The 143736-nt window shown below is 36.2% G+C and overlaps 12 protein-coding genes and 4 pseudogenes across 17 annotated transcripts; 7 read left to right on the top strand and 9 right to left on the bottom strand.

Annotated features, from left to right (window-relative positions):
• Window positions 1-2847: 2847 nt before the first annotated feature.
• Window positions 2848-5676, top strand: LOC143608338 (scarecrow-like protein 3 pseudogene; annotated as a pseudogene). The gene is made up of 2 exons (XR_013149241.1): window positions 2848-3359; window positions 4076-5676. The product of XR_013149241.1 is annotated as a scarecrow-like protein 3 pseudogene (transcript).
• A 1068-nt stretch (window positions 5677-6744) lies between these two features.
• Window positions 6745-7956, bottom strand: LOC143608353 (dirigent protein 22 pseudogene; annotated as a pseudogene).
• A 17013-nt stretch (window positions 7957-24969) lies between these two features.
• Window positions 24970-28703, top strand: LOC143608344 (uncharacterized). The gene is made up of 5 exons (XM_077083399.1): window positions 24970-25104; window positions 26340-26445; window positions 27269-27387; window positions 28008-28129; window positions 28216-28703. Exons 2-5 carry the CDS (start codon window positions 26340-26342, stop codon window positions 28517-28519), a joined length of 651 nt encoding a protein of 216 aa, XP_076939514.1. The 5' UTR covers window positions 24970-25104; the 3' UTR covers window positions 28520-28703.
• Window positions 28704-29286: 583 nt separating this feature from the next.
• On the bottom strand, window positions 29287-32156 carry LOC143608359 (uncharacterized). Of its 2 annotated transcripts, none has more exons than XM_077083410.1 (3): window positions 30824-32156; window positions 29603-30656; window positions 29287-29509 (listed from the first exon to the last, which is right to left on the bottom strand). In XM_077083410.1, the coding sequence occupies exons 1-2, from the start codon at window positions 31965-31967 to the stop codon at window positions 29611-29613; spliced, it is 2190 nt and encodes a 729-aa protein (XP_076939525.1). In that variant the 5' UTR covers window positions 31968-32156; the 3' UTR covers window positions 29287-29509; window positions 29603-29610. The 2 variants fall into 2 exon arrangements, with proteins under 2 accessions (XP_076939525.1, XP_076939524.1); XM_077083409.1 differs by having other exon boundaries at window positions 29582-30656; window positions 30824-32155.
• Window positions 32157-43956: 11800 nt separating this feature from the next.
• Window positions 43957-51916, top strand: LOC143608314 (phospho-N-acetylmuramoyl-pentapeptide-transferase homolog). Its single transcript, XM_077083374.1, has 8 exons — window positions 43957-44100; window positions 44181-44255; window positions 45073-45263; window positions 46281-46728; window positions 47500-47564; window positions 48547-48740; window positions 50046-50254; window positions 51325-51916. Exons 1-8 carry the CDS (start codon window positions 43957-43959, stop codon window positions 51505-51507), a joined length of 1509 nt encoding a protein of 502 aa, XP_076939489.1. The 3' UTR covers window positions 51508-51916.
• Window positions 51917-56370: 4454 nt separating this feature from the next.
• On the top strand, window positions 56371-58439 carry LOC143608355 (cytochrome b561 domain-containing protein At4g18260-like). The gene is made up of 4 exons (XM_077083407.1): window positions 56371-56747; window positions 56843-57007; window positions 57790-57938; window positions 58040-58439. Exons 1-4 carry the CDS (start codon window positions 56601-56603, stop codon window positions 58413-58415), a joined length of 837 nt encoding a protein of 278 aa, XP_076939522.1. The 5' UTR covers window positions 56371-56600; the 3' UTR covers window positions 58416-58439.
• A 6014-nt stretch (window positions 58440-64453) lies between these two features.
• Window positions 64454-70204, top strand: LOC143608326 (uncharacterized). The gene is made up of 9 exons (XM_077083385.1): window positions 64454-64746; window positions 66010-66074; window positions 66161-66209; window positions 67087-67181; window positions 67277-67362; window positions 68268-68327; window positions 68417-68498; window positions 69039-69152; window positions 69953-70204. Exons 1-9 carry the CDS (start codon window positions 64560-64562, stop codon window positions 70109-70111), a joined length of 897 nt encoding a protein of 298 aa, XP_076939500.1. The 5' UTR covers window positions 64454-64559; the 3' UTR covers window positions 70112-70204.
• A 230-nt stretch (window positions 70205-70434) lies between these two features.
• LOC143608327 (urease accessory protein G-like) lies at window positions 70435-74303 on the bottom strand. The gene is made up of 7 exons (XM_077083386.1): window positions 74157-74303; window positions 73287-73463; window positions 71979-72039; window positions 71691-71892; window positions 70978-71103; window positions 70785-70888; window positions 70435-70698 (listed from the first exon to the last, which is right to left on the bottom strand). Exons 1-7 carry the CDS (start codon window positions 74228-74230, stop codon window positions 70615-70617), a joined length of 828 nt encoding a protein of 275 aa, XP_076939501.1. The 5' UTR covers window positions 74231-74303; the 3' UTR covers window positions 70435-70614.
• Window positions 74304-80170: 5867 nt separating this feature from the next.
• Window positions 80171-82762, top strand: LOC143608356 (uncharacterized protein At4g18257-like). The gene is made up of 3 exons (XM_077083408.1): window positions 80171-80541; window positions 81926-82237; window positions 82338-82762. Exons 1-3 carry the CDS (start codon window positions 80252-80254, stop codon window positions 82504-82506), a joined length of 771 nt encoding a protein of 256 aa, XP_076939523.1. The 5' UTR covers window positions 80171-80251; the 3' UTR covers window positions 82507-82762.
• A 2014-nt stretch (window positions 82763-84776) lies between these two features.
• LOC143608336 (uncharacterized protein At2g34460, chloroplastic-like) lies at window positions 84777-87875 on the bottom strand. Its single transcript, XM_077083392.1, has 5 exons — window positions 87727-87875; window positions 87425-87604; window positions 86223-86342; window positions 85276-85548; window positions 84777-85166 (listed from the first exon to the last, which is right to left on the bottom strand). The coding sequence occupies exons 1-5, from the start codon at window positions 87838-87840 to the stop codon at window positions 85002-85004; spliced, it is 852 nt and encodes a 283-aa protein (XP_076939507.1). The 5' UTR covers window positions 87841-87875; the 3' UTR covers window positions 84777-85001.
• A 3304-nt stretch (window positions 87876-91179) lies between these two features.
• On the bottom strand, window positions 91180-93266 carry LOC143608332 (3-oxoacyl-[acyl-carrier-protein] synthase I, chloroplastic-like; annotated as a pseudogene). The gene is made up of 6 exons (XR_013149240.1): window positions 92798-93266; window positions 92308-92721; window positions 91944-92231; window positions 91768-91869; window positions 91620-91686; window positions 91180-91532 (listed from the first exon to the last, which is right to left on the bottom strand). The product of XR_013149240.1 is annotated as a 3-oxoacyl-[acyl-carrier-protein] synthase I, chloroplastic-like (transcript).
• A 24065-nt stretch (window positions 93267-117331) lies between these two features.
• Window positions 117332-119156, bottom strand: LOC143608307 (3-oxoacyl-[acyl-carrier-protein] synthase I, chloroplastic-like). 2 transcript variants are annotated; one of them, XM_077083369.1, is made up of 6 exons: window positions 118692-119156; window positions 118188-118619; window positions 117829-118116; window positions 117648-117749; window positions 117503-117569; window positions 117332-117415 (listed from the first exon to the last, which is right to left on the bottom strand). In XM_077083369.1, the coding sequence occupies exons 1-6, from the start codon at window positions 119151-119153 to the stop codon at window positions 117348-117350; spliced, it is 1419 nt and encodes a 472-aa protein (XP_076939484.1). In that variant the 5' UTR covers window positions 119154-119156; the 3' UTR covers window positions 117332-117347. The 2 variants fall into 2 exon arrangements, with proteins under 2 accessions (XP_076939484.1, XP_076939483.1); XM_077083368.1 differs by having other exon boundaries at window positions 117503-117749.
• Window positions 119157-125377: 6221 nt separating this feature from the next.
• LOC143608315 (3-oxoacyl-[acyl-carrier-protein] synthase I, chloroplastic-like) lies at window positions 125378-127115 on the bottom strand. Its single transcript, XM_077083376.1, has 7 exons — window positions 126738-127115; window positions 126575-126665; window positions 126234-126481; window positions 125861-126148; window positions 125686-125787; window positions 125540-125606; window positions 125378-125445 (listed from the first exon to the last, which is right to left on the bottom strand). Exons 1-7 carry the CDS (start codon window positions 127113-127115, stop codon window positions 125378-125380), a joined length of 1242 nt encoding a protein of 413 aa, XP_076939491.1.
• Window positions 127116-128430: 1315 nt separating this feature from the next.
• On the bottom strand, window positions 128431-132665 carry LOC143608316 (uncharacterized; annotated as a pseudogene). The gene is made up of 5 exons (XR_013149239.1): window positions 132511-132665; window positions 132314-132440; window positions 131286-131462; window positions 131055-131185; window positions 128431-128607 (listed from the first exon to the last, which is right to left on the bottom strand). The product of XR_013149239.1 is annotated as an uncharacterized LOC143608316 (transcript).
• Window positions 132666-139042: 6377 nt separating this feature from the next.
• Window positions 139043-139525, top strand: LOC143608317 (uncharacterized). The gene has a single exon (XM_077083377.1). The coding sequence runs from the start codon at window positions 139043-139045 to the stop codon at window positions 139523-139525; it is 483 nt and encodes a 160-aa protein (XP_076939492.1).
• Window positions 139526-140476: 951 nt separating this feature from the next.
• On the bottom strand, window positions 140477-142427 carry LOC143608335 (3-oxoacyl-[acyl-carrier-protein] synthase I, chloroplastic-like). Its single transcript, XM_077083391.1, has 7 exons — window positions 141969-142427; window positions 141469-141900; window positions 141208-141381; window positions 141027-141140; window positions 140850-140951; window positions 140633-140699; window positions 140477-140544 (listed from the first exon to the last, which is right to left on the bottom strand). The coding sequence occupies exons 1-7, from the start codon at window positions 142425-142427 to the stop codon at window positions 140477-140479; spliced, it is 1416 nt and encodes a 471-aa protein (XP_076939506.1).
• Between the last annotated feature and the right edge of the window lie 1309 nt (window positions 142428-143736).

Consider the following 143736-nt stretch of genomic DNA (forward strand, 5'->3'; position numbering starts at 1 on the left):
CAAGTTAATCCAGTATACTAAAATACATGTCGGTAACACTAAAAACTACCAACATTCATCCCCCCCCCCCCCATTTTAGTGATATCCATGATTAACTTAACCATTTACATAGAAACACAAACACATGCATAAATGAAAATGTCCTACGATTAAAATTTATTCTTAGTAAATTACACGATCCAAATATTCGAATATCATCGTGTCCTATGGATCGAACCCTTGATATCCATTTGAATAGTTGAAGGTAAAATACGCATCCGTTTATTAATCTAAATTCCACTCGACACAATATTTACTAGCATGTGCCCTAATCCTTCAAAGAATATATCAAAACTCAAGTCCAAAGTTTTTTTAAGCGACCAAACTTCATATTTTTATAGGTAATTCATTACTCTTGCACATGCACTACACTTTATCAATGAACTATTAAGAAGTTACACTTCAACCTCCTTTATCTTGAAGTCTGAACACAAATCTTGGTATGTATCAAATATTGTGTTCCAATATCTCTATGAAAAGCTTTCCGCGTTGAATTCATCATCTAACATTGTATTAGATGGGAATTGGGTGTCTTGACATATGATATTAACGTATGAACTTTAATCCCATCCCTATGATTGATATGTTCACGATATCTCTTCCTGACCTTGGTTAGATCATCAGCCAAATTATACTCTTATATTAGAAACTCAACTGATATCACGACTTGCATGATGAGCTCATTAATCATGCTATGTATAATGTATAATGTATAAATGCTTATAATTTCAATTATACACTTGATTATAACTCTTAGTCTGCACTATCACACTGGCTAGATTTGGTGATATCGTTTGACCATAATGGAATTTCATAACAGTTTCTTAGCCATTCAACCACTTTTATTAGTTGTTGCAAATGCTAGAAACTCGTATTCTATTGTCAAGTGATGCAAATTCATCGATTTCTTAATTACCTAAGTATTAAAACCTTAGCCAAGAAAGAATTCACATCCACTTGTTTATAACCCTTGCATCATAATACCCTTCTAATACTGAAGGTAAACCTAAATAACACAAACCATAGTTCATGTTTCCTTTTAAGTACTTAAGCATATTGTTTACTACTTTCAGCACAAGGATTGCTAATACTTGCTCATCTTACCCATTACATTAGCTATGATAGTCCTTTTGCTGATTATAGCACACATTAGACATTCAATGACCTTTGAACACTCTAGTTGAAAACTAGAATCACCTTGGTTCATAAGCTCGATATTAGGATTTATAGGAATATAAATGGAGAACAATCAAACCAGTTGAATTTTTTTCAATGTAATTAGATCGAGTCATGGCTATACGATTATTACTCCTTTTTATGATTATACATGGGATAACATATAACATTTAAAAAAACAAGAAAATGAAGATCTTATGTATATGGATGAGATCCTTATCCGTGTTAAACTTAGATCATTACCATATCCGTCTCCAGTTATTCTCATTATAGAAATGACACGGGGTCCGTATCAATTACATTAGTTACTGATGTGGGCCAAAGTATTAAAGACCGGGCTATCATGTATTTGGAGGCCCAAGATCGCGCTATAAAAGGTGGCCCACGAAAACGAACATAACTTGGCCCACAAAACTCCGTTTCAGGCCTATTACCAGTCAAATCGAAGCTTGAGACGAGGAGCACATTGTGGCAAACAGCCTACGGCGGTTTGGTCTCTGTCCGAAGCCCAAAAACGCCTTCTAAATAAAGTTTTAGGTCTTTTTATGTTTTTTCAGCACTTTTTATGTTTTTATTTTTGGGTTTGTGTTCGGCCCATGGACCTTTTTGGGCCCATTTCGTATTAGACTCTTTATTTATATGTTTCTTATGTAATATGAATGGACATGCTTGAATTTTAATAATTATCAATTTTCTCTTCATTTTCCTAAAAGTTTTGGGTGGGATTTGGGAGTTTCGAAGCTCATTAGGGGTATTCTCTGAATCAACGTGATTTCAATCTTCATTCTTGTTATACCGCTGCATCAGTTACTATAGCATATTTTGAAAAAAAATAAAAAAAATGTAAACAAAAAATAAACATATAAAGCAAAAAATCAAAAGTAAAAAATATTCAAAATATTATTTGTGACACCTACCATGGATATTATATGTAAACTAGTGATTTCCCCACGCGTGTTGCCTAGTGAATTTCTTCTTATTATGGTGCCAAGTCAATGCGAACTCGATCGATATTGGTTACATTTGTTACGATACACCCAAAAAATAAATTTGTCAAATTAACAAATAAAAATAAATAAATACTTAAAATGATGTTTATTTGGTTAGTAAAACCTAAACGTCGGTAAACTCAAAGCGTTGTCAGTAAGACCCGGCCCGTGGTAAAACCCGAGCGTTAGTAAAACATGATAGTAAATTAGCGTATTATAAACGACGTTTATTCGATTGGTAAAAACATGAGCATTGCGATTTGCGGCGACGATTCGACACAAATTTGATCAGTTTCAGTTAGGTTCCTAACGATACCAGAATTAAACATAGAAAATAAGTTCGGCAAATTAACAAATAAAAACATCAAGATAAGAAAATGTATTTAAAATCATATTTATTTAGTTGGTAAACCCAGGCGTTGATAAAACCCAAGTTCTAACATGAGTGTCGGCAAACCCTGAGTAGTTGTGACGGCAAGTCGAGTCAAATTAGGTTGGTATTGGTTATAAACAAAATTTAAAAGAAATACACATATTTTGAGGGGAAAAAACGATAAATTACTCAAAAGAAACAAAAAATTATCCTGAGACTCTTTCAATATATAATGACAGATGCACGCGCGAGTATATAACATTGCATCCAACGTCCCAGTTTGAAGTACCAAACAAAAGTAATGAAAAATAATATAGAGTTATAAAAGAAAAGTTTGATAATAGTTTAAAACAATAAAAAAATAAAAAGGAAAAATGTGCATTTGGCTAAATGTTAACTACATCGTCAACTAAAAAACCTTGATCCTATATTGCAAGTGGCATATACGATGATACCATCATATTAAATTCATCCACATCTGATATTCCTGATGTCCCCAAGGAAGAACCAATACAATGAAGACAAAAACAACCTCTTTCATTTCTCACAAAGGTTAAAAACCATTGATATGTTCTCCCCTGGACAAACAGCCAATTTGGATTTTCGAAAACATTCCAAAACCATTGATGATTTCAACAGTAAACACCGGAATAACCGAAAACGTTTGGAGTTTCGTGTATGGATTCAAACGGGGTTTCAACGATTTCAAAACCCTGTTTCGTATTTACATTTTACTCCACATTTGATCGGATTATCCGGACCAGCTCCAGATATGTTCAGTGGTGAGTTCATTCCTTATCTAGTTTGTTATATATATATATATATATATATATATATATATATATATATATATATATATATATATATATTACTTCTTCTGGTTGTATAAACTATAAACCATGGTTGTAAAAAAAAGGCTAGGCGCCAAGTACTCAGCGAGTAATTCCGAGAACTCCCTCACTAGGATGAGTACTTGCAACTCCTCAGTCGACCGATCTGGAAGCGCCTAGCAACTTCTGCAACCATGTATAAACCATCAAATTATTTATGGAAGCCTGTAAAATTTTGTTCTTGGATTAATCATTTATAATGTTGGTAAAAATGGCGGCCTTTCTTAATTCTGTTGACTGCTATATTCATAACACATGCAATAGTTTATAAACTTATTAATCCCTGCTTATTCTTCCATATCTGAGAAGTTGGAAGTGTCTGATTTTAGCAGCTATTCTTGTGTGAATGTGAAGGAACAAGAGAATACAAAAGTTTTATTTATTTGATTCACAATCGTACTTATTATAGATGGTGATTACATGCGCTATTTATAGTGTTCGATAAGGTGCAAACCCTTTGGTGAATCGACTTGATGTTTGGGGAATTAACCACCCAAACTTATGTTTACACTAAATAGTACATTTAACACCCTAACTTCTATTTATTATCAATTCCAACAGACTATAGTATAGACAACATAATATTTGTACTTTATGTGTTATTATAGGTGAATCATAGGATCCACCATGTGAATAATATTAAGGTACACTTATCCTTAATCAAGAAGGTGTTGGGTTGGAACTCTGATTGAAACTGCTAACATCAGGAATGGCTCAAGATGATGGATCTTCGTCAATAAGCTCGTCGCCCCTTCACTTATTTTCGTTAATGTCACTTTCACCGCATTTCGGATCACCATACCCATGGCTAAGGGAAATGGAATCCAATGAAAGCAGAGGTTTATACCTCATCCAGCTTCTTCTTGCCTGTGCTAACCACGTGGCCGCGGGTAACATCCAGAATGCCAACAACTTACTAGAGCAGATTAACAATCTTGCTTCTGCTGAGGGTGACACCATGCAACGACTCGCGACTTATTTCACTGAAGCACTCGCTAATCGTATGCTTAAAGGATTGCCAGGTGTATACAAAGCAATTAACTCCACAAGAATCACGTCAGTATCCGACGAGATTCTTGTTAAAAGATTGTTTTTTGATCTTTGCCCATTTTTGAGATTGGCGTATCTCATCACTAATCAAGCGATTCTCGAAGCAATGGAAGGGGAAAAGATGGTTCATATTATTGATTTATGTTCCTCTGAGCCAGCACAGTGGATCAATCTTCTTCAATCATTAAGAACACGCCCCGGAGGACCACCACATTTGCGGATCACTGGAATTCATCAACAGAAAGAAGTCGTAGAACAAATGGCATTTCAGTTGAATAAAGAGGCAGAAAAATTAGACATCCCATTTCAGTTCAATCCAATAGTTAGTAGATTGGATACTCTTAACATCGAGTCTTTACGTTACAAATCAGGAGAAGCTTTAGCAATTAGCTCAGTACTTCAGCTTCACACTCTTTTAGCGTTTGATGACGAAACCAACAAAATAAGCCCGCCTTCAAAGCAAGTTCTAATGAATTCACAAACTTTAGGTGATTTTCTCAGGAAAGATGTGGCAAACACGTTTAGCCCAAGTCCGGATTCGACTTCATCTTCACCTTTATCCTTGTCAAATTCTTCAAAATTGATGAACTTTTTGAACGCTCTTTGGTCATTATCACCTAAACTTATGGTGGTAACTGAGCAAGAATCCAACCATAATGGATTCAGTTTGATGGAGAGGGTACTTGAAACATTGATCTTTTATGCAGCACTATTTGATTGTTTAGAATCTACTGTTCCACGTACATCACTGGAACGCCAAAAGGTCGAAAAGATGTTATTTGGTGAAGAAATCAAGAATATTATTGCTTGTACGGGTCTTGAAAGAAGGGTGAGACACGAAAAGCTTGAAAAATGGGTTCCGAGGCTAGAGTTGGCTGGATTTGGAAGGGTTCCTTTAAGCTACAATGGGATGTTGTTAGCTACAAGGTTATTGCATAATTATGGATATGATGGCTATAAAATCAAAGACGACAACGGTTTTCCGGTTATTTGCTGGCATAATCAACCATTATTTACGATTTCGGCATGGAAATTTCAAAGGTACAGTTAGTTCATAATCATGTTGGTGTTTGACTATATGATTGTCTCAATTCTGTGTATAAAGCACTGGTGTGCTCCCAAATGTATGATCATCCATTTAACTTATAAACCTTCATGATCTGTTTGTCACTCTTATTTGGAACATTTGTTTCATGTGTTATAATTATCAGTGGCGGATCTATACATTTAGAGGTATCCACACAAAAAAAGTTTCGGACCGAGGAGTATCCTAATATTTGCTTAGGGTATTCAAAAATATAAAACGGAGTAAAAAATATTGTACTAATATTGCACTTCGTTGTTAAAATTGAGGGGTATCCCGGTCACCCCATGGACACCCCCATAGATCCACCCTTGCAAACAATACTTGACCGGTACACTTGCCGTTGTGTGAAGCTTAGTTAGGTTATTCCATTTTTAAAGCTTAGTTGTGAATTAATCTTTGTTATTAACTTGCATATAAAATTTTACATATCAAACTTCTTATTGAATATGCTTGAAATTGTTATGAATGCTTCATTGGTTATAATGCCAATAAGTTAATGATTTAATTTACTTTAATATAGAAAATATGAGTGTATTAGTTGAACAATTTCTCAAAAGTTAATCATTTGATTTGTAATGACGTTTCACGAGTTATTTTAAAATTTAAATTGTAGTTTGATTATCTTTTTTTCATATGATTCAAACCGAACCGGACCAAAAGTTTTATCACATAGCGATAATCAATCAAACCCAAAAATTCCTAACACCCACGAAAATAATAATGTGGGTCCGCCACTGGTCCGTCATTGTTTTCGATCTTTGCTAATATACACGATAGGTTCTTATAGATTGAACTTAATTTGGTTAACGTAATAAATAACTTAAATTATGTGTTTTATAGTGAGTGTGCTGCCTTGCCTAAATAATTTGGTGTTAAAATGAAGTAATATTTGTAGACACACATATATAAAACACAAAAAGATCAAAGAAGCCTATATGCTATATTGTGTTTGCCTTGTTGCAAAATGGAAACATATACGGAATGTGAAGGGTTCTCGGAATCCTTGGCTAGTCCAATGGTGGCTACGGTGTGAAGCTACCCAACAGGCGCTGATCACTCGGGTATTGATGTAGTTCCTAGTACCCGGAGGCATAGTTAGATGGAGACAAATGAAATTGGTGTGATGTAAAGTGGGATATATAAATATATTAACTAATTGGATACAAAAACATAATGCTTTAGCCTTTGAACATTAACTTAGGTTACACAATATCAGATACACAACATCAGAATGTGGGATATATGACTTTTAATTTTATTAGCCATGCATTACAGTTACATTATACCGAACCACTGCATCACCGGTTTTTGGATTATATCGCACCGTATTGGCAAGTGCATAGCCGCAAGCGAACCTAAACACACCACTTCCTCCAATAATAGGCATTTCCCTCACTGCATCGAGCACGGCGTTCCGCCCCATTACACTAAGTGTACTACCATTGTATTTGCCATAAGTAAATATAAAACTCATTGCCATAAGTAGGGCTGGGTCATGTTTAGAAGAAAGCGCATAGAGTCCTTGAGCTCGGCCCACTTATTTCGACCTGTGTTTGGTGTCTAAAGTCAGCGGGTCATCCACGATTGCTGTCATGCCAAATGCATTTCTAGCACCGATTATTGGGATCGCGGTTTTGTGTTTTCCACTAAGAACGTCATGGAAGTAGAAGTGAAGGCGGGTCATTTTTCTGGCATCCGGATTTAGTCTTGTTGTGGCAAAGTGCTTCTCCCATTAGCGGTGATCGCAATGGCGGAAATGAGAGCTAAGTTAAGAGAAAACAGACTGAAGGTTAGGATGGGAGGTGCCATTGTGATATGATAAGTGAAGAGGCAATGCTTCTATTTATGGAAAGATTTTGGCGTTTGAGGTCATGCTTGTTTTCACTTTTTGTACTCTGGTTTAGAGTCTTAGAGATTAAACTTTAAACATTTTTTTTAACGTCCATTTGAATAACTGACAGACCACTGAGTCACCCGGTCATCATTTTTGGATTTTAGAATTAGCTAGGTTGATTAATGGAATGTCAAGTACACATTATTCAACAAATAAAAAGAAGTTGCTTTGGTTGTAAGGTTTGGCCATGAGTTTGTCACAAGGAGAAGAATATAATGATTCATGTAGCAACAGTCATAATGGTACACAAGTAAAGAAATGCAAAGAAGGTGCCTTTGCTTCTGACACAAACTACAACAGCCCCAGCTTATCTTTTTCTATAAATTTGACAACCACTTGGAAAATCACTTTTAAAAAGATGAAACCTTGTCATTCCGAATTCAATGGGATTGTAAGGTGGTAAGGGTATAGAATACGAAGGGTTTAATCCATGTACAACATTTAACTGGTTAAAGGGAAAAAAAAAGATGAAATCTTGCGCGCTCATTTTTTAGTTATTCATTAATAAAAAAATATATAAGGGTGAAGTATAAAATATTTGTTTTCTCTCTAGTCTTCATCCACCATGCTACACACGCATAAAATGTGATCCAAACAAGAGGCTCCTCCATTGGCAAGATATTGTACAAATAACATTTAGTGTGCGAAGTGTACCGATAAAAAAGAAAGCCAATTCTTTTTCCACCTTGTAATTCTAAGCATCGATTGGAATTTGGAAGTTCTTATGATAATCAAGTGTAACAACCCCAAAAATGGGGCTACTTTTCTTTTTTTTTTAAAAAGAGAGAAAACTTATTATTAGATACCGAGTGAAATGTCAGTCGTATAACAGAAGCTGTCGTACGATAATGGGCTCAGTGCAAATTAATCAAACAAAACCGAGACTCGTTTAACCGAAAGGAACCCGAACCAGTAACTCCAAAAAATTTCAAGAAGCTTTTCGTAGATACTTAAAAGTACCGAGTATCCAAAATATATAATCCAAACGTCAAGCGACCAGTTATACTACAATATGACGACTCAACCGAACGGAACGAAAACCGATAAACAAGATTTGTGACACAATGGATATTAATTAATTTTTTTTAAACCTATGTTCTTATACATAAAATCAGCCCCCCATGTAATTTATATAGATTAGTTATAATAGAAGTTTATAAAAATAATGAAGATACTATAGGATATTATCAAAATTCCCAAAATCAAATCCAATCCCCCTGCCCCAATAGATACGTCAACCGCCCCTTTGCTCCAATCCTCATCACCAATCCATCTTCATGCAAAAATCCTCTGCTACAAGAAATCATCTCCTTCATCTTTTTATTGTATTCTTCATCTTTGTAAACATTCAAACTTCATGCTCTTTCTCTCTCTTGAAGAAAGAGCACCTTCAATTTCCCTTTCAATATTTGGTTTTATCAGATTTGGAAACCGAAGGACCTACACTTGTGCACCTTCAATTTCCCTTTCAATAATTGGAGTTCTCTGCCTTGTTTCTTGATGAACCAGACCAGCAAACCAAAGGAAAAATCTGGGTAAATACTTGTTCTGTTCATGTTTAATTCAAGCTATAACTTATTCCTTGTTTTATAAAACCCGACACCAGAACAGCAATCTAACCTTCTGTTTCGTTGCTCACGGATCAGTGGAAAACCCAAGATCAACCAAACTGTGAAGCCCTAACGTGTTCAAGGTACTGCAGCCCATACTTGTTCGTGTTAGGTTATATTCTAAGCTTTGAACGGTGTATAACTCGACCCTTAACCCATGAGAAACAAGCCCTGCAACCAACGTAATAATATGATATCTCTTTTTTGCAGCCCTAAAAACAATATTCTGATGATTTATAATCTGAACCAGAACGATTTTATGCGAATCATCGTTTTAAAAACTGAACTATAACCCGAACGGGCCAAGCCGGACTCGTACTTGTAACAGCAGCCTAAAATCATCTTTTTAAAAACCCATGAATTGTTAAAACAACTTATTTTAATGAACTGTAACAAGTCCTAACATACTTGATAACCGACGAATGAGTTTTGTTAGCAATGTACCATAAAGGTGCTAACGGGCCCAAACCGAACCGAAGTCATATTTGGGTTCCGAGCATCCCAATATCGATATGAAACTTTAAACAAGTCACTCTTGTGTATTAAAACAGGTCTCGACATGTTTCGCTAACTAAAAACAAGTTCTAAATAAATATAAGAGCAAAAGGGCATTTTCGGTAATAAGGTGAGTTGGGTATAAACTTATAAGTTGAAAACAGAAAAGTATAAATTTATAACAGAAACGGTAACCATGAACCCCTATAAGTTACACAAAGTTCAGCCCTAAAAACCGTAGCCAGTTTATAGTCATTCGGTGGCTCGTTTAAGTGAAAACTAGCTCGAAAACAAACCCGACATGTGACCATGTTGACTCTGTACATCTAACAAAATTTCCAGAAGTTAAAACATAAATATTTAAGTCTTTGAAATTGTATAAATCAGCCCCAAGGGATAATATTGAAATCGGGTTATAAAAACCGTTTAAACCGACACGTTTGTAACTCGCTTAACTAAGAAATAAGCCCAACAACCTAACTGATACTTTAGTATATTTTTACAGCCCTAAACATAAAATTATGATGAGTTATAACATGCCCCGGAACTGTTTTACATGAATCATCGTTCTTAAAACCGAACTAAGACTCGAAAGAGCCAAAACCAGGCCCGTTAGCGAAAATGCAGCTATGAGCATCTTTTAAAACCCATGAGATGTAATAACAACCTTATTTTATTTATTATAAAGGGTCCTAACATGTTAGATGACCAAAAGTGAGTTTTTATTAAAAACATAACGGAATGGCATTTTTGGAAACGAGTTATTTCTCGAAAACTGAAAATATAAAAGTATGAATATGAAACAACTTATGAGTTATATTGTCTGAATATAAGTTTTAAAATATTTAAGAATAATTGGTTTTAGAAAAATGGCCCGTTAGCAAGCTTAAACTGATTGTTTCGTTTAAAACTGACGACGGGCCGACTTTTAAAGACTAAAATGTTTCAAAAATATAATATTGATATTTTTACATAATTTATATTTAAAATACTTCATTTCAATATTATAAACCATTTTCAATTATATACAACACCCCCCTTTTTTTCAAGTATTGACATTTAAACGCGAGTTACCGATATAAACCAAACAAGCATATTAATATTTTCAAAATGATGAAGTTTTTAAATTTTAGCAGTACCTTAAAGTTAATAAAATCATAATTTGAGTGTTCACTTATTTACCAAAAACTATCTAAGTCTTTAACTCGGTTTTTGCCAAAATAAACGTTAAACGAATGTACGAGGACTAAAACCGTACAACCCAAAAATTTCTGAAATATCAGGATATAAATAATTTTATAATATATATATCTGTAAAATAAGAAGTTTCAATTATATAAGTGTTCGTTTATAAAAACTATTCTTTTGAGACATATCATTAAAACCCGACAACGCCGATGATAACCGGTATTGTTAACTTTTCAAAATCCCATGACCTGATTTTCAAACAAAAATCATTATGCTACTGATATTGTATAGCTTTGATATTCATACGGTAACCCGAAATCCAACCGAAGGCCCGAACTTTCCGAAAATAGAAACTTTATCGGAACCCAACAACTGAATTGAGCTAACTAAAACTACCGGAAGTTGAACTATATACCTAAACACACAAACCCTAGATTATCATGTTATTTAAGTATAAACTTCCATTAAAGGAAACTTTATTCATGGGAACCAAACATTTGGGCCAACACTAAAAATGAGCTAGTACATAACACCAATAACGAATTTTACGTTGCTGGCCAATAATTTGTTGTTGATTAATATATTTTAGGAGTACTTGGTGATTTCTAGAATAGTGCAAGCTCATTGATTATCTTTCATATACATATTGCATACGGATTGAGGTGAGTTTCGTGCTGCCCTTTTTACTTAAACTTTTTGGGCTGGATACATGTTGGTTTTACTTATGGTGTGATATTTATCAAGGGGTGTTTTACTGCTAAATTTTGTCCCAACTTTTACACAATCATTAGCCCGAGGAAATGGGCCGGAGGCTTGTATGGGTAGTACTATTTGGGAGACCCCCACGCACAGTGAACCTATGTTGGGTAAACCACACTGAGATCTGCGGATCGTTGCGGCATATAACCTACGTGTTTGACTATTGCTTTTAGCAGGGTGATAGTCCGGGACGGTTTAACTTCTAGTATGAGTTGGGGATGCTTATGCTAGTTGCAGGTTTGATTGTGGACTTGATTGATGTGCACCATGCTTTATACTTACATACACGCAAACTTGCGCGCTTTTATAATTTAACTCTTTAATGTGTATGTGAGCTAAACTCACGAACTCACCAACTTTTTAGTTGACACTTTTTAGCATGTATTCAGGTACTATGGGGATTAGCAATATGGATTAGCTTTGTAATGAGAATGCTTAAGAATAGAGGCGTATGCCGAACATGAACAATGAAGATTAGATGCCAAGAAGATTAGTAGAACCAACCACGGGATTGTAGCAGTGTCAGAGAAGAGATAGTTGTGTAGTTACACCTTGTCATAAATACTTAATGCAAACGTTATAACTTATTTTTATCAATAATATTCCGTTGCTTACACTTGGTACCAATTTGTCCTTAGAACTCTCAGGCCCCCTATTGGCAGGGTGTGACATCAAGCTTGATAAAAGATTGCTCCATGGCATACTTTACGAAACAAATTGGGAAAACTAGATCCTTATTTGGCGAATAACGATTTGTAGCCACTTCGATTAAATTATCAATGTTGTACGTGTATGTGTGTCAATATGATTTTTATAGCCAAAACAATATCGTTTCCTAGATGAATTCTTAGCAAACCGAAAGTAGCCTCAGTATTTTTATTTTATCTAATACTTCAACGGTACTTTAAGAACATTTGGCTCGAGTGTTGTTGATTGAACCATGATCTTCCATGTCGGGTTATTGACTTATTTTCTATAACGTCTACATTGAATTAATTGATTATGAAGCAACAATACAATTGGGTATACACCGGTCTTAGTATCAAAATAAACAATGAACATGTAGGTTCCTGGAAAGGATCTAACAACTTGTATTTCGGATAAGTCCGTGTTGTTGAGGTGAGGAATCCAACAACAACTCCCGGATTTCGGATCATGATAGCAAAACGTAAAAGAACGAGAATGTGAAAAAGATGAAGTTGTATTCAAGAGTGCTAAGAGGCTATGAAGAAACACTAACCGGACCCCGGGCAGATTACTGGTAACCTGGGGGTTAGATAGATGTTTCCCACGAGGGGTTAGACCCTGAGAAGATGGTTCTTCTGATAACCTGCAAAACAGACACCGTGAGCTTGTCACTGAGAATGGGGGGGTCCTCCTTGTGACCACCCTCCGGCGTGAGAATCAGACTAGATTGCTCTTTAAATATAAGTGTATATTAAGATATTGCTAGAGCAGATATCAGGTATAATATGATGATACAAGATAAGATATGATGGTCATACCATTTGTGGTATTTATAGCCGAAGGTAGGTTTCCAAGGAGGTGTGGCCGGCTGCAACAGTGTTCCTGTTCCACCAACAGTGGCCTACACACGTGCCCTGCTGGTAGTTGGTGGGTAGGCAGCGGCTGATAGTGACCAGGCCTGCTGTGTACTATTCCTTTTCCACCAACTGCCGGCTACGCACGTGGTATGGCAGTAGTTGGTGAGTAGGCAGCGGCTAATAGTGACACAGTACAGGAGCATGCTGCTCGCCATACTGTTGTCAATAAGCTGTCGTATCTTTAGTCAGATCTTTTTCCCATACCTCGTCAGGTACAGTACAGAAGATCTTCCTGTATCGTACGGACTGGCTTATTTGGGCGGGAGTATTCCCCCTCCTGCCCTTGTGCGGGATTGTTCCCGGCTTTGCTCATTCCTTCAGGTGACACTGAGTGATTGAGAGCTAAGTGCCTTGTGCGTGTAGCCTTGCTGCGTGGGTGGCCTTCCCTGATGGCTTGTATCCGAGGCTGCGGGGACAGGCGGAGTCCTTCACCATTGGGAGGCATTTCCTGCGGGAACAGCTTGCGTACTGCGCGTAAGGACGTCACGTCTCTGAGCATGGTTGGTCCTGCGGATCCAGTTGGTTTCTGCGCAGACGTTCCTCTTCAAGGTGAGTCTTGCGGGTCCAACTGGGCTCTGCTGGGACCTACCTCTTCAAGTCCCCCCAGTCCAATGTTCTTCTCATGAGTGTTTAATAAAGTGAGGTGAACTTTTGGACTTAAGCAAAGGGTTTTTGAAAAGGGTTTTTTAAGGTTTTCCATGGGGATTCTTCCCGCGGAAATCCTTGTCACTTGCAGAAATTCCCGAGTTTCCTGCTTGGTCTTTGGGTATGATGCGGGTAGGTCTGTAACCTCCTCGCAAGTCAGGAGCGTTGAGTCCCACTTGTGTGGATTCTCCATGAGGTTTTGGTAGTTTTGAACATAGTGATCAATTATGTTAAAACCACCAATTCCATCCTGGAGCTTCAAACAACGTAGTTCTCGACGTTCCCGCTATGCGGGGATGTTATTTCCGTTTCCGCAAGCATTGCCCAGAAGATCCTTCTTGGTTTCAATTCCCAGCGGAACGCTAGGTATGTGAAGGGTTTTGCCTTAACACTGTACCCGCGCTCGTCTTACGGTTACTTTACTTCCAAGGTATTCCTGGCGTCAATTCCCTGCGGGTGTTAGGTATGTGAAGGGTTTTGCCTTTACACTGTACCCGCACCCGTCTTATAGTTACTTGGTTGCCGAGGTATACTTGGCTTCAATTCCCTGCGGGTGCTAGGTATGTGAAGGGTTTTGCCTTAACACTGTACCCGCATCCGTCTTACGGTTACTTGTTCGCCAAGGTTTTCTTGGCTTCAATTCCCTGCGGGTGCTAGGTATGTGAAGGGTTTTGCCTTAACACTGTACCCGCATCCGTCTTACGGTTACTTGTTTGCCAAGGTTTACTTGGCTTCAATTCCCTGCGGGTGCTAGGTATGTGAAGGGTTTTGCCTTAACACTGTACCCGCATCCGTCTTACGGTTACTTGTTTGCCAAGGTTTTCTTGGCTTCAATTCCCTGCGGGTGCTAGGTATGTGAAGGGTTTTGCGTTAACACTGTACCCGCATCCGTCTTACGGTTACTTGGTTGCCAAGGTAAGGGGTATTTTCCCGCTTACTTTTTAATCTTTTTGAATTTTGAATTTTGAAATTCGAAGAGTTGGTGGAAAGAAGAACAGTCCAAAACTCTGAAACGTCGTGCGACGGTTTCTTCTGACTGTGTCAGAATGTGCAGGAAGTTATGGTGACGTGACAGTACATGGTCATTCCAGACGCTTTTTCAGGCGCGTGGGCGCGATTTTTCGGGCGCGTGGCCGCGAAATTAATGATATACGTCCTGTCAACAGCTGTTGCCAGCTTGCTTTTTGCCACGTGTCATAGTTTCATTGCACATCTGATTTCTCTCTCTTCCGCATTAATTTCATCACATTAATTGCGATTAGTATATAAAGGGGGAGAGGGTCCTTTGTAATCCACACTTTCACTCTTCTCTTCATCTTCTTTGCGATTTCCGGCGAATACTCACCTTTTCAGGCAAGCATTCTCCCGAAATCGTTTTCTTCTTTTACAAGATGTCTCGTGATCTCGAATCTACAGTCGATGACAAGAGTACTGCTGGCGAGTGCCAGTGTGCTCTGCCTGGCGATCTGTATCGGTACGTCGTCAGGAAGTTCATGCTTGAGTCTCTCGAGCCTGAGTTTCCTGAACCCCATCAGACGGTGTACGATGCCCCCAGAGGCAAGATCGGGGTATATGCTGCATTCTTTGTCTATGGGAATCTTAGGTTCCCATTGACAAAGTTTGTTTACCGTGTCCTTGAGAGGCACGGTGTTCATTTGACCGAGTTGCACCCCATGGCGATCGCCAAGATTCGCCACTTCGAGTGGGTGTGCCGGATTTTGGGCATTGAGCCCTATGTTGACCGCCTGATGACCTTCTACACTTGGAGGTGCATCCAGGGGTGGTATACATTGATAACCCGGGTTAAGGGTTTGAAGATCTGTGCAACCGAGCGCAGTCTTCGCGCGTGGAAGCGGGAGTTCTTCTACATCTCCGCTCGCGCCATCCCCCTTGCCATGAAGTTTAAGAATGGGCAAGCTCTCCCAAGCCTTCACGCCTCCAACTACGAGGAGGCGGAATGGTTCTCGAAGATATCTCGGGTCCAATCTCCGGTTTACCGGTTTGCGGAGTCCGGGATGGTGATGCTGGGGATGAGCCGGGTGTGGAAGGCTGCCGATGCGCAAAAGATCCCAATCGTCCTCGAATACGGTTCGAACTCTGTTCCTTACGGTATGCTTTGTTTCTTTTTGTTGATTTTGAATTTCTTCTAACTTCTTTCCTGTTTATTTCAGAGGGGAACGACTTGCAGTCGATCCTGAACCCGCGGGAGACTGACGGTCCCGCTCGGATGGGTACTCGCGCTCTAGACGAGAACGAGTTGCCCATCCTAGAACAAACGGCGGATCGGTTCGTGGAGGTCTATCCGCTAGGCCATGAGATCCTTAGCGCCCGTCGGCCAGGTAAGGCGCTATTAGACCCTCGACCCCTCAATGTTGAAACCTCTGCTGGAATTCCTTTAATCGTATGTTCTGATGAGGAATCTGCAGATGGTCCTCCGTTGGTGCGGAAGAAGAAGGCTGCCGGCGGGAAGGGGAAGGAGAAGGCCTCCACTGCCGATCCAGCGCCTCGGTCTGATTCGGAGACCGAGAGCGAAGAGGTGGCGGGGAATCCCGGTGGTGATAAGACCACCGCTCCAGAGGTTGCGACTGTCACCTCCGGAGAGCCAAAGAAGACGACGGTGACCGGCGCAAAGAGGCCGGCTCCATCGGGTCCGTCCCCGCCTCTCCGTACCTTTAGGCTCAAGAAAACCCGTAAGTACAAACTTACCTTTTAACTTCATAGCTTAATATCCTTTAACACTTATCTTCTTTGTGCAGGCGTGGATGTTGACGCATTCCAGGGTGGAGCGCAGAGTGGTACCTCCCCGCCAATGACGGTAGGCTTGGTCAGCCTACCTGAGGCGTCGACCCAGGCGCCTGCGCCTGCTTCCGCTGGTTCAGTTGCTCACTCCTTTGAGCCGACTGTTCCAGCTGTGATGACGTCACCGCCGGCTGTGAGTGCTATTTTTACAGCATCCTTCACCGAGCCGGCGGTTACTATTGCTACGGATTCCGCGGCGGCTGCTACCATGCCCCCGCCATCGGCAACGACGGCCGATCCATCAGATACGCATGGGCCTTCTTGCCAATCTCTGCCACCTTCCCATCTGCCTGACCTCTTGGACGGATTTCCGTTGGGTTCAGGTGATGGGTTCGGCGGCTATCGGCCTGTTATTGACCCTACAGGTGCGTAGGGTTTTTTTTTTGGCCTATTTTATATATTTTTTTTTTCTTTATCATCTTTTCCTAACTGCTTTGTGTTTTTGCAGTGTCGGATTCCAATGAAGTGTATGTTCCACGATGGAACATTCGCCGAGGAACAACCCTTCGTACCCCTGTGGAGTGCGTGGAATGGGCTCGTCACGCTGCTCCCAGTGGTGCGTTGGGGGAAGCCATGGCTAGCTACCAGGAGGGTAGGCTAACCAATGAGCTTCGGGTTCTCCTGGCCCGGATGCAGCCGCGTGTCGAGCTGCTTTGTCGTGAAAACGACAAGTTAAAAGCAGCTCGCCTTAAAGAAGTGGCTCAGGCGCGGGCTGTCCGGGAGGAGTACCAAAGGCTTTCTGCATTGGCTGCGGAAAAGGAGAAGGCCTTCAAGGCCCTCGAGGTTGAAGTTCAGGCTCGACTTGAGGCCCGTTCCAAGGCTGCCCAAGCTGTTAATGAACAGCTTCGGCTGGCTAAGGAAACTGCCATGAACGCAACCGAGAGGGCCACCAAGGCTGAAGCTGTTGCTAAGCCTCTTCGCGTGGAGAATGAAGAACTTAAAGCCAAATTAGAGGCTCTCCAGCAGGCTCATGATGCCTTGGCGATGGAAGACGCCAAAAAGCTCCAAGAAATCCTGGACCAGAGGGGGGTGCTTGACCATGCTGAGCGTAAGCTGAAGGGCGTCGAAGAGGCTGCGGCTAAAGAAGTGTTGCTTGCCAACCTCAACAAGAGTGAAGCCGATCGCGCCCGTAACGAAGCTCAAGCTGCCCTCCAAGAAGCCCTGGTTGCCAAGGAATGGCTTCTTCGAGAAGCGTTGTCTCAGGTATGTTTTTCATGTCTTTACGCTTTTCTTTGTAAATAGAAAAGGTTTTGACACTTGTATATTTTCTTGTAGGTTGTGCATCGGGTCTTTGCTGAGACCTCTTATGATGATGCTATGAGCGCAGCCCTCAACGCTTCTCACGAGGATGGGGAAAAGGTCGGCTTTCTGCTTGGTCTAGGGTTCGTTGAGAAAGGCATCCCGCCTTCCAACTTCCCTTTGTACAATGTTGATACTGAAGCTGTTTACGACCAAGCAGTGAATCAGTACGCCGCCTTCCCGCATCCGGTGGTGGAGAAGGTGAATCAAGTTGCTGCTGCTGATGATGGGTTAGCTATCCTTAAAGCTTTCCTTGAACTGCCACGATCTACTGATGGTGCTGGTCCAAGTGGAAGTGGCTCTGAAGCCTGATCCTGAAGATCCCTTCCCACTGCTAGGATAGATTTAGCTTGTATAGATTTATTTTCTTGTAGGCGGGTAGTTACCCGGCCATTCTTGTAATGAATATTTATGAAATATAAATCTTTGTGCGGGTAAGACCGCTTCTTTTATTGGATTCCTTGCTTTATAAACGTTATATGACTTGCATACTTTAGTTTAAATTAGCAATTTTCCAAGTGTTTAGAATAAGTTAACCTTTGAACGTGGTAGATAGGTGTGAAGTTTTGCTTCCTCTTCCGTGATTGTGCGGGTAGGACCGTCACTTGCACGTAGTAGGATGGCTAAACTTTACCATCTGACCTGCGTGTAGGTTTTCCTCATCTTTTGAGGATAAGTTAACCTTTGAACGTGGTAGATAATAGGTGTGAAGTTTTGCTTCCTCTTTCGTGATTGTGCGGGTAGGACCGTTACTTGCACTTAGTAGGATGGCTAAACTTTACCCATATCTGACCTGCGTGTAGGTTTTCCTCATCCTTTCTGAGGATAAGTTAACCTTTGAACGTGGTAGATAATAGGTGTGAAGTTTTGCTTCCTCTTTCGTGATTGTGCGGGTAGGACCGTCACTTGCACTTAGTAAGATGGCTAAACTTTACCTTTATCTGACCTGCGTGTAGGTTTTCCTCATCCTTTTGTTAGAAATTCTGTTTTGAACCGTTCGACGCGCGGTTGTCAATAGGTTAGTGTTCAGTTCCCTTTTTCATGATTCATGCGGATAGACCGGCACTTTCATTTAATGGGAGGACTGAACTTTTCCCCTTCGACTGACCTGCGTGAAGGTTTGTCGTTTTTTGGGTTTATGCGGGTTTTGCCGCCTTCCCCACGCAACGACTTTCCACGTATTTATGCGGTGAAAACCGGCATATTCGTGTTGAATAAATTAACCGTTCGACGCGCGGTTGTCAATAGGTTAGTGTTCAGTTCCCTTTTTCATGATTCATGCGGATAGACCGGCACTTTCATTTAATGGGGCTGAACTTTTCCCCTTCAACTGACCTGCGTGAAGGTTTGTCGTTTTTTGGGTTTATGCGGGTTTTGCCGCCTTCCCCACGCAACGACTTTCCACGTATTTATGCAGTGAAAACCGGCATATCTGTGTTGATTAAATTAACCGTTCGACGCGCGGTTGTCAATAGGTTAGTGTTCAGTTCCCTTTTTCATGATTCATGCGGATAGACCGGCACTTTCATTTAATGGGACTGAACTTTTCCCCTTCAACTGACCTGCGTGAAGGTTTGTCGTTTTTTGGGTTTATGCGGGTTTTGCCGCCTTCCCCACGCAACGACTTTCACACTTATGTATGCGGTGAAAACCGGCATTAGTGTTGATAGTTCATAAAAGTATAAATGTAAAATCATCAGCGTCGATGTTTTAAGGAGAATCATTTCCATTAGAAGTGGCTCTTGGCCTTTTCTTTACATATTTGGAATTGATTTACATGCAAACTGTGTAAATGAGCTCCCTTCCATGTTGTTGGGATGGGAGTGCCATCGAGCCGATACGCACCTGGTTCGGGATCTCGTTCTTTACGCTGCATGTAGTCTCCACATTGAAGCTGGAATTTTATTCGTGTTTTCCCCAGCTGGGGTTCTACACGCATCAGCCTACTCAGCGTTCATTGCGCCACGAGGTGCGCGAGCGTCCCATCTCTGACGAATGCTTCGACCATGTCCTTCACGTCTATGCATTCTTCGGTGTTGTGGCCTTTTGTCCTGTGAAAGTCACAGTATTTGCTCCGATCAGCATTGTGATGATGTCGGATTATTTGAGGCTTTGGCCATGGGAGCTCCTCAGTGGCGAATATCTCGGTGACGCTTTTGGTGAGCGGCGTCCATCTGGAGTTCTTGTTTGACTGTACCTTATCCCTTCCGCCTAACCGATTTTGCAAGCCGGATGAGGTGTCAAAGTTGACCCTTGACTGCCAAATGCCTAGCTTTCGCTTTTTGTTTAATCGGGCGGTAAGGACGTTGTCTTCCCTTGTTTTCTGGGTATAGAGGTTTGTGCTCTGTGGGAGATCTCTACCCAGTTGCTTCTCCGTTTCCGCAAAGCGTTTAGCTGCTGTCATGATGGCATCCCATGTGGATGGCATGCCATCTTTACCCGTTAAGGTGCGGATGAGCTCTGGGTCGTTCGCGCCCTGAATAAAGGCAGCGCGAACAAGATCTTCGCTAATGTTACCCAGACTTAGCTTCTTCGAGTTGAAGCGAGTGATGAAGTCTAGCAAAGATTCATCTTTCTCTCGAATGCATTTGAGGATTGTCCATTGCTCCTCGGTATACTTTCTTTGCTGGCTAAAGTGTTGGCTAAACTTCTGTTGGAAGTCAGCCCAGTCGTAGATGTGGTTGACCGGTAGACGATCGAACCACGCTCTAGCAGCCCCCACAAGCGTCATTTGGAACATGTAACACCACGTAGGTTCCGTCCAACTACTGACGGTTGCCCCCGCTATGAACCTGTTCAAATGATCGTCTGGATCAGATATACCATCATATGTGCCTATGCTGGACATTTGTTTGGCACTTTTTGGGGCGATTGCTTCCGCAATGTCCCTTGCAAATTTGGACGTTCCCGCATTTGCAACGTTTGGTCTGAATGTTTTGGAGAAGTCTCGTGGACTTCCACCTGTGCTTTTTGGTTTGAAGGCTTGTCCAAAATGCCTTCTCGGTTGGGAGTCTGTTTCCTTACGCTTCCCTTTTGCCCTATGGCGAGGGTTCGCGTCGGAGTCGGACTCCTCCGAGTCATCGTCCCAATATCCTTCGAATTCGTCAGCCTGTTGGACGGAACGCAAGCGTTCGTCCAACTCAGCTTGGAATTCCTTTTGACGTGCCTCCGCCCATGCCTTAACCTCATCGAGTGTTTGGCGGGGCAGTCTTGTTCGTTTCTCTAACTGGGTATCGGTGAATCCCAGTGAGCGATTATTTACTGCACTTGCCCCAGCTTGGGTAGCTGGGGTAGTGTTCGTAAAATTTACTTCACTTGCCCCGGCTTGGGTAGCCGTGGTAGTGTTTGTAAAAACTGTGTTGCCGGTATTCCCCCCAGTAGCTGGGGTTGTGGTTACCGGAATTTCTTTAACCATCTTAGAAGTTTGAAAAAACTGGAGAAAAATGTTCTAGCCTTATGCACGGATGACGCCAATGAAGAAACACTAACCGGACCCCGGGCAGATTACTGGTAACCTGGGGGTTAGATAGATGTTTCCCACGAGGGGTTAGACCCTGAGAAGATGGTTCTTCTGATAACCTGCAAAACAGACACCGTGAGCTTGTCACTGAGAAGGGGGGGGTTCCTCCTTGTGACCACCCTCCGGCGTGAGAATCAGACTAGATTGCTCTTTAAATATAAGTGTATATTAAGAGATTGCTAGAGCAGATATCAGGTATAATATGATGATACAAGATAAGATATGATGGTCATACCATTTGTGGTATTTATAGCCGAAGGTAGGTTTCCAAGGAGGTGTTGCCGGCTGCAACAGTGTTCCTGTTCCACCAACAGTGGCCTACACACGTGCCCTGCTGGTAGTTGGTGGGTAGGCAGCGGCTGATAGTGACCAGGCCTGCTGTGTACTATTCCTTTTCCACCAACTGCCGGCTACGCACGTGGTATGGCAGTAGTTGGTGAGTAGGCAGCGGCTAATAGTGACACAGTACAGGAGCATGCTGCTCGCCATACTGTTGTCAATAAGCTGTCGTATCTTTAGTCAGATCTTTTTCCCATACCTCGTCAGGTACAGTACAGAAGATCTTCCTGTATCGTACGGACTGGCTTATTTGGGCGGGAGTATTCCCCCTCCCGCCCTTGTGCGGGATTGTTCCCGGCTTTGCTCATTCCTTCAGGTGACACTGAGTGATTGAGAGCTAAGTGCCTTGTGCGTGTAGCCTTGCTGCGCGGGTGGCCTTCCCTGATGGCTTGTATCCGAGGCTGCGGGGACAGGCGAAGTCCTTCACCATTGGGAGGCATTTCCTGCGGGAACAGCTTGCGTACTGCGCGTAAGGACGTCACGTCTCTGAGCATGGTTGGTCCTGCGGATCCAGTTGGTTTCTGCGCAGACGTTCCTCTTCAAGGTGAGTCTTGCGGGTCCAACTGGGCTCTGCTGGGACCTACCTCTTCAGGCTAGTAACTTGGAGAGTGCTTATTTCCAGGCCTAGCCTCCTGGCTAGGTCAACTGGGCCCAAAACATATAACAACAAATTATAAGCAAAATGACTATTACAAACGTTCTATAATTACTTAAGTCTATGATTTTAGCCCTACAGAACATATATACTATATTGCAAAACAGTTTTATCAGTTGCATGATAGGATGACAAATATTTTCAACAGTCATGGAATCCGTTGTTCGTTGGATGAAACTTTAATGGTCAAAATAGTAAATTTATGATAAACATGAGGTTAGAATGGGCAACACAATCATATCCCACATGTACTCTATTACATATTGATAATTGTAAATTTAAATTCATAAATAAAAAAAACCATCCACTACTCTAATAAAAGAATATTACTATGTGTCACTTGTCACTCTCTCAACCATTCTCACATTTTTAAACCCATTTTGTTATTTGGATCCCTTATGGGTCATTATCCAACCTAAAATAGTTTTATTCTTATTTATATATAAAGCAAGTGTGTTAGTGTTTATTTATTTCTTCTTTTTTTTTCTTTTTATATTTTAAAGTCATGTTTATCCTTAAGTAATAAAATGAAACAATCTAGTTATAGAAAAAGAACATGTAAAATGGGATTGAAGTGGTCGGAACATTGCTTTATTATTATTTTTTAGTATTTTCAGGTATATAAAATAAAAGTCAATTAAAATACCTTCTTCTTTAAAAATTTTCATTATATACATTGACTACAATATTATAAATTTTTTTATCGACATACTAAACATTTAAGTTTATTCTTTTGGTTTGTTTTGGAAGGCTAGAATCATGTTCTTCATTTCTTAGCTATCATATATATATATAACTAGCTTTTATTACTTGCAATACGAGATTGTTTTATATTATTCATTTATAATATTAATATATTTTTTTGAATTTTAATTTTATTTATTATAAGAAAGTTATTAATATACTTAGGATTTGATGATGTAAGAGTTTCAGAAATAAATGAGATATTATAACCCGGTTAAAAAAAGCTATATGAGTTTGGTGAGACCTATGACCCGGTTTTTTTACTATAAAATTGTTTCTTAATTATAAATAGTATCTTTAAAAAAATTCGGATACTAGTTTTTAGTATATCCCTATTTTATAGGATTTTCATATAAAATATTTGATTAAATTAATTTTTAATATAATAAGATGTTATAACCCGTTTAAAAGGCTATCTGGGTTTCGTGAGTCCCATATCCGTGAATTCAGTTTAAATGCATGATAAATCTTCATTTACAAATAAAGCAATATGGTGGTTTGAGAGAATTTAAGAAGATTTCATATATATATATATATATATATATATATATATATATATATATAAGATTTAATACATAATCTTGTTTAATTATATATGGTTGGCTTGTACTTGAAAGAACCCGTGTTTTCAAATGTACATCGCTTTGTCAAGATTTACAGGCAGACATTAATTAATTTTGATTATTGATAAACTAAGTATATTGACCAACACAACCGCAAACGTATTGTACAAGTAATTTTTTTTTGTTAGTAAATATTTGCGTAATGTTTCTTTAGTAATTCCTATAATTTTAATATAAATTGTAATTTTATTAACAATATATGATAATTGTGTTGTCGATTGTATTTTGATTAATGTTCAAATTTTAAAATGTTCATCAATTCCCCGTGTAATACACGGGGCTTAAACTAGTAACTTATAATGAGATATATCTTGATTGTTATGTTAAAAGAAATAGTTAACATAGCGAGTCGGAAACCTAAACCCAAACAAGTATCAAAATAGAATTGCTATAAAAACACGAGCCGGTCGTGGATGTTTTGTTACACAACATATATTATAGGGACTTTATATGTAATTGTTTAGTAGTATAGAGTCTTATGGTAAACATGTCTATTTAATCGCTACCGTCTTCATTCATCTAGTGGTTGGTAAGTACTAACAGACATGTTTACAATGAGCCCTTATACTACTAAAACGTTACATCTTAAGTTCCTCTAATATCTCTTTTCGTTCAACTAACGGTTGTTAAGTAGAATTAGATATGTTTACCATAAGCACATATACTACTAAACAATTACATTTCAAGTCCCTATAATATTTGTTATGTAACAAAGTGGACAGTGGCCGTGACGAAAAAGGATGACGGTAGGCGGTGGACGGTGGCCACGACGGGCTGAACCTCCTATGGTGGTTGAACTATGGGGCGTTGAGTTTGAAACTTTGAATGGTCCCCGGTGGAAAACAAGCGAGCTATGTTATCAATCATTGGCTTTTTGCATTAGGGCTTTCTTTAATGTTTTACGAGCAATGTTGTCGATATGAAAATTTATTAAAATTTAAATATTATGGATGGGTAAAATATGTGACATTCTCCACAAAGAATTGTGTTAAAACCGCCCTTCCGTTTACCATCAATTGTTATTCATTCGATAATTGTTAGCATTGACAGGTTGCCAGAATTATCGGTGATCGATTTCGACTTCACTTACCAATAAGGTGCTTTCTCTATATCTACTTATTTTTTTTATTTTATGCATTTTTAACCCACCGAATTTCAAAATTATTAGTGTAAAGTTTACTTATTATTATTTTTTTTAATAAAATCCTGACAATTAAAAATTACCCATCGTCGATTCATCAAACATTCAAACCCCTGCAGCCTCCACCCACCGTCGCCGCCGGCTGCTTTTCCATTTCTTGAATATAACCAGTAGCTCATTAGCAGGTATGCTTACTTTACATCTTATTAGTCATTTATGTTTGTTTTTTGTTTTTATTATTATGTGATGAACCTTATCCGACCCGACCCGACCCGACCCAGAAGTTATTATGTCAAGTTGTATATCTAAAAACAACAGTGAACCCTTCCTGGATCCGCCACTATTATTATTTATTATTATTAAAAAATTCTTGGATCCGCCACTGATTATTGGGATGCACACCAAGTGTTTGATAAAATTCCCCAACGAGAATCTAAAGAAAACTTGTTGATTTTGAAGCAAATTTAGTTGCCCCAATTGGATTGAGGCTATAATATGTATGAAGAAGCTTTATGTCATAATTCTAAAATGGATCATCAACTAAGTTTTGGCTCTTTTATTAAAATCTTTTATTTTGAACGGAATATTCGTGATGGACAACGAAAAAAGAAAAAAATTCGGTTTTTAACACGTTTGTTAAGGAAAATTGGTTGATGTATTTGATTAGGTTATCAATTGCGGTAATGGCCAGAAATTGAATAAGCAAATGAAATTCGGTGTTTTACTGCATTATTTTCCGTATACTGCTAAATAAGTATGTATAGTAAGTGTGTAACATTTTCATGTAGAGTTGATATAAGAAAGACGTCATGAGTTTATTTTTGTGTTATAAACTTTTTTATACACCATAAAAGTGTGAATAGCCCTGCTTGCGGTGCGCACATATGATGTATATATGTGTGAACCCTCGGGTGGGCAAAAGTGAAATTGCACTAATTTTGACGTTATTTTACTAATCTCGTGAAAATAACGTTAAAAGTGACGGACGGTTAATCAGGCATCATGTAGTGGCGTTGATAGCCGAAAGACAAGGGTACATGCACCGATCAGCCGGTCCCGATGATTGAGTGCTATGTGCCTTATGTCCAAGGCTTGATGCAAAACTACTATCGAGCCGGGGGTCTCACCGGAAGCAGCCTCTCTATCCTTATGGGGTAGAGGTAAGGCTGTCTACATCTTACCCTCCTCAGACCCTACCATAGCTTTGCTATTGGTGGGATATACTGAGTACGATGATGATGATGATGATGATGATGATGATATAAAAGTGTGAAAAAGGACTTCATAATGTTTCAAGTTCTTTGATACAAATCTACATTAGTATGTTGACTGCAGTATAATATGTAATTGACTAAGTCTAAAAGTTAGTTTAATCACGAATGATATGTTGATACCTGATATAAACGGTCACATTGCGCAGATGGATAGAAGTTTTGCTGATGAGTTGTATTCAGAGATCTTGGAACCAAAAAAAGTTGAATTGGATCAACCATCAGTTCATCACATTAAGCAATTGCATTCATCAGGTATAATATCCAGATTAATTACGCTCGAACTTGGCTCTGCATTGGCTAGTTTATTTTTTATGCACGTATAAGATTAATTAGTTTTTTTATTTAGTTATATCTAGCTATATTTATCATGTAATATGTATATACTATATTTATTCAAAATTTCAAATAATATGCATGTTTAAGCTTGTGAGCGTAACTCAGCATGATATGAGGTTCTGGGCTTGTTTATTAAACAAACTCGTTTTTATGACTCTGAGTTGGAACAATCTGTTTAAAATAAGTACGAATTCAATTAGATTCAAAACATGTGCTGACCAAAATGGATTTTGGTTAATGACTGTGATAGAATGATAGTGATGCCAATTATATCCAATAATTATTTTGTTTCTTGTTTGAGATAAGCATATAGACAGAAATCGTGCAGTAAAAGTTACCAGGTGACACTAGTTGTTTTCTGGTCAACAACTCGGATTTTTTATAAAGTGATTGGATACAACCGTATGTTATCCATTGCTCAGGATTATTCTGTTTTACATAACTTTTGTATTGAATTTGTATCAAGAAAACTATACTGTAAAACTAATCATATAATCTGTTTATTTCATATACAAAGATCTAGCAGTTTTTTTAGGCATTATTTTTATTTGTATGTGTAGCTCGGGTAGACTTTGTTTATGGTCGGCTCAATTTGAGCTTTTACTGAGCCGATCTCGAATATCTCACGAGCACGGAGGCTCGTTTACACCTCTAGGCAATACATGCAATAAATGAAGTTTAATGATCGTGAGAAAGCAATATAACTTAATCAAAACATATAATTACTGTCTGATTTTAGATGGTGAGGATGAAGATTGGTGTGAAGATGGATCAACATTGAATGTTTCAGATGGAAAGTTTGACCAGTCATTTGACCTCGACAGAGAATGGCAAAGAAGAAAAAACCAATTTCATGCGGTATCTTAACTCATACGCACACACGTAGCCTACACATACATATGGGTGGCAATTTTGGGCATGATAAGAAGATTATCGCGTTGGTTCGATCTGTTTAGTAAAATAGATAGCCTGCTAAATGTGTCGTATTCTGGTTGAACCGGGGGGGGGGGGGGGGCACGAGCCAAGCTGCTCATGAGCTACTAGAGATTGACTTGCTAATAACTCATATCAAGCTAAGCTTAAAAGGCCTTTTATTGAGGCTCATTTAATAAAAGAGCTTGAGCTTGAGCTTGAGTTTTAAACGAGCTTTTTATTTTTATACTTTTAGTTTTTGTATATTTATAATAATATTTGTGATATTTAAATTATAAGTCTAAATATATATGTAAATAATTGTAAAAATATATAAATAAAGTAAATTATTTTATAAAATGAGTGACCTCGTGCTTGAGAAACTACTCACAAGAGGAGTTGAGGTTTAGATTAAAAGCTCTAAATGAGCCTAAAACAGCTCGGCCTTGGCTCGTTTACACCTTTAGGTTGAACAATTCAACCAGTCAACCCTACACGGTAGACACGTACATACACATATACTGGTGGTGTATCACATTTTATGTAAACCTTAACAAATTGAACAGATTGGATATCGTGACGGCCTTATAGCAGGAAAAGAAGCTTCAGCACAACAGGGTTTTAACATTGGTTTTAAGGAATCCGTACTCGTTGGATATAACTGGGGTCTTGTTAGAGGTGTCACCGGGTACATTTCCTTTATTATAACCAACCTGTCAATTAATAAATAATCACCTTTCTTCATTTAACATTTGTGTTTGTAGCTCGGTTTAGAGCCCTAAATTGCCTTCCTGGTGAACTAAGAGACAAGATAATCGAATCACCCGAAACGAGAAACAAGTTCCACCAGTTGTATGAATCTGTGAATAACGTATCAACAACTGATGCATTAAAGGCGTTTGGTGATGGTCTTGTTAAAAAAGAAGTCAAACAAATTGGTCAAACGGATTGCAGTGTTCTTGATGGTTATTACAAGCAGCTTCGGTCCCATGTTTCTGAGTCCCCTGCAATCGAGGTGCAAACATGGGATAAAACAAACATTGTTTTATCAACAGACAAAGATTGTTCGCGTGAATGAGGTTTGTATCGCTATCATGATGGAAATGGCTTGTGTTCAGTGAGTATCTTTTATTAGTTTGTTATTACATATTTTGATAATTATAATGATACTTGTATATTGCTAGATCAAATAGTTGTTTTATTTTTAGGGTTTTATACCTTTATAAAAGAAACTTTTTGAATTTTCTCACTTGCTGTCCTTATGGAGGTCTTAGTTTACAGTCTACTGATACACTTCTGTACAGAACAATAGTCTAATATGGTGTCAAATAATAGAAACGAAGCCTGGTATAACAGGCGGGTCGGTGAAGTTGGGTTCATATACCGGTCATAAAAGATTAGATTGGAGTCAAAACAGACGCTGATCACATGGGTTTGGGTTGACCCTAGAATCGCTGGCCAAACCATAACATTAACTCAACAGGAAACTGGAAAACCGGCAATAACTCCGAAGGCAGACGGCAGACCGGCATCGTTGACCCAATCATCGTAATTAAACCAAATAAGTATGACTAAAAAACTGTACTATCAAAATAATCATATTTTGCATGGGTTTAGATACAATCCTAATTAACTTATGTTCGTATTGCGGTTCAAAAAGAAAAAAGAAACTCGTGTTAATGGGTTGAAACTAGTTTCTGATTCACAAAATTAACTTCTTTTTTGTAAATCCATCTGTAATTCTTTGATTCTTCGGGTCAACGAGAATCTCAAACACCTTATTTGTTAGACAGTGTCCAATCAATGTGATGATAGAAGAAAACTATGAAAAAAAACAAATAAAAATGCTACAAAGACACTTGTATTACACGCTTAATTCATAAATATTCAGAGGCAAGAGTGCCCCAGCTACAACACACCTCATACATCATAAGACAAACAACACACTTAATCCAACTATAATGTTTACACATTAACTCAAATCACACATATATGATCATAACTCTTCATCATCTAATTCTCAGCCATGCTTTGCAGACCACAAACTGATGATTATTAACCATGTCACCTGCACAAATCATAAAAACTATTTTATCCACACTGTTCTTAAGATCAAAATCTCTTTAAATTCTATCCAAACTAATCTAAATGAGTAAAATACCACTTATATTAGCTGCAAGCTTGCATCGGTCTCGAATTCATGAAGTCTTTCGAAACATGTTTATGTGTTTCATACCTTGGGATCGGATCGGGCATCACCTTTTCAAAAGCTTCAACAAGCAACGCGACTTTTTTCTTACGCGCTGGCGCGAGTGTTGTAACCGCTTGCTGTAAAGCAAAGTCCACCATCCATTCCTCCGCGTTCTTTCGTTCATCGATTGTTTGGTGCTTCAAATCCACTTTTTCTGCATCCGGGTCAGCTGTTTCAGGCAGGAAGTTTGGTCCTCTCGGGTTGAATTCGGACGGTTCACCCTCAGTTTCTTGGCTTGGTTTTTTCCTACCTCTAAGATTAATATCTGTTTCGGATACTGTTTCATCTGGATCTGATATTACTACCGGTTCTTCGGTCATCTTTGTAACAGCATCGGTGAAGTTTGAATGATTGCATTCTTGTTCCGGATTATCATGGTTTTCGGTTTCATTCAACAGCTCGGTGGAAGCAATATCTTCAACTTTAATGGGAAGTTGTTCATCTTCAAGAATTTGATTTATTTCACTAGCTATATTGTCTTCATTGCTCGTGCTCGGTTCTTTCATGTGTTCATCTGTCTGCATATTATCCGCAGCGACAGAAGCTGCAGGTACTTGCACAGTGGCAGTTTTTTCGCCGTTGATGAACACAGATATGTTGAAATTTATGATGTTGTAGATGATGGTGGTGTGGTTCTTGTTGGTTTCATTGTTTGATTTCTCTTCAGACTCCGGGACGGTTTTTGATTGTTGTTGATTATTTTCATTTTGATCTTTATTTGCATGATTTGGATTTTGAATATCATCTGTTTTGTTAGTTATATCTGATTCAGAAGCTTGATCGATTTTTGCCGGCTGACACGAGCTGTCTGATGCATAATCACCATCTTCATCTGACCACGCTCCCGAGCTCACACTTTTCTCATCATACAACTCTTGATGCTCGTTATACAACTCTTGTCGCACATTGTACAACTTTTGATGCTCACTGTACAACCTCTCAACACTCGTCGTCTCCATTTGATCTATAGAAAATGAAAACTCTGTTGATCAACTATATATATGGATATGAATAATTATGAAGAAAACTTAATCAAAATACCGAAGAATATCTCCAGTTTATCGCAGAAATAGTTATAATAACTAATATTAAATATCTATATGAGTTTGTGTGACTTAAAACTATCATTACCTGAGTTAGAACAATAACCTTCTTCCCAATCGATATCCGAGCACTCAAAATCCTGACCGCCTTTGTTTTCCATGTCATCACTGTAAACCTGGTGCACAAGACTCTCGCATGCGCGAGGTTCAACCAACTCAGGCTTGATGCACACACCCTTATCCTGCAGTTCTACAAGAGTCTGTCCCATGTCATCACTAAAGATATTATCCAAGAAATCTTTTTCTTCGATATCTACTTCCTCTTGAGCTAATATCACTGGCTCTTTAATAGACTTGAGCTTGATGCACGCATCCTTACCCTGCATATCTACGATATGCGGTTCCTTGTGATAGATATCAATAAAGAAATCTTTGTTTTCTTTATCTACTTCTTCTTGAGCTAAAACCACGGGCTCCTTAATAGCGGATTTCTTAACGCTAGGCTTAACTTGGCGCGGAGATAAACACCCGAGCTTCAACCCCTTTTGCGTTTTCAAAGCTCGTCGTGTTGCGGACAAGAAACACTTCAGTGGTGGCACGGGAGCATGATGATGACCGTTGAGTGAACAGTAAGTGTAAGGGCATACTTTCATGGCAGATGTTCCATCTAACTCATTCCCTCCATCATTAAGTTGCAAATAATTTGGAAGCTTTGAATCTTTTAAAGTCGAAGAACATGTTGCTCTTTGAGAGTCCACATCTTCACATAATATCACCTTCTTTGAAGATCTTATAGGTTTAAAACTCGGAGTTTTGGTTAAAGTTCTCACCATCTTTAAACTTGATGTTATTGACCCTTTATTACTAGAACATGGTTCATTTGATTTAGAACCTTTTGAACCTTTTGGTGTTGGAGTCTTGGGTGATGGTGAATATTGTTCTTTTCTCGCTTCAAAACTACTAGTGGATTTCATGTAGTTTGGTGATTGTTTTTGTGGAGTTGAAGGTGGTGTTTTCTTGTTTCTCAACGGCGGCGAGTGATCATCGGGGCGTTTGATTGATCTTGATTTCTTCATGATCTTCTTTAGCTTTTCATGGGCTTGTGATGGTGATGATGATGATGATGATGATGATGATGATGATGATGATGGTTTAAGGTTAACCACTTTGGTATCTAATTTATGGAGATGGGATTTGATACCAATCTTGTTGGCAACCTTTCTTTGAACCATCTTCAAAGGTGAAACACTAGTAGAAGCATCAAGAAAAGAAGGCAGATTTTAGGGGAAATGTGTGTGTGTGTGTGTTTTAGTGGATGTTTTGTTTGGTAATTTGGAAAATGGAAAGGTGATGCTAGTGAAGAATTTGAAATTAGATTTGAATATGTTTTTAAGATAATGGATGATGGTGACTTCCACTTTGGACGGTTTGCTTGGGGTCCTTACTTTTCTTTTATTGGCTAAGAAGAAAGCCTAATTTAAAATTAAATAAAATAGTTTTCATTAAATTATTGGAGTAATGTTATTGTAATTATTGTACTTACAGGCTAAGGTTTGTTAATGGTTATGATCTGATAGTTCATGGTGATCTTATCTCATTAGATAAAGGTTAGTAGAACAATACTTGTTAGGTGACAAAAATTATAGAGGGGTTAATTGTAGTGTGTTGGATAGTATGAGGGCCAAATGTGTTAATTTGTAATAATCGATTAATTGCATTAGGTATGTTATTTAAGCACACGGATACGGTCAATGAAGGCATCAGTGATTTGTGTAAGGTTTCCTCTCTCTAGTATTCTTCTGTTTATATTTATCGATCTTACGCTTGATTACCAATTTGTATTGTAACAATATGTATGCATTAGGGTTGGATTAGGTTTGTGAGAGGAAAGCTAGCTTGTGGATCATTATTTCAGGAGGATTAGGTATAAATTAGTTGTGTTTTGTTTATAAAGAAATAGATAATAATAGGTTAGGTTTGGTTAAAGTTTATGATATTTGATATAATCTAGTAATAGTTATGCTTATTGAGATATATATGTTTGGTCAATGATCAATCCTACAAGTCTTTAAAACATTAAATATATAAACCCTTTTAAAGTTGGGCAAAATCATCCCAGCCAATGGCTCGAACCAGCATTCGCTCAATAATCGGTTTGCCTTTCGGTTCCTATGTTTCATGTTGTCTGCCTTTCAATTTGACTCGGTCCAAGATCGAAATTACATACATCAACAAGATATAAGTTGTAGCTAAACGTATAATTTTTTTAACTTACACTTTAAAGTTGTAATCAAGATTAAAGTAAAGGACTATTTATGTAATTAACTTTTGAATAATAATGGAAGGAGAATATGACAAAACTAAATTATATTTTTATACAAGAGATTTGTACACAAAAATTGCACCATTATTAGCCTTCATAAACCTAACTTTATTCGTTTTTATAGTATCTAAATACCACGGGCATGCCATTGAGATGATACATAACAAAAGGTAGTTGTAGTGTTTCTGTTATATTATTTAAATAAATACAATTTATGTTTTATTAATTAGTCTTATATCACTAATATTATATTAACGTTGTGTTCCCGAGTTCATTTATAAAAAAAAGGTAAAGAAAAGAAAGTTTTCTCCTCTTCTCTTTTCTTTTCTTTTCTTTTGACATCTCTTCTTTCTCTTCAATTTTCTTTCCTTCCAAATCTTTCCAAATTGGAAAGATACAAATTCTCTTATTTTACTCCTAATTTTCTCTCCCCTCCTCTCCTTTTCTTTTCTATAATGAAACTCAGGAACACCCATTTTATGTTTTTATTCATTTTCTTTCCTTAAATGAAACTCAGGAAAACAACAATTTTTTTACATCCCTCATTTTCTTTCCCTTCCCTCCTTTAAATGAAACTCAGGAACACAGCGTAAAAGTCTATCAAATATTTTTATTGTTTTTTCTCTTACATATAATATTATTAGTATAATCTTTTGGTGATGCATGAAGACTTTATAACGGTTTACACAACTGAAAACATACGCTGTCAGTGATGGCTTTAGATCCGTCGCTGCCATGCCGCCACAGAAAAATTTACAAATCATACACCGACTCTGAGTTTTAAAGACAGAAATAGATCAAGTTAGACACTGACACTAAGTCTTAAAATCGCTGTTTATTAAAAATGTCATGTTAACAACATACTAAAGGGTTAGGATCCTGTTAATTAGGATTAGTGGAAAAAATTAAGTTGAAAATTGAGGGTGATGGTAAATATTGTGTTAGATGGAGTGTTTTGAAATTATTTAAATCCAATAACCCTAGTTCTTAACGTAAGAATTATACAATTAACTAGTGCAATTGTGTAAGCATTAGAGTAATTATTATTAATTATTATTTTTAAAAAGCCAATGTTTATTTTTTTTAACGACCAACTAGGTAACGCCGGGTACTCCGTACGCGACCCCCATTGGCTAAAGGTAGCCCGAGCCGACCACTAGTCTGGACAAACGGAGCCCCTAGCGGTCCACTTATTGAAGGATTCACCGGATAAAAAGCCAATGTTTATTATCCACAGTTTTGCCTCTTGTGAGGTTTGATTATACATTTTGAACTAGAGTAATTATTATTGCTTTACTTCATTTTTTGTAAAGTAATTATTTTAGTTATTTGTAACTTTAGTAGGTTAATTTCATTTATACCGGATCCGACCCTACTACTTTTTTTCTAATAACTGCATTTAGAATTGGGATTGTAAATTTAATTTAAAAGTTATATTATACAAAAACTAGAAAAATATACCTTTCCTTTCCGTTTTCATTAAATTATTATTTCTTAACTGTCGTTACGGTATTGCAGTTTCCGGCCAACCGTTTGGGAACGTACCGGTGCAATTTATTTTATCATTGTATAAAACATTTATGAAATTTGGCATCACATAAAAATAAAAATACGTATTTCATAACTTCTTAAAAACCATCTGACCATATAAACTGCGAATGACCTATCTCCTAGGTAAGTAAAAAAAGTACCTATATTAAGTTTCATATATATTACACAATAAAACTTTAAAATGACAAACTGGCAAACAAAATATCTTGTTTTGATGCATGACAACGTATGGTTTTGTTGCTTAGAATGAACGCAGGTGGTCGTGTCTTAGAAATTGTCGGCCAAAAAGGTGGTGGGGTGGTGGGTCATATTCACCAAAGGAGCCTGTGGTCAATAATGGTGGTATGCTACACGCTCCTCTCTTTTCTTTTCTTTTCTTTTCTTTTTGTAAAAGTTAATAACTTGAAATCCAAATATTGCATCTTCTCCAAGAAAGCCATGAAAAAGGAATCACGGACTAATCTTTCCTTTTGTAAAGGGAAGTTGAGTTAATCTTTTTTATTTATTTTAGTTAAAATGTTGCTTTCATGGACGACAAGATGATCAATCATACAAAGTTACAAATATGTTTATGTACTTGAATAGTAAAAATTAATACCGTCACGCCTAGTTTTTTCTAACCTCCTACTCCTAGCTCCCTATTCTATAGACCAACTTTTTATATTTTTAGCCAAATTAAGGGTGGAGGCGGCACAACCCGTAACCACCCGTTGGACCACCAATAACCGGCCTCCAACTCATCACTTGCCCAACCATACGCACCGCTAGAACCTGATACCACCGGCGGAACATCATTAAGAAGAATCGCTCGATCTCTCTCTCTCTCCCTGCATTCATGCACGCACAAACATGTCACTCCCGTTCCTCTTCTTTCTTCGGGTTGTCTCACCAGAAACGGATACACAGAAAGCAAAATGGCGAGGGTGGCAACGGCATACTCAGCGTACCCAAGGGCAGTACCCATTGCCCACATGTTGGAAAATATGGACCAGTGCAATTAGCTTAATGTGGTTGAGCGAGTTATAACCCGTAAGAGTTATTCCTTGAGCAACGAATATTAAACGCACTTAACACACTTAACTAATAAACACGAAGATATACGAATGACGGTTTTATTATTTATAATAAATTTTTTTAAATATTTTTTTGAGGTTTTTTTTGGCTTAAAATGTTTTCAAAGTTCTCAATTTATAAAGGGTTCTCTTAGGATCATTACCATATATATATATATAGGGTGAGGTTATTCTAAAAAATAGAGTGTGTCTAAAAAGTATAGGAAGAGATCCTGACCATTGGATGAAATGTTTTAATGGTCAAGATGGGAAGTTGATATAATTTATGGTGTGTTATATTTTGGTTAGTTATTTTTTACTAGAGAAGGACAAAATTGTCTGATGTGTTTTATATCACATATGGAAACTTTGAATCATCTTTATTATCTTTCCAATCATCCCCTAAACTATAGACATGACATAAAATATAAAATCAAAAACCATATCTTGTTATTCTTGAAGCCAAAATCAAAAGAGACCAACAAAATACTCTTTCCGAATCATCGACTAAACAGAAATAAAAAATCGACGGTGTGTTTATTATTGATTTTTTGTTTTGAGTCTTGTTATATAAACGATGTTTTTTTAATGGATGTGTACTTACAAGTTTCCAACATATTTTAATATTCATATATAAACAAAAACACAATAACATGTTAACACGACATTTTAATATATGAGCAGAAACACTATAACACGTTGCACGTGAACAACAAAACACAATAACAACTTAACACATCACTTTCTATCCAGTGTGTTTAGTTCTACAATGAAGCAAAAGAATATGAATAATAAAGAAAGAAAAACAAAAAATAAATTTGAAATTGTCTCCTGTCATGGTTGATTCACGCATTATAAAAACTGGTTTCTAAACTTCCTAATTAGGTAGGACAAATTAGAATAGAATATTTGATGTTAATTTCTCCACCCATGCTAATCAGATCAATTAACCAGCCTAATATAGCTAAAATCGTACATCATCTCTAGAGTATTAGCAAAATTTTAAGGATCACATTAATAATTCGAATATATTCCATAATTAAAAGATTTGGTTGATTACCATCTTATCCCTGTGTGTTATATTGTATCTAACGGTCCAGATTACTTTTTACACTTCTTAGGAAAAACCTTCTTTTTATTATAACCTTCCTCTATATATATAGGGTGAGGTTAAAATAAAAAGTAAGGTGTGTCTAAAAAGTGTAAGAAGAAATCTAGAGCGTTGGATCTCTTGATCTAGCGGTTGTGGGTGTTTGGTGTGTTTTTCCTCGATGTGTTTTATTTTAAAGAGAGAATCAATGGGGACTAGGGGTAAAAAGGTCAATATCGTTAACTGTTTATCATAAGAAAGTCCTATTTTTCAGCCACCATAATGATCTATTGGTATTTATTTTCTCTCACATTTCAAACTTAATCAACGAAGTGATTTGAAATGACAATACTCTTGTAAATTTCTGGATCCTCTCTTCCAATATTTCCCATTTTATTCCTTCTCAAAAAGGAGGGTGTTTTCTAAATATACATCGAATTATGATCTTCTTGTTTGTTTATTTTCATCTTTGTTTCCATAAACTTAAAACGTCGGTGTGTCGTATCATTTAATTGGTGAAGAAATAACGTGTATTATTTAATTGGATTGAATCAATTGATATTTTTTCTAAAATCCGTCAATTTCTTGGGTTTCGATGTGGTACTTTATGGGTTTGTTGTATTTGTTTATTATAGTGACAGAAACACATATGTGTTGAAGTTATATGGTGTGTATTTAGTTAGTGTTTGGTGTGTTTCTGTTGCTTTTAGTGTGTGTTATAGTTTTTATGTTGTTGATGTCGTGTTTTAGTAGGTGTTATAGAAACCAACATTAATGTTGTTGGATGGTGTGAGTTGTTAATGGTTGATTTGTTTCTATTGCTATTATGCATGTATTAGTTATCATGATGGTGATAGAGGCTGTGTGTGTTATCGTCTTTAGTGATGGGTTTTAGTGTTTTGTACAGACAAAAGCAAAGAAAGAAGGAAATGGAGTCACATAAAACTATTACAAAATAAAAGATATCTCATAAAGAAATCACTTCCATAACTACAAAAGAAAAGATATGCACTGAAGAAGTCAAAATAATAAAAGAAAACAAACGAGTAATTTGTTAGACACCGACATTCTAGGAATAGATGAAAAAAACAGGGATGATAATTAATTTAATAATTAAATTCCATAATTAAAATATTTCATTGTTTCCGATCCTACCTCTATGTATCTAACGGTTCATATCACCTCTTACACTTTTTATGAAATAAGCACTTTTATTATAACTGGTATCCTTAAAGAACTTTAAAAGAATTAAGAAGAACTCTAATAACTCTTTAGAGCCATTGATCCATTAATCAATGGTTATAAACAAATCATGGCATAATTGTAAATAACTGGTAATATGAGGGGTAATTTTTATTAGGATGAGGGCATAATGGTAAAAGCAATGGTTTTGGTCAAAAACAAAAATCCCGATTTTTACTAAACCCACGTTTTCTTATATCCCAAACTCATCAAACCTTTGTTTCATACATATTTAGTATGATATTCATTTTGATTTCGTTTGGTAATGAATGCAATTAAACATGTGTGACTTTATAAATAAACATAAAACTAACGGTCTATACAAAACATAAAATTTACATATATGCATGTTTACATAAATTTGCATCTATGTAATATTCGGTAATCGATTCCAACCCGTCAAAACCGATCTAGAACTGAACCAATTTTTAGCATATGGCATAAACGAATCTGTACTGATTAATAAGTGTAATGTTTGGTTCGGGGACTTATTTCTAAAAGTTTAACTCGTCTCACAGATTTCATAGTTCTCGCGGTTCGTACACGGAACCGTTTCTCTATTTATGTATTAAATAAATCACTATGCATAAACATTATCTTCATGTGATTCATTCATCTAAATAACTCAAATCTGAAAAATACAAGCATAAAAGATAAACCTAGAAGCTTACATATATGTAAAAAGAAAAACACAAACATGAAAATTACATATACATATATGTAAAAAGAAAAATAAAACAAACGTGAAAATTGCATGTGTTGATAACAGTAGAAAATATAAAATTGGTAATTAGTTGCAGGCATGCATTTTCATATATTGTGCTAAATTAATTATCCGCATATTTTCTAATATGCATTCATGTGTATTGTTGTAATATGTAAACGACACATAAATATTTCAAACACCAAAATTTCATAATAATAACGTTTTATTGTAAGCAACACAAATCCAGCACTAGATTCATCGTATTTAAATTAATAGCATTTCTAATTTTGAAGGTTAAAAATTATTTGGGGAGATTTATTCATCAACGAATACTGAGTGAGATTTTTTAGGAGATCTATTATTATGGTTATTTGTTCAATAGACCATAATACCCTTATCTTTGATTAAAAATATAAATTAATCAATAAATCTAATTGGTTGAAATAAGTTCTCAAACTTCTTAATAAAATTAATGGTTCTTAATTGATTTCAACCGTATATATATATATAGATAGATTTTATGGTGGCTGAAAAATAAGACTTTCTTATGATAATCAGTTAATGATATTGACCTTTTTACCCCTAGTCCCCATTGATTCTCTCTTTAAAATAAAACACATCGAGGAAAAACACACCAAACACCCACAACCGCTAGATCAAGAGATCCAACGCTCTATATTTCTTCTTACACTTTTTAGACACAACTTACTTTTTATTTTAACCTCACCCTATATATATTTATATATATATATATATATATTAAAAGTGTTCCAAGTAGGTCACTCATGCATATTTTTCTCAAATCGGGTAACTAAATCTTCAAATCGAGTCTCACCGATTTTTTTGTTTGTTAAGAAAGAAATGAAGGATAAGATGTGGGGGTCGGAATTTGCAATATAGGTAGTTATATTTTTAAAAAATTAAAAAACGTTAATTATATTAAAATTCAAAAATAAAATCCACGCTGCCACTCAACGTCAACATAAATATATATATATATATATACATATATATATATATATAATTGATTTATTTTGAGCACTACTTTGAGTTTTAAGAAGTCGAAAGAACTCAGCGTAACAATTTTTTTTTATTTTTTTTACACATGTGTAATACGTAAGTGTAAGTTAGTATTTTTTTATACACCGAATCGACTTATTACACATGTGTAACTAACATTTAAATTTGTGTAATTATCAAAAAAATCTTTATTTTCTCTCCTGATTAATTTTTTAATCAGATTTACTCTCAGGTACATATCAATACCTATTTAATTAATTGTGTGCTCCATATTGAGTTTTTAAAGTTCTTACAACTCAAAAGGTTTTCAAATTATCTCTCCCATATATATATATATATATATATATATATATATTCTTTCAAGTTCTTAAATAATTTCACAGTTCTGTAATGATACTCATCATATATATATAATTTATTAGTTAAATAAACTAGTCTTACTATGCTTTTAAAGACAGTTTGACTATCCCTAACACTAATCAATCATGCATGGCACACATTAGTCGCCACCTCCCTCCCATCCACGGTTCTCCAGCTGCCGCGAGAAGAACCGGCTGTCACACAACTCGTACGTCGCTGACGCCGGGCGTCATTGTCTCCACCACCTCGGCAATATTCGAGGATATCTGCTATTCACCAAACTGCCCCAAAGTCACCACCTGATGCCTCCACCACTTCACCAGTGCATCACCGCCAACGCTCACTAGTTCATCAACTAACATATTCTTGTTGAACCTTGGTGTCTCGATCAATTATTCGATTAACCAAAGGTGTATCTATCTCATCAATATAATAAATATACTAGATAGATTTAATTATTATAATCATTACATGCCATAGTTGTCTGGAGACTAAAATTAAACATAAATGAGGCTAAATATATAAGTGCATAAACTAGAGTTGTTTTTGCTGCCTCATACCTAAGAGTTGTGTTTTTTTTCCACAATTGACACTTGTTGTGATTCTGCCTATGCCACACTCCGACTTAGGGTCTAGACGTGTGACTAATAGTTGATAACTGTTTTGTAAATACATCAGAGTTGCGGGTTGTGTTTAGCGGAAAACCTTGTTTATAATACAATATTTATTTAATTTGTAAACTTCTCGGATATTAAATATTCGAGTACTTGAAAATAAAATATTAATTTATTCCGAAGACTTCTTGGATAGTGAATATCCAAGTGTTTGATTTATAAATTTTTGATAAATTTTTTATACTTAAAAATGAGTCATCTCCATATGGTGAGTTTCTAACTCCATGAGTGACTCTAATCCTTGCTACATGTATTATACTTATTTTCCTGAAATGTTGAGAAAAATACGTTAGTTATATGCTGGTGAACACGTTGACACAAAATATTTTAATACTTAATTATCCCCTAAAGACATCGTAGGTCTCGGCCCAACGTGGCTTAGGAAACAATCAAGTTCTGAAAGTCTGAATAACAATTACAAACTCCAGCTAAACTCGAAACCACTCAATAAACAGTGCAGCGTTCGAGATCGTAGCCACTACCTATATGCACAAGAGTATCCCAACTCGAACATCGTAGGTCCGACCTAACGTGGCGGAGGCATAATCAGGCGTGGTGCGGTGTGCCCACCGTCAAACCACGTTTGAAAGGATCCATATAAACATGTATGATAGCCTGAGGGCCAACGATTACTTTGGTTTATAACGTCTTAGGGATACGTAATCCCATGCAAACAATTAATGACTCGATTTATAAAGTTAAAAAGAGTTTGGACATGTTCACCTTTGTTATGATCGGTGTGTCTCACTGATGTATGCTTCTTATTACCTCGGACCTATAGTACGAGAATAACCTTTTATAAATACTAGATCAACGATCTAGCTTTAGACTTTTAATCTATTTACATAATACTTACCTTGATAATCATTTCTTTTTATAATATTCTCGGACCTTTAGTCCAAAAGGTTTTATCATTTAAACACTACGTTTCTTCTTTATGAAGAAACGTATATGCTAAGTTTCTTTTTTCTTAAGAAAGATTATACCATCTTTATAGTCATAAAGAAATGATATTTTATCTATACTCTTGTCTTATGAAAACTATATTTTTCTTATAATATAATCAAGGTTAGGCTATACTGTCGACTAGGGTCCAGGCCATATAAAATAATAACTTAAGCGGAATCCCTACCTTACATGTGTACGCTTAACGTTGAACGAGCAACACTTCTACTCTACTTCGTGTACTAGGGATTACACTATCGGAACGCCGGGGCTTAGAAACGAACTTCAAAACAATAACGGTTCGTCGAGATTATGACAGTGGTCCGAGAGGATTGAATTTTTAACATAACTATATACCTCATTTTGGTGTTGGTAATTCAACTCGACTATTCAAAATTTGTGCTCACCACTATTATTTCTCACTGTCGTGACACTCGTAGATTATTTCTATTTCTCTACGTTTCTTTTTCTTGTGAATATGTAAATACCGACTGAGCACTTCTATGAATCAAAGGATGATTGAGGTATATATTTAGTTTTAATAGGTGGTTAAGTAATACGTGTTCAAGTCTTATGAATTATGAAAGTTAATGAGAGTCGTGACATCTTAAAGTTATGATTTGGTGGTATAAAACAACAACGTGGCATTACCCTTGCTTACTGTTTAAGTTTCATACTTTTATGACCAACTTCAAAGAACTTATAATTAAAGGCAATTATGTTATAATAATTATTATAATATATAACACATTTTTTTATATATTAGTTCCAAACTAATTTCGTTGGATAAATTACGATGTATGCATACATTGAAATAATATTATAATAATTTATGTATTTAGTCTTTGTACGACGACGTTGGATTATTTAAGATTTTTGTATATATAATGAGCGTCCTTAAAATGTGTTGAGTCATGGGCACTTAGATGACAACCAGGGGCGGGTCCAGCTTGCCGGTGCCCACCGTCAGGCTACCGGTATGCCGTGTTTACAGGTACGCGTAACACATATTATGACTCAACAATTAGTCCATGCCCACCGTTGGTTACCGTTGTCGGATTTACACGGATGTTTTGAATTGCTGTGTTCCGATGATACTGTCGAAGAACATGAAGAAAAGAAAGATAATAGGGAAAATGAATATTGCATAATTAAATATGTTATTTAATTATAAAAGCCCCAACATTATTTTCATAGTATTATTTTTTCCTTTTTATTAGCTTACCGTCTCTTTTGATTTTTAAGATTGTAGAGTTAATAGTTTATTTTTGTTATTTTATTTGTTTTTTGTTTCATATATGCATTTTTGTGAATGAACTTTTTTACTTTTATATTTTACGTAACAATTTTATTATTTGATTTGATGTAATTTTAGTTTGTCAAAATAAATAATTATATGTAAAAACATTATAGGTAAAAACTTCTCTTTTGAAATATAATTTGTAACCCTTTTATTATTATCAACTATTGTCAGTAAGTTCGTGAAACACATATAAACAAAAAGTATATTGTGATATTCCGATTAAAAGTTTCTGGTTTCGTCACTGAAAGTCATAATAACAACCATGGGGCTTGGTGATAGTATATAATAGTTAAAGAGGTTGGTCCAAAGTGCAACATAATTATTATATGTACATATTATATAACATGTGTTTTAACTTTCAAAGATAATGTGTAAAAAGACAAATGTATCTTCTCTTGTGCCCTGAAAGTTCATTCCGCTTTGTTGCTCCAAAATGGTTGGCCGGTCTTATTCTCAGTGACCCGATTCATTTTGTGCCCCCGTAGCGAATATTTCTAGATCCGCCACTGATAACAACGAGTCGGGTTTAAAAGCCGGACCCAAACCTTAATAGATCGGCTATTTTCCGTTCCAATTTTCATCATATTTTTAGATTTTCTCATCAAATTCAGGTTTTACTACCTTCTTAGTTCACCAAAAAAAATTAAATTATCAATGATGATGAATATGGTAATTGATATTCCCGTTTTAATATTATATTATTATTATTATTATTATTATTATTATTATTATTCGGGTAAGAATATGCCTTGTTCCGGTCAGATGGTACACATTTTACATCCACAACACACAATCGATTGATCGATAACCCCAAAGCAACCTCCGCCTGCTTTCATCCTACAAACAACAGAGAAGATAATAATAATAATAATAATAATAATAATAATAATAATAATAATAATAATAATAATAATAATAATAATAATAATATGATTTCATATTTTGTTCTGCAATGATGCGATCGTATTCCTGCTGTTCGTCTCTGAATCTAGGGCTTGTACATCCTTGTTCAGTTCCATCTATTAATAATAATAATAATAATAATAGGTTTACATCCATTCATTATTCTCCTCCTTCTGATCTTTTGAGCTGCTTCAAGGTTACCTAATTAATTCATGCTCTGTAACAACTTCTTATTCTTACTTGTATCTGATTCATTTCATTTTTAATTGTTTGCAGATATCGGGATCCAGAATTAGTCGGAGATATGGAAGAAGACGACGACGATTTCTCCTTCTTTGCACCATGGATTGGGTATATATATAATCCTTGTTTACACTTTTAACAAATTCAAAACCCTAATTTACTCCGTTTACGGCGCAACTAAAGCTAGCTAGCTAGATAGATAGATAGTAAATACAAGATGATGCTATTATATTATGTAGATAGTGTTGCTCATTAATTTACATAGTTTTGGATATTACTAGATTCTAGGGATGTAACGTACCGGACCGCATGTTCGTGAATAAGCCAACAGTTCACGAACAGCTATCTGAACGGAATTTCTTGTTTGTGAAATGTTCACGAATGCAAATGACCACAAACAATGTTTTATTTTATTTGACTAACTAGAAATGGTTAGTGTCAACGGTTCGGTCTGGCTTCCAAGTTTGTGTTTGGCGTTTGAATGAACATTCATATTTATATGTTACTTTTACGTATAAATTAATAAGATAATACGCATATATATAGTTAATAATTTTGCTTAAATCTATATGATAGACGTTGTCAAACATTCACGAACACAATTGAATGAACAAACATAAACAAACGGAACGGACGTAAACAAACACATTATTAAACATTAACGAACACAATTGAATGAACATGGCCTTTGTTCGTGTTCATTCATTTAGTTAATCGTAGGAAATTCCTTGCTCATGTTTGTTCATTTATTAAAAAAAAACAAGCATAAACAACCTTCCTGCTGAATGCTCGGTTCGTTTACAGCCCTACGTAGATTCATTCTTTCCAATCTTATAATATTGATATGCCTTTTGAGACACGCAAACTATTGATCAGAATACATGACAGAATTGGTTGTTTTTTGTAATTTTTGTTCATTTTATAGGATTCTGTGTCTAGTTTTTCGCTAGATGTTTCTGCAAGTGAAGGTGAAGAAAGTGATGGAGATATTATATTGAATCCAATCAATGATGTTGATATTCCGACATCAAGTGAGCGGTTTCGTAAACCTGATGATGCATTAACAGCAACTGCTTATGAGCTCAGAATGATCGGTAGATCTCAGAAGAAAAGTAGGTTAGACATCTCTTCATACTCATGTTACAAATATGTTCTTGATAATGTGATTTGTATCCTTTGAGCCATCAAAACATTTGACTTGACCAACATGCTTCTCACTTAAGATATTTAGTCCACTAGATCTTCACGATGATGCGTGCCACCAGATTAACAAGATTAAGACCTATGTGGTTTCTTAGTGAATGCTATAATTAGTTTTAGGCTTTGGACAAACATAATGGAAAAAATTGGGTTATGTTGCTGACTTGCTGGTGAAAGGTGAAAGATAAGCTTGTAGAAACATTTTTGGGACTTCTTTATTGTTGCTTTACAAAAATAAAAACAATTTTCATTAATAAGAACATAGTTTTGTCTTTTAAGCTTCAACATTCGGTTATAAATACACAGTATCGCACACTCAGTTTTAAATGCGAGCATCCGGATGCATAATGCTCACATCACATGATGCGGTGATGAGACCGCATCGTGCAATGCAAGTCTATGATGCGTGCAATGTGTGATGCGAGTCCATGATGTGCATCAAGTATGCTATCTGATGCGTGATGCGACGCCTTATGCAGTTCACCAGTAATTGGCCAAATATAACCACTGATTGCAATGGGTCTGAGTTTTTTAAATCCGAATAATCAAATCTGACCAATTGAGCAATGGGTTTGGGTATTTAAAAAAATTAGATCATGGATTGAACATATCTGAGCCGAGATGATGAAAATACCTTATATTTTAGTGTAAAAAGCTAGCAAGTTAAAATATTATCTATAGATTTTTCTTTAGTATCTTTTTTAATAATCGATGTGCATCATGCATCGGATATTAGGTTCAAAACGTATTGGAGCTCCACACGCCTTTAAAAACCAAGATCACATGCATATGCCACTAATATCTACTCTTTCCTTTAATCATTTGATATAACTCTTGTTGCTTATGAAGATTAGTAATTTGATATGAACACGCAATAAGAAACTAATATTTAAAAAAAGGTAACACCTTATATTTTTATGTTATCTGACGCAGGATTAAATATGGAATGGCCATCAACATAGGCCTAGTTACTTTCTTAACTGTTTTCCTACTACTTTTGGATTCACATGCTTGGCGAATAGTGAGAGTTCCATTACCACCATTTCACTTAATATGCCCTTTTACCGCCTCAACAATATTAGTCTCGTTTGCTGGCTATATTTGTGTTCCATTGTTTCGTATTTCACGGATACAAATGCTTATCAGCAAATGGCCAGCTAGGCGCTCGTTTAAGAAGGGGACTACTACAATGGGTGGATTGTTTCTTATACCAATTGGTGTGGCTGTTGCTGAGGTGTTAGTTGGTTTTTCTTCTATAGAAGTTGCGGGTGCATCCATTGCCACTTTAGCATTTGCAACAATTGGATTAATAGATGACTTTTTATGTCTTGTGAAAAGGAGGAGGGTTGGTTTATCTCCGTGGATAAGAGTTTTGTTGGAGGTAAATGTTTTTACTGTGATATGGAAGTTATGGTTAAAAGTGTAGGGAGGGTTTTGGTGATGACACGTGTATTGATTGGGGTTTGCATGGGTTGGTTTGGTCTTACACCGAACCAAAAACCAAAAGTTTGTTTTTTGATTTTCTGAATAATGTTCCATTTCTGTTTCATTACGGGTTTGGTTGGTTTCAGCTATGTCATCTGGGCTTCAAACTTTTAGCCTAAATATTTTTTGTTAGTTAATCATGAAATTTTTGGGCTACGCTAATTTATTTTTTATATAAATGGCTAAACATAGAAAATATAATCCATAAATTAAATAACAAAAGTTGGTTTTTTCGGTTTTCACAGTGGGTTTGGTTCGGTATCAGTTTTTGCTATTTGGGCTTGAACTTTTTAGGCCATAAAAAAGAGCCCAAAATAATGAATTTGGACTTGAAACTTTGAACCTAACTTTTTTTTTGTTAATTTGATTAGTACACATTATTGCCCAAAAGTTTTGGGCTACTTCATTTTTTTTATAAATTACTAAGCATGACAAATAAAAGTTATAATCTGTAAAACCATTTGTTAGAATCATACAACTTTTCATTGAAAATTTTAATTGCCATTGTTTTACTAATACTAGTTAGCATGCTAATTATGTATAGAAAGGACAAAAGAGTGTTTGTGGGTCAGCTTAACTTGACCTGTTTTGACCCCTTAGCTTAACGCATATGAGCATCCAACCATCTCATCTTACAACAATCCTTTACTTGACCTTTATTGCACAGGTGGCAGTTGGAACATGGTTCTATTTTTGGTTATGTGCCAGGAATATAGCATCACCATACAGCATGTATAGTTTCTTGTAACTATTTGGATGGTAACTCACGTATCTTTCCTTAATATGTCACTCTTGCAGTGAAATCCTATCTAATTTCTGAAATTTTAACATGATATCCCAAAACAAAATCTACATATCTGTATGAATGAAGGCCAATAGTGCAATATTTTTCTGCATATCTATAATCTGTTATTTTTCTTAAATTTGATGTAACTATTTATTTTAAGAATTAGGATATGTAAATTGTAAATCTATATATTGATAATTTATTAGATAGTGGGTACTGGGTAGGCAGTTATGTATACAGCCATTTGTATCACATTTACGGCCAAGAAGTTACAGATTCATTATGCGAGAACTGCATTATGCACTTGTACCTTTTGCTATACGTGTGATGCAGAAGGCGGTTGCATAACCACCTACCCACTATCTGATTAAATCATCAATGCACTGTATATGCGGTTCTCGCAATTTTCAACATAAAATTATTTAAAAAGAACATGCCCCTATATGTATACACAATTTTGTTTATGAGAACATGAAGAACAAAATAAATTATTCAGTTTTTCAATCTAAAAACTTTTGTATATATATACAAAAATGGTTGAAATACAATGTTTATTCATCTCTCTAGAGACTAAATAAAATAGTATAAAACAAATTTCTGCATTATGCATATGTTAAAAATACTATTTTTTGTTCTTTATATATGTTAAAGTGTTAAGGTAAAAAAAATTAAAATATTAATTAGCTGACTCGAACTTTCTTGACCCTAGCTCTAGCTCAACATTTAAACTTGTCAAGATAAACCAGCCGAGCCAGCTTGTTTACAACCCTCTTTATTTATGTCAAGTGACACAATTTATTGCTCCCATATAAAAGTTTTCATTTAAAGTTTGACTCAACCAGTATCCCCGCTTGTTGTTAAAGTTACTGACACATCAGTGGCCACACCATCATTTAACTTGGTAATTTGGTTATCCTTTTTGTGCAGGAAAATGGTGGTGCCTCTACCTCTACCACTAGGGTTGGTGTGCATGGGTGGGTCTTACTTATTATTGACTTCGTTCTCTTTTGTTTCAATGGCAAACGGAATGGAGTTGACCGATGGTCTTGATGGATTAGTTGGAGGAACTGCTGCACTGTCATTCATTGGAATGTCAATTGCGGTTCTTCCAATATGTTCAGGTTAGTTACTTCATTGTCATTAAAACAATAAAAGAAGAAAGTAAATACGGATTTGGATTTAGGCTTGTAAACAAACTGAATGGACATGAACACGAATGGAGCATGTTTGCGTTTGATTGCTTACCTTTAACTGAACAAATGGTTGAACATGAACGACTGAGTGAACAGGATTTTCTTGTTCGTGTTTGTTCCTTAAACAGTTCATGAACGTAATTGGACGGACATAAGTGAACATAGATCAACAAACATAACTGAGCATGTTCGTTTGTTTTAATTTTTACCGGACAAACGATCGAACATGGACAGTTAAATGAACGGGGTTATCTTGTTCTTGATTGGTCGTTAAGAAAATGAGCATGCTCTTTCATGTTTATTTATGTTCGTTGGGTAACAGTATAAAGGAACGGTTCGCGAATGTAACGAATGATTCGAATGAACATAACTGAATTTAGGATGTAACAAATGAACATAACTGAATTTAGGTGAACGAACACAAACATATGCATGCTCGTGCTCATTTGTTTAACTATAACCGGACAAATGATCCAACAACAGTCAAACAAACAGGGTTCAACGGGGTTTTCTTGATTGTGTTCGTGCATCAAGACAAGCGAACATGTTTGTGTTCGTTTATACTTGTTTGTTAACATTATAAACGAACAGTTCACAAACTTAAGTGAACGAACATTACATAGATGAACAAATATTAATGAGCTAAAAATAGTTATAAGTAATGTGAAAAATGTTGGGCCAAAAAAGTTATTAAAATTAGATAAAGTTGTAATGGGCCAAAATTTTTAAAAGAATATATTAACGAACAGTTGCTAACGAAGTTATACAAACAAAAACTAACGATTATATATGGACGTAAATGAAAGAACGCAAACAAATGTAAAGTAACAAAAACAAATGAACGAATTTAATCAAACATAAACTAATAAATATAAGTGAATGCGAACAAACAAGCTTGAACAAACGAATATAAATGAACGTTTAATGAAAGAACTTAAGAAAACATAAACTAACAAATATAAATGGACTAATTATAAACGAACAATATAAATGAACATGAACAAACAAACTTATACAAATGCAAACTAACGAATATAAAAGAACATAAACGAACAAACTTAAACGAACTAAATTAATGGGTATAAATGAACGAACATAAACAAATTTAAATGAATGAACGTACACGAACATAAATGAACAAATGAAACATGTGTTCATTTCGTTCGTTTTTAAATAAACGAACTTCCAGCCTGCTGAACGGTTCACTGAGCGTTCGGTTCGTTATTTATTCAGATCTTGCTGTGTTTGGAGCATCAATGGCGGGAGCATGTGTTGGTTTTCTTTTTCATAATCGTTATAAAGCATCTGTGTTTATGGGTGATACGGGAGCATTGGCGTTAGGTGGGGCCCTCGCTGCAATGGCTGCTTCTACTGGAATGTTTTTTCCGTTACTTATTTCGTCTGGTGTTATTGTGATAGAAGCACTATCCGTTTTATTACAGGTATTACTTGTTATCATTATTATTATTTTTATGATTATTAGTCTTATCTAATGTACAAAAGTACCCTTGATTATTTCATATAATATAATGTCACGCAGGTATAAATTGACATTGCTATGCGATGGTTTTTCAACGGATAGATTTTATTATTGCATTTTAATTTAATGATTGCTTATGACATTCTAAATAGCATGAAAAAGTTAACTCAACCTCATTGGATTTGTTTCTAAATAAAGGTCTAAAAATGGGAGGTGAACGAGCCGAGCCAATCCCGTGTTCGGCTAGGCTCGAGCTTGGCTCGTTTAACTTAAGAGAGCTCTAGCCCGAGCTCGGCTCGTTTATTTTATCTGTTAATTTATTTACATTTTTAATAGCTTTTTAATGTCTTATCTATATTTTTATATCTATATACGATATATAATAGAGCACCTATGGACATCTTAAGATTTAAGTGATGCAACATTTATTGCTACATCTACAACGCTTATTGCATATGCTTGGAAGTTTTAAGGGGCAAATTTGTCTTTTAGGCACAATCATTTAAGGGATTAAAAAATACTTACTATTTTGGCCCCTAATCTTTACAGGTTTTGGTTATTTAAAATAAACTTGCAATTTTGCACCCCCCCCCCTTTTCACCCCCACATCTTTACCCATATATTTTTCTTTTAATTTCATTATTAAACAAACTTCGCCCCACTGATTTTTAAATACCATAACTTTTTTTCACACATTAATTTTTTGAGAAAGTTACATCATAAAACTTGCATTTTATCCTTTTAATTTGAGCACGATATCGCTTTAGTTTTTTTAATTAAAAAAACAAAGTTGACATGTTACGTGATTACCAATGTCTTGTCGCATTCTAGTAACATAATATATGTTATTTTATCAATATATATATTAAAAATATACATACATAATAGGCTAAGTGAAGTTTGGGTTCGGGATCATTTATTAAACAAGCTTAATTTTGGGCTCAAGCTCGTTTAAACTTAGATCAATTCGAGCTTTTAGCGAGCCGAACTCGAATAGCTATTTCAATAATCTATTTCAATCTTGTTTGTTAGGTATCATACTTCAAGACCACAAAACACATGCATGGAATCGGGCGACGGTTGTTCCGGATGGTTCCGTTGCATTACCATCTTGAATCATGCGGGATAAAAGAGCCCGTTATTGTTGCGGGTGCATACATTATTTCATGCATATTGATGCTATATGCAGGATATGTGGGTCTTATATCAGTATAATAGTGTCACATGGCTTCATTTCTTTCATCATTGTCATATACAATATGCCCATATTGACCAGCATAAGGTAGCTCAAAATCTCTGATTTTGACTTTTTAACTTTTTGTTGTGAACTTGAGAGGTTAAAGTGGCTGTTTGTTGGGAATTTTGTTAAGATGAAGAATATGAGAAAGTTGTATATTTTTGGGAGGTTTTAGGTGAAGTTTTATAAGATATTTGACAATAAGACTGCTTTCGAGATATGTTGTGAAATGATTAGTTTAGTAAGTTGACCGGTAATATCAAGTAAGCGCAGATTGCTTTCTATTTGGGATGATGAGAGAGGCCTCAGTTTGGTTTAGGGTTTGATGATTTTTTTTGGACGAATCCGAAACCAAATCCGGGTTTGGTTAGGCTTCTGTTTAAATTGATTGATTTACTCCATATATATATTGTGGTGAGCAGTGAGCTTTCTGAGACTGGAAATCTTTTTACCACAAATGTATCTTTATGTAGATGACTTTTTTTTAAATTTGCATCATGTCACGTGTCCTCTTTACGTCAGTAGGTGTAAAAATCTTGACATTTGTTTATAGTTTTCTAATTTTCAAGATGGGTTGCATATTTTGATTGAATCCTATCAAAGAGCTCTAGTAAATTTGTGTTTTACAATCAAATACCCTGATTTAAATAAGTAAACTTCTCATGCTCGTATCATGTTGGCCCGTATTCAATAAACAAACACAAACCGGATATGCTAAGACAAGAACAAAAACGGGTTCAAACACAACTTATAACTACTCGATAAACCAACTAACCGATAACTTAACCCTATTCTAATTCAAACTCTATTAAGCAAGAGATAAATCACACATTATCACGTATAATACCTTGACCTTCAAACCTAGTTTTTACCAAAGATTGTACCCGTCTCCTTGCAACAATGTGTTTACCTTAATAGCATCCAAAAGATGAAAAAATAATAGCATCCAAAAGATGAAAAAATCGACCATTTTCAATTGGATATGCAAAATAAAATGATTGGATTAAACATTGCCAAGGGATGAACTTATGTGGTTCACTAAGTTTTTATTATTACAAAATAATTAAATGATTTGCAAAAAAAAGGTTTGATTTGAAAGGAACCATGCATAAATAGGGTATCCAACTAATGTCATCAAGTTATCCAATTGATATTTCATAGTAATCTAAACACTATAAATCATCTGTCACTTAATGAATCATAATTCCTTGTAAGTTTTAACCAATTTGAGTTGAAACCTAGTGGGGTCTACATTATGTAGGCAACCTTTGCAAGCATAAAGTAAAAGCACTGTCCAACTTAAAAAATAAACTCTTTTAAAGCATTCACGGCCCATTCCATATATTTTTCCCTATAATTTAACTAAAAGACACAATTCCATAAATTTATCTATCATGTTTCAAAATTCTTCCACATTCTATTCTCTATTCATATCCATAAATTAATTCTTTGTATTATTTTTTTCTCTTTTGTCTTGTTATATAGTAAATGGTGATTGGAGGATAGGTGATATATTATATGGTATGGATCAAAATTGAGTCCCTATATTTAGGGTTTTACTTTAGTTGCCATATAACTTATCCATATAATAGGGAATGGATTGGAGAGGTGATTTTGATGGTTTTCTTAACATTTACCCTAAATTATATGGGTTTAACAATTTTAGAGAATGAGTTGAGAATGCTCTTAAGTTGGTGGTTACACATGTGAGAGGACTTATTATGTGGGTTAATCATCATGGGATATATGTATTTCATGGTGTCTATAATGAATAGACAAAGTTGGGTTGAGGGTTGGTGATTGTCAGAACACTTTCAACTGCACTAAATCATGTTTCCATTTTTTTTATTTGTGAACCATGTCTATTTTATATTATGTTTTCATCATAGTATAGCAAGTTATTTAAAGGAAACCTAAAATAGTCAAACTTTACTTTCTATAGAACTTGATTGTTGGATGCCCTAAGATTTCACAAGATTTGCTTTTTAAAATGGAACAAGATTTTCACTTTCTCTTACGGTTTGAAAAACCTTGGATTCAAAAGCGTTAAGTAGATGATTTTGCTCTCACCAACTAGGCTACACCAGTATGTGAACGCTTCGAAACAACTAAAAGTATAGTCTTTTGAAGTTCACGCGTTGTTATGCTCTTGCTTGTTTCATACACACACTAGACTACTATGTACACAATTCAATATTAGTGATAGAAAAATTACGTCACCAATACTATTGACGAATTGATGTCGAAGCTAGTGATCATGTGACGGAAAACAATTGTCAACATCTAAGACGAATTATTTCTTCAAATAACTAGCTCTATTGAAAAGTTTCATCACAATTTTGATTAGTGGCAAAAAATTTCTGTTTCCATAACCGTTGTGATTCCATTGAAGTAGTGGCGGATCTTGAGCCTCTTGTATGCATGGGCCGAAAGTCACAAGACCCAATTTTTTTTATGCTTTTAAGTTTTAGGTCTGCAATCCGGTTCAGGCTGGATCAAACAATAATTCCAAGCTCTAACCTACCAAATTGAAAGAAATACAAAATGGTGAAATGCGAATTGTCGAACCTGATCTCTGCTTGCTTCTGTTGACTATTTAGATTAATTGATTTCACTCCAACACGAGTCACTTCCGAACCTTAGACCTCAACAGATAGTGAGAGTGCCCAATCAATCGATCACACATTCAAACGATATCACCAATCACCTGAGCTTCTGTTCTGACTTTTGTGCCAAACCTCACAAGTCAGTAAGTCACACAGCAACCAACGCACAATGAAAACTCCATTTGTTGTTGTGTTCGAACATCGACCAGATGGTAGGGTTATATTTTGGGCTTAATGTTTTTTGTTTGTTTGTTTAAAATTTATTTGGGCTTGGTCTTGGTCTTGCGTAGTTTTATTTCTTAGCTTTTCTTTATCTATATGTTTATTTCGTAAACGATTTCTCGTTTTTTGCTTTAAACAAGCTTTCTTTAAAAAAAAATTCAAGGCTGCTCGGACTCAAATAGTATGGTTGGGCCGGATTCAAATAACTTGGCTGGACCGAACTCAATACATTTATATATATTTTTGATTTTTTCGAAAAAAATACACTAACGAGTGAAAATTGTGGTAGCGTCGCCGCCCACCTTGGCCCAAAGAAACATCCGCCACTACATTGAAGGTATGCTTTTGCGACAAATTTTTATTGTTTTGAAAAATGTTCAAAAGTGTAGTAATATTGTTTTAAAAAAATTTTAATTATTATTTTATAAAGTAATCCTTTTTTAGAAAATAAAGACTTCTTCATAAACCCTAAAAATATAACAAAAGAAAGTATAAATTAACCATTTAATTGAAGAATTAGAACTGGCCTTTACTTTTTGTCGGCAAACTAATTTCGTCAAATGATAAGATTGTAAGCAAGACCTACACATCTTCCTTTTTCTGTATATTTTAGAGTCGGCTCAGTTCAACTATACTCATGGTTACACAACGTTGTAAAAATGTTATATAGACGTCAATTTATTACCGATTAATCTTGTTAATTTCAATTAATCTCAATTAATATCGATTAATCGCTAGTCCCAACCACACCAACCAACTAGTGACTACTACGATACTAACTACACTTAAAATAAGTTTAGGGCCAAATTTAATGATCATTAAATATTTTTGTTGGACTACTATTAATTCATATTAGAATTATATATTTTATTTTTATTTTCATCACAACTTGCTCACTTCTTAAATACAGCTCATCTAGTGTGTGTGTGGTGTGGTGGGGGGGACGGTGTCGCACGGGACGAGCGGGAACACTGTCTCGACCCCTTGGTACCGATTTTTTTGAAGCCGATTCGCACCCCACACCGACAGCTAGCAACGGTAATATTATCGTTGAAATTGGTAACTTAAAAAAAACTATTATTTTTATCCTATTAATATTAACCATTTCAACCATCTTTACACATTCATTCATCATTTAATTTCAAACTCTTTCAAAAAATTCTTTCTTTCAAACAACAAACCCAAAAAAATCATCCAAGAGCACGACCATCGTTGTGCAGCTATGACGCGCTGGAAAATGCGTACGGGCAATGGCACAATGGGAGGCCAATTTTGGCATGCAGTTCGTGTGATGATGTCTAATTTGGAGGTATCGGTGATCGTTCCACCCACCAAATAAACTCAAAGTGAAGTGAGATGTCATAAAAATGTTAGTCAATTTCACCGACTCTACGTACGGGCACTTACCGGATAAGCGCACTTACCGGATAAGCGTATTCACAAGCAAATCGTGACAACCGAAGCTATGTCTCTCACATGTGTTTTTTTTCACATCGAAACATGGGACATTTTAAGAAATCATCACCAATTCGGCTGGCTCAAGACGACTCTGACTCGATCAGACAAATCGAAAGTGGAGAATTAATTTTATGTTATTTTAATTTAGTGTTTTAATATTTTTTTAGATGTAACTTTTTAATGAATGTTATTTTTAATTATATTATATTTATGTTTATAATTAGAAAATAATTTAGTTAATTTAGTTGCCACGTGTCAGCCATTGTATCTTGCCAAGCAGGACCAGTTTGCTTAGTCAATTCAAATCCGCCATCTGAGATGTCGGATCCTCCTCGACGGCAATCGGATGCTAGCTCAAACCCCTATTCGGTCGCCATTTTTGATGTCGGAATCAACAAAAACCATGTGTCCTTCATTCGCCACCCCATAAACCATGAAGAATATCGTATCTCCATAAAAGAAAAGTGAAAAACCCCATATTACAAAGTATATATTTAATAAATGTGAAAAAAATGCATGAAATGATAATATAGTGACATGATGAAGTCTTTGACACTCCCATGATTATAATATTTCTCCTTTTGCTTTTTCCTCATCCAAAACTCTTTAGCTCATCAACATGTCTAGATCAATAATGGTATAAGGACAAATCTAGAGAGTTGGTATATACGTATATGTGTGTGTGTGTATATGTAGAGAGAGAGAGAGAGAGAGAGAGATCTTGTGAATCCTCAAGCATATATATAAGTGCTGAATAGTTGGTGAGCAAGTGAAGATCACTCACTATGCATGGATTTAAAAACCTATTTCTTTCATCTATACCTGCAAGCTTACTTGCACTTTATCTCATACCTTTAGGTGTATGTTCATCTAATGAAAACCATCTCATTATCCCTCACAAATTCATCAACCAAGATTTTGATCAACACAAGGTACACTAATTAAAAATCACTCTTTTAAGTGTTGTTTGTTTTCATTTTCGCTTTTGATCGAGAAACCGCATGATCATCATCGATTATGTTCGCAGATGAATCCTCGTCTGGTATTCGAAATAAAGCTTCATGGGATTCTGTTGTGGGCTTCTATGGGGTTCTTGATGCCTCTTGGTGTAATCATAATAAGAATGTTTAATAAAGAAGAATGCAGCCCCAGAAAACTTAAAGCTATCATTTACATTCATGCTATTCTGCAGGTATATATATATCACTTTACTCATTTTGTTTTTGTTACCACATTCAAGATTATATTTCCTCATAGTAAAATAAATTGCTTAACTTGGTTTACTTGTTTATATTACATGCCTTTATCATTTCAAGTTTTTATCTTTTTTGCCATGCCATCATTGCTTCACTTTAATCATGCATTGGTAGACAATTTAGAATAAAAAGATTAAAAAGCAATGTGATTTTGTTTATAAACATAAAGTGGCGATGAATATTGAGCCCACACATTGTATTATTTTTTTTCTTTATGGATGATTAAGACAAAAGGTAAATATAAAAGAGACATAAACCCATTGGTAAAATATACATTTTATATTTTTTTTATGATGAAATTTAATTCTCTCTGGTTGTCAATCTATTATCAAACTTTTAAGTCTTTTAAGAATTAATTTATAGACTTCTCATTCAATTGTCAAGAATCAGGATAATAATTTTGATGGGTTGGCTAAATTATAGTACTTGAAACTTTAATATATACTTCAATATGATATAAAGGTGCCAAGTTTTATCATCCTATACAAATCATCCATACTTTGGCAACAAGTAAAGTCACACTAATGATAAAAACACTAGCAGTGTTTTTGGGCTTTATAATGTCCTTTATATTCTTCAATTGTAAGCTTCATAAAAATCTAATTAACTTATAGGTTTGCCTATACATTTAAAGTTGAACATTATTCTTATGTTAAGTGTTATCAACTTGACACATTTTATTTGGTATCGGTTTTCTTACTTTTCAATGTGTGTCAAGATACTTGCAGTGCTCCTTGCATGTGCTGCAGCAATCCTCTCTATAATGAGCTTTGAAAACAAATTCAACAATACCCACCAGAGAATAGGTCTAGCACTTTATGCTGCCATTCTGGTGCAAGTGTTGGTTGGGTTTTGCAGGCCGAAGAGGTATGCATAGCATCGATTTCACTCTTAATATACCGCTGAAAACATCTTGATCATAGCATGTGGTAGCATACAATAACAAATAGCTAGCTGTTGTTTTCCAGGGGTACTAAAGGGCGGACCGTTTGGTATGTTTTCCACTGGATATTTGGGACAACAATTTCACTAGTTGGGATCTTGAACACTTACACAGGTCTTAAAGCATATCACAAAAGAACATCCTTGAATGCAAGGTTTTGGAGTATATTGTTCACAGTTGAGGTGGCTTTCATGACTTTTTTCTACCTTTTCCAAGAAAAATGGGATTACATGCAGAAACAAGGAGAAATAACAGTTGATGAACCGGTCATGGTGATCTCTTCAGATCAGGCTGAGAATCAAAAGGAAGTATTATCACGCCAGTCGTCAAGGAAGAGTAATTCGTTAGGGAGTTACTTCGCTAAAAACAACGCCTTGAAGAAACTATTTCAAGTAACTTAATACACACTACTAGAAAACTGGGCAATTACGGATAGGAAAAACTGTTGCCAAACTAGCGACCGATCGATTTATGGTCGCCTTTTAGTTTGCAAATCGGTCACAAACGGCTACTTGCGACTAAAAAGGTCATAATTGCCTAGTTTTCTACTAGTTACAAGGTTTTTTTTTCTTTCTATTTTATGTATATAATTCCATAATGCACTTGGAAATATCGTCATAATGTTTGATTTTGGTAACAAGTGTGTGTTTGTGACTTTGTATATCATTGATAATATAAGCTAGGAAGAACAACTTTTTTATGTCGTTTATAAGCTAGGAGTATTAATTAGATAAAAATTGTTTCATTTGACCTCGTGTTAGTATCAATAAAGACCTTTGAGGCTGATACTCATCAAAACCTATCGGCTTGTTTATTCAATAAAGATTCTAAAGCTAAAGATTCTGAAGTATCATATACTTGATTCCGAAAAACCGGAGACAAGCTGATAGAAGCCGGATTCGAGATGGCTAATCTCCCAAGATAGTGACCCTTTGAGCGGGTTAGACTCCAAAGAAATAATAGAGAGAACGAGACATTGTTTATCAATTTTCTTCTTCTTCTTTTTTTTTTTTTAAGAAACTACCCACTATCCTATTAAGTCGAACCATTACCTATAAACCGAATTATAACTTAAATACTTAATGCAAACTAAATAAACAAAACACTAGATAATATGTTGCATGAGAACATGGGTTGAGAACATGCATGAATTGGGAACATGGCATGGGCTACGTGGGTGACTGGGTGAGGTAAGCAGCACTCGGATCGTATCAATACTCTAAACTAGATACATCAGAGTGATCTGCTATAGAACAAGGAACATGATTCTGAAGCTTTCAGAACATGAAAAGTTGTTTTGTTTTCCTTGTAAACTAATTCTAGTAGAGTATCATGTTCATGCACCCTGACCTAGATCAATGGTTTATATTGGTTCCATGACTCAAGATCAACGGTTGTGTGATATTGAACTTTGTTATCCGATTGCGATAGGTCTTGAGGTGACCTAGATCAATGGTTTATCTTTGATGATTTGAAACGTGATCTAGGATGAGTTTAGTTAAATGCAAAAACAAAAAAATAGACAAAAGAAGATTTTAATATGAGGCAGACTGGTATCACTTTTCCCGACGGTCTGCCGCCAAGTGACATACATAGATGGGACTTATCCTCGAAAGGGTTGACGTCATTTAAAGATTAGGTCAGCTTAGAGACGTTCCTGTGGACCGCTTTCAGTTACCCTGACAGTCTGGGGGCCTGTCGAGGCAGTTTTGTACGTTCCCGCCTATGTTAAGTCATGAATTTTTCATTCGTATACAACTTGGGAGGAATATCATCGAAGATTGGAGCGTTATTGGTTGGTTTTTCATTCGTTTTCCAATTGTAATCACTAGTTTAGCTTACTCAAACGTTCTTATGATGATTTATGCTACTAATTGTGAATTGTGTTTGCTTATTACGACTATGAGTAGCTAAATTTGTGTGTTTCAATTAGTTTTTCGAGTTTTAACGAACATATGACATGTTTGCTTTTGAGATTCTGAATATCTGCTGATCTAATCTATGTTTATGTATTAATTACTAATATTGGTTGCTATGTTTCGATCACATGTCTCATTGGTTGCATGATTTGTGTCGTGTTGGTTAGGGCTACACATAGATCGATTACTTGATGTTTTTGGTTACTTTATGGTATATATCACCATAGGATTCTTGGTAGTTATCAGTTTTATAGTTAATACTTACACCCTCCTTGATCATAGCCATGAGATAAGTGGTCTAGTTATCTAGTATCTTTACCTGGTTAGTATTTTCTAGCGCAACCATCGAGCATTGTCTAGTTCGGTTTAAGTTTCTTGTGGCTTAGAGGTTTAGAGTAGAACAGTTAAGATTTAGTTATCCCAAGTTGCTAGTACTGGCTTTAGCATGACAATGGTGACGTTGAGACTTACCATGCATGTGACGTCATTTGGATACCTTAGTAGACCTTACCCAAGTGTGTTTTATCTGTCCCTTAGGTGTGTGAAGGAGAGTTGGTGAGACTGACCATGTGATCTAGTTCCCCTTAGTGTTCCAATATTCGTTATCCCGAAACACTATTAATAGAATTCCGAGTCTAGATAATTGTTTTCTCATATTTGTTAGTTTTGTGTTCGTCTTGTTTATAAATATTAATATTTACTATAATTATATACCTTGACATAATTGTTTATAAAAGGGAACATTCTACTTAGATTTAATGTCATGAAAACCTAGGTGAAAGTGTCGGCACCCAGCATCGGGAGGCTGAATGTATGACCAATAGTTGGTACCGATTTTGTAAATACGTTAGAGTTCGAACTGAAGTCTTTAAAATATTCTTTTTTATTAAAACATAAGGAATTAAATACTCGTTTTTTATTTAAACATTGTTTAAAAGAATCTTTTACATTAAGTTGTCATTTGACGGTTTGTACAAAATGTAACCACAAGGTTCCAACACTTCCTAGGAGTTAACATCCTTTCGACAATCTATCTTTGCTAATCTTTCTGTCCTTGAATCACACTTGAAAAGTACTTTTGGAAACGTAAATAAGCAAATGCTGATGAATACATCTATTGACAATAAAAATATCTTTATACAAAATATACTTTTAATACTATCCACTTGTCCTTTTATATATTTTTGTAATATAATTCATTATCCCAATATTGAATATTTTATTATTCAATGTAATTTCTGGTCGTCAGATCATTATGAATCTATTCTTTGTTTATGATTTTTAGGTACAACATTTATTGAGTAGTAAGGCTGTGTGTAATGGGCGTTAATTTGGGACGAAAAGGGGCGATAAATTGGTGGAACACCGCCCCTCCCCCTCCGGCGATAATTGGGCGAAAAGGAGTGGGGGCGGGGTAATATTGTCGCCCGATGAAGAAGATAAATAATAATATTATAATAAAATGACCGTTGTCAAACGGTTAACTTTAAAAAAAAAATTAAACAATATATATATATATATATATATATATATATATAAACATACACCCTTCTTCTCCATTTTATATCCATTTTATACACAAATCGTACCCAATTTCTTACAAAAAATAAACAAGATGAATCCTAGAAACAACCCGAACCAACCGAACTACCAACTCCCTGGTTTCGGTCAAGCGTATGGTTCGCAATCGAGCCAACCGAACCAACCGAGCTACCAATTCCTTGGTTTTGGTCAAACGTATGGTTCGCAATCAAGTCAACCGAACCAACCGAACTTACAATGGAACCCGAGGAACCAGAACCAACCGAGCTATCCGTATCAATTTTCCGACCCGAACCTAAACATGTACGCCAACTTTCTCAGCCCCCAAAACACAATGCCGACGTTCGGTTCTACACCACCGGAGTCGGAGCCGGTGACGGTACCGGATACGCAAACGTCACGGGCCTCCGGTTCAAGCAAAAAGCCGACCCGTAAACACAAAAAAAAAAACAACCGGGGGAGTCGATGGCGCAACGTGATCCATACAAGCATTGGAGCGAGGAGGAGGAGGTGGCCCTTGCAAGGGCTTGGATCGTTATTTCGGAGGGTCCCGACGTCGGTAAGTTTTTAATATTAAGTATTTATTAAAAATGTATTTAGTGTTTATTAAAATGTATACTAATTGTGACATAATTTTAATTTGTAGCTAACTTTCAAGCCACCGGGGTGTTTTGGAAGAAAGTATTTGAAGCTTGGCTCGATATAACCAAAAAACCCGAAGACTACCGGGGAAAAGAAGCGGTTCAAGCCCACTGGAAGAGGCTTAACGCCGATTGTCAAAAATTTGCCGGGATAATTAACCGGTTGCAGGGGTCCGGCTGGCGTAGCGGGCATAACGACGTCGACATTATAAGTCAAGCCTTGAGCGACTTTCAAGCTCAGGGTCACACTGTTGAGCGGCTCGGGAAACCGTTCAAGTATTTGAGTTGTTGGGAAAAGCTACGTCGTTGCTCGAAATGGAAGGTGGTACCAACCGTTCCGGCCGCCCGACGAGTCGGCTCATCCCGGCCTTCAAAAAGGTCGAAGACATCGTCGTCGACAAATCCGAGCACACCAAACACACCATCCGATGCTCGTAGCTTCTTCCTGGACGACACGTCAATTTAGCCGACGATGTTGAAACCCCCGACGACGAAGAGGTAGAGGAGTTGCCTCGACCACGCGGGAGATCGAGAAAAAATAAGGGAGAAGGTTCGTCGTCAACACGATTCAATACGGAGCCCGTTGAAATAAACGAGTTGGTCGGTCGTTTGGAAACAAATGCCACAGTAATAGGAGCCGACCTTAGAGCATCCAACAAACAACAAGAAAAGCTGAACCAGACGTTGGAATTAAAACAAATGAAAGACGACTACGAATCCCTCAAAGCGGAGGGGTTTCACGAGGAAGCCGCATTATTGTTTCAACGACGACGTGAAAAAATGCGCGAATATTACGGATATTAGTTTATTTTTTTAGTTATGTTTTTTTTTTAATTTTTTTCTTTAGTTATGTTTTTTAATATTTTTAGTTATGTATTTTTTTTAGTTATGTTTTTTTGTATTTCTTTTTAATTTTAATGTATTTTTATTTAATTATTTAAATAAATTGTTTTTTATTTAATTAGTTTAATTATAAAAAGAAAATAATAAAAAAAGACACCGTGGGCCCAACTTGTAGCCCCTACACCATTACACCCTAAAAACAAATTTCCACTCCATGCTGACTGGGCGCCACGTGTCACAATTCGCCCCCAATTGTAGCCCCTCCACTACACATAGCCTAAGAGTACTCATAATGGGCTTTAAATTCCTATGTTTGAATCCATGTGGCATTCATTGGACGAGCCTCATCACAAACTTTATGATTGTGATGGAAGTTCGCTTTGTTCTTGACTACAAACTTGTAATAAACAACCAAAGTGGGTCCCAATGTCCCATGCCTCTCTCTCACACACATATATACATTATATATTATATACATATGTAGTTTTAATATATATTTTAATGGGTTTGTAAACGTTTGTTGTTGTAGAAAAAAGTGGTGTTTTGAGAAAAGTTTAAAATTTGATGTGACGATGATATGTCAGTTTATATAAGTTTGTTGTTGTAGATGCTCTAAGCTAGATGATACGACACTCGTAGCTACTAATCAATCATTTATGTTTCCTTTTCTTTTATTTTTTTGACTATGTCTCCCAACATGTCTTGTATCTTTTTCCCCACATGAGTCCATACTAGTTTTGTTTAAAACTAAGTTCCCAACTTGGTTATTTGGGTTATTCAGGTTTCTGAATAACCCGATTAATACTTTTTAACCTTATACCCTAATTAGCTTATTCGAGTTCAGGTTAGATCGAATTAATTGGGTTTGGATATTTCAGACACCCCTAAACTAGACCAAGAAATTTCACATCATCTAAACTCAAAAAATGAACTATCACTACTATAACGACGAAGTATGATGGAATTTAAAAAAAAATATATCCATAAATTGAAGTAAGAGAATATAATTGTTAGGTGGAATAAAATTGTGTTCCCAACAATTTTAAATATTACCGTTAGAACGATAAGAATGACCGGCATGACAATCACTATCGAAATGGTTATTTTTTAGTATGAAATAACAGATCGTGGGGGTTTGATGTTCACGTCGGTACCGAACCCATCCCTATCCCACTCCATTCACCCTTGATCTCACAAAATAGTAAAGTGCGGTTTTTGTTTATATGGTTTGTTCAAATTTGTAATTTCAGTTCAAGGGTTAAAATTGTTCTTTTCATCCCCTTTTGTTGCAATTTCTTCCCAACGTTTTGTAAAATCTACTATTTAAGTCCAAAATATGTAAAAAAGGTGGACAAAAATTACAACTAACACGAAACACCATGCATAACAAGTTTTAAACTTTCAAACCAAAATAGCAAATTTAAAATAGTCGGGTTTAAGCCGGAACATAATAATAATAATAATAATAATAATAATAATAATAATAATAATATCCTCCAGGCTCAAAGTAACCCATTACCCCCAAAATATCACTAAGCAAGCCGGCCGATCTCACTTGATTGATTGAATCTGCAGCAGATCAATATAGTAATCAATCAAGATGGTGACGAAAACAGAGGAATCACAGCTTCAACAACTCGAGAATCAAGTTGATAACGGTGGTGGTGGTGCTTGGGAGTATCTTTCTCTTGTTCGCAAGCTCAAGCTTCGTCGGTCCGATAAAGTCTTGAAACATGGATTAACCCTGTTAAACGATCCCAAGAAACGGTCCGCACTCGGCCCCGAAGGTATTTCGATATCTGTTAGCTGTTAATTGTCAATTTCATGTTACTTAGTTAGTTTGATGAATTGTCATAAAAACTTTATTTTGAATTAATGGTGGTGATAAAATATTGAAATCGATGGACTGATAGAACATCGGTAGGCTCGAGATAATTGAACGCCATTCAATATGCCACTATTGAACTAGGATGGGAAACAGTTAATCAGTTACAATCCACTGAGAAATTTAAAAACTTTAATCGTAAACACGCATTCGATACGTTTAGGGAGAAAAATAAATTGCAGAACATAAAACAAGGAAACGCCTGCAAATGGGTCGGTTCATGACGGGTCTTTGGGTTCGAGTGTGGGTTGAGATGTGACACAGTTAACCCATTTCATAAACCGAAGTCGACGTGTATGAGTTAGTGTTAGGATTGGGTTGCAAACACACACAAAACAAACTGCAGACTGCAGAAAAGTAAAAACACTAGGATCTATGTGGTTCGGTCTAAACTGATCTACGTCCACGGGCTGCAACCAGGATATAGTATTGTTGTTGTTGTCTGCTCTCGTGATGAGAGATTACAAATTAGTGCTTACTACTTAATCCCCAATAAAACTAGTTATGGAGTCCATGGCTTCAATTAGCTGCCACTTTAATTGTCTACTAATCCAGCCCGATAAGCACATTGAGCCTTCATTAACCCAACAAATTGTTACTTGTAAACTAGAGGTAAGACATATTCTTATATTAGTGATGGTTATTTATATATAATGTAAGAACTAGGCTGCCCTAGTTTCCTAATTTGAGGATATTTTAGGTTTGTAGGCTATGTAATTGATAATTTTTTTTTGTGAATTCACATGGAAGAAATCGAATGTACTATTAATACAAACACTAGCGATTAATATTTAATAATGAATCTGAGGTTGCTTTATTATTTTCAAAAATAAGCAGCAGTTTAATAGATAAATTACGCACTTGATCAGTTGAAGTGTAAGATAAGGATGATGATGATGATAATAATAATAATAATAGTATCAATAATAATAATGATAATTATAATAATAATAATAATAATAATAGTAATTAAAAGAAGAAAAAGAAAATAAGGGAAAATCACCAAAATACTACATTTCAAGAGGTGACTTATTAGAATGTCACACTTAACACAACTTACTCAAAATTGCAGTTTGCTTGAAGAAAAACATTACTTTTATATGACTTATTTATCTGGTACAAATGATAAATGAAGTGATTGTTTTTTAAATTTTACATCTTGCAGAGTGGACTCTATATGAGCAGGTAGCTGTTGCTGCTTTGGACTGCCAATGCCTTGAAGTTGCAAAGGTAACTTTCTCCTTAATATTAATATATATTTGGTTAACTATTTTGATTTATTATATTTTGTATTTAACAATTTGCAACTTTTGCAGGATTGCATTAAGGTTTTACAGAAGAAGTTTCCAGAGAGCAAGCGTGTTGGTGAGTAATACACACACATATATGCATATATATTAAATTGAAGCATCTTTAGTAATTTTACTAGAGCATAAACTAATGGAATTAACTTATACCACATTGACCTTATATCCAGCCAAATTGTTCTGTTTGTCTGTGAGCATAATGCAACATAGAAATGGAGATTTAACATGTGATTTAAGCCATAGTCTGGTGTACAGGTGGCAAAATGAGTGGGTAGAACAAGGTAGGTAATCAGTTAGAACAGAAAGCTGTTTAGTATGAATGTAGGGTTGTTCAGAAAGCTCACGGCTAAGGCTTCTCACGAGTCGAGCCAGGGTGGGTTCGAGCTCGAGCTCGAAATTAAACGAGGCAGCTTAGCTAGGCTGTAGGTCAATTTTAAAGTTAAACGAGCCCAAACTTTGAGTCGCGAGCTTTTTGAACAACCCTACTCACGAGTCACGGCTCATGGCTTGCTCAAAAAAAGCTCACCCGAAATTGGCTCGTTTGTAAGTGTGTGGAGCTGGCTCAAGCTTTTTACGAGGCGAGCTTGAACTCAGCGTTTCAGCTCTTTATTTGATATTATATATTATAAATAGTCAAATGTTTTTTATATCATTACTAAATCTATATTTTATAATTTAAACTATATTTTATAATTTAAACATAATTTAGTTTATATAAGATTCATGAGGTTTATACACTGGACAACTTTCAACCTGTTTTCATTTAACAATGTTTATCCCATTTTCCCTGTAGAGAATATATAATCTGGGTCGATCCATTTACCCATAAATGGGTTTAAATTCCCATCTCAAGTACTCTTATGGTGTTCTTCTGTTTAGCATTTTCTTGTTTGATGTATTCTTCATTTCATATCATTAATAAATGTTTATTGCAGGTAGGTTAGAAGCAATGTTGCTTGAAGCAAAGGGTTCATGGGCTGAGGCTGAAAAAGCTTATGCGAGTCTTCTAGAAGATAATCCACTTGATCAAGTGAGATTCTTTATTTTTATACTTGTGTTACATATAATAATATTTATATCACTTTTCTGAATATTATTTCTGATTTTTTTATATAATATAAACAGGTTATTAGCATGAGGAAGGTAGCAATGGCAAAGGCACGTGGAGACACCTTAGGAGCCATTGATGGCCTCAATAAATATCTTGAGATGTAAGAAACTTATCACAAACATTATTTAGCGGTTGTTTAAGTTCGCCAGAACGTTGTAGCTTGACAAACTTGTCCCTCACTACAAAATATAATAATTGAAGTATAATTTTAATTGCTTTGTATCTTTATACCTGTAGTTTAAAATAATAATAAAAAGTAAAAATAAAAAACAGATCCAGTCTGATACCTTAGCTTTATATTGACATCTTTATCTTCAGAATGTAAATAGCCCTTTTCTAGATGTCTGGATTTTTTTATTGTAATGTCATGCCTTTTGTTTTTTTTACCAGAATGGGCATAAATGTAGTCAAATTGATATATTTTGAATACTTGTCTTGCCTATTTATGAATAAAATCGTTGAACACTAAACATCTGATTATTAGGGGTGTTCATAAACCGTTGAAACTGACCAAACCTCACAAACTGAAGCAAGTCGGCTGGTTTGAGATTTATACGTGTGGTTCAATATTTGTTTACGGTGGTTTAATGGTCTGTCCCATGACTTTGAACTTGGAAACAGCCGTTTAACGTTTTTTGCATCTTTGAAATATGAAGTTATGTATATGTATTATACTCAAAAGATCTTTATCATTTTACAAATTTTCATACAATTTAACCATTTTGAAAAAAAAAAAACTCAGATTAACGTTCTGAAACCGAACCGCTAAAATTGCCAGTGTGGTTTGTTGTTTCCCAAAACCATAGCTAGCAGTTTGGCCTATAATTTCATCAAAACTGGCCGAAACCAGACTGCGAACGCCTTTACAGAAATTATTATATATTATGACAGCTAATTAAGTGATACTGATTGTTCAATATCCTAAAATCAAACCATAACACACATTGAAATCATATTATTCACTCTAAAATATATTAAAATCACTTATTGTTTATTCTTACACAGATTTATGGCAGACCATGATGCGTGGAGAGAACTTGCTGAAATATATGTTTCTTTGCAAATGTGAGCACTTCTTGGCTTTTGTTAATTTTGTTACTAATTATTACTGTTCCGTTTGTGTTTTAGAATTGTTATTTTTTTTATGTGTTCAGGTATAAACAAGCAGCTTTCTGCTACGAGGAGCTAATTCTCTCTCAACCAATGATTCCACAACATCACCTGGCTTATGCTGATGTCAGTATTTAATTATTTATCATGAATCTGTGTACTAAATAATTTTTTCTCTATTATCAGTTTTGTTCTTGCGTTTATAACCCATATATATCATAAAAAGCACGGGGATTTGCAAGCAAATTTCATAATATTTACCCAACCAAAAAAATCAATGTCATATATACCCTTCTTATTCTACCTACACTCCAAACTCTCATTTGCTGATGCAAGTTTTGAGTGAAGGGTATTAATGTCATAAAAGTCAAAATGGGTGTATTTTGACATTATAGTATTATAATTTATACCCTAAGGATTTCAACAGTTTGAAATGGGTTTGATACAAAAAGTGAATTTTTTTATGGCGTCTAAAAATATGTAACGATGACGACATAATCAGATGGTTTGACTTTTGGGTGATAGACAAACCGTTTTCTTGATGGACTAATTAATAGATAAATGAGTAAAAAGGATTTTTTTATATTTTTGGTTGTCACTTGGTGAAATGCAAATATAAAGCCTTTTTTTTCTCTAATATATGTTGATTATAATGTGGGGAAATAGGTGCTTTACACAATCGGTGGACTCGAAAACCTTCAAACAGCTAAGAAATATTATGCCTCAACCATAGAATTAACTGGCGGGAAAAACACAAGAGCATTATATGGAATTTGCTTGGTTAGTTAAAACTCTGTTTATATTTACATTATTTTTTATGGGAGATGTTCACATTTACTTACAGAGGTTGCAAGATGAGTGGGTTGGGTAACGGGTCAAATTGTGTTCGGGTTAAAAGTCGAAATGTTGGATTTTTATTCCACTAGCTCTTTGTTGTCTGTTTTTAAATTAAATATGATTGTAAAGTACATTATTAAACTAGTAATAATTATATTTGATTAAATGATTTAGAAGGTTGTAAGCATATGAATACACTTTTGGGCAGATTGAGTAGCGGGCCAAACTGTGTTTTGGTCAAAACGAGTGTTTTTTTTTACATTTTTTCCCTTCCAGCATTTAGTTGCCATTTTTTTTACAATTAAGTATAATTATAAAATGTATTATTATTTAGATTAATATGGTAATATATTTACGCAAACGATTTAGAATGGCGTAAGTATTTGTATACACTTTTACGTTGTGTTTTGAGTATTAAATAAAGACAACGGAGAGAAAAAAAGGGAACGAAAAAGTAAATTATTATTTTTAATTATTTTCACAATTTGGAAAAGGATAGAATCCTATGTAAATACTTGAGAACGTAAAGTTTTCTAAATTAAGGGCGTTTTTGTCATGACGAAATGTTTGTAAAGCCTTTCCCTTAACTCATTTGCACCGTTGACCCGCTTTACTCAATTGAGTCATTTGACTGATTATCTTTTCATATTATTTTCTATATGTTTGACCCAAATTAACCCTGTTCGTTCGAAAGGCTGAAATGACATAGGGGTATAATTGACCTTTTGTATATGTGGGTGTAGTGCACTTGCGCAATTGGACAGTTGACTAAAGGGAAGAACAATGAGGACAAGGAGATATCAGGATTAGCAGCCGCGGCACTGGAGAAAGATTACAAGCAAATTTCTCCTGATAAGCTTTCTCTGCTCGGGTCTACCCTAAAAAGCTTGAAAATTCAATAACTTACTGTTTGAACCAATAATTGGTCAAGTTTCAGCAAGTCAAGCTGAAGATTTGATCGATAACCTTCAATTTGAATTGTATCCCTGATAAACTTACTTTTTAAGGGTGTTTCACATTACTATTGTTTTCTACATTTTAGTTTTGGATTGATTGTGATAATACAGTTTTGATTTGATTTTGTTTAGTAGTGTTTGTGTATGTTGTTTTATATCGTGTACATATTTGACATTCTCCACGCCTCAGTAATACCTTTTAAAACCAACACGACGATGATTAATACGAGAGAGAGAGATAATAACCAGATACAATAATTGAAACGACCAAACAACGCTTTTTATTCAATTTAAAATGCACCCAAATGCGTTCGCCACTCTCAAAATACAAGTAACAAAGTAACCAATTCTTTAAACTCAAAAAACTATTAGTTTTCATGCAAATCAACATTGGTCATTGCTAACATAAAACATAAATAATAATAATAGCAACGCCATAAACGAAAGCATCAACGGCGTTTAGTCCCTGTTGCTGCTTCCCATGCCTGCAATATGTTGTGTACTATTTCTTCCACACCAACCCCATGTTTCACCTACAAACACAAAACAAAACCTTAAAACTTTACATCCAAAATACACAACTAATGAAACATGTCAACATTCATTCCAACAAACAAACCTGAGCAAATACAAATGGCCCACCATCGCGCATTTTAAGTGCATCGCGCTCCATGACAGCCAAATCAGCCCCGACTGCCACTGCAAGGTCTGTCTTATTTATAACTGAATGTACGCACAAATAAATAAAAATATAATTAGTTTTAACATTTTTGGTATAATAATGCTACCCAAAAAAAAGATATATAAGATGCATACCAAAAGGTCAGCTTGTGTTATGCCTGGCCCCCCTTTTCGAGGAATTTTATCACCACCGGAGACGTCTATGATGTAGATTATGTAATCAGCCAGTTCCCTACTGAAATTGGCCGCTAAATTATCTGCATCCACAAAAATTATATAAATATTAATTAAAATAATAAGCATATTGACTAATCAGAATCAATAATCAGTTTATATGCTGATTGATGTTGTAATGAACTGGTTGTTAGTGTTTGATAAATCTTCGATTATTTACCGGTCTGGTAAGTAAAACTAGGGCTGTTAAACAGGTCGCGTTTGCGGGTTAAACTTGACACGAACCCAAAAATGTTTTAAGCATTTATAATTAAACTAGGCCAGTTAATTTTGTAAACTTTCAAAACATTGGCATAAATATACCCAAATAGTTTATGTTATTACATAAATACATTTTACAAATAAATGAAGGTTAAACGTGTCAACCCGTGAATCCTGCAGATGGACGAAAAATGTCGCCTATAAATCCAACTTTGTGTGTGTGTGTAATTGTATTATCAATAATGAAAATGCAGGTAAATTTCTTTAAAATTGGATCAAATTAAAATACTAAATACGCAATCTTGATATAAAACTATTGACCGTTACTTCAAATACTTTATAACACGCATCCAAACAACCCCTAAATTAAACAAAGGTATAATGCTAATACAAATTAGATATTAATTACCTCCTCCAGATTCACAAAGAAGTATGTCTGCTTTATACAAATTAGAAAGCTCTTCAAGTGGGCCTAGATTAATGCTGATATCTTCCCTAATTGCAGCATGCGGGCACCCGCCAGTCTCCACAGCGCGTATCCTTTCCTCGGGGAGCGCGCCGTTTTTAACTAAAAACTCACCATCCTCTTTCGTGAATATGTCGTTTGTAACCTTAACAATTGGAAAAAAAAACATAAGATATGTTAATGATTATATAAAATATAATGAAGTAGATGTTAGAATTTGTCATTACATACCGCAGCAAGACTGTATTTGTCACGCAGATATCTGCAGAGTGCCAACATCAAAGCTGTTTTTCTGCATTGGTAAGTGACAGGTTAATTAGAGAAAAGAAACAATATTTATAATTATAATTTTAATATATATATGTAAACTGATACAAAGTTTGCAGGGTAACACCCTTGGCAAATCCGACATCGACAGTGGACAGGAGAGTTCATGGGTTCATAAGGAATGTATGGACCTCTAACAAAACCAACGCACTTGGTTTTAAAAAGCGCAAGGTGCATTGAGACGTTTAGGTCCCAATATCCCTTTGGTTGTTTTTACGTAACAGACTCCTATGGACGTAACTTTGACCAAGTTTGACCCAGATATACCACCATCCTTTTTATTTAGCAAACCATTCACAATTACTTCACCACTAACCACTTTGATTATTTTTACATATCAGACTCCTACAGGCCCTAACTTTGTGGTGCGCACATATGATGTATATATGTGTGAACCCTCGGGTGGGCAAAAGTGAAATTGCACTAATTTTGACGTTATTTTACTAATCTCGTGAAAATAACGTTAAAAGTGACGGACGGTTAATCAGGCATCATGTAGTGGCGTTGATAGCCGAAAGACAAGGGTACATGCACCGATCAGCTGGTGTCCCGATGATTGAGTGCTATGTGCCTTATGTCCAAGGCTTGATGCAAAACTACTATCGAGCCGGGGGTCTCACCGAAAGCAGCCTCTCTATCCTTATAGGGTAGAGGTAAGGCTGTCTACATCTTACCCTCCTCAGACCCTACCATAGCTTTGCTATTGGTGGGATATACTGAGTACGATGATGATGATGATGATGATGAGACTCCTATGGACGTAACTTTGACCAAGTTTGACCCAGATATACCACCATCCTTTTTATTTAGCAAACCATTCACAATTACTTCACCACTAACCACTTTGATTATTTTTACATATCAGACTCCTACAGGCCCTAACTTTGACCACATTTGACCCAAATACACCGCCTCGAACAAGCTTTTATAACTATGCCAACGTGGTTTAGGCGCACCAGCTATAAATGAGAGAAGAACTCAGTTAAGCATGCTCGGATGAGTGCAAAATGAATAATATTGTTAGAGGTCACTAGAGGATGTTTACAACATCCACATCATAAAAATACTAATTTTATCTTTATAACTGAAATTTTTTAATCCTAGAACTATCATCATCACATTGTACATTTTCAAACTAAGTCGTTCAAAACATTGCGGGCAACAAGCTACGTAGCTAGCCCTTTCTGAATAGCAAAGTCGTTTAAAAATTACCCGGTGCCAACAGGACCACCAATACCAATAGTGAAAGCTCTCTCATTAAAATCCCTAGTAACAAGTGGTGGAGCCCGTCGGCTATAGAACCCGGGCGAGTAAATGGGCTCGTGCGAGTGCGGTGCCAACCCATCATGGCTGTGGTATATCTTCCCATCTTTCCCCACAAATGATGACCTGATTCAAATAAAACAGCCCAGCATAAATCTGTATTACTCCGTATTAATCAGACAACCAAATGGAGTTAGTTCATCAAATATTCAACACGTGGCGGCCCAATATTGCCTCATCACATCGCCACGTCATTTTTTTTAAATTAAAATAAGCAAATAAAACTTCATTAAATTAAATAAATAAAAAAAAGACACAAAAAACGCTCGCCTCGTGGGCGGGCGAGAACTAGGAGAAGCAGAAGTTATCTTATTTACTTAGGGCCTAAATGCACTCGTAACCGCGTCGTCGTCGTCATGCTCCTCCTTGGCCTCTTTTATGAGCTTATTTACTACGGATCTAAATGCACTCATAACCTCATTTTGCTGCTCCGCCGCCTCTTGTCTGAGCTTATTAATCACCATGGTATTCTCAATACATTGATCGATAATGTTGCTAGTATTTGTCGAATCCATTTTTGTGAAAATAGGATGATAATGGGTTTTGGAGGTTGAGTTGGGTATAAAATGAAAGGTTGAAAATGGTTGGGCATTTATATTGATTTTGTTAATTATTATTATTATTTTTAGTTAATACTTAATTGGACCGTTTGATACGGGCAAAATAATACAGCCCGAAATCGCCCTAAAATCGCCTAGAGGGGCGGTGTGGAGGGCGATTTTCAACCTGGTGTTGTGGGCCCACTACACTTAGCCTTACCCGCTGTGGTCGTGATGGTGGTCGTGGTCATGGTCATGGTCATGGTCATGATGGTGGTGGTGTTCTGATGACATTTTGGTGAGGGTTTTGAGTGTGACAGTGAAGAGTCAAGTGTGGAGGGTCTGGTGAAAGAGATGAAGAAGAAGAAGAAGAAGAAGAAGAAGATAAGGGGGTTGACCTTGTGTCGTTTTATCAATTGTAATATTATTAAGTGTTAGGCTAAACATATTTACTTAGAGTACTTGTCAATTGCCATACCCCTACTCAATTTTCAATTCATTTTTAACACTTGTATTTTACATATAACTCTCCTCTAATATTTTTTGTAAAACTTATCATAATAGTAGTATTAGTAACTAGGTTAGGCTATGTCTAGTGGAGGGGCTACAATTGAGGGCGAATTGCGCCGTGTGACGCCCAGTCAACAAGGGGTGAGAATTTACTTTTAGGGTGTAATGATGTAGGGGGCTACAATTAGTAATATAATAATATAATATATATATGTATATATAATACACACACAGTCCATACATGCCGGCCCCACCAAGTCAAAATTCGCCCCTTCTTCCAGCGACGAGAAGAACTCGCCCCCGCCCCTTTTCGCCCAAAAATCGCCGGGGGGGGCGGTGTTCGCGCCCCTTCTCGCCGTTTGTCGCCCAAGCTCACGCCCCACTACAGATGGTCTTATAAACTCGTGTATTACACGGGTTTGAAAAATTAAATATCATTCATTATCTTATTATATGATTCCGGTTCTACAAGTTGCAATAATCATGTACCAAAATACACATCAAAACTCTTGAAAAGTCACAAAAGCTGAAAATTGTAAAAAAAAAAAAAAAAAACTTTTTCTAATTATATTGTTGTGTTAGTTTCATCGTATGTTGCTACTGAATTAACATTTGTAAGAGTTTTTATCGGTAAAAAAATACTAAAGGATTCAAATTGAAAATTTAATGATATTAAGTTACTAACCATCCATAACCAACAAAATAAACTTGTGTTGCTTACTTCATGTTTTTTTTTTCCTAATCCATGCCTTAGATTATAAAATTAGAACCAAGAGCAAGTGTATATTTGGTAATATCGGCAAATAAATTGTAATACTAATAAAGTTATAGGCATTTTATCCCATTTTATTTAGTTTCAAACATGTCATCTTATTAACACATTTTACTCAATTCCAACAACATACAAGAAACTAAGCAGTTGTAGTGCGCTTTATATTTGTGTGTAAATGTAAAAATAGTGTAAAGAAAACATGTTCGGAACCAAAAGTAATATTCTTCTTAAAATAACCAGTTCTGACTCTAACTTGTAGCGACCAAACCGGTTCTTATGCGTTGCGCCGACTGACATGGCCCGTCCTTTTTGCCAGTTATAAGAGAACACAAGTAGCACATTTGACCCTTTTACTTAAATGGTCGAATACAAGCTAAACTTGCCTGAAATGTTTCAAGTGATACTAAAAGTGGGCATGTTTCAAATAAAACTTGTTGTGACCCATTACACAAATCAGAGTAAAAAAAATTGTTGCAAAGATTTTATTCACAATAAATAAATATCTCACTGAAAACCAAACTCATTCCTCCCATACGCATTTAAACAATTTTGAGATTCCTGTATAGAATATAGAACACAAACAAATAATAATAATAATAATAATAATAATAATAATAATAAACCAACTTAAAAGAAATAGATAAGCATTTAGAACACCCTACTCATGATCTTACTCCTTATAATGATTTTCTATAAATTCGGTTTGCAACACCCGTAATTACAACCATTTTTCTATCATTTATATTATTCAAATATACTTTATGGCCTCAACTTGTAAGATTTTAAAAAAAATAAGTGTTGTGCCTATAACAAACAACACAATATCATCATCACCAAGATACTCTTCCGAGAAGATATGAATTTTGCTTCATGAATATAAATGGATATCATTAAGGAAACACAACACCCCATGACACCAGTGTATTTTAGAGATCAAAACAACACATTTTCTATATTAAGTTTGACCCAAAACTCTAATTGATGCAAATTTGTGACAATGAAATTCACTATCATCTAACATATGACCAAAAAAAGGCAAATAATTATTAAATCTGAAAGAAAGGGTACATATATTCGTCATAATCAATCTACTATTCTCATTGAATGTTGAGTTATGTCAAATTAACAAAAGTTATCAATACATAGAAAAAATTTATTATATAGAATTAATAGTAAAAAATAATCAAATAAGATTGACCATTTTAGTATTGATTAGAGTAAAGACGAAACGTGACACCTTCTGAATTGGTCAATAATAAACTAAAAACATACAACACAAATTTATACACACTAAAATGAGTGTCAAAAGTTCTACATATGTTCTTTTATTTCTATTTTTTTTACTTTATTTACTATTATAAATAATAAAAAAATCATTAATATGGAAAGTTTAAAATACTTATAATTGTTTTAATTAGATATTTATGTCTATTTTTACTTTATTTACTACTATAAAATTAGAGATAAATCATTAATATGAGATGTTTAAAATATTTTTTAATTGTTTTAATTAAATAGTTATGACTTTCAAAGTTTAACAATAATGATGCCACTTGACAAAAAAATTGGAAAATTATGTGTCATGTGACACAATAATTGTTTTTGTTTATTATAATAGTAGATATTGATTATATTTTTTTTGTAAAGTTTTTTTTATTTTCTCTCTTTTATGTTTATTATTCTTTATAATAATAATAATAATAATATTTATTACCCTTATAAAATATGTTTAAAGGAATAATGATATAATTTCTTTATAAAAACGATAAAATAATTTGCATATTTTTATCTTTTGCGTGCTTCTCGCTCAAGAAAAAAAAAATCCTTTGAACATATTTTGTTAGGTTCGGGTGTATAAAATTATTATCACATTAGAAAAGAACCAACCTGTTGATCAAGTCGATGTTGTTTAATCTTTGTTTTATTGATTAAAAATAATGTGATTTTTTTTAATAAAATGTAAGCTATCTCTAAAAAATATTTAAAAAATCATACTTCAAAGTATTAAAAAATTATAAAAACCGTTTATCTTATATAAAAAAATGTTTTTACATTAACATTTTTTTTGTCATAAAAAACAAAAAAAAAATAATATATGAAAAAAAAGAATAAGAAAAACTCTTTATAGAATAAAAATATGTAAAATAATAGATTAATTATGACAATAAAAGATAACAAAATGGTAAACGGAAAACAAAAAGGTTTAAACCGTACTAATGAAAAACTTGAGGGAGGGGCACGTTTAATAAAAATGAAGAGAATGTGGGTACGTTTAGCAACATCCTATTATCAACAGTGAATTCTTTTTTGATATTGATTTGCAAACAAGCTAGCCCTTACAAATTTACCTTAAATTATTGTTGGGAGTTAGTTACCATTTTCGTCCTTGGTTTTTTTTCCACAACCCTTTGTAGTAGGGGGTGTTAACCACTTACCGGGTAAACTATATCACATATCGAGTTAACTGGGTCAGGTCAAAAAATATCTAAACTAATTCGTAATTCGACCTTGTTAAGGTTTGGATTAGTCTGGATGCTCTAGATTAGACCCACAATGCTTAGATGCATGAGTGACACAACATCAACATATCCACTCCTTGACTTTCAGTCACGTCTTTGTCCAAGAAGTCATCTTATTTAAAGGATAAATCTAAGATAGACGCAAATCATACCCGTAATGCTTATAATTGTAGCCTATTATGACAATATTACTCATGCAATATAACAAACCACAAAATAAATAAAAGGAGAAAGAAAGAAAATGAAAAGAGATAAGTGAAGGAAAAATTCCATCCCACATTGGTGGAGGAAAGAAATGGAGAAGAAACCACCATAGTATAAATAGGTTTGTAAACTCTTGTCCCACATTGCTAGATTAACAAACTAGTGAGCTCTTTATAATAAATGAAATTTCTATGTTAATATTCTTATAAGACATATCACACCCAGTGGTCCTATCGAATGGTGCGAAGCACCCGAACGCGTACGGGCACGGGCTCGGGCGAGGTGCGATGGGCGCAATGTGGCGCTTTGGAAATTAAAATAAATTAAAAATCCTTCCATCGCGTACCGCGACGGGTTTGGGTTACCCATCGCGTATCGCGACGAGGAGGTTACGCAGAGGACACGTAGCCTGCCACGTGGCGTGCCACGTAGCAGGCCTAGGGCTGTACGCGACGGATTTCTATTTATGGCCATCGCGTACCGCGATGGGGTCCAAAGCTTACTATAAATAGAAAGGCATCGGGACTTCATTTCTTCGTTCAAAATCTTTCTTTCTCTATGAATACACACACATATTAAGATATATATAGTATAATACCCAAGTTATCGTAGCGATATCCTATCCGATCGAAAGAAATATACACGAATCCAAAAGCTCTACCTGTTAAGGTACGACATTGTGCCATTGTGTAAAGTTTCTACTCTCGTGATTATCGTTATGATTATTGGTTTTATACTAATCTAGATATACTACATTGTGTTTATCCTAGGTGCTTAATACCAAGAGACGTTTTCTTTAATTGTAAACCTGCAAGGTGAGACATTCAAGTTTTTATACAACTCACATTTGCGTGAGACAACTATTTTTCCGACACTGTCATGGTGATTTCAAAACATATAAAACCCATGATATATTGTCTAAATATTTTCAAATGTATTTATAAAGTATTTAAAATACATTACAGTGATTAAGTCTTTGTAGACTTACAGGATGGTTACTACTGGTATTGTGGGGTTATGTATACAAGGCTTGCCTACTGGGCTATTACACGTTACTTATTGGACAAGTGTTAGCCAATAAGTAATATGACCACAGTCATAGATACGGTCGAGTGACAAGTACCTTTCGGTAATTTGTAAGCAGACAGATGTAAAAACATCTTAATGCTGTAACTGTAAAATGTGTCATTTACAAATGAACGTACTCACCAGTATTTCTTGCTGATCAAATATTTTAAACATGTTTCAGGTGACTTGTTAGAGACAAAGGAATGATGCCTGCAGGCTTCCAGCTTAAATAAGTGGCTTGTCACCAGAATAAAGAAACGTGTTTTGTAAATAAGGGTTTGACCCTATAAAACATATGTTTGTATTAAAAGGGATTAAGTTCCCGTTTTATCATAATAATAATCATGGTGTTTTTATAACTCTGATCATTTTTCCTTACTACGGTTCTGATGAAATTTCCGCTGCAAAATAATATAATAAACACCGATACCACCAATCAATGTTCACGGCTTCCCTCCCGGGTTATAGGGGTCGGGGGCTGTGACATGCAAGTTATGAATCAAATGCCAAAATGGTTGTAAGAAGAGAAGGGCGAGTAAAATTTATGACCTTTCGATAGATGAGATCAAGTTGATAGAGAGGCAGTTTTAGTCGTAAACCTAACACCGCCTCCCACGCACCCACCACCACCTAAACATAAAAGGTAAACCCGAAAACCTAACACTAAAAGTTAAACTAAACCGTAAAGTTAAACCAACATTTCTCGAGATTTTTTTTTTGAACAAAGGTACAAGAAACATTTTAGTTTCTTTTTACCTTTTTACTTTTTAACTTATATTTAGATAGGGTTAATTTTGTACAACAAAACCGCCATACCACCATCACCGTCGACGCCTCCACCACCATCGTTGTTGCCAGCACCATCGCCATCATCATTTTTATTCTGGTAAATTTTCTTTGTTTTGAGGTAGGGTTATTTTTGTAATTTTTGTTTTATTCCTATGTTTTTTTTCCTACCCAAACAACAAATAATAATTCATTTCATTCATATAAGTTACTCAAATATAACAAATAAATAGTAGTGATGGTCACTCAAATTATTCCATTTCTGTTCATTCCTTTACATACCAAACTCTTTGTATAATCATTACCCAAAAAAAAAAAAATAATAATAAGTTTTTGGATAGAAAAACAACTAAACACCGTATCATCACGGATCAATTGAAATGTGCCTTGAAAACCAATAAACCCAAACCCTAACACGCCTTATCATATCATCAATCAATCAATTGAAACCACCCAATGGCTGACGATGATACCGGAACCAAGAAGAAGCGAGTGGTGGTTGAATCGCTAGGATGGTTAACCGAATCCTCAATCATGCCCAAAAAACACCGAGCCATCGCCGGCGTAGGCCCTTCGTCCATTCTGGACCTTAAAGCCCAGTTATACAAGTCTCAAGAAGAAGCCAAAGCTTCCAATAATATTAATAGGAACCCAGATCAGCTCCAGTTCCACCGTGCCAAGAAGAAGATCCTTCCCAATGACCCGTTTTCCCGCAAGAACTCCGGCGTTGACGCTCGCGAGCATAAGTAAGTACCCACCCATTTGAGAAGTTACAAGCATATTATATAATCTATATAATTGCAATTTAATAGTTAGTTTTGTTTTTGAAACTTGATGCTACCATAGTTACCAAATTCGATCATTGTTGGCTCTGCGAATTGGGTCGGTTAAGGGGTATGCTAGTGGCCATTCGTTTTTGTTAAATCGGCACCGACCTCTTTAAGCTTCTGCTGCAATTCTAACTTCCAACGAACCCAAATCGAATACACAGTCGATTAAAATAGGATCCCCTTTTGGGCGTTCTGATCAATTTGTAAAGAGTGTCAAGCACTTTCACGTTTCTGTAAAACATATACACGGATACTTTATGTTTTCTTTGTCTCATCTGTGTTAGAGCTCTAGACCCATCTCACATCAATAACCTGACCTCTGCCGCCTATAGGTCTTTTTGGACAAGTTTCTTTTGAAGTATATACCCGCATGCCAAGTTTGGTTCGTAACAATCTATCTTCCGGGGCATATGATGATTCTTTCACCATTTGGGGGGTTAATTTACCTACTAAAATATCACCAGTTTCCACCCAAGATCCCAGCATTACAATTCCATTTTTGTCAAGTTTCGGAGTAAATAGACTTCTAAATGCGGTATTTCATTAGTGAATCTTTCGGGGCCTTGGTTAATCTGAATTTCATATTTCCAAATTCTAACTCAATTTCAGTAATTCGGATTTTTATGTTTTGGTAATTTAGTAACTTGGATTTATGTTTTGGTAATTTGGATTCTCGTCATTTATGTTTTGAAATGGGTATACCAGACTGAACTCTGGTTAAATGAACCTACCCCCCCCCCCCCCCCCCCCCCCCGGTACCGAATACGTCCCTCTAGCGAACCGCGTACCCTTACCGGAGCGAGCCACGAATTAGGTAACTCTGGTATAAATAGGTTACTAAATTATATATAGAGCTTGTTTATGCTTAAAATTTTGGGTATATGATGATAGACAGGGACAAAGCTTCCTTAAGGCCGGGGGTGCCCCCCCTCCCGTTTTTTTGCGCGGTAGTGTATATTGACTCTTTTTTCGTCCGAAAATTTGTATACGTAGTGTAAATTTACTCGTTTTGGACCGAAAATTTGATCCCGGCCCCCCTAGTTTATGATTTTTATAATACATTTTGAGTCCGGCCTTCTGACGAACTCGTCCAAGCTTCGCCACTGATGATAGAGTCGTGTAAGAAATATAAAAAAACTTTGCGTCTTGCGTACCCAAGGCAATGCGCTTTTGCGCTTCGCGCCTCAGTTTTAAACCATGTCGCTTTTGTGCGCCTCTTGCTTTTTAAAACCAAGTGATAGTTCCTAACTTTCTATTAATCGTTAATTTTTTTTCTCATAACAAATCAATGCAATTTCAGGGATAAGTTGGAGATGAAAGCCGAGAAAGACGGGACCGCCAGCTATGCAGCCCTAGAGAAGAAAGCCGAGCTGTATGAAAAGCTAGTAAGGGGAGAATTATCTGATGAAGAAGACCAGGAGAAATACTGTGTTGACTTTTCTAACAAGACTCTTGTAAACGACAAACCTGAAACACAAAACCTGTTGTTCTCAGAAACAAACAGACCCGAGTCTGATACATATGATGAGCCCGTGTTGCCCGATACACATGCCATGGGCCCCGGTCGGGCCGCTGGTACATTAGACAACAATGAACATAAGCGTTTTGTAAGGTATTCTTTCAACATTTCTGTTTTATGTTTTTTTAAGAAATAAGAATGTTTTTTTGGAAGATTTCTTCATGATCAAGAAAATGTTTTTATGGTTTTATAGGGAAGTGCATGCGGAAGTGAATGAAGCTCGATCAAAAGTGTCGGAATTGAAGGTTAGGAGGCAAGAACAGGTGGCCGCTCGGCGAGAGAAGTTAAAACAGGCGTATTTCAAGAAACAGTTGGAGAAGCTGAAAGCTCAATCTAAACAAGGTGATAATAATGATTCATGAGTTAGCATTTGATGTGTGATTTTGTTAGACTGGAAACTTGTATATGTATGAGATTGACATCTTCCAGTTTAATATTAGATTGGTCTTCAACTGTTGTGATTGTGATATTTTATCGGCTGGAAAGATGCCTGAGGATGTGAAGTCTTTTGGTTTTCTTTGGATTAAACATAGGTCTAAATTCAAGTCCTTAAATTGGAAGGATTGGTGTAACTTTTCCTTTTAGTTTGCTTAGCTTTGTTTCTTCTTTTGGCTCTAGCTCTTGGCTAGTTCGGCCCATTTTAATGAAAGCTCCCGTTCGGAAAAAAGAAAAAGAAAAAAAAAGGAAGTTTAAATTCATTAACTTCCCATGGTGCATGCTCTTTGCAGATGATATTGTGTTAGTGGCTCAGACTAAACAAAGCTTGAACGAAAGGCTAGAGGAGTGGCGTGTAGCTTTAGAGGATAAAGGTTTAAAAATTAGTCGCTCTAAGACAGAGTACCTTTGTTGTGACTCCAGTGGTGTTGGCGATAGCGAGGACACCCAGATCACTATTGAGGACAAGGTGGTTCCGCAGATAACGAAGTTTAAATATTTAGGATCGTTTGTCCAAAGCAATGGAGAGATAGACAGTGACATAACCCACCGCATACAAGCTGGCTGGTGTAGGTGGAAAGCAGCCACTGGGGTTTTTTGCGACAAGCGGTTCTCATCTAAATTAAAAAGGAAATTTTATAGAGTCGCAGTTAGACCTGCAATGTTGTATGGAACAAACTGTTGGGTCATCAAGAAGACACAGGCGCGCAAGATGGAAGTAGCAGAGATGAGGATGCTGAGGTGGATGTGCGAACACACTAGATTAGATAGGATTAGAAATGAGGTCTTTAGGGAAAGGTTAGGAATAGTTAGCATATCAGAGAAAATAAAAAAAGGGAGATTGAGATGGTTTGGGCATGTGAAGAGGAGACTAACAACAACGCCAGTTAGAGTAGTGGAAACCTTCATTGTGGAAGGAAAGAGAAGCAGAGGCAGGCCTAAATCGACTTGGGATGAGAGAATTAGACATGACTTGACAGAGTTGCACCTCTCTGAGGACATGGTCCAGGATAGAGATTCGTGGAGACGTAGGATTAAGGTTAGCGACTTTCTAGGGGAATGTACCTAGTTAGCTTAGCTTTGTATTTAGGGTCTAGTTTGGCTAGCTTGACTCCTTGTTTATGTATATTTTTTGTTTGATGCTATCTTTTAATTCTTATGCCCAGATCTTATTGGTTACAAATTCCTTGCTATTTTGGTAGTTTGCTATTCTATGTATTGCTAAGTGTCTTTGCTGTAGGATGTATGTTTACTCTGTTTACCTGTATGTAGCTTTATGAGCCAGGGGTCTCTAGAAGCAGCCTCTCTATTCTCACGGATAGAGGAAAGACTTGCCTACATCCCACCCTCCCCTGACCCTACCGATAGCGTGCTATGTGGTGGGATATACAGGGCTTGATTGATTGATTGATTGAACTTGATTATAGACTGTCTTCCCATGTTCAGTGGTCTTCTACAATTGAAAGCTGTAGGTCACTTGTTGAAGTTTATCTACCCAATCTTCTGTAAGGTTCCAACGTTAGGGTTGTTTAAATAGTGCACGGCTCGAAATTAGCTTAAAAGAAACTATAGTAAAATCAGCTTAAGCTAATTTGGCTCATACAAATTTTCGGGTAGATATGAGTTCGCTCAAGTAACAACAAAAAACCCAAATCTTCCTGCAAACTTTTACCGAACCTGGAACCGATTTGTGAAATAAACCGATCTGCTCGCCTATACTATTGAAAGTTTATCCTAATGTATTCGGGTTTGAGCTTGAGTCAGCCCTAACTGTGATAACAAAGGTGTTACAAGCTAGATCCACGACTAGATTGACACGATTACTATGGCTTCAAAAAGAGCATCATCAAGCACCTACATGCGTATTCATATACCCATAGAACCATGCTCTACTTTTGAGTGCAAATGTGTTCATAATACGTGATCATGCTCGAGTGGTGTACAGTTAAAGCTTAATAGGATTTCGAGTCACGAGTGGTGTACCGTGTACGATTAAAATTTATTATTTAGTTATCATATTTAGTTATCATTAATATATATGAAACATGTATTTAATTTTTAAAATAAAATATATTACTCTTGTATGAACAACAGTGAAACTAGTATGAAGCATACTGCTCGGCCTCTTTTAAGCTCCACTCGAGCCCGACTTCAAGTATCTCATCACACGCCAATGTCATCGTTTTACCAAGATCTGTAACAATAACCTGTTGTCGGATTAAACAACCAGATAGGTAAAACCTTCATGTTACTTGTGTAAAGAAAAGCTACAAGTCAAAACAAAACAATGGATAGCTCTATAGTATTAACAGTTACAATCAAGGAGAATTTGATCCCCGAACGAAGCTTTTTCATTAATATGATCATAGTCATAACGGTATACAACAATGATGCACAAAAAAACAGCTCAATACAATACGGGTTAGTGTTCTTTAATGGAACCAAATAGTTCTCCAAACGACTTTTTAGGAGCATCTGTCCGTGCAACGATCTCCACAACTTTATAAAATGACTCTGGATGAACCAGTGACTCAACTGCCACCTCAGCAACTTGATCTCTCGGTATTGACCCTTCAGACAACGTATCCTATAAAGAAAAAAACATTGACTGTTTCAGTCAAAGAGGTCACATACTGTTGACCACAAAAGTCAACAGGTGCATTCGTTTAAGCAAGTAGTATTCTTTATAATAATACCTCTGGTTCCATGACAATGTTTCCATTTGGCGGGTCGTTTTTTAACCCTCCGGGCCTTATGATCGTGTAATTAATACCCGATTTTCGTATGTATTGTTCGGCTTGAAGCTTTGCTACTAACACCAACCCGAACGCGTTCAGAAACACATAAGCGGGATTAAGCAACTGGCCCATTGCAGCACCGTTGACCAATATAGAACTCACAAGGATGAAGCGATTCACACCAACCTTTCGACATGCGTCAACTAGATTAACCGTCCCATAATAATCGACCTGTAACCCAGGATCATACCAATTTTCAACAGGGGTGTCAATGATGTCGGGTTGGTGGGAACCCGGACAATATATTCATGTCGTGTCAGAACCACTTAATATCGTTTCGTGTTAACAATCGGTGCATTTTTTTGTACTTTATGTCCTTTTAAATGTTTTTGGTTTCTTTATCTCTCGTTCTCAATTGACAAACTTGGTTTTATATATTTAGCTCAATTAAAAAACCCGAACAAGGTTTAGGGTCATGAACCGATTTATGCACCTCTAGTTAATAACGTTTTTGAAAACTAGGACGACATAAAGATTTCATAACTGAAAATAAATTTCACTTAAGAAAATTAAATTTATGCGGAAATTAATAAGAAATATATCAAACTTTACACTTGAACATAATAAAAATAACCCGTTCTAAAATATAAATATGAACTTTTCTAAAAATCCAATGGTTTAACAGGTTAACCCACATACTAACTGGGTCATATTCATGCTAACCTATTAATCAAACGTGTCAAGCTCGGGTTGACCTGTTTTACAAAACTGGTCGTGTTGGCCGAGCTAAAACCGCTGTTTTTCGTGTTGTGTTTGAAACTGTTGCCTCTAATATTTATTGTTATTAACTTCAATGGTGGATGCAATATGTAGTAATAAAGATGACAAAGTTGTGCAAAACTGACCTTCCATGGAGCCAATAAGTCCCATGAATATTGAAAACCAGTAGCGCATATGACAGCATCTGAATCGTCACCAATGGCCTGGGCTAACTTTTCAGAACCTTCTGTTACATCCGATTTTACCTGACAGTTGCCAATGTTAGGCCTGTTGAACCAAAATGTTCAGTGAATCATTCTTGAACCCTTTGGTGGAAAGTTTGTTTATTTGATAAACGAACGAACATGAAAATAAAAAGTCTGTTCACTTAACTAAACGAACAAGCATACGTTACGTTTGTTTATATATTTACGTGCTCTCATTTATGCTTGTTCATGTTCGTATTAAATTAAATGCAATTATTAGTTACTAGAGGTGCTTTGTGTTCACGGGTTGACGGGTCCAACCCGACACGAACCCGGAAAATTTGACACGAATCCGAACATGACCCAAACCCGAAATTCGTGTAAGACATGTGAACCCGAACGTGACATGCATATTTGCGTGTTCACCCAAAAGTTTTTATTTTTTATATATTTTTTTTCACATATTAATGCTTTAAATTTACATATTTACACAATAAAAAAAACAACAATTGCATATAATGACTAAATCTTATATCAATTTACTTTTTAGTTTTAAACTTTGGCATAAGATACCCACCAGCCAATTTAACTCATTACATAAAACACTTTTTTCAAAAAAAAAAAAAAGACAAATGGGTTAAACGGATAACCCATTTAGCTAAACGGGCTCGTGGGTTCAACCAAAAACTATTCTGAACCAGTTTATACCAAACCCAAACCCAAAAGTTTCGTGTTAGGCTAGCATCGTGCCGGAAATTCAAACCAGTACCAAACACGTAGTTTCGTCTGGTTACGTGTCCTTTGACCATTCGTTTGTCCGATACATGCTAAACAAACGAACGTGAACAAGGTCTTGTTTGGTTCATTTATAGCCCTATTAGTTGGTAATTAACTAAAAAACCAACAAAATCACATTCATTTTCTTCTTTTATATTCGTTCATTCACGTTCATTTAAAATAATATTAAACAACTAACACAAACATGTTCATTTTTAAACAAACGAACACGCACAACAAAACCAATTCGTTTTAAGTGTGCGTGTTCGTTTGTAAATCATAAGCTTGATAAATGCCTTGAACCCCATCTAACACTATATACCCATTTGTCACATTCTGTTGATGATGATATTACTAAAACTCACAAATTGAAGATCTTGACTCGGATTCGGAAACATTGTTTTCGCCTTATCCGTATCCCGAACACCAGCCTTAACCGCAAAGCCCTTCGCCAGCAGCTGCTCAACGATCCTCTTCCCCGTCTTTCCAGTCGCTCCCGATACAAATACCTTCTTTTTTTCGGCTTCAATTTCACTTATTTCCATCTGAAAACACCAAAAATCTAATCTTTATTCCATTTTTGAAACCCAAATTCAAAGAAAACCAAACTAGAGCTAACTGTAAGATTGTGAATTCAACTAACTAACTAACTAACTAACTAACTAACCCGCGTAGTTGATTTGGTGTGAATAGATCTTGGGATTTTGCGAATACTGGAGAAGGGTTTTGAAGCCGTGAGGAGAAACAAAGGGGATGAAGCTGCCATTGTTGTAAGCCACATAAACTAGGTGCATATATACGTACCTCTTTATCATTATTGTATTAATTCACTTTTAGTAAATATTATTATCAGTTTATCTATTTATCTAATAAGATTAGTGATTAGTGAGAGTTTTGGTGCCATAAATCCTTTTTGAATTATTTGACGGCACTTTATTGGTCTAAAACGATACTTTTTTTTTAATTATGGCAAAACGAACGTAATGAAAACCAACTGAATGTCAAATTTTGTTTTTGTTTTAGTTCCGATTCTGTGACGAACGTGACGGAAATGGACCAAATTTGCGTAGACTCACCACCTATCGCACATGATAGACAACATTGAGGTCTTAAAAACGCGGAAGTTTTACCGACCGACGTCACCCCATTGGTCCACCTTAATTTATATATATATACACTTTATTTTTGGTTTTAGTTCCGGTACCATAACATACGTAAACGAAACTGACCGAATTTGCGTCGAATAACGCCCGGGAAAAACGGTTGCGTTTTACCATTGTCCAAATTTTATCAACCTGCCCTGGCTCAACGCGCCGCGTAAAACACTAGTTATAACTGTGTGTGTCTAATATAGCGTAAAAATAAAGTCGTTAAGCGAGTGACAGTGCAATGGAAGCAGTGAAAGAGACTCGAGGCTTCGAGAATCGTGTAATCAGGAAAGTTATTGGAACCATGTCTGGTACATGCATCAAACATATATTATTCTTGTGTAACATCCGTACTTTAGGCCAAGTGTAGTGGGCTACAATTTGGGGCGAGAAGGGGCGACAAAGGGCGCAAACACCGCCCCCGGGGGCGATATTTGGGCGATTAGGGGCGCGGGTGAGGTCTTCTTATCGCCTAGAAGAAGGGAGAATTCTGACTTGGTGGGGCCGGCATGTATGGAGTGTGTGTGTTATACATACATACATACACACATATATTATTATTATTATTATTATATTATATTTGTTGCCCCTACACCATTACACCCCAAAAACAAATTCTCACCCCTTGCTGACTGAGCGTCATATGACGCAAAACGCCCCAATTTGTAGCCCCTCCACTACACATAGCCTTATAGAAATAACAAATAAAGATTTATTATTGTGTTTTATGGCTTTAGTAATTTATTTAATTAAATGAGAAATTAAACATGAGCTTAAAATAATAGAATGGGTTTAATGAAAGACGGCATAAGTACCAACTAAAACCCTTAAACCCTAGTTTTCTATATCAATTCAATATTTTCCCGTGAACCGAAATCATTTATAGCTGCACCAAACTCACAACCAGCTCAACCACCATTCATCTCCACCCTCACGTTTAAGTTGTTATAAATATTATATTTAGTTCTTAATGTTCATGGAGATCCAACGGCATCAATCGTGATAACAACTGATGACAAAGTAGACACGACACGCATGGAACAAAATATGTGTTTTGTTATTATAATTGTTATGGTGTTGTAGATGGTATAATCGATAATATGTTTTTTTACTGTGTTATAGTTAATGATATTCAACGTACTGTGTTTTAGTTCATGAATATCTTTGTGTGTTTTTTCTGTTATTCTGTTTTAATTCTTCAAATACTGTGTGCATTTTTCTTTCATTGTGTTTTAGTTCTGCATATTCTTCATGGTGTGTTTTAGTAAGGACTAAATAAACACATATTGTGTTTTATTTTATCATGTAGAACATATTGTGTTTTAGTTCATGCTGTTGTTCATGAATGTTCTTACTGTCATGCTTGAAATCTGGATTAAAAGTGATTTATAAAACAATTAGTTGAATTAGAATCTTACATTTAATTATTACTAAATATAACTCTTAAAAACTAGACCATCATGCCCCCGATTGAATAAAAAACTAGATTATAAATAAAACACATCATGGTTTTTATAGCTTTCAATCTTAGTCATTAACTTCTAGATCTAAAGAGTTGACATTCCTTCCTATTCTTTTTAAACACAATGGTCGATTTAGTATAACCTCACGCCCTATATAAATAAATATTCTACATATATATGAATTTGTATGAGAAAGAATGTACAAATGATATGGTAAGTAAGGATGACAAATTCCTCTAACTACCTTATAAGTTAAGATAGCAAATCCCTCTAACTTATGTGAACAGTCTACAGATCATACACATGTCGTGAGAAAAAAAGTATACAAGTATAGGAAAGGGTGAAGGAGCCTTATACGTGTTATGTATACGAAAGAGTAGATTCGGTATATGGAAGGTCGACAGACCTTGTACGTATCATGAAAGAATATGACTTAATGGAGGAAGGATCTACGGATCATATTTGCATTAAAGGCAAGAGTTCGAGGTGTAGACGATCAATGTGCCTGATACAAGTCGGGAAAGAATAGGAAGAAAGAATGTAAGTATGTTAAGAAGAACGAAAGAACATGCTAAGTATGTATGTATATCTTATGATATGAATGTGGGCATATTGTTGGGAAAAACGACCACCTAGCCACGAACAGTAAACAAAATTGCGGAATTAATCTTCGTTTGGCTAAACTTTTTCCCGACCCGAATAAACCAATGAGAATGCAAACAAATAGGGTAAATAAAAGTAAATATGACACAATAATTTTAGCGTGGAAAACCTCTCGAGGCGAGAGTAAAAACCACGGGACTACTAGAGCCGCTTCAAATCCACTATCCCCAATAATAAGCAATACAAAGTCTTCTCTAGATAAAACTAGAGGCATACACAAAACATCATATACTTGGTACAAACTAACATCAAGTATATGGAATAAAAACAAAGAGTAAGAGGTAACACCAACGAGAAAATACCGGTCTCTGGAACGTCTCTTATCTTCACAAAACACCAAAAGAAAATAGAGCACATAATATCTTCTCTTCGTAAATGATTCTTGTATCAACAGAAGAGGAACCAAAAAAACTCAACTCTCTTTTGTATGTGTATATGACGGCAGAATATATCACCAACTCCAAAAACAAAACCCTTTAATTCGTTTGTTTCTTGAAGCCCATGTAATGGGTTTGTGATCGCGGGGGGGGGGGGGGGGGGGGGACCAAAAACCAATTTTGGTTTTGTACATGAACAAACAAATATATTAATAATAATATATATTTTTTTCTTTTTCTTTTATGATTACTATATAATAATAATAGTAATAAAACCCATGTAGGTTAATATTTGTTGGGCTTTCTCATGGGCAAAAAACACCCCAACACATATGAATGTGTAAGAATTACCAGTTGCTTTTTAAATCAAAACTCACTCAGCGTGACAGACTTTTGATATGCACGCATACAAATAGGACGTACTGAAGATAAACTGGCATTCGAGAATCAAGAATGTTACCTGTTTGTTGATTGTTAAGACAAGCTATTTATATTTTATATTTCTTTGATTTAGACTTTGTTGATGTGCCCAACCTAAGGTGTTAGGAATCGGGGCCTTACATCTTGTTTGATTGTTTGATACATGTTTCAATCTTGTTACATTCTTTTATGTTCATGTTTATTACATACTATTATAATCTATATCTTACATTTCATAGTAATCTCTTTTTTAATACAAACACTATCATATGTTTCATCGGTTGAAAGATAATATCTTTATTCACTTTATTCATTTTATGTATTTGTGATGCCATCATGGCTTAAAAGCAGAGAATGCTACGACAGAGTTGTGTCCACCCATACCACATGAATTTGAAATCGCTGCATAAAGAAATAGTTGAAAATGAATAAGTGACCTTAACGAATATTGAGATTGGATAATTATGATCAAAATGCTTAGAAACTCACCAACGTTGATTTCATGTTTTTGCTTATAATTTGCAACAGTGTCAAATTCAACTTCAGGATCAATTTTCTATAGTTTGCATAAAAACATGGAACTTAGAGTATGAGAGGAGAAAGAAAAAGAAACAATAGCAAGGAAGATATGACATACAAATTGGTTAATGGTTGGGTGCACCCATCCTGTTTGAATTGCTTTAATTGTAGCAATGGCTTCCATACCTCCTGAGGCTGCAAATGAGTGTCCGATCATTGACTGGAAAACAACACAAGGAAAATACAGTCAGCATGGTGTTCATATAGTGGAGATACATGTATGGTGTTCTTCACCTTGGTGGCGTTGAGTTTGATTCCTGAACTATTCTTGAATACATTCTTTAAAGCCTTTATTTCCGCAAGATCGCCAACCCAAGTAGATGTTGCATGTGCATTGATATAGTTAACCTCCTCTACTGATACACCTGCATTCACTAGGCTGTTTTGTATACAAGATGTAACGCTAAAACCATCCGGTTATGGACTAAGTATATGATATGCATCACAATTTGATGCACCTCCCAAGTATTCAGCAATTATTGGTGCATCCCTTTTCATTGCATGTTCTAAACTCTCCATCACCTACAAACACACGAAACATAAATATTAATATATAAGAAGCTTAATTCAAGTTATATTTTTATATTGCATAATTTACCAAAACACCAGCCCCTTCAGCCAGGACAAAGCCATCTCTATCTTGGTCCCATGGTCTGCAAGCAGTTTGGGGATCATTGTTTCTCTGAGACAACGCCTTACATGCACCAAAACCGGCCAACGTAAGCGGAGTTACACAAGCTTCTACGCCTCCAGCAATCATCAAATCAGCATCCCCGTCTCGGATATGATTTGCGGCAGCACATAAGCAATAATTTGATGTTGCACAAGCAGCTCCAATGGAGTAGGTTTCTATAGCAAGAATGGTGGGGCCCGTACTATGTTGAATATAAGGTGTGAAATATGGTGTGATTTTATTACAGCCTCTTTCCTTTAGAGTCCTTATACCATTAACAAATATCGTTGCTCCTCCCCCTCCTGTTCCAGCAAGCACACCGGCACGCACTTTATCAATCTGCACACTAAAGATAATGAGATCTTACTCATATTTAAGGACACATGATCACATGAAACAAGGAACAAATAAATACCCTGGAGAGCGTACGACCACTAATAGCGGCATCTTCAAGGGCTTTTTTCCCCGCAACAATGCAATACCGTTGACAATCATCCAACCTTTGGTAATGCTTGGGATCAATATATCCAGTTGACTTGAAGTCACGAATCTGACCAGCGAATCGTGTTGGTAACTCTGATGCATCAAATCGATCTATCAACCCAATCGCGCTCTCTCCTGCCAAGAGTCTTTGGTAGAAGATATCAACGTCATTTCCAAACACGGAGACGACTCCCATACCCGTGATAACAACCCGCTTTTTGACATCCTTTTCTCGTTTAGGTGTAGTTGCCGAAATGTGGGAATGTATTATGGGGCGCCTTGTGGTGGTGATGCATGGTGGTGATCTAACGATTATGGGTGAGCTATTTTTAGTTTTACATAGTGGGTTAAGTGCGGTTGCCGAAAAAGGTGTGTACTTAGAGATGAATTTGAGTTCCCATATTAATTTGTCATGAACAACAAGCACATTTGTTTCTATTTAAGGCATTGTTATTATTCTTATTCTTATCGTCTAAGTTTATTTAATACATTTAGCTAGGAGGCGAGAGATGTATCCCCATATTTACATGCTTGCCAAACCTTAGATGTATCCCCGAACGCTGTTAGCTAGGATTTTATGCCTTTAGATAAATGGTAATTTGGTTCGCAAAGATTTTTAAACAAATATAAAATATAACTGAACAAGATGTTGAATTTAAGTGGCTAATTGGCGTTTTAAAAACTTTTAAGAAATTTAAAATAGACATACTTTCATAGCCGTATGATTTTTAATGTAATCTGAATGCATTAATGGATTATTAGTGTGTTAATCTAAATTATATATAAGTTGGAGTTAGTAATTATCATTGAATATGTCAAACTCAATTTAATTATTTCATTTCACCCTAGCTCATATCAGTTTCTGTGTCATAAAACAGATTTTAACTCGTGCCGAATTGGCTAATCAATGTACAACTAGTTGAACTTATTGATTGGTTCAACCATGATAAAGAGATTCTCTATAATTTAATATAAATGTAACTTCAATTCAAAAAATAACTTAAAAGTACATGATTTCATAATTAAAAACTAATTCAAAAGTTAATCCATATCCAACAAATAATACAAATTACTTAATTTTCAAACAAAGTTTGGTTTTTTTTAAATAAAAGTGTGCAATAGGTTTATGACATCAAAGTTGTAATTTTATTCTTGAGTTTTTTTAATCCTTAGTTGTGCGTATATGTTTTCACAACACATATACTAACCACATGTGATTGGGACAGGGTTGTAATTTTTCTTTTTATAAATTTTTATTAGCTATGAAGTGGAATGATATAAGTGAGGTAACCCTGTACCGGGCTACATGTGGTTGGGATATAATGACTTTTATTTTAATTTTTATTTTTTAAAGCATGAGAACACCAAACTTTTAGGTGCCATATGAAAATCTTTCCCGACCATATATGTGGTCGGGATATGTTAGGTTTTTATTTTCATTATTTTTTGTTCTAAGTTAATGGGAATACCAAATTATTGGGTGACGTATGAAAACCTTTTCTTGACCAAACGTGGTAAGGAAAAATTTTCTTTTAATTTAATTTTGATTTTGTTTTAAATTTTTGGGAGCCATCTAAAAACTTTTTCCTTCACATGTGCTCGGGATATGTTGTTTTTTTATTCTAATTTTATTACATCATGAACTATTAAAAGCAAGAGACAAGATCAGGTGGATAACTTATATCCCGACAACATGTTATCAAGAAACAAAATTTTATTTTGTTTTTCTTTAATAAATTAAATAAAATGACAACGTTTGGCTCCCCTTTTCCCCGATGACATGTTGTCGGGACAATTTATTTTATTTATTTTAAATTTCTTTCTAGATTTTAAATGATACAACAACATCTATGTATGTACGTGTATGCATATGAATGTATATTTATGAGTATAATCACATGTCTATGTATTGAGTATAACTATGTACATGTATATGTATGTGTATCCATACATGTATTGACGTTATATATGTGAATGCCAATGTATGTGTGTATATGCATATGAATGCATAAGTTTATGTGTGTAAAACTATGTCATGTGTATGGATACATGTATATCCATAAGAATGTATATGTACGAGTATATGCATATGTGTGTGTTTTATTTATAACCATGTATTTATATGTGTATGGGATACGTGTATTGATATGGGTATGTGTGTGTATATGTATATAAATGTATATCTATGAGTATACGTGTATATGCATATGTCTGTGTATCGTGTATAGCTATGTATTTATGTGCATATCATGTATTGGTATATGTGTGTATGTCTATGTACGTGTGTATAACCATGTATGTGTATGCATGAGTTTTGGGTTTTCATTTACATGTAGTTATATGCGCTTGTATACCCAAGTTTGTTTACCAATATAAAGTTGCGTTATGCTACACATACGATTCAGAGTTGTTATATATATATGTATGTATGTATATGTGTGTGGATGATATCTTTTGAGAACCATTAGAGTTTTAGAAACTTAAGAACTAATTTCGTGGACTAGATTTAACCACGTCATGCATGCATTAAATTAGTAAAAGGGTAATAAGGTCTTTTACTATTCAAACTTTCTTTCCTAATTAAATTAGACACATGTCAGTTTCATTGTATTCTCTCTTCTAATTATATCTCTATCCATATAAATCACAAAACTTGTCATATCTATTTTATCACAAATCCACTGTTCTTGTACCGTCACTAACAATACCCAACACCAAACCGTGGTCATATACATAAAAACCAACACCACTCTTCGACAAACCGAACAAAATTTGTTTGTGATTTTTTGAAGTTTTTGGATTTCAAGAAAATGATTTGTTTGGGATTTTTTAAGCTTTTGGATTTAAAATGAATGGTTTCGTTTGAATTATTGTCGGTTTAGATTGTTGGTAATTCTTGCAAATTATAATTTAGTGTAACATATTAGATAACATGTTGATTTTTTAATAAATCTAAAGTCAGTTATGAATTTCTATAATAGATGAAAGTTGTTCGATGTGTGTGTGCGCACGCGTTTTTTTTAACATCAACAACTCTTTCGTAAACAAAACAAAAAATAATTAATTTGGGTAATATGAGTACGTTTTGTATTTTATGTAGTATGTGGATTTTGAGTTGTGTAATTTATGTACTTTGCATAGTATATGTAATTGGTAATTTATTTAACTTTTTGTATTTTATGATTGGGTAATTAATGTAATTTAGGTAGTTTGTGTAATTGGTACAAATATAATTTGGGTAATTAGTGTAAATGTAATTTGGTTAATTTATGTCATTTGTGTATATATTATGTAGTAATTTGGATAATTTGTGTACCTAGGTTAATTTATGAAGTTTTTGTATTTTGGGTAATTTATATAATTTGTGTAATTTGGGTAAACTATATGTTTGTGTCAGTAATTCCCTATAAAAAATGAATTGATGATTTTTATTGATTTGATTAATTTAACTATTGAAAAAGATGGTGGTTTATGCAAGAAGTTATTAGAGCATTCCCAACTCATTTCCTACCATATATCCATATATGTCATATAATTATACGAAAAATCACTGTCTTATGTCTCTCATGTTTAATTAAATAATAATTATAATATCTTTATTATTATATTTTCTTTTTCCTCCACTCAAAAAACTTTCAGAAAATATTAAAAAATTATACGGTATGAGCAGTGAAACCTCAAATTTAACTTTCTCATATAACATTTTCTCTCACATTTACTCACAACCACTCATAACCATACCATATAATCTATAAATTTGTCTCACATAGTTTTAGGGAACGAGTTACACATGTATACTTGTTCTTTTATAATTATTAATTAATTATTTAAGAGTGAACTGTGTTTTTCGTCCTTATGGTTTGTCTAAATCTGCGGTTTTAGTCAAGTAGTTTTGAATTTGTGATTTTCGTCCATGTGGTTTCATTTAACTTGTAATTAAACCCGAATTCATTAACTCCATCAACTCTAGTCGTTAAACCCATCCATGTGCCCCTCACATGAGGGGCAGTTTTGTCCTTTTTCTCCCAAATACACCCTAGCCCCTCACGTGAGGGAGCTTGTGAATTAGGATTGGGGTTTATTTGGGGAGAAAAAGGATAAAACTGCCCCTCTCGTGAGGGGCACACTGACGAGTTTAACGACCAGACTTAACGAGGTTGATGAACTCGGGTTTAATTGCAAATGAAATGAAACCATAGGGACAAAAATCACAAATTTGAAACTATCGGACTAAAACAAAAATTTAGACAAAGCATATGAACGAAAATTACAGTTTACTCTTATTTATAAAATTAGTTTGTTATTGAAAAAATATTAAAATTTATAAAAAAATATTATTTTTAGTGAACAATTACAACATGTATTTTATATAAAAACTAATTTGTTTTAAAAAAATAAACATTAGAAAACAATAAAAGAGAATGTTTGGATGTTTTGTTATTTTTATGTATACATTTTACTTAAATATCATTTCACCATCTAATAATATTGTTTCTCTTTCTTACCTTAATATTATATTGACGTTTAATTAACAATCACAAATTCTTAGATAATTAATTTGTCACACCCCGACCAAAGGCGGCGGAACATGCCGGGATGCAACGATTGCTCATAAGGGCATGACACTATTTAAAGCGACAATATTTAACAAACTCATTTCATTTCACAACATCGAAAATGTCACACAACCAAATATTCATAACTCAAATACAACAAAATATAACAAAATATAGCAAATCAAATATTGTTCATTTTTGCTAATATCCTAACGGTATTTGTGATGTTTTCTTCACCGAACTCCATAATCAACCTAGAAGCAAACCTGTAACATTTCATAAAATAAAATTTATCAACACAAAGGTTGGTGAGCAATTCATAAGTTTGAACAATAGATATATAGTATGAAAAGCCACAAAACTAGTATACAAAACCATAAATAATAGCTATAAACTTGGATAAATAGTTATCGCTAACAAGTTAGCGACACTCAACTATAAGGGGTTGCCAAATAGTTTAGGATTTTATAGTTATCGTTAATTGCATTACGTTAACGACACCTTGCCATGAGGGGTTGCCAAATGGTCTAGGATTTATAGTTCCACCATCCAAAGCGATAAACACATAGTCAAATAAGCATAGAACACCAAATCGAGCAATTATTCAATTAAGGTATACAACAACGTTTGTGGTTTAAGACCCAAGTATAAAACATTTAGTTTAGATAAGTTGAAATGTCACCCCCAAAATAAAAGATAGAAAACGGGGTATGAAGTTAGATAACATGTTGATTTTTTAACAAAACTAGTAAACAAAAGTTCGGTTTCCGGTTTGGACTAGTTTCGGTTAAACCGAGGTTAGTCTTATACAAACCCACACCATGGAACTTGTAAATAAGATGAACAAAGTAAAGGGTTAGAAGTTAGTCATAAGTGATATGTATAATAAGTTATGTGTGTGTAAATATATATCAAGAACACGAAGTCCTCCATGAAGCCTTGCCTTATGGCATTCGAAACTTAACCAACCAAAGTCGGTGATGTAACAAGTAAAGGAAACAAGGGGTGTGTATTATATATATGTTGTACCACCATATTCAAGAGTTAGTAATGTTAGATGAACAAGTTAGAATGAAAGACTATAGTTAGTTTGACTTGATAATTCAAAACTTCAAGAATACATAAGAAATAACAACCTTGAATCTATGGAGTTTTGAGAGAGTTTTTGGAGATGTAGCAAGAGTAAAATGAAGAAGATGGGTCTGTATATATAGGGAAGGAGTGAAGGGTTGGGTATAAAGATTCTTTTATGGTTTGCATAAAAATTGGTATGTTTAAATGGTCAAACAATGCACAAAAATGGGTATGTTTGCATAAAAATGGGTATGTTTAAATGGTCAAACAATGCATAATATAAAAAAAAAACAATATTTTATATATTTTAAATGACAAGATCCAATATTTTATATATTTGAAATGTTCGGGTTACAAACGGGTCGGGTTTACATAACAAAAGTGACTCGAAATTGACGAATGTCACAGTATTCCCTACTTTAGGAAATTTCGTCCCGAAATTAAGATGAAGACGACGATGCAAACAAATGTGGATACTTCTCTTTCATTGCGTCTTCTCGCTCCCAAGTAAACTCCGCGCCACGCCGTGATTCCCAACGAACTTTTACTAACCGAATACGACTACGCTTGGTTTTCTTCTCGTTGCGATCCATAATCTCAACGGGTCGTTCAACCATAATCATAGACTCATCAACATGAACTTCATCGAGGGGTATATGAAGATTACCCTCGGCTAGGCACTTTTTGAGATTCGAAACATGAAATGTCGGATGAACACCGGCAAGTTCTTGCGGTAGTTCAAGTCGATACGCTACTTTCCCAACACGCTCAAGAATTTTAAAAGGACCAACGAAACGAGGAGCTAGTTTACCCTTCTTTCCAAAACGGACTACCCCCTTCCAAGGAGATACTTTTAGAAGGACAAGATCGTCAACATTAAATTCGATCGGTTTTCGCCGTTTGTCAGCGTAACTCTTTTGACGATTTCTAGCGGTTAGGAGATTTTTACGGATTTGATCAATGACGTCGGTGGATTCTTGGACCATTTCGGGTCCCGTGATTTGAGCTTCACCGATTTTGTTGCAACAAATCGGGGAACGACATTTACGACCGTAAAGAGCTTGAAAATGAGCCACATCAATGCTAGAGTGGTAGCTATTGTTGTAGGAGAACTCGATGAACGGAAGATGAGAATCCCAATTCCCACCGAAATCAAGAACACATGCTCGTAGCATATCCTCGAGTGTTTGGATTGTACGTTCGGATTGACCGTCCGTTTGAGGATGATAAGCGGTGCTAAGATTGAGACGTGTTCCCAAAGCTTCTTGAAGTGAACGCCAAAAATGAGAGGTAAAACGGGCATCGCGGTCGGAGATGATAGACAATGGCAAACCGTGTCGGCACACGATTTCCCGAACATAGATTTGAGCAAGCTGATCGACAGAATACTTCTCGTGGATCGGAATGAAATGAGCAGATTTGGTTAATCGATCGATGATCACCCAAATGCTATCGTTGCATTTTTAGGTTTTGGGTAATTTGGTGATAAAGTCCATAGCAATGTCTTCCCATTTCCAAACGGGAATCGGTGGTTGCTCGAGTAGACCAAAAGGTCTTTGATGTTCGGCTTTGACTTTCGAGCAAGTAAGACATTTAGATACAAAAACGCTACGTCCTTTTTCATACCCGGCCACCAAAAGGTAGCACGAAGATCGAAGTACATCTTATCCGCACCGGGATGAACGGAATAGTGCAAATTATGAGCTTCGTCGAGAATACAAGTACGAAGGTCATCGCGATCGGGAACCCACAAACGATTGAGAAAATACAAAAGACCATCGGGTGTGGTTTCGAGTTGAAGTTCGGCTCCACATGACATTTCGTCATACATGTTACCTTCTTCAATGGAGGTGCGTTGAGCTTGAAAGACAAGAATTTGAAGATCGGTTTGAATAATGACGCTTAGAAGCAGAACGGATTTAACATTAACCTTTCGACTTAGTGCGTCGGCGACAACATTCGCTTTACCGGGGTGGTAGCGAATCTCGCAGTCGTAATCACTAAGTAATTCGGCCCATCGTCGTTGTCTCATGTTGAGATCTTTTTGGTAAAAAATGTGTTGAAGGCTTTTATGATCGGTAAAAACCACACATTTTGTTCCATAAAGGTAATGTCTCCATATTTTGAGAGCGAAAACGACGGTACCAAGTTCGAGATCGTGATTCGTATATTTCTTCTCGTTGACCTTAAGTTGCCTTGATGCGTATGCGATTACTTGACCTCGTTGCATGAGAACACAACCAAGTCCTTGATGGGATGCATCACAAAATACAACAAAATCGTCGTTTCCATCGGGAAGAGTTAGAATAGGAGCATTGCAAAGCATGTCCTTGAGAGTACAAAAGGCTTCCTCTTGCTTCGAACCCCAATCGAAGGGTTGTCCCTTATGGGTGAGAGAGGTAAGAGGCAAAGAGATCTTGGAAAAATTCCGAATGAAACGCCGATAATATCCGGCCAAACCGAGGAAGGGTCGAATTTCCGTGGGAGTCGTTGGAGTTTTCCAATCCTTAACAGCCTCAATTTTAGCAGGATCAACATGAATACCTTTGTCGTTTACGATATGTCCCAAAAATTGAACTTCCTCGAGCCAAAATTCACATTTGGAGAATTTGGCATAGAGTTGTTCGTTTCTAAGGAGCTCGAGAATGGAAAGCAAATGATGTTCATGTTCGGCTTTGGATTTAGAGAAGATAAGGATGTCATCAATAAAGACAATAACGAATTTATCAAGGAATGGTTTACAAACGCGGTTCATGAGGTCCATAAACACCGCGGGTGCATTTGTTAACCCGAAGGGCATAACCAAAAATTCGAAATGTCCATATCGAGTACGGAGAGCGGTTTTTGGAATGTCTTCTTCGCGAACACGCAATTGATGATAACCCGATCGAAGATCAATTTTGGAGAAACAAGTTGCGCCTTGAAGTTGGTCGAATAAGTCGTCGATACGTGGCAATGGATAACGATTTTTAATAGTAAGTCTGTTGAGTTCTCGATAATCATGCACATACGAAACGAACCATCCTTCTTTTTCACGAAGAGAACAGGAGAGCCCCAAGGAGAAGAGCTTGGACGAATGAAGCCTTTATCGGAAAGTTCTTCGAATTGGTTTATCCATGCCTACTATGACATCGAAGCTAGCCATTTGCATCGGGATGAGATCGATGGAGAATTTATGCTTAGAAAGAATAAGAGAGCAATCGCGGACGACGGAATTGATGGTAATAGAATTGCCATTGGCGACTTCAACAGAGAACGGTCGGGAAGCTTAGTTCGAGGCATCGCAAGTTTCGACTCAAATTTCAAAGAAATAAAACTTCTATCGGCACCGGTATCAATTAAAATAGAAGCCAAATAATAGTTCACCAAAAACATACCGTTCACAACATCGTTTGCCACTTGAGCTTGATTTGCATTCATCATAAACGCCCGCCCTTGATTACCATGGTTGACTTGATGTGCTTGTTGTGGAGGTGGAGGTGGTGCTTGGATTGTTTGGATGGGTTGGATGAGTGGTGCATTGAGTTGGGGAATTTGGGGTTGGTAAGTTTGAACTTGGTAAGCTTGTATTTGGTAGTATGGTATGGTTACGGTTTGAGCTTGGTTGGCAAAAGGTAAACGTGGGCAATTTTGGCGGAAATGGTTGGGATCACCACAATTAAAGCAAGCTCGGGGTTGTTGGGGTTGGTTTGATGGGTATGGTGCATAGCGGTTTTGGGCATTTTGGGGAAAGTTTCTCGGTTGGGTTGGTGGGTTAGGTTGGTTGGGTTGGTTTCGTTGGGTGGATCGGCATGTGTTGGGGAAGTGACCAAATCGGTTACAAATTGTACAATGGCGACATGGCGAGTTCGTTGGGTGGTGAAGTTGTCAAGTGTTACATAGTGGGGAGTTACCAATATAAGGTTTTCGGTTTTGGGGAAGAGTTTGGGCTTGTTGTGGTGGTTGAGGTTGGGTGACGGCAAAGTTTCGGTAATTAGTCTTGGGTTTCTTGTTGTTGTTGTTGTTGTTGTTGTGTCGGGAGGAGTTGGAGTAGTTTATTGCTTGTGGTGCGGGTTCAATCTTGGCTTGGGGAGCGGGCTCGGTTTTGGCTTTCTCGATTGTTTTCTTGAGGGTTAGGGTACCCTTCTTCACGTGATTTTCCGATAGCCAACCGGCTAACGTGATGGCTTCCTCAAGGTTCACGGGTTTGCTACTCATGACTGAGTCCCGGATTTTCATCGGTAAACCCCCAATATATTTGTCAATTTCACGTTCGGTTGGGGTGACCAAGTGAGGTACAAGAACGCTTAGCTCGTGGAAACGGAGCGAGTAAGCGGCGTTATCACCACCTTCTTGTTTTAGGTCCCAAAATTCTACCTCAAGCTTTTGGAGCTCGTGTTTAGGACATAATTTCTTCTTCATCAGCGCCTTGAGCTCGGCCCATGGAAGAGCCATGGCCACATCCGTACCTTGGAGGTGCATGACACAACTCCACCAAGTTAGGGCGGTTCCCCTAAACATGCTTGAAGCTAAGTTTGTCTTTTTCGCTTCGGGGCATTCGCTGTGTACACAGATTCGAACCACTGCAACAACGTAGTCGCACAGTTGGTTCCATAGAATTCGGACGGGTTGGCACTAGTAAATTAATTAAGCAGGTAGGATGCGGGTTTGGGCTCAATAGGTGCAACAACGGGTGCGGGTTGGTTTGCTTGTATTTGGGTTATTAGTTTGGGAATCACAGCGGCCATTTGCTTGGCGATGATGGCGGCCATACGTCGAGTGGAGTTCTTGCGCGGTTGGCGTCTTAGCGGAGGCATGCTAAAAAATTATAAAGAAAATGGGATAAGATTTTGGGTAAAAAGAAAATGAATATAAAGGTGTATAAAATAAAATAAGATTTCGATTTTTGATTTGTGAATCATAGAGTTAGTATGGAGAAGATGTTAGTGTTAGATAAAATATAAAACTTTGTTTATAAATAACAAAACCGAAAACAATAGTAAATGGTTTTTTTTTTTTTTTTTTGTAAGACTTGTGGCAAGGCACACAGTGGTAAGTGTAGGTGGGGAAAGGGTTCGGATACATGTCATAAGTGTGGAAAGATGCATGCTGGAGAGTGTAGAGTTGGGTCGAATGTTTGCTACAAGTGTGGGAAGGTAGGTCATTATGCTCACGAGTGCTGTTCTAAGCCTGCATGCTACAAGTGTGGTAAGACAGGTCACTTTGCTAGAGAATGCACCGAGGGTGATGCTGGAGGTAGTGGAAGGAAGGATGCCGATCAAGCTAGGCCAAGAACCAGAGCCTATATGCTGACCCAGGAACAAGCGAGACAGATTCCTGATGTTGTGACCGGTACGTTCTTAGTAAACGGCATTTCTGCTTCCGTATTATTTGATTCTGGTGCGAATAGAAGTTTTGTAGCTACGACATTTAGTAAACTAGCTAAAATGAAAGGCTGCCGCGTATCTGAAACTTTTGTAGTAGAAACCGCCAGTGACACTTCGGTTAAAATAACAAAAATGGTTAAGAATTGTAAGATAGAGTTAGAGGGACATGAGTTCCCTGTTACTTTGTATGTTATGACCTTAGGAGGGTTCGATGTAGTCTTGGGAATGGATTGGTTGTCTGAGTTTGAAGCTCAGATAGTATGTAAGAGTAGAATAATAAATTAAGGTCTTTAGATGGTAGTGCGGTGACGGTTTACGGTGATAAAGAAAGTTCAGGGTTTAACGTCATTTTGATGATAAAAGCCGAAGGGTTATTACGACGAGGATGTGGTGCCTACCTGGCGTATGTTGTCAACGCTACGGCCGAGACGCAAGAAATGACATATGTTCCTATCGTGTGTGATTACCCAGAAGTGTTCCCTGAGGATCTTCCGGGGTTACCACCGGAGCGTGAGATAGAATTTCAGATAGATTTAGTACCAGGAGCCCAACTTGTCACGAAATCGCCTTACCGTCTAGCACCGTCCGAGATGAAAGAATTGATGTCCCAACTGCAAGAACTCCTCGACAAAGGTTTCATAAGACCAAGTGTTTCCCCGTGGGGCGCACCAGTTTTGTTCGTGAAGAAGAAGGATGGAAGTATGAGAATGTGCATAGACTATCGTGAGTTGAATAAGCTTACGGTAAAGAATAGATATCCTTTGCCAAGGATTGATGATCTGTTTGACCAACTACAAGGTTCAAGTTGGTTCTCACGGATAGATCTCAGATCAGACTATCATCAACTTAAGGTGAAGGAGGCAGACATCCCTAAGACAGCGTTACGAACGTGGTATGGACACTACGAGTTCCTCGTAATGTCATTCGGTCTAACAAATGCCCCTGCAGCATTTATGGAGATGATGAATAGGGTGTGTCGACCAATGTTGGATAAGTCAGTTATCGTCTTCATTGATGATATATTGATTTATTCAAAGAGCGAGTCTGACCATGCTGAGCATTTGAGAGAGGTATTGGAAGTTCTGAAGAAAGAGAAGTTGTACGCTAAGTTTTCGAAATGCGTGTTCTGGTTGCGAGAAATGCAATTTCAAGGTTACGTGATTAATCCGGAAGGGATTACTGTGGACCCAGCTAAGATTGAAGCGATAACGAATTGGAAGACTCCGCAGAATCCGACTGATATATGAAGCTTGGTTGGGTTGGTGGGTTAGGTTTCGTTGGGTGGATCGGCATGTGTTGGGGAAGTGACCAAATCGGTTACAAATTGTACAATGGCGACATGGCGAGTTCGTTGGGTGGTGAAGTTGTCAAGTGTTACATAGTGGGGAGTTACCAATATAAGGTTTTCGGTTTTGGGGAAGAGTTTGGGCTTGTTGTGGTGGTTGAGGTTGGGTGACGGCAAAGTTTCGGTAATTAGTCTTGGGTTTCTTCTTGTTGTTGTTGTTGTGTCGGGAGGAGTTGGAGTAGTTTATAGCTTGTGGTGCGGGTTCAATCTTGGCTTGGGGAGCGGGCTCGGTTTTGGCTTTCTCGATTGTTTTCTTGAGGGTTAGGGTACCCTCCTTCACGTGATTTTCCGATAGCCAACCGGCTAACGTGATGGCTTTCTCAAGGTTCGCGGGTTTGCTACTCATGACTGAGTCCCGGATTTTCATCGGTAAACCCCCAATATATTTGTCAATTTCACGTTCGGTTGGGGTGACCAAGTGAGGTACAAGAACGCTTAGCTCGTGGAAACGGAGCGAGTAAGCGGCGTTATCACCACCTTCTTGTTTTAGGTCCCAAAATTCTACCTCAAGCTTTTGGAGCTCGTGTTTAGGACATAATTTCTTCTTCATCAGCGCCTTGAGCTCGGCCCATGGAAGAGCCATGGCCACATCCGTACCTTGGAGGTGCATAACACAACCCCACCAAGTTAGGGCGGTTCCCCTAAACATGCTTGAAGCGAAGTTTGTCTTTTTCGTTTCGGGGCATTCGCTGTGTACACAGATTCGAACCACTGCAACAACGTAGTCGCACAGTTGGTTCCATAGGATTCGGACGGGTTGGCACTAGTAAATTGTTTAAGCAGGTAGGATGCGGGTTTGGACTCAATAGGTGCAACAACAGGTGCGGGTTGGTTTGCTTGTATTTGGGTTATTAGTTCGGGAATCACAGCGGCCATTTGCTTGGAGATGATGGCGGCCATACGTCGAGTGGAGTTCTTGCGCGGTTGGCGTCTTAGCGGAGGCTTGCTAAAGAATTATAAAGAAAATGGGATACGTTTTTGGGTAAAAAGGAAATGAATATAAAGGTGTATAAAATAAAATAAGATTTCGATTTTTGATTTGTGAATCCTAGAGTTAGTATGGAGAAGATGTTAGTGTTAGATAAAATATAAAACTTTGTTTATAAATAACAAAACCGAAAACAATAGTAAATGGTTTTTTTTTTTTTTTTTTTTTTTTGAGAATTTAAAGCTTAAAAATTTGAGATTTTGAGATTTATAGAGTTGGAAAAATCGTGCATGAACCACCATGACTTGATATTCCAACACTAAAAAGTTTTATAAAACAACATATTGGATTCTAAACATGTGTACGAACCACCGAAACTTTTTCATATTTTCGACTCAAATAACGATAATAACACAATAAATCGAGATACAACGTCATGTCAAAACACTAGTCCACGAAATCACCGTAGTTCTATTGTTTTAAAACCGAAAATTAGGATGGCGACCGGAACGCTCGCATTCGACTACTTAAAGTATTGACATTTATAACACGATTTATGGCCTAGAAAACAAGCATTATAACTCAACCATCCCAGGTAAGTAAATCACCTTCGATTCTTGGAATCTTTTTGTCAAATGGTCATTTTATAATTTCTCGTTTCCTATGATGGCTACAAACCCGAAATAAACGCAACCTTAAAGGGATTTGAAACAACGGGATCCAAGTTAATCTTGTAATCCATAAAACACAATGAAAATCTACTTTTTGCGTTTTAAGGTAAGGATTCCTTGGAAATACTATGAAAGTGTGTGTATGTGATCATTTAGGATATTGGTGAGTTTTAAACAAGTTAATAAATAAACATGCGATATGAACAATTAGATAGAGTAAACACGTATGAACACACGTATAGGACCCTAAGCATAACAATTCTAGGTCGTTACGTCTAACCACCTATCTTAATTGTCATGGCTCTGATACCAATCTGTCACACCCCGACCAAAGGCTGCGGAACATGACGGGGTGCAACGATTGCTCATAAGCGCATGAAACTATTTAAAGCGACAATATTTAACAAACTCATTTCATTTCACAACATCGAAAATGTCACATAACCAAATATTCATAACTCAAATACAACAAAATATAACAAAATATAGCAAATCAAATATTGTTCATTTTTGCTAATATCCTAACGGTATTTGTGATGTTTTCTTCACCGAACTCCATAATCAACCTAGATGCAAACCTGTAACATTTCATAAAATAAAGTTTATCAACACAAAGGTTGGTGAGCAATTCATAAGTTTGAACAATAGATATATAGTATGAAAAGCCACAAAACTAGTATACAAAACCATAAATAATAGCTATAAACTTGGATAAATAGTTATCGCTAACAAGTTAGCGACACCCAACTATACGGGGTTGCCAAATAGTTTAGGATTTTATAGTTATCGTTAATTGCATTACGTTAACGACACCTTGCCATGAGGGGTTGCCAAATGGTCTGGGATTTATAGTTTGTTGGTGCATAAATGTCAGTAGTTCATAGTCTAGTGTCTGTAATCGAGTCTGTAATGTTATTTATGTTTTTGTTTAAAGCGAAGTTGTTAACAAGTTCGCCTAGGCGAACTTGTTGAACAAGCGAAGTTATGGACAACTTCGCCTGAACATTTCAGGCGAAGTTGTCGTGTATATAAAGTCTTAGGTTACGGCTTTGTTTAATGTTGGTTAATCAGTAAGTTAATAAGTTAGTTGTTTGAGTCGATCGAGTCGACGAGAGTCTGTATCAGTGATTCATATCACGTGTGTTCGGTTATCAATATAACGTGTTCGTTTATCGTATCGTGTTTGTTTGATTTGCTTTCTACACTCGTAACGATCTACGCAGGGATTCCGCACCTGAGTAGACCGCGATATCTCGTGTGATCCGTCCAGGGAACCTACAATTGGTATCAGAGCTATGTTATTTTTCAAGTCTACTACTTCGTAAGAAGTACGTTTGCTATGTTAATCAGAAAATTGATCCAACCTTGGAAAATGATAGATATACTTATTCTGTGTGCTTAACTAGTGAAGTTATTAGGCTTAAAAGGCTTTAGGACAGTCATTGTATGTCATGGTAACTTTTTATGGTGCGTAAAAGTAGATGTGATACAAACTAAAACTACTTGATTTTACATGGAAACTCCTTACGAGTTCTGCATGTCTTCATATATATCTTTCCGAATGATAGGCAGAAAAGCGATTACCCAGTCATACACGAGCCCGTAAGTGTTCTGATTCCCGTGAAGATAGCATTTCAAGAAACTGCAGTGATCCAGATTCGAGACTTGCAGTTGGTTACTACTCTGAAGTCTTTGTAAATGTTTATCAAAAAAAAAAAAAAAAATTATGAGTTATTGAAACATTTTAGAGTTCAACATATCAAGACTTCTTAATCATGGAGTAAGAAAGAGAACGGGAAGGAGATGAAGAGTAATTACAAACTTAATCAGACACTAAGGGTCGAAGTCAATTCGGGGTGACTTGGGGAAAGCCAAATACGCTTTGAGAATAGATAGGAGGCATCATAATCTCTGAGTTGTTGCCCACTTAATTTTTGAGCTTAATTGAACTTAACTCGTATCACAGAAACGATGAAAACCATCTTAAGTTATTTACCTGCTTACAACCTGTCTCTATATGTCATAATACAGCTAAACACGGATCTATGTGACAGTCACGTAATTAGTATGATTCCTGTTCGGATTTTTTCTAAAACGTAGTAGTCCCTATCGAGACTGAAATTTGATCCCTTGTACTTTAATTTTTTAAAAGTTTTTTTTGTACTTAGTTAGTTTTATGATTTTATAACTGGTTACTTGGACTTGATCGTGTCATCTAATTCTTAAAGGGAAGTTTTAGAACTTAATTGCAAAATTTTCGAATTATAAGGGTTGATTTTGTAAATATAGGCGATGTTGTTAAACAGGCGAACTTGTGAATAACTTCGCCTAGGCGAAGTTAACCGTAACTTCGCCTGTATAACTTCGCCCCTATATAAGGATTTTGAAGAGTCAAACTGTTCATTATTTGAAAATCACAGCGAACTTATCCTCGATTATCCAGCGAACTTATATCCGATTTTCTTCCGATTATCTTTTTTTCCGATTTCAATCAATATTCAAGGTGTGTTTGGGTTCTATATCTTATACTCGATGTTCGATGTTGTTAATCCTAGGTTGTCTCGACACCCGGTTAACGACCTCGGACGTTCGAAACCTATACCCGATTTCAAAACTTGTTTTACGTGTTCATGACCAAACTGATCGTCAACATATCCTTAAAAGCTTGAGTTTAAGTGTCCTAAATCGTCAAAATACCCATAAAACCTCAGATTTTCGAGATTGAATCAAACTCACTGTCGCCGATTCAGATTCAGGCGAACTTAAGGTTTAGGCGAAGTTATCCGTAACTTCGCCTGAGTCTAAACTTCGCCTGAGGCAATGTTGTGGTGAGGCGAAGTTGTCATTAACTTCGCATGGACCTTTAAAATTTTTAAATTATCAGACGAACTTAAAGATGAAGCGAAGTTGTTCCCAACTTCGCCTCAACTTTAACTTCGCCTATACAGAAGTTATCACAACTTCGCTCATGGTGATAAGCGAACTTGTGATTAAACCTTAACGTAAATCTAACTTGGTTCGTTTGTTGCAGATATGGCTGCAGTAGCAGGTGCCGGAGGTGCTGGAGGTGATGACGGAGATAATCAGAGACAATTTTTTCCGGGTCACAATATGTTCATCACCTTAGACCCGGAAATGAGCGGTGTTGAAGACTACCGTGAGATCATCACATTCCTCATACGCTCGAGGATATTCCACGCAATCACGACGACACTGCCGATATCCTTACCCAATATCGAGGACTTCTGGCAGACGGTGGAGTACGATTGTCGTGTTGAGCCCCCGGTTATGCGAGCAACCGTCAACAACCAAGTAGTTCAGTTCTCGTCTGAACAAATACGGGTGGCGTTACGATTTGGTGAGGAGACTAGGGATGACCCTACGGAGTTTGTGGCTCCGTTCCGTGATGGAGCATTTCTAAGAATGGGCTATTCTGGTCCATTGGGCGATACCCAGAGACGGAAGGGGTTCCTACTTGATCAGTGGCGCTTCCTCATGCACGTTATGATAGTATGCATGTCTGGGAGGAAGGCGGGCACTGATGGTATGGGTGCGACCATGCAGTCCGCAATGACTGCACTGACCTATAACAAACGTTATAGCTTCAGTCAGATGGTCTTTTACGAGATCGATAGACAGAGGAGGGCGATGGCTCGTGAGCGGTTCATAATGTATCCAAGATTCATCCAGATGATCTTGAATCATGTGGCTCCGAATTTGCCACAACGACGCCCAATAAGATACGTGGAGAGTGTGAGCAAACGTATCTTTGCTCAATGCCGTACTTCGAGTGCGAGGAGCAAGCCTGAACGTCGTCCAAGGCATACTCCACTATTTGGGTTCTTAATAAACCCGGGGTATGTGCCAGCTCGGGGGGACGAGTTCAGAGACCCTCAACCACAACAGGCAGGAGCAACTCGAGATGTACCTACTGTGCCTGTGGTGTCGGCTGAGGAGGATGTAGACCTTGATGCTGCATTTGGCGGCCAAGGATTCTTCGACATGGATCGTTTTGATCCACATGAAGTAGTGCAGGTCTCTGCTGCACAGATTAGGGAAGTTAGTGTAACTAGAGCAGCTACGACGGTGGCTGACTCAGATCTTGACGATGTTATGGATGAGGCGAGGAGGATGTTGGTGACTAGAGAGAGGACGTTGGGAAAGAGAAAGAGAACGGTGGATGATAGTGAGTCAGAAGAAGAAGAGGAGGATATACACAAGTTGATCAGACGATCAAGACGTGAAAGGACAGGTGCTGGTATGGGAGCTGGAGAGACTTCACGAGTTATACGTTTTGCTCCATCCGCACTGTCAGGTATGTCGATTGTTCCTACTTCTGTACAGGTTACAAGCGCCGCAGATGTTCCTGTGGTGGCTACATCAGCTGTCGGCATCCCATCCATCACACTACAGATGACGACTCCAGAGATTGTGTCGTTACCACCTCCAACGCTTACTCCTTCAGAGGTGGTGGCACGGTTTGTAGAGTCGACGGTCGTCGCAACTGCAGGGTTGTCGGTCACGATACCACCTGCGGTTACGTCCACAACTGCTTCTGAAGTCCCGGTTACATTCGAGATCCCTCCTCAGTATACTCAAGACACATCTAACATGAGGTTTGATTTCGATGCAACCCTCTCAGACTCGGAGAGAATAGCTGCACTTGAGCGGGTCGTGGCAGAGCAATCGAGGATAAACTTTATCCAGACCCAGGCTATTCAGCGCCTTGTAGCAGAGAATCAACTACAGTCGTCCCTCCTGGTTGAACATGGGCGAATTATAGATGCTATGAAGGAGTTCTTGGCATCTCAGGGGGAGACAGGCTGTAGAGGCGACGAGTTAAGGACAAAGAAGAGAAATGACAGAGACGATGATCCCAATGCACCGAAAGGTGCAGGTGGTGAGTTGCCAAGAACTACTCAAGCTCTTGGGACTTCCACAGCTCAGGGGGAGTCTGCGGGTGCAGTTGGTGGTGATGAGGTGGTGATGGTTGATGATGATGATGATGTGATCGATGCGTTGAAAGAATTGAATGATGATATGCTAGAAGATGATGATATGTTTGATGATGATGTGCTGCGATTGAGGAGATTGAGAAGATTGGACACAAATTGTGATTGAAGATGAGATTGAAGAGGGTGAGATAGTAGAAGAAAATGTTGAACACGAGATCCCAGATGTTGAGAAAGCCGATATTGGTACTGAGATGGAGAATGATGAGACAGAGTGGGAGGAGCAGCCTAGGTGGAAAGAAGGATATGCTCATTGGTTTATTAAGACTAAAAAGCCTGCTGTTCCAACCATGTTCAAGAAGAATTATAATATCAAAGGCTATGCTGAAGCGAAGAAAGGGATTATTTGCTGGATCTATGATGAGCAGTTGAAGCTCTTTGTGCTCAAACGGTATGACGGCGTTCAGTATTTTAAAAAAATGTTAAGGTCGTTGAATACACTGCCGGAATGTGAAGTGAAAGACTTAGCCAGATTGGGGTTAATCAATCGAAGTGACGATAATATGGCTAGAGTCATTGAGAAAATTGTTTGGAGAGAGAGTATAAAAGAGAAGAAGTTTGAGCTGTTGAAGCCTCAAAAGGGAAAACTTGTTGAGGACAAGGATAGAGGTCTAAGAACTGATGGAAAACCTTGGATGGTAATGAAGTATAAACCGATCCGGTGCCTGAAAGAAGTACCGATGAAGCTAATGCCCAAGGATGTGCTTAAAGACCTAAAGTGGTGGTACGTGGATTGTGAGACAGCAGAGGCGGTGATGGAAGACGAGGATGAACAAGAGCTCCTTAGAGTTTACGATCCGATGCATTTGGTAAACTTATCGCAAGCTGATCTGAAGGTGCTTAATGAGAAGAAAATCTTTTATATTCCTGCTTAGAAGGATGAAACGAGGAAGTATCAAAGAGTCGTGTCAGTTTGTGTTAGAGAAGGAGTACATGCGTGAAGATACAGGATTACAAGACAAGAGCTTAAAGATCAAGATATAAAGCTACTGCCAAGGGGGAGTCTGTTGGTGCATAAATGTCAGTAGTTCATAGTCTAGTGTCTGTAATCGAGTCTGTAATGTTATTTATGTTTTTGTTTAAAGCGAAGTTGTTAACAAGTTCGCCTAGGCGAACTTGTTGAACAAGCGAAATTATGGACAACTTCGCCTGAACATTTTAGGCGAAGTTGTCGTGTATATAAAGTCTTAGGTTACGGCTTTGTTTAATGTTGGTTAATCAGTAAGTTAATAAGTTAGTTGTTTGAGTCGATCGAGTCGACGAGAGTCTGTATCAGTGATTCATATCACGTGTGTTCGGTTATCAATATAACGTGTTCGTTTATCGTATCGTGTTTGTTTGATTTGCTTTCTACACTCGTAACGATCTACATAGGGATTCCGCACCTGAGTAGACCGCGATATCTCGTGTGATCCGTCCAGGGAACCTACATAGTTCCACCATCCAAAAGCGATAAACACATAGTCAAATAAGCATAGAACACCAAATCGAGCAATTATTCAAGTAAGGTATACAACAACGTTTGTGGTTTAAGACCCAAGTATAAAACATTTAGTTTAGATAAGTTGAAATGTCACCCCCAAAATAAAAGATAGAAAACAGGGTATGAAGTTAGATAACATGTTGATTTTTTAACAAATCTGAAGTCAGTTGTGAATTTCTATAATAGATGAAAGTTGTTCGATGTGTGTGTGTGCACGCGTTTTTTTAAATATAAAGTCATTTGTTAATTTCTACAATAAATGAAAGTTGTTCGATGTATCATTTTTTTTATTCTTTATTTTTTGACTTTTTATGTAATGTAGATTCAATGAATTTTATTTCATACTCTAAATTGGGAACCTTGTAGCATCAACAACTCTTTCGTAAACAAAACAAAAAATAATTAATTTGGGTAATATGAGTACGTTTTGTATTTTACGTAGTATGTGGTTTTTGAGTTGTGTAATTTATGTACCTTGCATAGTATATGTAATTGGTAATTTATTTAACTTTTTGTATTTTATGATTGGGTAATTAATGTAATTTAGGTAGTTTGTGTAATTGGTACAAATATAATTTGGGTAATTAGTGTAAATGTAATTTGGTTAATTTATGTCATTTGTGTATATATTATGTAGTAATTCGGATAATTTGTGTACTTAGGTTAATTTATGAAGTTTTTGTATTTTGGGTAATTTATATAATTTGTGTAATTTGGGTAAACTATATGTTTGTGTCAGTAATTCCCTATAAAAAATGAATTGATGATTTTTATAGATATGATTAATTTAACTATTGAAAAAGATGGTGGTTTATGCAAGAAGTTATTAGAGCATTCCCAACTCATTTCCTACCATATATCCATATATGTCATATAATTATACGAAAAATCACTGTCTTATGTCTCTCATGTTTAATTAAATAATAATTATAATATCTTTATTATTATATTTTCTTTTTCCTCCACTCAAAAAACATTAAGAAAATATTAAAAAATTATACGGTATGAGCAGTGAAACATTAAATTTAACTTTCTCATATAACATTTTCTCTCACATTTACTCACAACCGCTCATAACCATACCATATAATCTGTAAATTTGTCTCACATAGTTTTAGGGAACGAGTTACACATGTATACTTGTTCTTTTATAATTACTAATTAATTATTTAAGAGTGAACTGTGTTTTTCGTCCCTATGGTTTGTCTAAATCTGCGGTTTTAGTCCAGTAGTTTTGAATTTGCGATTTTCGTCCATGTGGTTTCATTTAACTTGCAATTAAACCCGAATTCATTAACTCCATCAACTCTAGTCGTTAAACCCATCCATGTGCCCCTCACATGAGGGGCAGTTTTGTCCTTTTTCTCCCAAATACACCCTAGCCCCTCACGTAAGGGAGCTTGCGAATTAGAATTGGGGTTTATTTGGGGAGAAAAAGGATAAAACTGCCCCTCTTGTGAGGGGCACACTGACGAGTTTAACGACCAGACTTAACGAGGTTGATGAACTCGGGTTTAATTGCAAATGAAATGAAACCATAGGGATAAAAATCACAAATTTGAAACTATCGGACTAAAACAAAAATTTAGACAAAAATCTGAAACTATGTTATGAGATCAAGTTGGATCCAACTATTCCGAGTACTTAAGAAAATAATTAAAATCAGTTTGTAAACTATTTTTTTAAAGAAATATACAAGTCTTGATAGCTAAAAACACATTTGTGTGTCTTAAGTGAGTAAAAGTCGGTATAGTTCGGTTTGGTTCGGTCTCCATCTCACAAATAGTTCATAGATGGTTTCTACATGCCCAAATATCATAGAACTTGTATATTGGTTTATAAATGAAGAAAACTTAAATTTTACAACAAAAAAGTTAACTACAAGTCTTTTAAGCAAAAGTTTCGGTTTAGTTCGGTTTCCATCTCCCAACGATTTCATAGATGGATTCCATATGCTTAATATCAAAGAACTTGTAAAAATGATTTTTGAAACTCAAATCTAGCAATAAACATGTTTAAACAACTATTTTAACAAAACTAGTAAACAAAAGTTCGGTTTCCGGTTTGGACTAGTTTCGGTTAAACCGAGGTTAGTCTTATACAAACCCACACCATGGAACTTGTAAATAAGATGAACAAACTAAAGGGTTAGAAGTTAGTCATAAGTGATATGTATAATAAGTTATGTGTGTGTAAATATATATCAAGAACACGAAGTCCTCCATGAAGCCTTGCCTTATGACATTCGAAACTTACCAACCAAAGTCGGTGATGTAACAAATAAAGGAAACAAGGGGTGTGTATTATATATATGTTGTACCACCATATTCAAGAGTTAGGTGCTGTTTGTTTTTCCTCAGAAGCACTTCTCCACCTCTTTTGTCTGCACTGAGAAGAGGGCGCACAGACGTTGGGCTCTGCAGTATGTTTGTTTTTTCGAAGACGTTTCACTAAAAAACGTCTGCGCGCCCTCTTCTCCCAGAAGTGTTGGTATTGCTACTTCTCACCTCTTCTAACCCAATTTCTTTCCATCATTCTTCTTATTCCATCAGAACTCCCAAACCCTAATCCCCTCCCCTCTCCACTGCCGCCCAACTCCCCCACCGAACCTCGTTGCTCCACTACCGCCCTACTCCCCCACCGCTGCAACCCCGTCGCTCCACTGCTTCAGCGCCGCCGCCCCACCGCTGCAACCCTACCGCCGCCTTTCTACCTCCTCTGGTGCATTCCGACTGTATTCATACAGTAAGGACCAAATAGAAACATATAATAATAATAATAATAATAATAATAATAATAATAATAATAATAATAATAATAATAATAATAATAATAATAATAATAATAATAATAATAATAATAATAATAATTGTTTCTTCCAGTGCTGAATTGGAAGAAGTCAACGTCATCTTCTTCTTCGTTGACTTACCGGAACACAGTACCTGATGGAGATTGAATGCTTATTAATTGATTTATAGTTTATGTATTGATTTGTTATTCTTTTGATTCAGATTGAAGTTGTTTAATAATGTTGTTGATCAATTAATATGTATGTTTCACTCATGCCATTGCTAATTTGCTAACAAAAGAGAAATTATTATTATCAGCTTATTTTAACAGTCTGCAGATGTTAAAAAACAAACAATCTTCTTGTTACAGACTGCAGAGTTTTGGTCCACCTCTTCTGCTACAGATGTTGGCAGATGTGGTTTGGCAGTCTTCTGACATTTTACCTCTGAAAAACAAACAGCACCTTAGTAATGTTAGATGAACAAGTTAGAATGAAAGACTATAGTTAGTTTGACTTGAGAAGTCAAAACTTCAAAAATACATAAGAAATAACAAACTTGAATCTATGGAGTTTTGAGAGAGTTTTTGGAGATGTAGCAAGAGTAAAATATTCTTTTATGGTTTGCATAAAAATGGGTATGTTTAAATGGTCAAACAATGCATAATATAAAAAAAACAATATTTTAAATGACAAGATCCAATATTTTATATATTTGAAATGTTCGGGTTACAAGCGGGTCGGGTTTACATAACAAAAGTGATCCGAAATTGACGAATGTCACAGTATTCCCTACTTTAGGAAATTTCGTCCCGAAATTAAGATGAAGACGACGATGCAAACAAATGTGGATACTTCTCTTTCATTGCGTCTTCTCGCTCCCAAGTAAACTCCGCGCCACGCCGTGATTCCCAACGAACTTTTACTAACCGAATACAACTACGCTTGGTTTTCTTCTCGTTGCGATCCATAATCTCAACGAGTCGTTCAACCATAATCATAGAACATAGTTCAACTTTGCCTATTGGTTCACTCACAATTTATATGTGGGTTCACTCTCACATTTTATATAGACGAGTTATATCAAATCTAAAACTCAGTGGGTTCCCGTAAACACGCACACGATTACCTAGATCCGCCCGTGATTGTAATATATATTTTACATTTTATAGTAGAAACTTTTTAATGCAACCGCAATCATATGCTTCCCCGGAAGAAAAATAATATCTTTATTAAATTTATAACTACTTTTAATACCATCATGGCTTGAAAGCAGAGAATGCTACAACAGAGTTGTGTCCACCCATACCAAATGAATTTGAAATTGCTGTATATAGAAATAGTTGTAACTGAATGAGTGAGCTTAATAAATACTGACATTGAATAATTGAGATCGAAATGGAAAGAAACTCACCAACGTTGATTTCATGTTGTTGCTTATGATTTGCAACAGTGTCAAATTCAACTTCAGGACCGAGATTCTGTAGTTTCCATAAAAGTATGGAAATTAGAGTATGAAAGGAGGAAAGAGAAACAATATGAATGCATTTTAGACGTACAAATTGATTAATGGTTGGGTGCAACCATCCTGTTTGAATTGCTTTAATTGTAGCAATGGCTTCCATACCTCCTGAAGCTGCCAATGAGTGTCCGATCATAGACTGAAACAACAGAAGACGGATAATATTAGCATGATGTTCATAAAGTGAAGATGCATCATGCATGTATGGTGTTCTTCACCTTGGTGGCGTTGAGCTTGATTCCTGAACTATTCTTGAATACATTCTTTAGAGCCTTTATTTCCGCAAGATCACCAGCCCAAGTAGATGTTGCATGTGCATTGATATAATTTACCTCCTCTACTGATACACCAGCATTCACTAGGCTGTTTTGTATACACGATGTAACCCCAAAACCGTCGGGTTGCGGACTAATTATATGATATGCATCACAATTTGTTGCACCTCCCAAGTATTCCGCGATTATTGGTGCATCCCTTTTCATTGCATGTTCTAGACTCTCCATCACCTACAAACAAACAAAATATAAATATTAAAATGTGAGAAATTTCAAGTTTTATGTTCTATACTGTAATATACCAACACGCCAGCCCCTTCAGCCAAGACAAAGCCATCTCTATCTTGGTCCCATGGTCTGCAAGCAGTCTGGGGATCATTGTTTCTCTGAGACAATGCATTACATGCACCAAAACCGGCCAACGTAATCGGAGTTACACAAGCTTCTACGCCTCCAGCAATCATCAAATCAGCTACCCCTTCACGGATATGATTTGCGGCAGCACAAAAACAATAATTTGATGTCGCACAAGCAGATGAAATGGCGTAGGTTGGTCCCTTAAACCCAAGATCTATAGCAAGAAAGGCAGGGCCCATACTTGCAAGAGCATAAGGTGTGAAAAATGGTGTGATTTTATCAAAACCTCTCTCCATTAGAGTCCCCACACCATCAACAAGTGTCGTTACTCCTCCTAATCCTGTTCCAATAACCACACCAACACGCGCTTTGTCGATCTACACACAAACATAATGGAATCTTACTTATATTACTGGACACATGAGACGATGAATAAATGACATACGTACCTTGGAGAGTGTATCACGACCAAGAGCAGCATCTTCAAGGGCTTTTTTTCCTGCGACAATGCAATACCTTTGACAATCATCCAACCTTCGGTCATGCTTGGGATCAATATATCCAGTTGACTTAAAGTCACGAACCTGACCAGCAAATCGCGTTGGTAACTCTGATGCATCGAATCGATCTATCAACCCAACCCCGCTCTCTCCTGCCAAGAGGCTTTGGTAGAAGATATCAACGTCATTTCCAAACACTGAGACGACTCCCATACCCGTAATAACAACTCGCTTTTTGGCATCCTTTTCTCGTTTAGGAGCAGTTGCTGAAATGCGGGAATGTAGTATCGGGCGGCGGCGTGTGGTGATGGTTTGTGGTATTGATTTAACAATTATGTGCGAGGTATTTTTGCGTAGTGGGTTAAGTGTAGTTGCCAAAAGAGGTGTGCAAACGTGAATTTGAGTTCCCATATTTGTCATTGTCATGAGCAGTACAAACAAGCTCGATTGTTATTATTCTTATTTCAAGTTTTGTTTAATACATGCATTAATATTAATGTGCTGCTATTATTCTTTTAGCCTTATAGCTAGGCCACCGAAAGCTACCATATTCACAGGCCTGCCAAACTTTAGATGTGGGCTCAAATGTTTATGAATCTTAGATATCTTACGTTTGTTTTATTTAATTTAAATAAGGCTAATAAGGTTATTTAGGTGTGGATAGTCCTAGTTTATTACGGAGTATTTTGTTTGGATGTTTTCTTTGTATTGTTGAAACACCTTATATAATAGTAAGCTGGGTGTAGAAAAAACTTATAGTAGTATTATTAATTTTTAGAACATATTTCGTTTATATCATAAAATTGTGGTATTATATGTCTTTAGATAAATGATTTGATATTCACAAAAAAATTACACAAATGTAAAATGAGTAAATTGCATTTTGCACTTATGTGGTCAGCACGCTTTTGCCGGTTGCAACCATTGTCTTCGATTTTTGACATTTGACACCCTAATGTTTGCAGGGTGTGGCAAATTGAACCCCTCGATCATCTAGTCAACCTCTGTTGACTGTTAAAAAAGGCGTAATTACTGTAATACCCCTCAAATGTCTATTAACAATAAATGATTACCCCGTCCCCAGACCTAATTTCTTCACCAAATTCGACACCCTTCCTTCAATCAAAAAGGCTGGGCTACTATGTCTCGGTCTTCATCTTGTTCGTCGAAATCAAACAGCGATTTAATGTCGCAGATGCGAGATGCTCGTGTGGTGCAACAACTTGCTGTCGAAATTTGAAGACTGAAGCAAACCATGGTAGGTGTTTCTTATATTGTGGAAGTCTTCAAAAGACATGTGATATTCTTGGTTAATTAGGTTTATTTGGTTATTTGTTATGTATTTAAGTTTGTTGTGAGTGATTTCATAAATTTTGTAAATTTTTCAATTTGGCTGAGGTGTTTCATGTGTTATACGTGTTTTGGTCATGATTATACATTGTCATTTCAGAAAGGCAACTGTGGTTGGATTAGGTGGGTTGATACGTCAAATTGCCCGAGATGTGAAAAGGTAAAATATTCATGCTTTGATGAAGACTATCAATAAGAAAGAGGAATTGACAAAAGCAAAAGCTATGAAAGCAACTAAATGAAAGATTTATTTAGGAATTAGTTGGTTGTTATTTGTTGTTTATGTATTCAAGTTTTATGTAGTTAGATGTTCTATGAATCTATTGTTGTTATTTGTTGTTTATATATTCATGTTTTAACTTGCAAATTTAACTATTATGTTGTTTATGCATATTTTCGTTCATGTTTTTCTAGTTATCTAATTTTGTCATTTTAATAGTCATGTTTTAAGCATGATCAACCTAAATATGTTGAAAAGGAAGTTAATGCTGATAAAGTAGTTACGACTGAGGAAGAATTTAAGGCTAAAGAAGAGGTTGTGGATGAAGAAATTGTGGGAGAAACACAACATAATGTTGAAGAATTCCATGAGAGTGCAAATGTAGATCCATAAAATTTGTAGGGAAATGTGGATCCATAATGTTGAAGAATTCCATAATAAACACAACATTATGGTGGTCCGATGACCATGACTCTTTACCTGACTCGCTAACGCTTAAACATGAGTATGAAAGTCAAGTAATTCTTAATTTTTATATCACAAATACATAAGTTGAAGAAGATGAAAATTGGTGAGGCAGGCCGGTCTCTTCTAGACGTGGTTTATAGACGCGGTCAGTGGAAAACATGTACAAACTCCGAGAATCGTCAGCGTAGTGTTAAAACCGAAGCAAACGAGACCGATGAACAAAGTGTTCATCTATCAAAACGAGAAAGAAAACCAAATCTAAGGTATGCGAATGTATCCATCTTAGAGAATAAAGATGAAATGAAACCGGAATCGCTTGAACAATCAAAGTGCAAAGATCAGTGGGTGTGAGCTATGAATGAAGAGTTTGATGCCTTGGTGAAAAATTAAACTTGGGAGTTAATTCAGAAACCAAAAGATGCGAGTCCCGTATCGTTTAAGTGGGAATACAATATTACAAGAAACATTGACGGGTCGGTTGAGCGGTTGAAAGCCCGTTTAGTAGTTTGGGTATTCTCATAGAAATTCGGGTTGGATTACAAAGAAACATTAAGCCCGGTAGCTAAACTTACAATGGTTCGAGTCTTGTTAACCTTAGCAGCGAGTAAAAATTGGACGTTGTAGCAAATGGATGTGAATAATGTGTTCTTGTATGGAGACCTTGACCATGTTATGTGCATGGATCAACCAAAGTGGTTTGTAAGTCTAGAATACCCAAACCATGTGTGTAAGCTTAAAAAGGCGTTGCATGGGTTGAAACAATCACTGCGAGCGTGGTTAGGTAAAATTGGAGAATTTTTAGAGGCGAAAGGAATCGTTTCTACTTCATTTGATACGACTTTGTTTACCATAGTCGAAGGTAATATATTGGCGGTGGTACTCGTATATGTAGACGACTTTATTATTACCGGTGATCTTGTTGATGAAAACAGATTTTGTGTATTAGGTCTTGCATGAAGGATAAAAAGTTTGAAATACTTTCTTGGATTTGAAGTTGAATATAAACCAGAGTGGATTTTGTTGCATCAACACAAGTACATAGTAGAGTCGTTGAGCAAATTTGGGATGGCTAGGTGCAAACTTGCTATAACACCAATGAAGTATAATTTGAAATTAGGGGCCGAGGAAGGAAAACTCATTGAGGATGCTACAATGTATCAGAAAATCGTTGGTAGTCTTATTTATCTAACGCTTACAAACCATATATATCCTTTGTAGTTGGTGTCCTTAGTCGTAATATGCAAGAGCCAAGGAAACCTCATTTGTAACTTGTTCGATGCGTGCTTCGGTATGTAAAGCCGAGTCAAGTTATGGAGTATTTTTCAATAGGGAGGCTAAGATCGAACTAGTTGGGTTTTGAGATGCTCCGGTGATCTGAGTACTCAGCAATCCATAATGGGTTATGTATTCATGGTTGGGTCGGGAGCAATATTGTGGTGTAGTAAACGGTAGTCTAACCGTTTCGTTGTCCACCATTGAATTGAGTATCGTGTGGCCGAATGGCGGCTCAAGAATGTATATGGTTAGCTCATTTTCTAGAAGAACTGAATCCTGGAAAGGAGAAAAAGGTTACTCTGTTAGGTGATAATTTATCATCAATAGCCTGTTTCATGCAAGAACTAAGCACATCGAGGTGCATTACCTTTGTATACATAAAAAAGATATTGAATGGTGACATCGATTTTAAATATGTAAATACGAAAGAGCAAGTCGCGGACACGTTTACTAAAGCTTTGTCGAAATAGAAGATGATCAAGTTTTGTGAAGCTATGGGGTTAGTGGATGCAAATGTTGAGAAGGAGTATTAAATTAAATCAGCATTTGATTTATAACTAAGGGTGCTTTGGATAATGATCTCATGGGGCGGTGGAGGAGATCAACAACAATAATTACTGGTTATAATTTTAGCTTGTCGGTCAAGTTTTCACAATCTATTTTGTTTTTGGATTCTAAAGTCCTATTTTCATTGGAATAGGTTTAGTTCGATGGGTGTATAAAAACCCACATAGGCCTTTGTTACTTTTATGCTCCTTTTGTTTTTACTACGAGCCAGTTATTAATAACAAAAGAGTTGCTTTGAGTTTGAAGAAATTATTGTTTAATATATCGGACCCTAAATTTGATACCATTTTATTGCTAGCAAATTCTAGTGGCAATAGCCAAGTTTTCTAGTGGTGCAATTTGTTTCCTAGATACAAATAAAAAGCGCAAAGGAAACAAATATAACCTCTGGTTATGAAATCTTGTGTATCTTGCCTGTAGTAAACTATTGGTACATTACAGCGTCAAAACTGATATTGTACCGTTACTAAAACCTATGTAGGGAAAATTCTTCAAATAGCCATTTTTGATCAACACTTTCTAATAACAACCAAAGTTTTTATGGATGTCTAAGTATTGAAGAGTGTGCCATGTTATATTTAGAGGCCTATGAACGTGCTTCCAAAGGTGGCCTATAAAAACAGGCATAACTAGCCTACAAAGCTCCGTTTCAAGCCCACGACCAGTCAAATCGAAGCTTGAGACGAGGAGAACGTTGTGGCAAACTGTCCACGGCGGTTTTTCCCTTGTCCGAAGCCCAAAAACACATCCTAAACAAAGTTATGGATCTTTTTATGTTTTTTCAGCAGTTTTTACATTTTTATTTTTGGGTTTGTGTTTGGCCCATAGCCTTTTTGGGTCCATTTCGATTTTGAAAGTCTATTTATATGTTGCAAATGTAATCTGAAAAGCCAAACTTAATTTTTAGAAAATAAATATTTTTCTCTTCATTTTCCTTGACCTTTGGGTGGGATTTGGGAGTTTGAGAAGTTCATCATGGGCATTCACAGAATCAACGTGAATTGATCTTCGTTATCGTTTTACCGCTGCATCAGTTTTGGAAAAAGAAATCCAAAAATGGCCATATTATTATGTCGGATCCGACAAAAACAAGAACTGATCCGACGGATTAGTATAGCCTATAAGATGTTGACACGTATTTAAATTTTCCGGCAGATCAAACGCTTTTTAAGCTATCCGACCGATTTGTCTTCCAGCGACGTAATAATAAACAGTCGGATTTGACGGTTCAGCTCATCCTTCCATCGAATCTGGCTGTTTAATTTGCCCATTGATCGTTAGATTTTTAATTAGGGTTTTTTTTTTTATTTTGAGTTCTAGAAATGAAATTGAATACTATGGTTGTGTTCTTATCGAAAAACTAAGAGATTTACACTATGGATGCACTTGATTATGTAGAGAAATAAGAAAGATGGAGATGGAGGTTGGTTATGGAGGTTTAGGGGTTGAAGGTAGAAGATGAAGAATTCCGTTGGATCCATTAAAAATTCCGTCGAATCCAATGGTTCTTTAATAAATTCTATCGGATCCATTAATATGTTGACAAGTGACACGATTTTAAAGGTCCGCGGATTCCATTGAACGGTGTTGAAATTCCGCTGGGCGTTGGATCCGATGGAAAAATTGCTATTTTGAGTTTTATTTTCAAAACCATAGCTAAAACTGAAAATTATTGATCAAAAATGACTATTTGGGGAACTTTCCCAACTATGTAGAGCTGCTTTGGAACTGACAGTCTTTTTCAAAACCAGACTTGTTATCAAAACCAAGTTTGTTATTGGAAACAAAATAGTTAGTCTTCACCGTCTTTGAAATCAGATTTGAACTTCGAAATGTTCTTCCATTGACACTAAAAAGTTGGTTTCCGTAACATCAGCCTCAAAGACTCTAGCTTACCAAAAAAATAAAAACTCATAATTCATTTCATTTTCACATGGTAACCAAACATGTCAATGGAATGATAATGAATCATTCCATTATTTCGTCAATTCCATTCTCTCGCTCATTCCATTCCACAGCTCATTCCATTACCCTATACCAAACATACCCTAAGTCTTGTAGGCCACACTGACACCAGAATATCGAACCCCGTCCCATTAAAAGTGTCCACATTTACTTTTTTATTTGTCCCATTATAGATGTCCACTTTCATAATTTATTAACCAATTTTTAAGTTTATCCTTAAACACACACAACTAACATTAATAAACAATATTGATAGACCTAATTTTCAAGGACATTATTGTCATTTGGTAAGCAAAGAAAACAATAATTTAATCTAACTTAAACTTTGTCTTTTTCAAACTAAGACACTTTGATCGGGATGGAGGAAGTATGACATAACCTATACTAGTATGTGTAACACCATCATGTATGAACACTTGCAATATTTGACACTTAAAAAGACTAAGATAGCAATTTGAGACAAGTACTATTAAAGCATTTAGCATACTGATACGCATGTTGGCATGTGTATAACCCCTCCAAATCGGTGTCTTCGGAACAACGTGTTGTTAAGAGACAATCAACAAGAACTATATTCATATTGAGCTTTGCATAATTACAATGTAACACTTTGAGCCATATGTATATAATAAAGTCACAAATAATACTAAGTATTTAAAATCAAAATAATCTAGCTTAATGTAACAAACTTTCCTTTGTTTATTAGGTCGTTTTCGATAAAAACTACAACGTAAACACAGTTTGCTTATTTTGGCCAGTTTACTAGAAGTAGAACGTGATCTATTGATCATCAAGGTTTGAATGCAGAGAATGCTACAACGGAGTTATGTCCACCAAAACCAAATGAATTTGAAATCGCTGCATACCAAAGTAGTTGAAATTCAGAGATTGAGCGAACTAAACAGATTATAAGAATCCAAATACGTAGATCGAAATGAAAAAAAAAACTCACCAACATTGATTTCATGCAGTTGCTTATGATTTGCCACAGTGTTGAATTCAACTTCAGGATCAAGGTTCTACAATTCATATGAAAACCTGAAAATTAAAAGGGAAGGAGGAAGGAGAAATAATAGGAACACAGATTATAATACGTACAAATTGATTAATGGTTGGGTGCAACCATCCTGTTTGAATCGCTTTAATTGTAGCAATGGCTTCCATACCTCCTGAAGCTGCTAGTGAGTGTCCAATCAAAGACTGAATAGTTACACATCAAATACTGTCAATATGGAGTTCATAGTATGCAGAAAAGAAATGTAGTGTTTATCACCTTGGTTGCATTCATTTTGATTCCTGAGCTATTCTTGAAAACATTCTTTAAACCCCTTATTTCCGCAAGATCACCAGCTCTTGTAGAAGTTGCATGTGCGTTGATGTAATTTACCTCCTCTACTGATACACCAGCATTCAATAGGCAGCTTTTAATACAGGAAGTGATCCCAAAACCCTCGGGTCGTGGATTAGTTATATTATATGCATCTGAATTTATTGCACCTCCCAGGTATTCAGCCATTATTGGCGCATCCCTTTTCATTGCATGCTCCAAACTCTCCATCACCTACAACCAAACCCAAATTAACTATGAAAATTCAAAACATCAGGATACTACAACTTTTTTTGTGCTTAATGGGTTAGAAGGTTACCAAAACGCCAGCCCCTTCGCCCAAGACCAAGCCATCTCTGTCTTTGTCCCACGGTCTGGAAGCAGTCTGGGGATCAATGTTTCTTTGAGACATCACGTTACAAGCACTGAAACCTCCCAACGTGATTGGGTTAAAACAAGCCTCTACGCCCCCAACAATCATCAAATCAGCCACCCCTTCACGTATATGATTTGCCGCAACACAAAAGCAATAATTGGATGTTGCACAAGCAGTTGAAATTGAGTAGGCTGGTCCCATAAACCCAAGATTCATAGAAAGAACGGCCGGACCCATATTTGGTAAAATGTATGATATGAAAAAAGGTGAAATTTTTTTATAACCTCTTTCCGTTAGAGTCACTACACCATCAGAGAATAACGTAGACCCTCCTATTGATGATCCAACAACCACACCCGCACGCGCTTTATCAATCTGCACTCCAACATAAAGAAATCGATCTTACACAAAATTCTGATCAAACAAGACAAGTAACAAATGACGTACCTTGGAGAGTTCTTCACCATCAAGACCTGCATCTTCAAGTGCCTTTTTCCCCGCAACAATGCAATACCTTTGACAATCATCCAATCTTCGGTCATCTTTTAGATTAATATATCCACTTGACTCGAAGTCACGAATCTGACCACCGAATCGCGTTGGAAACTCAGAAACATCGAAACGATCTATTAACCCAACTCCACTCTCTCCTGCTAATAGTATTTGGTAGAAGGTATCAACGTCATTTCCAAACACTGAGACGACTCCCATACCCGTAATAACAACTCTCTTTTTGTCATCTTTTTCTCGTTTAGGAGCAGTTGTAGAAACTGCATGGCTGCGAATAGTGGTGGTGTGTGGTGGTGATTTTACAATTATGGGCATCTTGATTTTGAGAAATGGGTTAGACACCAAGAGAGGTGTGTACTCCAGACGAGCTTGAGTTCCCATGCCTACGGTGTCTTACTCATTGTACGAACAAGCTCACTTCTGTTATTATAATTGTTATCAATGTATTTATTTCATACCTAATTTGTTCTATTTGTTATCGCCAAGTTATAATGTGGTGCTGCTTTTATTTAAAGTTAGGCTGCCAACCCACCAAAACTATGCACGGTTTCTCCTTCAACTTTAAATGTTATATCACCTTTGAAAGTTTTAAACCCTACACACCAAACAATGACATGCTGGGATGGGTCTAAAGCATACACATATGCATATTTGTAGGCAGTACGTTGTAGTAGAGGTTGATACCTTTGGATTTTCCGCTGCAAAAGTCTGTTAGAAATATGGTCGCGGTTAAACTTAGTTGTAACACCCTTGGCAAACACAACATCGTCCCACTCCTAGGCAAATCCCACATCGGCCGTGGAAAGAGAGATCCTTGGTTCATAAGTAAATGTCATGCCTCTTCAATCATCAACGCGTTTTGGGCTTAGTTGACTGTGGAGCACATGAAAACTCCACGGTTAAGCTGCTTAGGTGGAAGTAGTACTAGGATGGGTGACCTCCTGGGAAGTCTCCATATAGGCAACCAAAAACAAATCCGTCTCTTCGTAGACAGAGCGGACAATATTGGTGGTGCGAGGGGTCGGAAGTTACATGTGCCTGTAATCTGTGACACAATGGATATTGCATAGGGATCACCGACTACTTACTTTACTTACCAACTTCGGACAACTTTTTTAAGATCCCTAAAATACTTAATTATTATTCATAGATTATCAATGGTTCATTTATATGTTAGGTATGATAACTCTCTTGCAAATAATATGAACTAGAAAAGTATAACTCAAATGGCCAGCTCCGAGAAGACGAAATTTTGTTTGGGCCATGGGCGAAATTTTGTTTGACCATTAAGTAAAAGAAACATTTTGTTGGGTTTAAACAGTTTAATTTTACGTGGGCTTACTTGGTTATTGATTTGAGTTGTGTAAAAACCTTTTCTATAAGACTAGAACCCACAACTTTTTGATTAGATGTCATACCTCTCTGCCACTAGGCAAAGCTAGTGGTCATGTAATTGTGTTGAAACATTGATTACATATTTTTTGGTTAGATGTCATACCTCTTTGCCGTTGGACCCATATTTTTTTCAAAACCAGCCAATGGAACATGAACACCTCAATAATCAAACGCTAAAAAGGTACTGCTCTCAGTTACCTTCAAAAAGTGTTAACAAAACTAGGCAGGTGACAAACAGCAAAAACATACTAAATTTTAGGATATATGCATGTATCATGTATGTATAGTTTGATGTCATGAGTTAGTTGAAGTGAATGGTGATGGTCATCTACAAGAAAAGCTCTCATTCCTCTCCTTTTTCCTTCATCAACAAATTGCATGCTAGCAAAGCTGCCCCAACTGCAGGTTCCACCTGGAACAACAACAAACACATATTAATTAACTTATTTTCCTTCCAACAGGTCAAATGCAGCCCAAGTGTGTTCGAATGCTTATGACCTCCTAAAATGCTTTGTGTGAAAAAGAAAATTACACTAACGGTCCTTGCGGTTTGACAAAAAATAACAGGTTTGGAGTCTAATTTTGAGAAGTAACAGGTTTGGTATTTATGGTTTTCAGTTTGTAACATGTTTAGGTTCTACACCAAATTTTGTTAACAATTCTGTTAAATTTTACAAAAAGACGATTTTAGCCTTCTAGTTAATTACATAAAATAACTTTTCTGAGGTCTTTATGTATTCTTTAGATTAAATTAGATTTTAGTTCTTTTTTTCATGATAAGAGTTTTGGAAAGTGTAGGTAATAGTAATGCATTAATTATTTGTTAAGTTCAAACAATTGACCGATATGATATCTTGGTCCCTTACCCAATAAATGAACAAAATAAGCAAATCTTACAGTTTCAAAATATTTCACACCCATAGCTTTCAAGATAAGTGAGCAATAATTAGAAGTGGTAAAAATTGCATACCGAGTTGAGTTACGACCGTGAGCAATATTTATTATTATAAACTAGGTTAGTTACCCGTGTAGCACACGGGTTAAAATAAGCAATTTTTTAAGAGCATGTTTGGGATTGAGTTTAAAAAATGCTTATTGGCTTATTGGTGTTTTCAAAATGCCAAAAAGTTTAAATGTGTTTGGCAATCACAAAAAACTTTCTTATTTTAACTTTTTAAAAGAGTTAAAAAACAGTTTTCCAAAAGCCTCAAATCATAGCTTTTCAAAATGACTTTTTTGAAAAAGCACATAAGCCAATAAGCATTTTTCAAACTCAATCCCAAACATGCCCTAAATAATAACATAACGTGAAATACAAAAAAATGTATCACATATATAAGATATATTATACAGTAAAAAAAATTACACATTACGCAATTTGGAAATAAGTTGTTAGAATATTCATAAATCATAAATTATTTCTTTGTTATTTTCTATATCAAAACTTAGTTGTAAATGACAACTTTTTTAAACCAACTCGTGGACTAAAACTCATTCTAATCTTAAACCGTTTTGACATGAAAAATATTTGATACTTTAATCGGTTAAAGAACCAACCCGTTTCGTATTGGTTACTTATAAAATCTAATATTACATTTTATATTAAACAAATTAACATATTTATGATGGTATTAATTCTTTTAAATATGGATGGAATTATTAAAAATTTAAAATGAAATATAAAAAAGAGAAATGTAGTTAATACGAGAGAGATGAGGGAAAATTTTGTAAAGATCAACATAGTTAATATGAGAGAGACGAAGGAAAACTATTGAACTAAACCGCATATTTCGACAAACCATAGGGATGAAAACCGTAGTTCACTCAATAATAATAATGATAATAGATTGAAAAGAAAAAAATGAACAAAATATAAAACTATTAATAAGAAAAATAAATATATATTTAACATGTGAGAAATGGGAAAATTTTGTAAGGATCACTTATGTGTAATGACATATGGCATTAAGACTCGTGCAGAACACGAGTTAGAATAAATAAATTTGTTTAGATAATAACACAATGTAAATATGTTTAAATGATATAAAGAAATAATATATGGTAAAATAAATTACATATTACATAATACGGAAATAAAAAGTTGTTGAAAATTCATAAATCTCTAAATATTTTTTTTTGTATACAATATTTGTAATTTTAACCTACATATCAAAATTAGTATTTCATTTTGTTTTATATCAACTTTAGATAATAAAACACATCACTTACCATGCGTTAAAACATGTTGTCTCAAAAACAAATCAAACCATCTATAGTGATTGACTTTAGCTTTTATTAATCTTAATTGCAAAACAAACATAAAGTTAAAACTTCTTTATTTGAAATTAATTATTTTATCTAAATCAACGTGAAAATTTTTTACTTATAAAAGTTTAATATTAATGACTAATACAACATATTTATATAAAACTAAATAATATATCTATGTTTATATTAAAATTTTAAATTAAAAAATAATTATTAAAAAGAGAAAATAATTGATTAAGAAGAAAAAAAAGTTATATATAAAACTATTAATAAAAAGAAAAATGTATTTAATAAGAGTGAGAGGTGGAAAAATTTTGCAAGAAGTTATCTTATGTGATATCATGTGACATTAACAACCTTTATTTATTATATACTATAGATATTTATTGCTATTACCAGACCTATACACTTTGGGTAACTTTTACACGCTACCTTTTAAGTTAAATCATTTAACTTGACCCGTTATCAAAAAACAAAACACAGCCCAAATGGCCAAATCGACCCATATACAAGTAAATAATTTGAAATTGTCACCTTGTATAAAAATCAAGCAGTTAAACACCTAAAAGGTAATAGTTTTCGATAACTGACCTTCGGTCGAACCAGGAAAGCACCAGGGTAGGTCTTCATAAGACAGTCAACAACCTTTGAACCAATATCCCAGCTTTCGTTAACAACTAGAACACCACCAACCAACACAACTGGAAATTGACCACGACTATCTGCAGTCAATTATCAATTTGTTGTTAAAAACCCTTGTGTTCCATTAATGATTAAAACAAACAGTTATGTTGAATTTGTACGTATTGGAAAAGGTTGCACCTTTTCCACACAAACCTAGTCTCTGCACAACTGCTTTGACAGTTAAAGCCAATTCCACAACAGCATCATTTAATATCTTGTTTGCAACTTCATCACCGGCTACCGCACACGAGTGACGAGACCACTTTGGGAACCAGTTCTGCAATACGGGCCCCTGATGGATCTGCATAGGTCCACCTTGAGCCCAATAAGAAAGAAGACAAAAACCACTTGTAAAAATGTTGTTTATGAATGGGTTGATTTTACTTTTAATGCATACAACTTCCTAAATCAGTCTGTTCATTAAGTTGGATTATTACTGTAAGAATGTAGTTTTTTAATCATATGTAACCCACTACTATCGCATACGAATTGCACAAGAAGAAGCGATTGGTTACAACTCAACCCAACCCTTCCCATTTTGACTCATTACTAGGGACGTAAATGAGCCAAACTGACCAGAATGAGACTATGAACACATAACTGAACAAAATATCATTCTAATCTGTTATGATAATGAATTTGTTCATGTCCATTCGTTAATGTTATAAACAAACACAAATGAACATTTAAGGGTTTTCAGTTAGTAGTATAAATATTTAAGGAGAAAAAATGAAAATGAACCAAATATAATTATAAGTATTTAAAACCAATAATGAACAAATGTAAACGAACGAAGGGGAATGTAAATGAACAAACATAAACGAACACAATTGAACGAACGCGACCTTTGTTGGTGTATGTTATTTTAATTAGTCGAACATTACTTGTTCATGTTCGTTCATTTACTAGACGAATGGACTTAAACAAACTTCCCACCAAACGTTTCATGTTCAATTCATTCAGTCACCAACCCATCTTGCCATCCTTAAGCCATTTCATTTAATAAACAAGAATACACCAGCATAAGAAACATGGATACAAACTGAAAATATATTGGTAAAAACTAAATATTTCTATATCAATATGATTTATATACTCCATAATCTTTCTATAAAACCATTATCTAGAATAAGTAGATAAGCAGATGAGATTCATAAAACAGATACCCAATGAGTTCATCTGGGTAGAAGACACAAATGTTTCAAAATGGAATCTGTAAGCATCGTTTGTGGGCCCCGATCATCATGAGCTCTCACAACAGCAGTCAAAGCCTGAGCAGCAATCCCATAACCACTGCACACACATATATATATATCATTCAATCAAACATTTATTATCATCAATCAAATACCATTTTAATTACCTGCCCCAATCACCCAACACAGGTCCACCACCAGCTGCACGCGCATCCTTTCATCTTCAGAACAACCATAAGCAATGCTCCCTGTGGCCAGATATCAAAACACACCCATGAAGTTTCCCCATTGATCCACTTGCAAGAGCTTCAACTGCATCATTTTGGAAGTTTTAAAGTGTGTGAATGAAGTCTTAATAAGGAAGTGGTGAAAGTTGTCCCACATCGGATTGGGAACAAAATAAAGAGTGGAATATAAAGTAGAGCATTCACCACTAATTTAAATTTTTATGATATGTTTTACCACAAGTCCTACCCGCGCACAGGGGGTTGTGCAAATTTGGGTTTCTAGACTAGAAATTCAACTCGTCCGTGCCCGCACGTTGCACGGATATGAATGCAGCTCCAAAAACCCGGTCCTGCGTTATGATAATGATCAGATCGCGAATCTGTTTAAGGGAATTGTGTCAAACACAAGCCCGATTCACCGTTTCTTGTTTATTTCTTTTCTTATTTCGGATTTTATTATACAGGAGGTCTAACAAACTTAAACAGATTACTTATTATTCTTGTGATTTCATTTCAGAATGGAATCTCAACCTATGACTACTGCCATCTCTGCAATCGTGACTTTCGCTGTTGTTGTCACCAGTTTGGTTGCTCCGCTGCCTACTGTAGTCACGTCTCATGCTGAGAAACCGGAAAAGTTCACCGGTGTGAATTTCAAACAGTTCTTTTATCTGACCACTTTGAACCTCTCGAGGTTCTTGACTAAAACCGTTCCCCAAGTTGATGAAGGGGCAATGGATGCGCAATTATTGAGCGCAGTTCAGGATTGTAATCATTCGGATTTCTTGTGCCGGAATTATGTTTTGAATAGCATGGTGGATGCACTCTATAACGTGTACTGTAAGGCCAAGACTGCCAAAGAATTTTATTTTGGGAGTCTTTGGACCGCAAATACAAAATGGAAGATGCCGGTACTAAGAAATTCGTGGTGGCTAAGTTCTTGGACTTTAAAATGATAGACTTTAAAACTGTCATGAGCCAAGTTCAAGAGTTGCAAGTTATTCTTCATGATATTCATCGGAAGGAATGTCGCTTAGCGAGACATTCCAAGTTGCTTGTATTATTGAAAAACTACCACCAAGTTGGGTCAATTCAAGAATTATCTCAAGCATAAGCAAAAGGAGATGACCATTGAAGATCTTGTTGTTCGTCTTCGTATTAAAGAAGATAACAAGATTGCACTAAAAATAATTGACGGTCCCAGAACAACAAAGGCCAATGTTGTTGAACATGGCCAATCTTCAAAGGGTAATAAAAATGGTGGAAAGAAGAATCATGGGAAAATATTTAACCTTGGTCCTAAGGGGGGAGTTGGGTAGAAAAAGAAGTTCAAAAGAACATGTTATAATTGTGGAAAGCAAGGCCATAGGGCCAATGAATGCAAGCTTCCAAAGAAAGAAAATGCTCGACAAGTGAACATGGTTCGAGAGGTTGAGAACCTTGTTGCTGTGGTCACGGACTTCTCGATTATGGTCACCGATGTGACATTTGTCAAATTCGAGTCTCGAGTTGTATTCGTTTTGTAAACTTTTATTTTGTAAACCGACTCAACATTTTTAGAACCTTATTTAATTATTATATAATATTATTATAGACCTCGATCATCAATAAATCGATGTTTGTCATATTATAGTGTCGTTAAGAAAAAACATAAAGGGTCCAAATTGATTTTCGTAAAGTCGTTATAAGTTTTAAAAACCTTTTAAACTCGTATTAAACTTGGATTGAAACTTAAGGGGTTGTTTTTGAAAATATATAATACATATATATACAACAAAAAAAAACCCTAACCCTAACCATAAACATCCCACCCGCCCCTTTTCTTCCTCTTGGCCGTCCGGCGCCGGCCACCCCGTCTCCCCGATCTTCATCTCCGGCTGTATCCCCCTTCCTCCGGTAACCCCATCACCCAGCCACCCCTCCTTCCCTTCCTCGTGTTTCCGGCGAGCCCCCTAACTCCGGCGAGCCCCTTTCCCTCTCCCCGGTCGCGTTTTCGGCGAGCTCCCTCAGCTCTCTCTCTCTCTGTACTCTCTCTCTCCCTTTTTATCTCTCTCCGTCTATCTCTCTTTATCTCTCTCCTTCTATCTCTCTTTCTCTCTCCCTCCGTCTCTCTCTCTCTTTCTCTCTCTCCTTCACTCTCTCTCCGTCTCTCTCTCTCTCTCACTCTCTTTCTGGTTCGTTTTTCCGGCACGTCTCCGGCAGCCTTCATCTCCGGCGACTACATAAACAGCCGGGTAATGGATATACAAATTTCATATGGGTTTAATTAACAATTATTGTCTTGGATCAGTTGGTTTGTACGTTAGTTGTTGAACTAGAGGTCACGGGTTCGAGTCTCATCCTAGACCGGTTTTGGTATTAATTTTTTATACTAAACAAATTATTGTTACTATTAGTACTAATATCACTACATAAAAATTATTGTTAGTATTATTATGTTTAACTTACTATTATGTTTATTTATTATTATTATTATCATTACTATTATAAATATTAAAGTTGTTATTATTATTAATTAAAGATCGTATTATTATTATTTATTAAAATCATATTTTTTTTATCATTAATCATTAACAATAATATTATTATATTTATTTTGTGAACTCGTTTAGAAATCGAACCAACATCGAGTATGATATCATTATTACTATCAATATTATTTATTATTATTATTATTATTATTTTTATCAATAACACTTTAACTAATACTAAGACTTTTATTCTATAACTATTAATATTAGTATTATACTATATTAGTATTATTAATAATAATTATTGTTAATATTATTATACTATACTAGTATTATTAATAATGATACTATTGTTATTATCATCATTAATATTTGTATTGTTAAACTTAATGTTATATTATGCTTCAACCCATTTAAAAACCGAAGCTTCTCGTTTATTGTTTCAAATGTAGTTTCAACTAAAGTTCAAGTTCATTAATATATTATTTATTCGTTTTCAATTAGCTTTCAAGTCGGATTTGTTCGTTTCATTCGCAAGCTTTCTATATTTCGATCACTTATTAGTTCTCGATTCGTCAATCGAGGTGAGTATTTTCATACCCCATTTTCCATCTTTCGTTTTGGGGTGACATTTCATACTTATCAAACTAAATGCTTTATTTACTTGAATCTTAAACCCACAAACATGATTGTATACTTTACTTAAATAATTGCTCGATTTGGTGTTCTATGCTTACATGCTTATGTGTTTATCGTTTTTGGATGGTGGAACTATAAATCCTAGACCATTTGGCAACCCCTCATGGAAAGGTGTCGTTAACGTAATGCAATTAACGATAACTATAAAATTCTAGACTATTTGGCATCCCCTTATAGCTAGGTGTCGCTAACGTAATTCTATTAGCGATATCCATTTATCCAAGTTGTTCCTTTTATCTATTGTTTTGTATACAAGTTTTGTGGTTTTTTCTTACTATATACTTATATGCTCAAACTTATGAATTGCTCACCAACCTTTGTGTTGACAAACTTTATTTTATGAAATGTTACAGGTTTGACTTTTGTTGACTCGAGGACTTGATGAAAAATGTTACCAAGACTATTAGGGTATTAGTAAAACGAACAATATAATTGCTACTTGTATTCAAATTTGTTTGTATGAACGAGATGTGTGGTTTATTGATTTATGAAATAAAATGAGTTGATTAAATATTGTCACTTTAAATAGTGTCTTGTGTATTTGGGCAATCGGTTGCACCCCGGCATGTTCTGCCGCCTTTGGTCGGGGTGTGACAACCGAAGTTAACTTCGTTAGGAAAAATAATAAAGATTGGTGGGTCGATACGGGGGCTGCCCGTCATGTGTGCTTTGACAAATGTATTTTTAGCACTTTCAAGGAGGTGACTAATGGAGAAAAGGTATTTATGGGAAACTCCGCTACGGCCGAAGTCAAATGTGAGGGGAATGTGGTTTTGAAGATGACTTCGGGAAAGGAACTCACTTTGTCAAATGTGTTGTATGTTCCCGAAATTCGTAAGAATCTTGTGTCGGGGTGGCAGTTGAACAAGTTTGGTTTCAAAATGGTGATTGAGTATGATAAGGTCGTGTTGACAAAAAAATGGTTTGTATGTTGGTAAGGGCTATGCCCTCAATGGTATGTTCAGGTTGAATGTAATTGTATTTAATGGAATGAATGCAAACACTACTAGTTCTGCTTATATGCTTGGGTCTTCTAATGTTTGGCATGGTAGACTAGGTCATGTTAATTTTAATTACATTCGGCGTTTGATTAAACTTAATTGTATACCAACATTCGATACCGACTCAAATAATGAATGTGAAACTTGTGCCGAAGCAAAACAAATGAGATTGTCATCCAAAAAGATTGAACAATTCACCGAACCCATTGAGATGATTCACACTGATGTTTGTAATCTAAAAGCAATTCCAACTCGTGGTGGGAGCAAGTACTTCATCACGTTCATTGATGATAGTACAAGGTATTGTTATGTTTACTTACTTAAGAGTAAGGACGGGGCTATTGATAAGTTTATCTTATTTAAAGCCGAAGTTGAGAATCAACTAAATCGGAAAATCAAAAGAGTAAGGAGTGACCGAGGATGTGAATATGTTTCACCTTTTGTTGACTTGTTTGAAAAAGAAGGAATCATACATGAAATCACGCCTCCTTACTCGCCTCAATCAAATGGCATAGCAGAACGTAAAAACCGAACTTTGAAAGAAATGATGAATGTCATGATGATAAGTTCGGGGTAAGCCTAGACATGTGGGTGGGAAGCAATCTTATCAACGAATTATGTCTTGAACATGATACCCAATAAGAAGAAAGATATAACACCATATGAATTATGAACAGGAAATAAACCATCATATAATACTTGCGAGTGTGGGGGTGCCTAGCCAAGGTAGTGGTGACTCCACCGAAATGCTCACTAATAGGACCCAAAACCGTGGATTGTGTATTTATAGGATATACCCGTCCTGGTGGTGCATTTCGATTTCTTGTGCATGATTCCAAGAACCCTAGAATAAAAAATGGCACCATAATAGAATCAAAGGATGCATCATGGTTTGAACAATGTTCCCATGTTTGAGAAAAGGAAAATCGAGCTATTCTAGACCAGTTGAGGAAACTATTCCAGAGAGCGATGGTACAAGAGATGAACCTAGGGAACAATCTGAGACAGAAGAGGTTGAAATCAGAAAGAGTAAACGGCAAAGGACTGAAAAATCCTCCGGCCCTGATTTCCTTACCTACATGGTAGAAGAGGAACCTCAAACGTACCAACAAGCAGTGAATTCCGCATAAGGACCTCAGTGGAGGGAGGCCATCAAATGTGAGATAGATTCTATCTTACAAAATCAAACATGGGAACTAGTGGATCTTCCTCAAGGATGTAAACCACTAGGATATCGATGGATCTTTAAAAAGAAGATGAAACCTGATGGCACCTCACTCACAAACACCGTAACAAGGTGTCGCGAGTGAGCCGCCGCGAGCCCACTGGCTTGGGCTAAAGTTACCGTTGGATGATGAATGTTTTGGGAATTGCCCTTAACCGTTGGACCTTTCCTTTATTTATTTATTTATTTATTTCTATAATTAACTATATAAACATCATCCGTCACACACTAAAAAACCTACAAAAAAATAACCACCTATTCTTCTCATTCTCTCCAATACGCCCAATTACAAACCAAAAATGCAATGGAAATCCTTTTCTTAGTCCGACTGTTCGGAGGAACACGACCTTATTTTTGAAGCCGGGAGAATAAGAGTTAAGCTGGCTGAAACGGTTTCAAGGACGACAAAGACTTACAAGACAACCACCTCTTCTTCATGATCGAGTGGGAGCTAATGAAACTTTGGTACGTCACTATTTAGCACCGATCCCGTTTATGATGAAGAACATTTTAGGCGTCGTTTTCGAATAAGTAGATAACTATTCATGCGTTTATCAAAAGATTTGTCAGATCAGTATCCTTTTTTTCAACAAAGAGAAGATGCAAGACGTAGACCCGGTTTCACGACCATCCAAAAATGTACAACTACTATTCGTCAACTAGCTTATGGAATTTCGTCAGACGCAATGGATGAATACCTAGAAATGTCTGAAAAATTTTTGCCAGACTCGCTTCATATTTTCTGTAAAGATATACATATACACATATATGTTTCGTTTAGTTATATTTTATATATATTGTCCGAGGGTGTACTTAACAATGTTTATACATAGGGATCATATCGATTAACTCGCGAAGATATTTGCGCAAACCAACTTTGTATGATATCCAACGCATATACGAGGTGCATGATGAAAAACATTTTTCCCGGAATGCTCGGTAGCATCGATTGTATACCTGTTGGATGGGATATGTGTCCTACAGCCAGTTGAGGACAAATCCACTGAGGTGATCACCCTGCCCAGTATTATACTTGAGGAGGCGGCCTCCTATCATCGAACAATCACCAATATTCGATGAAATTATTGACGGGGTTGAGCCAACTCAATCTTTATGTGAACAGGGTTCAATTCAAGCATGGATACTGCTTGGTTGATGGGATTTATAACGAACGGTCAACGCTTGTTCAAGCTTATGCATTTCCGGTGGAAGACAAACGGAAGTACTTGAAGAAGAAGCAAGAATCGGCACGTAAAGATATTGAAAGGGCGTTTGGAGTTAGAAAGAAAAATTTTCATTTGATTTCGAGGCCACTACAGTTTTGGTCAAGGGATAAAATAATGGATGTCGTCTACACTTGTATAATTCTACATAACATGGTTCTTGAGGACCAAGGTATGGCTATTTGTCAATACTACCATGGTGACGTTTTACGACCCGAATCGACAATCACCGATGATGAAAAACTCCAAAATGTCTTATATCTTAAGAACCGCGAGGTCCACAGAAACCTTCGTCATGAGTTGGTTGAGCATATGTGTGCTAGACTTCCCCGATGATCTTGTACAAGACTAGTATTATTATTTATTAATATTTTTATTTTATTGTATTATTAATTATTGCTTTCCAAATTTAGAAGAAAAATTTTAATAAATAAATAAATTAGATAATCGTTGAATTCGCCGCTCGCCTGGACCACAACAGGCTCAGGCAGCTTCAGCAGTGTCTTTAGCGAGTGCCCGATCAGCATTGAATGACACAATATTATTGGATGAATTCGGAGCCAAAATTCAACGACAACACATAGTCTTACTAGATATTTTACTAATCTGGTCTTGGTCTTTTGGGCTTGTTGGACTGAGGTGGGTCATTGACTTTTGACGATATAGCAGGTAGTATTATTCTACATACCAATATTTTGATATTGGATTAGTGATTCCTTTTGATATTTTGATTTCATTTTGGAATATGACAAAAGAACAGAGGAAAGACTCACTACATGAACAATCAAAATATGGGAATTTATATTGAGCGTGAGACCAAATGAATCGAAAGATTCATGTTTGGTTCGGGAAGGGATCATGGAATTTTTGAAATGTCATTTTGAACATTAGGTTTGTTTGTTTCCAATAATCTAAATCAACTACAATTTCTACCCCATTTTTAATTTGCTCTTCTTAAGTGGATTAAAAGATGTCATTTCATGTAACTCGTTTAATTAAACATAAGTGTCCCATGTTGTTAATTAAAAACCATGTTCGGGTTGAGCTAAACCCTTTATTTATTTACACATTTGTAAATACAACATGACACGCTTTTTCAGTTGTATAATTTATGTACTAAACTTCCATGCATGTCTAGATATGATATGGCTTTGGCGTGAGCATAAAGAAAACAAGTAGACTTTCATTTCTTTATTAGCTAGGTTATGCTCCATAAAAGAAAACATGTAGACTTTCTAAATACAAGTTGCTCCATTGATCAAAGATAGATATATCCCTGTGATACCGTCAAGGTTTGAATGCAGAAAATGCTACAATGGAATTGTGTCCACCAAAACCAAAGGAATTTGAAATTGCTACATACCAAAGAAGTTGAAATTCAATAGCGGAACTTAATTGATTATGAAAATCCAAAAATGGAGATTGAAATGAAAACAAGCTCACCAACGTTGACCTCATGTTGTTGCTTATGATTGGCGACCGTGTCGAATGCAACTTCAGGATCAAGGTTCTACAATTCATATGAAAACACGAAGGTTAGAGCAGGGGAGCCGAGTCGGTCTTGTCATAATACAGATTATTTCTTGGGGCCCTTTAAAAAAACTCATGTTTGTATCATGGTAGGATACAGGAGAAATAAAGTGATGCAAATATTACGTACGAACTGATTAATGGTTGGGTGCAACCATCCTGTTTGAATCGCTTTAATTGTAGCAATGACTTCCATACCTCCACAAGCAGCAAGTGAGTGTCCGATCATTGACTGAAAAACACAAAGCAAATACTGTAAAACATGCAGTTCATAGTATTGAGAAACCATGCAGCGAATGTTCTATACCTTGGTGGCGTTGATTTTAATTCCTGTGCTGTTCTTAAATACATTCTTTAGAGCCTTTATTTCAGCAAGATCGCCAGCCGGGGTAGAAGTTGCATGTGCATTTATGTAATTTACCTGCCAACAAGATTAACTTCAAGAAGATAATCCATTAATTTTTGGCTAGATCATAAGATTAAAGTACCTCCTCTATTGATACACCGGCATTCAATACGCTACTTCGAATACAATTTGTAATCCCAAAAGCATCTGGGCGTGCGTCAGTTATATGATATGCATCACAATTAATCGCACCTCCTAGGTATTCAGCAATTATTGGTGCCTCCCTTTTCATTGCGTGTTCTAAACTCTCCATCACCTATACAAACAAACCAAAGATATATATGAATACGTAATAAAACTACAAATTGCATGTTCTGGTCTACATGGGTACTGGGGATGTTACCAAAACACCAGCCCCTTCGCTCATGACGAATCCATCTCTATCTTGGTCCCAGGGTCTGGAAGCAGTCTGGGGATCATTGTTTCTTTGAGATAATGAGTTACAAGCAACGAAACCTCCAAAGGTGACCGGATTAAAAGAAGCTTCTGCTCCTCCAGCAATCATCAAATCAGCCACCCCTTCTCGAATATGATTTGCGGCAGCGCAAAAGCAATAATTGGATGTCGCACAAGCAGTTGAAATTGAGTACGTTGGTCCCATAAAACCAAGATCCATAGCAAGAAAGGCTGGGCCCATGCATGGTTGAATATATTGAGAGAGAAATGGTGAAATGTTTTTATAACCACTCTCCATATAACTCACAATACCATGAGAAAGTAATGTTGCCCCTCCTATTCCTGTTCCAACAATCACACCCGCACGCTCTTTATCGATCTGCACACAATCATAATTAAATCGTAGCACAAATTTTTGACTCACGAAACAAGGAATGAATGGTATACCTTAGAGAGTTCATGACCAACAAGAGCTGCATCTTCAATAGCTTTTTTCCCTGCAACAATGCAATACCGTTGACAATCATCCATTCTTTGGTCATGTTTGGGATGAATATATCCGCTTGATTCGAAGTCACTAATCTGACCACCGAAACGTGTTGGAAACTCTGAAACATCGAATCGATCTATTGATCCAATTCCACTCTCTCCTGCTAGGAGTCTTAGGTAGAAAGTATCAACGTCATTTCCAAACACAGAGACAACTCCCATACCCGTAATAACAACCCGCTTTTTGGCGTCTTTCTCTCGTTTAGGGGAAATTGTTAGAACGTTGGAATGTAATGTGTGGCGACGTGCGGGGGTGGTCTGTGGTGGTTTTAGAATCATTGACGATGTGTTTTTGCGTAGTGGAGAGCCCAGTAGATTTGTGTTATGGGAATGAGCTTGAGTTTCCATTTTTGTCATGAGTGTGTTATCAATAGATGCAACTGTTTATATACACAAGCGTAGACACCCATGAATAGGTGCTTTTATTTACATGTAATAGTTTCTTTAAAACTTTGGGGGAGTTCCCTCGACATATTAACCGATCTAATATATAAGAAAAATATATTGTATTTTTCAATATAACCGTCATATATATAATAGTTCAATTTTATACGAGGCGCATGAATCTAAACATGGTTTCACGGGAATGCTTGGTAGCTTTGACTGGATGCATTGGGAGTTGTTTAATTGTTCAACTGCTTGGAGAGGTTAGTATATGAGATGTGATCATCCTCATCCAACAATGGTTTTGGAAGCAGTAGCTTCATACGATTTGTGGATATGATCACATGCATATTTTGGTGTTGCCGGTTCAACTAGCGATTTAATGTTCTTGAACGGTTACCATTATTCAACGTCATTGAAAGCGCAGTTGCACCCAATTCTTCTTTTAGATGGAAGGAGTAAAATACAAATATGGTTATTATCTTGTTGGCATTTAACAAGAATACGACATGTTTATAAACTTATATTTGGCTCCAATCGGTGAAAATTGTATTATATTTGCAAAAGCTCAAGAGGCGGATGAAGGACATCGAGCGAGCATTTTGTGTGCTTAGATCATGGCATATTATAGCTAATGCTTGGAAAAAAAAAAGCTGAGAAATATTATGTATACTTGTATCATATTACACAATATGATTATTGATTATAGAAGATAAAGAAGGGGCAATTAGTTGATGTTCAACAACAAGAAGTTTGTGATGAACAAGCAATAAACTATAACCAATCAATGATGCGCAAACGCATCATAGGTTTAAATATTTTGGTCTTTTAACTAGAATAAACACACAATGTAACGATAATGTTACTTTTGGATCAGTATCTTTTATTGGTAACAGTTTAAACTATTTCATTGACAGTTAAAAGTTTTATATAATTTACTATAAAACGATTACAATAAAGTGGCAGGCAAACGGGCAACAAGCTGCGCCGCAACCCCCTTTTGAACAGCAAAGCCAATCCTGCTAAAAACGAAGCTTTGAGACCTAGATAATTACTACCATATTAATTGGAACACCTAATGTCTAAGAGAGGTGTTTGCTGGAAACGAGCTTTATGCCTAAAGTGGTACAATATGTAGGTATCTTTATGCAAAGTTAATTTAATACATATATTTATGCGCTGTTTTTCTTAAAGTTAACCCGCCAGCCCGCCACCACTGCTTTTCAAAAATACCAGATTTTAAACAGCATCACCGGGTTTCTTTTTCTTGTCATTTTCATTT

Source organism: Bidens hawaiensis, unplaced genomic scaffold, assembly GCF_021521415.1.
Source record: "Bidens hawaiensis isolate Kalapana, Puna unplaced genomic scaffold, B.hawaiensis_p1.1 tig00419364_1, whole genome shotgun sequence".
NCBI classification, from domain to species: domain Eukaryota; kingdom Viridiplantae; phylum Streptophyta; class Magnoliopsida; order Asterales; family Asteraceae; genus Bidens; species Bidens hawaiensis.

What these genes read in the sequence shown, in the direction of transcription:
- LOC143608355 (XM_077083407.1), top strand. Translation starts at nt 56,601, where the DNA reads ATGCATGGATTTAAAAACCTATTTCTTTCATCTATACCTGCAAGCTTA. An exon ending in ACATTCATGCTATTCTGCAG is followed by an intron (nt 57,008 to 57,789) that starts GTATATATATAT and finishes ATGTGTGTCAAG; the next exon opens with ATACTTGCAGTGCTCCTTGC. An exon ending in GGGTTTTGCAGGCCGAAGAG is followed by an intron (nt 57,939 to 58,039) that starts GTATGCATAGCA and finishes GTTGTTTTCCAG; the next exon opens with GGGTACTAAAGGGCGGACCG.
- LOC143608327 (XM_077083386.1), bottom strand. Translation starts at nt 74,230, where the DNA reads ATGTCATCAGAACACCACCACCATCATGACCATGACCATGACCATGAC. An exon ending in TCTTTGTGAATCTGGAGGAG is followed by an intron (nt 71,104 to 71,690) that starts GTAATTAATATC and finishes TTGTGGATGCAG; the next exon opens with ATAATTTAGCGGCCAATTTC. An exon ending in ACAAGCTGACCTTTTGGTAT is followed by an intron (nt 70,889 to 70,977) that starts GCATCTTATATA and finishes GCGTACATTCAG; the next exon opens with TTATAAATAAGACAGACCTT.
- LOC143608317 (XM_077083377.1), top strand. Translation starts at nt 139,043, where the DNA reads ATGAAATTATTGACGGGGTTGAGCCAACTCAATCTTTATGTGAACAGG.
- LOC143608315 (XM_077083376.1), bottom strand. Translation starts at nt 127,115, where the DNA reads ATGCCCATAATTGTAAAATCACCACCACACACCACCACTATTCGCAGC. An exon ending in TCAAAATGAATGCAACCAAG is followed by an intron (nt 125,788 to 125,860) that starts GTGATAAACACT and finishes GTAACTATTCAG; the next exon opens with TCTTTGATTGGACACTCACT. An exon ending in ACCCAACCATTAATCAATTT is followed by an intron (nt 125,607 to 125,685) that starts GTACGTATTATA and finishes TATGAATTGTAG; the next exon opens with AACCTTGATCCTGAAGTTGA.
- LOC143608335 (XM_077083391.1), bottom strand. Translation starts at nt 142,427, where the DNA reads ATGACAAAAATGGAAACTCAAGCTCATTCCCATAACACAAATCTACTG. An exon ending in GCGAAGGGGCTGGTGTTTTG is followed by an intron (nt 141,382 to 141,468) that starts GTAACATCCCCA and finishes TTGTTTGTATAG; the next exon opens with GTGATGGAGAGTTTAGAACA. An exon ending in CCGGTGTATCAATAGAGGAG is followed by an intron (nt 141,141 to 141,207) that starts GTACTTTAATCT and finishes TCTTGTTGGCAG; the next exon opens with GTAAATTACATAAATGCACA.
- LOC143608356 (XM_077083408.1), top strand. Translation starts at nt 80,252, where the DNA reads ATGGCTGACGATGATACCGGAACCAAGAAGAAGCGAGTGGTGGTTGAA. An exon ending in GTTGACGCTCGCGAGCATAA is followed by an intron (nt 80,542 to 81,925) that starts GTAAGTACCCAC and finishes ATGCAATTTCAG; the next exon opens with GGATAAGTTGGAGATGAAAG. An exon ending in GAACATAAGCGTTTTGTAAG is followed by an intron (nt 82,238 to 82,337) that starts GTATTCTTTCAA and finishes ATGGTTTTATAG; the next exon opens with GGAAGTGCATGCGGAAGTGA.
- LOC143608326 (XM_077083385.1), top strand. Translation starts at nt 64,560, where the DNA reads ATGGTGACGAAAACAGAGGAATCACAGCTTCAACAACTCGAGAATCAA. An exon ending in AAGATAATCCACTTGATCAA is followed by an intron (nt 67,182 to 67,276) that starts GTGAGATTCTTT and finishes TAATATAAACAG; the next exon opens with GTTATTAGCATGAGGAAGGT. An exon ending in CATTATATGGAATTTGCTTG is followed by an intron (nt 69,153 to 69,952) that starts GTTAGTTAAAAC and finishes ATGTGGGTGTAG; the next exon opens with TGCACTTGCGCAATTGGACA.
- LOC143608359 (XM_077083410.1), bottom strand. Translation starts at nt 31,967, where the DNA reads ATGGTTCAAAGAAAGGTTGCCAACAAGATTGGTATCAAATCCCATCTC. An exon ending in AGGTTATTGTTCTAACTCAG is followed by an intron (nt 30,657 to 30,823) that starts GTAATGATAGTT and finishes CATTTTCTATAG; the next exon opens with ATCAAATGGAGACGACGAGT.
- LOC143608344 (XM_077083399.1), top strand. Translation starts at nt 26,340, where the DNA reads ATGGATAGAAGTTTTGCTGATGAGTTGTATTCAGAGATCTTGGAACCA. An exon ending in TAAGCAATTGCATTCATCAG is followed by an intron (nt 26,446 to 27,268) that starts GTATAATATCCA and finishes GTCTGATTTTAG; the next exon opens with ATGGTGAGGATGAAGATTGG. An exon ending in CTTGTTAGAGGTGTCACCGG is followed by an intron (nt 28,130 to 28,215) that starts GTACATTTCCTT and finishes AGCTCGGTTTAG; the next exon opens with AGCCCTAAATTGCCTTCCTG.
- LOC143608307 (XM_077083368.1), bottom strand. Translation starts at nt 119,153, where the DNA reads ATGGGAACTCAAATTCACGTTTGCACACCTCTTTTGGCAACTACACTT. An exon ending in TCAAGCTCAACGCCACCAAG is followed by an intron (nt 117,750 to 117,828) that starts GTGAAGAACACC and finishes CTGTTGTTTCAG; the next exon opens with TCTATGATCGGACACTCATT. An exon ending in ACAACATGAAATCAACGTTG is followed by an intron (nt 117,416 to 117,502) that starts GTGAGTTTCTTT and finishes TTCTATATACAG; the next exon opens with CAATTTCAAATTCATTTGGT.
- LOC143608314 (XM_077083374.1), top strand. Translation starts at nt 43,957, where the DNA reads ATGCGATCGTATTCCTGCTGTTCGTCTCTGAATCTAGGGCTTGTACAT. An exon ending in GGATAAGAGTTTTGTTGGAG is followed by an intron (nt 46,729 to 47,499) that starts GTAAATGTTTTT and finishes TTTATTGCACAG; the next exon opens with GTGGCAGTTGGAACATGGTT. An exon ending in CACTATCCGTTTTATTACAG is followed by an intron (nt 50,255 to 51,324) that starts GTATTACTTGTT and finishes CTTGTTTGTTAG; the next exon opens with GTATCATACTTCAAGACCAC.
- LOC143608336 (XM_077083392.1), bottom strand. Translation starts at nt 87,840, where the DNA reads ATGTGGCTTACAACAATGGCAGCTTCATCCCCTTTGTTTCTCCTCACG. An exon ending in ACACCAAATCAACTACGCGG is followed by an intron (nt 87,605 to 87,726) that starts GTTAGTTAGTTA and finishes TGGTGTTTTCAG; the next exon opens with ATGGAAATAAGTGAAATTGA. An exon ending in ACTTATTGGCTCCATGGAAG is followed by an intron (nt 85,549 to 86,222) that starts GTCAGTTTTGCA and finishes CCTGGGTTACAG; the next exon opens with GTCGATTATTATGGGACGGT.